This window comes from Saccopteryx leptura, chromosome 2, assembly GCF_036850995.1.
Source record: "Saccopteryx leptura isolate mSacLep1 chromosome 2, mSacLep1_pri_phased_curated, whole genome shotgun sequence".
NCBI lineage: Eukaryota > Metazoa > Chordata > Mammalia > Chiroptera > Emballonuridae > Saccopteryx > Saccopteryx leptura.
In genome coordinates, this window is record NC_089504.1 from 201868445 (window position 1) to 202012623 (window position 144179).

Below are 144179 nucleotides of genomic sequence, written 5' to 3' on the forward strand. Positions count from 1 at the left end.
AAAAACAATGAAATCTCAATAAAACAATAGATAAATACATAGCCAGACAATTCACAAAACAAATTAAGATGGCCACAAAACATGTAAAAATGTTAAACCATAATAATTTTTTTTTTTGTATTTCTCTGAAGCTGGAAACGGGGAGAGACAGTCAGACAGACTCCCGCATGCGCCCGACTGGGATCCATCCGGCATGCCCACCAGGGGGTGATGCTCTGCCCACCAGGAGGCGATGCTCTGCCCCTCCAGTGTGTCGCTCTGTCGTGACCAGAGCCACTCTAGCACCTGGGGCAGAGGCCAAGGAGCCATCCCCAGCGCCCGGGCCATCTTTGCTCCAATGGAGCCTCGGCTGCGGGAGGGGAAGAGAGAGACAGAGAGGAAGGAGAGGGGGAGGGGTGGAGAAGTAGATGGGCGCCTCTCCTATTTGCCCTGGCCGGGAATCGAACCCGGGACTTCTGCACGCCAGGCTGACGCTCTACCACTGAGCCAACCAGCCAGGGATAATTAAAAATTTTTATTTAATACACATGCTACTTTCTATCTATAAAATTAATGGTTTTGGCAGAATAGCTCTAGAAATGTAATGAGATGTATCAAGGTCTTTAAAAAAATTTTTTTTAAGTTTCATGCTACTTATTTTATGACAATCACTTTTAAGGAAACAGAAATGTAAAACTATGTAAATATCCCCAATATTAATGCTGTTGACATCAGTAGTGACAATGTTCAATGAATTACAGTTTGTATATCTATCAGACTTTGAGAAATTTTAATGACAATAAATTAAAACATGTTTAAAGAGCAAAGTTCAAAATATTAGAAACATTTCTTAAGTGATATATATATATATATCATACATATATCATCTCTAGTGTATGTCCATAATTCTAAAGAAATTCACCAAAATATTAACAGTGGTAGTCTTTATTAGATTAAGGCTAAGAAATATTTTTTAAAGTTTGTCTATATTTTCTAAAATAAACAGATACATATTATAATTAGAAATAAACATTCTTATAAAATGTGACAGAGAATTTTATAATGTAATTTAGAAACATTATCTTCCAAAATATATTGATTTAAAAAATATGTAACCTGCCATTATTTATAGATTTTATTTTTGTACATGCCTCATTTTCTAACAGTTTTAAAGAAACTAGTAGTCACAGTACTTTGTTTTAAAGTGCACATAGCTCTCTTCTTCCACTGGTAAACTTCAGATTTGATGGTGATTTTAAAGAGGCAAAATGTCTTTATAAGTGTAAGCAAGTGCCCTGGCTGTTTTGCTCAGTGGTAAAGCGTTGGCCCAGAGTGTGGAAGTTCAGGGTTCATTTTCCAGTCAGGGCACACAAGAGAAGTACCCATCTGCTTCTGCATTTCTCCCCCTCTCCCTTCTCTCTCCCTCTCTCTCTCTCTCTCTCTCTCTCTCTCTCTCTCTCTCTCTCTCCTTTCCTGCAGCCATGACTCAGTTGATCAGAGTGCACTGGCATCAGGCACTAAGGATGGCTCTGTGTAGTCTCCTCCTCAGGCACTACAAATAGCTCGGTTGTGAGGATGGGCCCCAGATGGGCAAATCATTGGCCCTAGATAGGGGATTCTGGGTGGAATTTGATTGGGGCACATGTGGGATTCTGTCTCTCTATCTCCCCTCCTCTTACTTGGAAAAAGAAGAAAAAAAAAAGAATAAGCAAGCTCAAAGTCATACTTTTAGCTCTTTACACTAAACAATTCTTATTAGTACCTTTCACTCAAATATATGAATGGTATATTACTATATATTTTTAAAATATACATGTATATGCATTTAGGCACATATGTGGAAGCCTATGTTTTTGAAAATGATTCTGATACAAATAGAGGACATCATTTAGAATCCTTCTGTGTAATTATGATCATATAGCTTAAACTTCACAAGAATAAATTTTTCCCTGGATCCCAAAAAGCTTTTCTGCCTCTCTCTTTCTTCCAAAGTTATTAAAGAAAAAGTATGTACTTCTGCTTCTAATTAGCCCAGTCTTCATTTAGTTGACAACTGTGACAGTTACATAACCAACAACTTTCTTTCTACGAAGATTGCAATGTGGGTGATTTTGAAAGGTCTAAGAAAGTTTTGTGACCTTCAGTAGGATCCAACTTAACCCTCAGATAGAAGCTGCTAGCCACAGTGGCCCACGTGTCAGACAGAAAGCCTTTCCAAAGATGCATACCAGGATTGCTCCTCTCCCAGCCCCTTTCTGCTTGTGCTAGTCAGAGGTGTGGCTCCAAGTGTGAAATGTGGGGACAGGTAGCAATTTACAAAGTGTGTACAGCTTTTTGTTTCTATTGGTGGGACACTGGAAAATAAGTCTGGCACAGTTCACCCCTCACAATTGCTTAAAGCCATCCCTGGGGACAGGAAATCATGAACTCAGAAAAACACAGCTTTTAGGTGCTTGGTACTGAAATTTTTTAGGCAAATTTTCAAAAGCCCTTGAAGCTAATCTGGAATTGACACAGTGCCAACAACCTCTCTGGCATTAAATTTTTATTCTTTATTTTCTCCCTTTAGGTGAACAGTTGTTAAAACAATAATGCAGTAATGCCACCCTATGTTACAAATATCTCGAAGCACCATCTTGTTAAACTTCTCTATGTCCCTTTGAAACTAATGAGAATTGAGAAGATTAATGCATTTTTCAGAAGAGAAAACTACATAGGAGATGGGTCAAATCTGGGCAATGGCCATGTAGACCTTATCACATATGGTTTCAGGTCTGAATTTTGTTCTCAAAACAATGCCAAGTGCTGTAGGAAAGGACCTGAAAAGCCCAACTAGATCAGAAAGGGCCAGAGCAAGTCTCACACAAAATGCTGGGGCTTGAGGTAATAAATGGGTGGAAGTAATCAAAACACATCCCAGGAGGGAAAACAAGGCATAGTCTAGGCTTAGCAATAGGCACAGTCTAGGCATGTGGCCAATTGGAGTCAATGAGAATTGGCATGTTGGCATGGGTCATTGGTAGGGCTAATGTAGCATAAGGGACATCTTACAACAGCAGGCACAGTGATTCTGTTCTGTTTTGTGTTCTGTTCTTTCTCTCTCTTTTTCCCTTCCTTCCGTCTCCTTTGTTTTTTTTCTTTTCTTTCCTTTATTTTTTATTTTTAAGTCTCCAACCCATAATTACAAATTCACTGTTGTGAGAATTATTGCAAGGGACAAGACTCTACCTACAACTATAGAAGTAACTTCCTTCCTGTGAATCCTAGCAATCTGACTTTGAATACATGATCTAAACCAGTTGATGGGGTAGCCCTGGTCCAGGTCTCTGTACATGGAAGGAAGTGTCTCAGAGAAGCAAGGCACATTTTTGAACTCCTTCAGACAACTGCAGCCACTACCTCTTAAGGTCAGCAGCACTCCAACAATGTTGTCCCTTAGGTATGCCTGTGCCTGGGGTTCCAGTCAACCAACTTCCCTTCATGCCTCCTTGTTTTCTGAGCCTGATTCTCCAGCCTTCCTGTGAATTCAACTTGATAGCTGATATCTTTTTAATAAATTTATTTTTAGATGTAATTAACTAGAGTCAAGTTCTGTAGTTTGCAACCTGAAAGAGTTAAACAGGCAGGGCCAAGTTGACATTGAGAAAGCCTAACAGTGCATGTCAAGCTTGTAGCAGCAAGAACTACAGTTTGGAAGAAGAATTCCTCTTGTAGAACAGAAATCCAGATATGGCAGAAAGTACTAAATGACTTAAAATCCATGTTTTGTCATATTTTTATGTATCTTGGAGAACTATGTTTCCCAGTCTCCCTTGCAGGTCAGCATGGCATGTGACTGAGTTCAGTAAAAAAAAATTGAGTTCAGTGACATGTGTTTTTTTCAGACCTAGCCCATTAAAACCTTCCATGTATGCTGCTCCATTTATTTTTTTCCTTTCTGGTTTGCTTAAGGTTTTGACTCTAAGGTAGCTTTAGAAGCCACATGTTGAAGATAGCAGAGCTTACATCATCTAGGTTCACTAAACAACTGTTTGCAGGAGAGTCACCCCATTGACCTGCTCACTGGTCCAGTATGTAGTCCTAATCAAGAAATAAACACTTGTTGTGTTTGAGCTCCTATACTTTGGGGGATCTATTCGTGACATCATAGCTTAAATATACCATGCACAATAAAAAACCTAGTTAATTAAGGAAAGATTCAAATTCCAAGCAGGGTCAGAAGCAAGGCTGACTTGATGTTGAGCCCTTGAATTGATGGTCAACAACTTCATAATTCCTCCTGATTAGGAAAAGGACAGAGGACAATAGGGATAGAATCTCTAAGGGTAGACCATGCATCTATAGCTACACAAGTGAAAAGGATGCAGGCAGAAAAGCTCACCATAGACTTAAGAATTTTGAATAGAAACATAGAATTTATTAGGGATCAATAAATTCTAACTTATAATGATGGTTTTATGCATTGAGGTATCTCTGTGTTAAAAATAATAAAGAAGCCCTGGCTGGTTGGCTCAGTGGTAGAGTGTTGGCCTGGCATGCAGGAGTCTCGGGTTCGATTCCTGGCCAGGGCACACAGGAGAAGCGCCCATCTGCTTCTCCACCCCCCCTCCTTCCTCTCTGTCTCTCTCTTCCCCTCCTACAGCCTAGGCTCCATTGGAGCAAAGTTGGCCCAGGAGCTGAGGATGGCTCTGTGGCCTCTGCCTCAGGCGCTAGAATGGCTCTGGTTGCAACAGAGTGACACCCCAGATGGGCAAAGCATCACCCCCTGGTGGGTGTGCTGGGTGGATCCCGGTCAGGCGCATGCAGAAGTCTGTCTGACTGCCTCCCCATTTCCAACTTCAAAAAAATAAAAATAAAAAACAAATAATAAAGAAATCAATTATAACCTTGATTCCGTATTCCCCTCCCCCTGAAGCTGGATTACTCTTCTAAAGTAGATTAAAGTGATGCTCTTACTTTCCCTTCTGGTTTGTTTGTGTTTCTCCCCAGGATTCCCCATTCTGACTTCTTCTCAAATGGATGGTTTATCAGAGGGCTTAGTCAGACTTGGATGATCATGTCAGTTCTTGGAATCTCACAGTGGCTTAAGTGTGTACATAATAAATGTTTTCTGAATAAAGAAATTTTTCTGTTTTCTCCTTTTAATGAGATAACTAATGTCTCCTCCTATGTTGAAGTTGAAAGAAATCTTAAAAATCATCTAGTCCAACCAGTTCTCTCTCTCTCTCTCTCTCTCTCTCTCTCTCTCTCTCTCTCACACACACACACACACACACACACACACACACACACACACATACACCCTTCTATTACATAAAATCCCTTCTTTAGCATCTCTGACATGACCCATCCAGTCTGTGCATGCATATTTCTGATACTGAGAAGTTCATTGCTTTACGGAAGAGCCAATGTCATTGAATGACAGCTCCAAAGTTTTAAAAAGTTGTTCTTGTTTTGAATAAAAAAAATTTCTGTATAAAACTTCCACTGATTGTTCAGCATTGAGGTTCCTTGATTCCTTGATGATTCTATACCTCAACAGAAATTCCCTTGCCCAGGAGTCATAAAAAATCTGGTTTTGAATTCTACCTTTGCATCTGACCAGCTAGCTAACCTTAGGCAAAGTGTTTCTCCACTCCTGAATGAAATTTCCTCAGCTATTAAATGAAAGATAGGAAAAAAATTATATTTAAGATCATTGCTGAAAATAATACAACAGAAACCTATTATGCACCACAGAGACTCACCTCCAGGCTAGCTCTGATTCATTAACACAATTCACTAAGGCTACTTAACCAGCCAAAAAATATATTACCATTTTTTCATCCATGACTCTTTGGATCATTACTCCATTCACAGTCCTTTATTGTCTCCACAGAGATATAAAAATAACGCGCGCACGCGCACACACACACACACACACACACACACACAAAGACAACAGAGTCATAAAGTCCAGATATGATGCTATATTTCTATTCCTCATAAACTCAACAAAAGTTGAATATGGGTAAATTTGTATGACTTACTCTAGGGCATTAAAGCTTAATATTCTTTTCTCAATACCCTCAAGTCATTGGGCTAAGTCTATCTTTGACCAGTTTTTAAAATGTAAAAATATGTACTAAAATCATGGCTAGCCAAAGGACATGCTTTCTATGCCAACACCATGGACTGCCCAGTACAGATCTGTTCATCATATCCAGTGCACCCAAAATGAAACCCCAGAAAGAGAGATGTCTCTTTTCTATCAGAGTGGTAACAGGAGTCAGAGATCAAGCACCAAAAACAGCTTCCTAGAGAAGCATGCTACTGAAATAACTGCATAATGTTAAATTCAATTGGGTTTTCCACCCAAATGTGTTTTATTAGTGGAGCCAGGCTGTGTAATACAGTGTGTCAAGTGCCAGAGTGCGAATGAGGTGGTGTCAAGGATCCAAGTAAGATGAGACTGAGAACCACAGGATAAATTAGGCAACATGGAAATGGTCTGAAAATTTTTCAATGACGTCTGACTGGGTTTGTGCTTGTATTTTGCATGCTCCAGCTTGTGTTTACTTATGGAAAGAAACCAAATATGTTTAGAGAAACTGGCATTGGAAAGATTAGTTAAATTGAGAAAAGCATAATCTCCAGACTTATTTTTCTCTGGAAGGTATTTCTGGTCTTTTGACTATATGGAGTTCTCCCTTGGAAAATCTCTAAGCTCTTTTCAGTCCTCTGAAATAGCCCAGATCACTCCACAGTTTCTAATAATATTGAACATAAATCTCAAATCAGGTAGATCATATCCACTTAGGACCAACATGCACTATAAAGTAGGCATGTTCCTTGTGAGTACAACTGGGAGAGGGAATGAACACTAACAGTAAAACATGGCAATGAAGGAGAAAAACCACTTGATGTAAATCTCTGTGCAGAAGCATCAATCCAGGATGATTCTGTAAGAAGCTGAAGAACTGCCCTTGGGTGCCTGATGTCATCTGAGCCACAACCATCATGCTAGAAACACACTAAAACAACCCTAGCATCCATTTGAAACCAAAAGGGAGCCTGCTTCACTAAAATAATCCCAACAATCCCCATCTCCCTCTGAGAAGCTACCCTTTGAGATTGTCCTACAACACAGTCCACCTTCATACTTGCCCCAATTTACACTGGTCCTATTGGAAGCTTAACCAGAAAAGCTGCTTTTAGTAGGAAGCTGTGATGGGGCCAGTGCGACAGAAGTGAGTCTCTGAGGGCCTTAGATATAAAAACTATTTTGCAAACAAATTCATCTCAGTGCCAAGAAAGGTGGAAATCTGAAATAAGCATTATATCTGTCAATCAGCTCCCTTTATGTTCAGACACCCTAAATAGGATGGTTTTTATTAACTAAATAGCCTTTAAATCCCTTGTAGGCCAAATTATAAAACTCTTGTAAGGTTATGTGTACCACAAAAAAGAAGACCCATGAGCATAGTTTTACACTGGCAAGAAGAGCAAAATGTCACTCAACTAAATGTAAGATAGTTCACACACATCTGTTACCACCAGAATGATAAAGGGAAAAAGAAAGAAGAAAGAAAGAAAAGAAAGAGAAAAGAAAGAAGAAAGAAAGAAGACAAAAGAAAGAAAGAAAGAAAGAAAGAAAGAAAGAAAGAAAGAAAGAGAGAGAGAGAGAAAGAAAGAAAGAAAGAAAGAAAGAAAGAAAGAAAGAAAGAAAGAAAGAAAGAAAGAAAGAAAGAAAGAAAGAAAGAAAGAGAAAGAAAGACAGGAAGAAGAAAGAAAAAGAAGGAAGGAAGGAAGGAAGGAAGGAAGGAAGGAAGGAAGGAAGGAAGGAAGGAAGGAAGGAAGGAAGGAAGAAGGGGAAGAGCTCACAGTCTAAATAGCTCTGGACATATCTCTATTATTCAGATGATTTATACTATTGAATATTTCAACAATGATTAAAAGGCTATCAAAGCAGAAGCCAAAACATGTTTGTAATCTGTCACATAGCAATAATTTTTGGTTAAATACATAGACATCCATGTCTCAACCACAAAATGTTATATTAAATCACTGTTGTTATGAATACAGCACTAAAATGTGTGCAGAAAAAGCAAGAAATATAAAATATTTCACTCCTGACAATATCTTAAGAGAATCACATTTTCAGGAAACAAAGATTGCTAGAGAATAAATTTCTGAATCAGGCACATTTGCCCCCTTTTTAGAACATAAAGCAAATGCATCTTATGGCATAAGCTTTAAATCCTTTAAATTAGAATGCTACAGTCTAATCAACCAGAATGATTTGTCTAAAGTCCACTGCCAGCAGGAAATGGATATAGTTTATCATAAAAGAACAATCAAAGTTTTAAAATCACAGAAGTGCACTCAACAGTGTGAAAGGCACTACTTATTCATATTTAAAAATCAAAGCATAATTATATGAACGGGGGAAATTAAAAGAATTGGAATCATAAACCTAACTTTTACTCCTCCAAAAAAAACCTGAGTTCTTTTAAATATTAACATCAATAAACAAAATCATTAGTGGATCTAGTAAGCCAATCTGACAAAAATATATAACAAGAACTCCTTAATATAAATTAAGTCACTTTCTCAAGAATTTTATACTCCAGACACTATGAAAATTTATTCAAATCACTGAATAGTTAAGAAGCAATAGCAAATTCACTTAGAAATCATATACAATAGAAAAAATTAGTTATAATTATTTATATAAAAAATTAGGGGTTTTGCTAAGTAAATTGTATTTTATTACACATGTACTGGTTTTTACATATGAGGAGAACTATTGAGAGAAATAAATTCCACATTAAAATAACATAAAAAGATAGTTTATTAGACTTAAAAATAAATGTTCCAGGATAAATAAATATTTCCAACTTCACAACTAACCCAGAAAAAGATGACTTGTTAAATTAGTTTTTATGATGCTATATTCTCTTAGACAAATTTGAATGGTTAATCAAATACCTACTGGGGGCATTTTTTATAATAATTCAAAGTATCTTTCTTCATTGTCTGTCTGATAGCACATTAATTACAGTTTTGACAGTTTTAAACAGTGTTAGAAGGTTTTTTAATAAACCATTTAAAAAATTTCTGGTTTGAACATTAAATTGGACTATTTTGTAACAAATTAAATATTTTCAATGATGCCTAAAAGTACTTTTGCAGTGGCCTATAGCTAAACATTTTTAAAAAGAATCTATTCTTTCCAATTACTAAAAGATGTAGTTTATAAATTATGTATCAGTAATTTAAAATTTTATGTCATCAAATATGTGTCCCAAAATTATAATACCTAGACATTTGCTCCTTTGGTAACTGAAAGTATAATCAGCAATTAAAAAGTCTAAAACTGTCCTTTCAAATGAGCACAAATCAGAAACTACTTTCAAAAAGAAAGCCTTGTGTTTACAAAGGGCAACAATTTTTACATTTAAAACTAATGTGTATATAAAAATGCTATATCCAAAGACAATTGTTTTGTCCAGCTGCAAGGCAGTTACTTTGTGATGAATTAAAACAAGAATCAGATTCTCAAAATTCAAAATACCAAGCATTTTTATATCAACAGATGTAATAAGAAAGTAATTTTTTAAATTAATATATCAACACTTCCAAATATAATACTTTAAATGGGTAATCCTGAATTAAAAATGTATTGAAGGCTATCACTTTTTATAGCTTAAATTTAGCCTGGCTTTTGGTTATACCTAGGGTCTTCTCTCTCCATATGTAAAAACATGGTACAACTAAAGTAGATGACAGGTGTTTGTAAACTTACACCATCAGATTGCTGGTCCCACGCCTTAGCACGCTGTTCAGACCTCTCCATGGTGCTGAAGACTAACTCTTGCCCATTTGAGAGGAAAATTGCTTCATCAAACCGGCTTTGAAAGAGATTCATAAAGGGCCACCTGTGTTAACAAGTGAAGTTATTTGGAGATTTTCTGTCATGCATACTACACAAAGGAATGGCTCTGACCTTCAGTTCTCAGACACAATGCTCAGGCAGCTCAAAGAAGATTTTGGAGTATAAATCTTCAAGTACTGATAAAAGAGAGAGAGTGTATGTGAGCATGTCCTTTGGGAGATAAAGTTTGCTGATTTTTGTCAATATTCTTCAAATTAAAACACACACACACAGAAAGAGAGAGAGAGAGAGAGAGAGAGAGAGAGAGAATACAAGGCTACTCAGAGAACTGCGAATTCCAGAAAAGTTCTTAGAAAACAAGGTCCCATTAGTCCAAAGCAGCCAAATCACTTCATTCTATCATTACATCCACTTTTTGGTTAAAAAATAAAGTGAAATAAAGCTTAGATTCCAGAAGCCACTGCACACACTGTGTAACAGATATGCCTCACTCCAACTCCAGCTTTGTCTGCTGAAGGCTGTCACAGCAGAAATCAGGCTCTGTGGCTTTCACAGATTATCTCTTTCTGAGGCTGAAATGTATAAAAAGCCACATGACACCCAATCATGTTATCTCTAAAGCAGGTCACAGTTGCTGCTGTATGTAGATGAAGTCCTTCTAGTGAGTGTTTGGCATAATGATTTTCTTGAAAATCTACTTGTATTAAATAGCATGACTTTCTATCAATATACATAACCCTATCAATACAATGCCATGAAAAGAAAATCAAATGTATTGCTCATATATAAAGCAGAGTCTGTGTAACTTGAGATCAGCTTCTGGTGCTGCTTTAGGAAATAAGTAAGTGTAATTAACTTGTGGTGAAGACAGAGAAAACAGGTTTTTCCCTCACGGAGATCTTCAGGGCACTAGAGGAACTGGAGAGGCACAGAATCTACTGCTAAAACACCTGTCAGAATTTTTAGCAAGTTAAAAAAACTTACTTTAAAAAAATCAATCCATAAAAAGATTGCAAAATAAAGTGAAGGCAACTGTCTTCAACTCCTAACAATATTTTGTTTAATGGAATTTAAAAAATGACTTATAGACATAAAAAAGTCTTGCACTATCTTTGAAAAAAAATGAGTATATTTTAAAATGTTGGTAGGAAACCTTCTTTAACTCATTTTTTAAATGTTTTCTAGCTCTGAAGAAAATAACAATTAAAATTTTAGCTGTATTGTAACCAATCTGTACATGTAAGGTCATAGTACATATAGATATTATTCTAAATGATATGTAATAATGAGAAATGTCTATTCCATTCTGTGTAATGTATTTATTTTATCTTTCTCAACTCTGCATCACACATAACAACTTAAGATTTTTAGTCATAGCTGACATTCCTGTTCACTAATAGTTAAGTCACCTAATCCCTTTTCATGCTAACTCTATAATCCTGACAGTCAAAATAAAGAATAACTTTAATCAGTGTCTATTGAATGTATCCCCTTTTAATAAAAACAGAAATGGATCAAACAACAGAAACCTTCCTTGTAAAGCATAATACTCTGTCATGTTTTTGATAAAGAATCGTAAAACTGAAGAAGAGAAAGCAGAATTTCTACACAAAAAATGCAACTTTGCAAATTTCATTAAAACAGTAATGACTGTTTTGGTGTTAGATCAGAAAACTTTGCTTCAGCACCTCCTAAAGGTACATGTATACAATGCTAAAACATCAAAATAAAAGCTAGAAAAAAATATTGTTTGATCACTTGGATGCTCTGGTCATGCAAATTTTTAAAACAAAATGTTTGTTTGTTTATTTATTTATTTATTTGCAATTTCTATAAATCAGTGTTTTCTATACTTCAACAATAATAAAGTTACCTAGTGCATTTTTTAAAATACAGAATCCCAGACCTTAGCCGGATGGCTAAGTGAATAAACTGTTGACCCAGCACATCAGAGGTTATGGGTTCAACCACCCATCAGGACAAGAAATAATCAATGAGTATACAACTAAATAGAACAACTAAGTAAAACAATGAGTTGATGCTTTCCTCTCTCCCTTACTCGCCTCCTCTCTCCCCTTTGCCCCCTCTCTCTTTGTGGGAAAATTGTTTTAAAAAATACAGAATTTCTGGCCTCTTATCAAATAGTTCTGTTGTGGTTCTAAAATCAGTATTTTTTTATGTTCTTAAAGAAATTCTTGTTTGGAAAACACTGCAATAATTAATAAGTTACAGTGAGTACAATCATTTAAAAATCAAAATAAGTAAAAACTATGTATGATATTTGTCATGATAAAAGGCCTATTATTTCTACATGAAGCATTCACTGGTGGGGGCCTTCCCAAGTGGTTGGAAGGAGGTACCTGACTGGAGGGTTAGCTGAAGGACTTAGCAGCCCATGACCATTCTCTCTTCGCTTTTCTATGGGCTCCACCTTCCCACACAAGATCTGTGGGTGAGGCCAGTGCTTTTGCAAGTGTGTCCTGTGATTGGTAGGTTTCTCTAAGTCCAAAGTTCAGTAAAAAGAAGCCCAGTAGTGCCACAAATCAGAGTTACTGCTTCAAATTTAGCTTTGTCAGAAAATAAAACTGAGATTTTTATATCCCTTTGCTTAAATGTCTTGCCTTTCAAAATAAGTTCTGAAATCAAGAAGCTAAAAGGAGTTATTTATTAACTTCCTAAAACCCAATCTAACACTGTCATACCATTGATTAAACTTGGTCTTTTTTTTTTTTACCTACTAGCCAGTTGATATAACAAGTTTTACATGTGATCTAACTTTAAAATTTTTGCATTGACATAATTCAGCTCTATGATACAAGCCTCTAAAAAGGAGATATCTTATGTAAAAATTTCAGTGGAAGTTTTCTAAATGCATCATTCAACTCAGATTTATTATTGAGTAATTTAAGAAAAAATTCTAACTTTTGGAATTTTCTTCAACAACTATTAACTCCACAATAGCATGTCCCAAAATATTCCATGGATCAATAATTCAGTAAGATGTGACTCTTAATGGGTTTCATGGCCCTGGCCGGTTGGCTCAGTGGTAGAGCGTTGGCCTGGCATGCAGGAGTCCAGGGTTCAATTCCCAGCCAGGGCACACAGGAGAAGTGCCCATCTGCTTCTCCACCTCTCCTTCCTCTCTGTCTCTCTCTTTCCCTCCCGCAGCCAAGGTTCCATTGGAGCAAAGTTGGCCCGGGCGCTGGGGATGGCTCTATGGCCTCTGCCTCAGGTGCTAGAATGGCTCTGGTTGCTGCAGAGCAATGCCTCAGATGGGCAGAGCATCGCCCCTTGGTGGGCATGCCAGGTGGATTCCAGTTGGGTGCATGAGGGAGTCTGTCTGACTGCCTCCCTGTTTCCAACTTCAAAAAAAAATGTTTGGAAAACATAAAACAGTACTACCCTTTTATCAGTTGAAAATATGCATTAGCCTTCAGGCTCTAAGAAATCTTGAAGTAAATAAATTGGTTTATTTCATCCTTTCCCCAATTACCATCTATCAGTATCTTATGAGACTACCATTCCGGCTACCACATTCTGGGAATGTCTGCTCTAGATGTTTTAAGAGTCATATTTTTGTTGCTAGCCCTAACTAGTTGACTCAGTGGTAGAGCATAGGCCTGGCATGTGAAATTCCTGGGTTCAATTCCCAGTCAGAACACACAGGAGAAGTGCCCATCTGTTTCTCCACCCTTCTCCCTCTTGCCTCTCTCTCTCCCCTCCTCCCCTCCTGCAGCCATGGCTCAATTAGAGTGAGTTGGCCCCAGCACTGAGGATGGCTCCAGGCCTCCACCTCAGGTACTAGAATGGTTCTGGTTGCAACTGAGCAACAGCCCAGATGGGCCAAGCATTGCCCTCTGGTGGGCATGCTGGGTGGATCCCGGTCAGGCGCATGTGGGAGTCTGTCTGCCTGCGTCCCTGTTTCTGACTTTGGAAAAATACAAAAAAAAAATGTTACTATTGAAACCTTCTATAATTAATCAGTGAAATATTATCAAGTATCTCCTATAAGTTACCAGTGCATTTCTTATGAGAATTTCCAGCCATGAAAGGGAATTATGTGAATTCTGCAAGGATAGAGAGCGTGTGTAATTGGATGATCACTGCATCTCTAATGCTTAGCAACTGCCCAGGACAAAATAGGTATTCAGATTTTTGTTGAATGAATGAATGATAAAGACCCAATTCAGGAATGTGAATAACTACTATACACACCCAAAGATGTCTTATTTTTAAAAAGAAAGTCCCAAAGAACCTTAGACTAACGAGCTTTCTTTCCAGTTTCACCACATCTGATTTCTCCTTGGATTTTAAAGTATCTTTTATACTCATCTAATGAGTATAATGCCAGTTTATAATCATGAAAGTGGATTCTGTAACAGGATGCACTCTGGATCTAAATGGGGATTCAATATTTTATCTCATCTAAGCTACAAGATAAACACAGGACTCATGTGATGAGGACAAATGCTGAGACTGGACTTGAGGTAAAAGGCAAAGAGAACAAGTTCTTTTTCAACTCTCTTTATCAAAATGAGGCACTTAATGCCCAGGTTTGTGTATCTATATCAAAAAGTCAATAACTTTGAGATTATTAAGGAGGATTTATTAAGTCAGTTATCAAGAGAAAATTGCTAATTTTGTATATCATTCTGAACCCAGAAAATGATCAGTTTTAGCAGTCCCTACATTTTTTTAAATTAATTTTACTAGGATGACATCAATAAATCAGGGTACATATGTTCAAAGAAAACATGTCTAGGTTATCTTGTCATTCAATTATGTTGTATACCCATCACCCAAAGTCAGATTGTCCTCCGTCACCTTCTATCTAGTTTTCTTTGTATCCCTAAATCCCCAAACCAAAACAACATGCTTATTCTTAAACCTATCAATAAAAATATCCTCCAATCATTAAATTAAAAGTAGGTTTAGGAAAAGGAATTTATATTTCAACCATTCCCAAAGACATAGAAAGGAGAATGTAATATAAAGATAATATTTTATAAAAACATATTTATTCAAACTTTCATATATGATTATATGTTATGTAATATAATTCCTAAAACCTTTGAGAGGAAAGCATTTATTTTGAAAGACCTTGGTTTGAAGAAAAGAGAAATGTATCTACTTCTGTGGGAAATACCAAGCAGTCTTCTCTTTTTACGTATGATTTGTCACTATATTCTCTAAATCAAAATTTAAGACAAATAGACTAACAAAGAATTTGTGCTATTTGAAGGCCTGAGAGTTGGGTGCTGAAAATTAGAACTCATGAAACCTAAATTTATAAAAACAGCTGGGCATAATTCTATAACTTGTCTCTGACCTGGAAAATTAGGTTATTAAATTATTAAGTAGCACAAAGCTTACAGTCTTTACAACTTTGTAGCTCTCAAGATTGTATTGGAAAGGGGCACTAGGAATTCCTTTTAGGGTCTGAGTTTCCCCCCCAAAATTCAGTGTAACTTTGTAAGAATATTTTTCCCTTTATTCACTAGATTTTTTCTGATGTGTTTAAAGCCTAGACTAGAGGTTGTAAATTTTTCAAACAAGGATATAAAACTTGAAGGTAATGAATCAGTTTGAATATAAATATACAAACCATGTCTGGCAGACAAGAGCAGTGCTGGCTCCTGGTGGTATGTATCCTGGGCAGGTTTGGAGGGCTGCCTGATGCCTCTTGTTAACTATGCAGCCACTCTTGCTGAAAGCCAGGACCACTCAAGCAGCCCCATAGATATGAGGCCTCCGCAGCCTTCTCTCCAGGACAACCAAGGTAATGGGGTCTTCAGCTGGCCCAAACCCTGCCCTTGACCTGCTCAGATAATTCTTCCTGACCAGGAATGAGGCAAGGCCTACTAGCTGGGGTTGTACAGCTACTGAAAGGGCACTTTCTGCCCTAAATTGCCTGAGAAATGAGGCCAAGTAACCCTTTTTCCCTAAGGTGCTTCCCATCCTCCCATTTCTTTTCTCTGGTATCTGAAGAGAGGAGAATAATCTATGCTTGCTTTAACTGTATATCTGATAATATGCACATATATTCTGAATATACATTATATAATTATATATATTCTAGGACACAATTTGATTCTCATGGATTCATTTGGTAAATTAGAAAGAGGCTCTGTGCTCTGCAGTGGGAACCAAGTTAAAAAGTCCACTTCTTGCCTGACCAGGCGGTGGCGCAGTGGATAGAGGGTCAGACTGGGATGTGGAGGACCCAAGTTCAAGACCCCAAGGTCACCAGTTTGAGCACGGGCTCTTCTGGCTTGAGCAAAAAGCTCTCCAGCTTGGACCCAAGGTTGCTGGATCAAGCAAGGGCTTACTTGGTCTGCTGAAGGCCAGTGGTCAAGGCACATATGAGAAAGCAATCAATGAACAACTAAGGTGTCAAAACAAAAAACTGATGATTGATGCTTCTCATTTCTCTCCATTCCTGTCTGTCTGTCCCTGTCTACCTCTCTCTGTGTCCCTGTAAAAAAAAAGTCCACTTCTTTGTTTACAACTTCCCTCAGCACTTAAAACACATGAAGTGTTTCCAAGAGCAGCCTCAAAAAAGACAAATATCTATGGAAAGGCATACTTTACCTATGTAGTGCCATCTAATCTTCACAGTAATACCAATCCACCTCTGAGGTGGTGTTATTTCCAGTTTTCAGATGGAGACCAGTGTATCAGGTGTTACATCTTAGACTAATAAGAATAGTGGCAGAGCTGCTATTTTGAGTTGAGTAGTGTAGGGCTTCATTCTGTGAGCCACACTCCCTACAGGCCAGACCATGAAATACGAGGAAACAATGGGAGAAAATGAGCATTGCCAGGAAGAAAGGTAAATAGAACTAATCCAAGACAAATGTGACTAAGAATGTCTTCGAACAATGCAATGGTTTTTACTGGATTTTTCTGCAGAAGTAAGCTAATAATTTGTGAAAAGGTTAACAAATTAATGTAGAACATATCATTCTATAGTTTCTTTCTACAATTTTGACTTAGAGAATATAGCAAGAAATCATATGTAAAATGAGAAGACTTCTTGTTATTTACACAGAAGTAGATATATTTCTCTTTTGTTCAAACCAGGATCTTTCAGAAATTCTTATAGGTTTCTCAGAGCTGGGAACTAAGAAAATATGTATTTGGTCCTATAAAATTAATTAATAAAAAGCTCACAAAGCATTTTCCACGGTTATCCTCTGTGCAATGACTAATATTTTTATGGTTTTTTAAAAAAAGGTACTCTCTTTTCTCATTTTGATGCCCATAAGCTACATTTCCCAGCAATAGTTGCTATTCAAAATTGCTGCATCAAAGACAAATTTTTCGGCTTTTGAAGATGGCAGCGGAGTAGGCGGATGCACAGACGCCCAGCTCTCAACACCAAACTGGAATACAAAACAATTTAGGAAAAATCAGCATGAAAAACCAACACTGAACTGCAAGAACAGCTCTCAAAAAACAAAAAGCAAAGAGGAAGCCACAATAATCCTGGTAAGGAGTGCCTGAATCTCCTCTGCTTACAGGAACGGAAGGGGGGGGGTGAGGCTGAGAGCCCAGAGAGGATTTCACAGAGGAAAAAGAGCAGAAACTACTGCTCACAGCCACTTACCTGGCGACCAGGGAGCAAGGTGGGTTGAAAAGACCAGCTTATCTCCCAAGTGGAAAGGACAAGGAGAGGGACAGACTGTGAGGGGCTAAGGTATGAAAGAAACGAAATAAAAAAGCTGACTCATTCGTGCTGCAGGCGGCCATAGCTGGGGGAGGCACTGAACCTTTCACAAAACAGAGCTGAAGTGCTTCCGGATCAGAGATCTCCGGACATCTATCCAGCTCCAATCAGCGCAACAAGACACAGCTGAAAAAAAGAAGTGGGGAGGAGGGGCAGTAACTCAGGTCTCCATGGAGATCTGAGATACACCTCCCCCTACTGAAGCTGAGAAAAAAACCCTGCCCCCAGTGAGATTAGTTGGTAGAAGAGACCTTCAGCATCTCAGGTTACACCCACAGCATTCCTGGTTACAGTTTCAAGGAAGCCCCCTGCTGAGATCAGTTAACAAGACTATCACCTGTTAAGAAAACAAACAAATCAAGACTTCAAAGCTGCCCAAATCCGAAAGTGGATTACAAATAATAGCTGATACCAACCCAAGAAGACCTAGAAATAACACAACTGAAAACTTGAGGCAGACAACACCAAGCCTAGACTCAACCAACTCTACAAATAAAACACCATTATGAGAAGACAAAGGAGTGCAACCCAAATGAAACCACAAGAGACACCTTTGAGAGATGAGCTGAGTGTTATGGAAATAATCAAACTTCCAGATGCGGAGTTCAAAATAATGATTGTAAGGATGCTTAGGGATGTTAGAACAACAATGGAGGGGCAGTTTGAAAACCTAAATAAAGAAATAGCAAGTATAAAAAAGGATATTGAAATATTAAAAAAGAATCAGTCAGAGATGACAAATACAATATCAGAAATGAAGACCACAATGGAAGGAATTAAAAACAGGATGGATACAGCTGAGGATCAAATCAGCGAGTTGGAGGACAACTGGAATGAAGGCATGAAAGCAGAGAAGAAAAGAGACTCAAAAAGTCAGAGGAAACACTTAGAGAGTGTTTGAGTGTTCTCAAAAACATGAAGAGAAATAACATCTGCATCATAGGGGTTCCTGAAGAAGAAGAAAAAGAACAAGGAATAGAGACTTTGTTCAATCATATCATAGCTGAAAACTTCCCTAAATTAATGCAAGAGAAACTCTCACAAGTCCAAGAAGCACAGAGAACTCCATTAAAGAGAAACCCAAAGAAACACCAAGACACATCATAATTAAAATACCAAAGCAAAGCGATAAAGAGAAAATATTAAAAGCTGCAAGAGAAAAAAAAGTTATCACCTACAAAGGAGCCCCCATAAGGATGACATCTGACTTCTCAACAAAAACACTTGAGGCCAGAAAGGAATGGCAAGAAATATTCAAAGTAATGCAGAACAAGAACCTACAACCAAGACTACTTTATCCAGCAAGGCTATCGTTTAAAATCAAAGGAGAAATAAAAAGCTTCCCAGACAAAAAACAACTCAAGGAATTCATTACAACCAAACCAACGCTGCAAGAAATGTTAAGGGTCTGTTGTAAACAGATCAAAGTTGGAAAAGAATATAGCAAAAAAAGGAATACACCTTTAAAAAAGAAAATGGCACTAAACAACTACATATCAACAATAACCTTAAATGTAAATAGATTAAATGATCCAATCAAAAGACATAGGGTAGCTGCGTGGATAAGAAAACAGGACCCATACATATGTTATCTACAAGAGACAAACCTTAGAACAAAAGACACACATAGATTGAAGGTAAAAGGATGGAAAAAAACATTTCATGCAAACGGAAATGAAAAAAAAGCTGGGGTAGCAATACTTATATCAGACAAATTGGACTTTAAAACAAAGGATATAGTAAGAGATAAAGAAGGCCACTACATAATGATAAAAGGAGTAATCCAACAGGAAGATATAACTATTATAAATATCTATGAACCAAATATAAGAGCACCCAAATATATGAAGCAGACTTTGATGGATTTAAAGGGCGAGATCAACAGCAATACTATAATAGTAGGGGATTTCAATACCCCACTAACATCACTAGATAGATCCTCAAGAAAGAAAATTAACAAAGAAACAGCAGACTTATTGGAAACACTAGATCAACTCGATTTAATAGATATCTTCAGAACATTTCACCCTAAAGCAGCAGAATATACATTCTTTTCAAGTGCTCATGGTACATTCTCTAGGATAGACCACATGTTAGGGCACAAAAGTGCTCTCAACAAATTTAAGAAGACTGAAATCATATCAAGCACTTTCTCTGATCACAACGGCATGAAACTAGAAATGAATCACAGCAGAAAAGCTCAAAAATTCTCAAACACATGGAAACTAAATAGCAGGTTGTTAAATAATGAATGGATTAAGAATGAGATCAAAGAAGAAATAAAAAAATTCCTAGAAATGAATGACAATGAGCATACAACAACTCAAAATTTATGGGACACAGCGAAAGCAGTGCTGAGAGGGAAGTTCATAGCACTACAGGCACACTTTCAGAAGCTAGAAAAAGCTCAAATAAACAACTTAACCCTGCATCTAAAAGAACTAGAAAAAGAACAGCAAGTAAAGCCCAAATGTAGTAGAAGGAAGGAAATAATAAAGATCAGAGCAGAAATAAATGACATAGAAGCTAAAGAAACAATACAGAGGATCAATGAAACTAGGAGCTGGTTCTTTGAAAAGGTAAACAAGATTGATGAACCTTTAAGTAGACTCACCAAGAAAAAGAGAGAGAGGACTCAAATAAATAAAATTAGAAATGAGAGAGGAGAAATAACAACTGACACAACAGAAATACAAAATATTGTAAGAAAACACTATGAAGAACTGTATGCAAAAAAACTAGACAACCTAGATGAAATGGACAAATTCCTTGAAACATACAATCCTCCAAAAATCAATCTGGAAGAATCAGAAAACCTAAACAGACTGATTACACCAAATGAGATCGAAACAGTTATACAAAAAACTCCCAACAAAGAAAAGTCCAGGGCCCGATGGCTTCACAACAGAATTCTACCAAATATTCAAAGAAGAACTAACTCCTATCCTTCTCCAACTATTTCAAAAAATTCAAGAGGAAGGAAGACTTCCAAGCTCCTTTTATGAGGCGAGCATAATTCTGATTCCAAAACCAGGCAAAGACAACACAAAGAAAGAAAATTATAGGCCAATATCTCTGATGAATATAGATGCTAAAATCCTCAACAAAATATTAGCAAACCGGATCCAACAATATATGGAAAAAATCATACACCATGATCAAGTGGGATTTATTCTGGGGAGGCAAGGCTGGTACAATATTCGTAAATCAATCAATGTGATTCATCACATAAACAAAAAGAAGGAGAAAAAACATACGATAATTTCAATAGATGCAGAAAAAGCATTTGATAAAATCCAGCACCCATTCATGATCAAAACTCTCAGCAAAGTGGGAATACAGGGAACATACCTCAACATGATAAAAGCCATCTATGAGAAACCCACAGCCAACATCATACTCAATGGAAAAAAATTAAAAGCAATACCCTTAAGATCAGGAAAAAGGCAGGGGTGCCCCCTTTCACCACTCTTATTTAACATATTCCTGGAAGTCCTAGCCACAGCAATCAGACAAGAAGAAGAAATAAAAGGCATTCAAGTTGGAAAAGAAAAAGTAAAACTATCATTATTTGCAGATGATATGATATTGTATATAGAAAACCCTAAAGTCTCAGTCAAAAAACTTCTGGACCTGATAAATAAATTCAGCAAAGTGGCAGGATATAAAATCAATACTCAGAAATCAGAAGCATTTTTATACACCAACAATGAACAGTCAGAAAGAGAAATTAAGGAAACAATCCCCTTCACAATTACAACCAAAAAAATAAAGTACCTAGGAGTAAACTTAACCAAGGAGACTAAAGACTTGTACTCGGAAAATTACAAAGCATTGATAAAAGAAATCAAGGAAGATACAAACAAGTGGAAGCATATACCGTGCTCATGGTTAGGAAGAATAAACATCATTAAAATGTCTATATTAGACAGTAGACGTCAGAGTAATGGCGGGGTAGGAAGCGATACCGATAAATCTCCCCCAAAACTCAACAAGATCTTCAACCAGAAACAGAAAAACCTATACTTGGAGCTTCCAGATGCTTCGCAATACACCCAAAGGTATGATTGAGTGAAAAATTGGCTAAATATATAACCAAACCCCGAAGGAAATAGGGAGTAAGAAATGCTCCGCCTTCCTCACTAACCTAAACAGGGCGGCTTTCTCTGGTAACTGTGAATATAGAAACTGAGGCGGGCAAAGGGGGTGAATACATCCAGGCCGCGACACAAACGGCCGAACCAGGCTGTGGCACGGAGATCCAAGCCAAGGAAAATCTGATCCTGTGGCAACCCGGGCAATACAAGCTAACACTCGCGCCAAACCCAAACAAAGAAAGACAAGCGGCGAGGCCATTTTACCCGGTCTCCTGGTTGGTGCGCAGTTAGTGGGCGAGAGATTTCTTCCTAAGCCCCGGAAGTGGGTGCCCGTGTTGCCCCATGGAGAGGCAGGGTCAGAGGCCTTTCTGTGGGCTGAGGGAAGAGTCTCTGGGCAGCCCCAGCGCCCTGGGAAAGCCACGCACGGGAGGGAGTGAGAACTAATTCCAACGGTGGAGATTTTCTGTACTGGAGGGTGTTTCACTCAGAGGGAAACGCGGCCGGCCTCATATCCTGGTTTGTGCGCACAGATAAGGAGTGAGCGATTCCTCCGAGTGCCTCGGCAGTGCGCGCCCATGTTATTGCACAGACGGGCAGAGTCAGGGGCCTTTGTGTGGGCCAAAGCGGAATCTCGGGCCGCCCCAGCGCCTTGCAAAAGCCGCGCACGGGGACGGAGCGAGACTCAATCCCAACACTGCAACTTTTCCCTGCGGTTGGGGGTTTCACTCAGAGCGTGAGACTGCTGGCCAGATATCCTGGTCTGCACGCGCAGCCAGTGAGTGAGAGTTTCCTCCAAGCGCCCCGGAAGTGGGCACCCGCTTGTGTTACCGGACAGAGTGGCAGAGCCAGAGGTCTTTGAATGGCCGGAAAGCCCGCCTGATTATGCTAGCAGCTCTGACTGACTGAGCCTTACCCAGAGCCCTGTGCTGAGTGGAAATAGAGTGGGGAGTTGCCAGCTCTTTGAGCCTCTTACTATCCAGGCAGAGGCAGCAGCAACCCCATAGCTGGATTATCAGGCTACTAATTGAGGAAGGAAAGACTAGGAGAAAGGCTCTAGGAACACGGACTCTCTCACTGTCGGAGCCTATAAATGCTAATAGCCTACACTGCCAATGAGACTAAAGCACAATACATGACATTGCCATAGAGACTTATCAACTGCAAACCTCCACCTGAGCGTGCCAAAGAAGCAAAACCCGGGGTACAGAGTCACCAACCAGGAAGAGGGAGAGAAAAGAAAAAGCAAGAAGATAACCTCTCAAAATCAAGAATAATCTGCAGACTTTATAACCTATCCCATTTTATTATATTTGTTCGTTTGTTTCTCTTATCTTCATTCTTGATACTTTTTTTTTCCTCCTCCAATTTGGCCGATTAACTCTCTACCGGTCTTACTCTCTCCTCTCCTTGAACTACACTACCCATAAGTGTTACATCTCCCATTATCTTTTCTCTTCTCTTCCTTACTCTCTATGAGGGTTGCACTCCAAAACCCTTAACTCTCTCTCTCTCTCTCCTTTCTTTTTTCTTCTTTTAGTGGTTCCCTCTTTTTTTCTCTCTCTCTCTCTTTTTTTTCTCCCTCTATATTAGTTTCTTCCTTTCTCCTTTACATCTCCACTCACTCAAACCTCAATAACAAACAAATTATCTTATCTGGGACTCAAACTTATGTTTGTGGCATTCTGGGGGGTTTTTACTTCACCTTTTTAACTCACTAGCAGTGCTCCCATCCCTGGCTCTCCATATTATCTAGTTCTTGTTCCACTAAATACAATAGTAATTTTTTAATTTGTCCCCCCTTTTTTCCATTTTCCTCTTAATCCTCTCATCATAACTCTTAGACAACCAACACCTAAAAGCAAATCATTTTATTCTTGACCCAAATTTTTTCCTTATTTGCTTTTTGTGGGTCCATACGCTCTTTTTTTTTTTCTTTTTTTTTTTTTTTTTTTTTTTTTGTTTGCCCCTTTATTACTTTTCCCCAATTCAGGCCCTCCATCACAGGCATTGTTTGTTATAATTCACAGTCCACCACAAGATTTTCTCAAAAAAGAGGGGAGAGGAGAGGAGAGGAAAAAAGGAGGGGGGGAATAATTTCCTTTTATTTTTTTTTAATTTTTCTTTTATTTTATTTTTCTTTATTTCATTATTAATTTTTTTTTTAAAAAACAACTTTTTTCGATTTTTTTTATTATTTTTTTAAACTTTTTATTCTTTATTAAATCTCATTAATACTATCAACAAAACCACCCTCAGATGCCATTAAGGAAGAGAAAATCGAATATCATGGATACAAAAGAAAGAGAGGTAACACAGCTAGATGAGGAAAAATCTATGGAGAAAAAATTTAATATATTGGAAACCTTGGAGCTAAATGACAGAGAATTCAAGATAGAAATCCTAAAAATCCTCCGAGATATACAAGAAAACACAGAAAGGCAATTTAGGGAGCTCAGAAAACAACTCAATGAACACAAAGAATATATGTCCAAGGAAATTGAAACTATAAAAACAAATCAAACAGAGATGAAAAACTCAATTCACGAGCTGAAAAACGAAGTAACAAGCTTAGCTAATAGAACAGGTCAGATAGAAGAGGGGATTAGTGAAATAGAAGACAAGCAAATTGAGGCACAACAGAGAGAAGAAGAAAGAGACTCAAAAATTTAAAAAAATGAGATAGCCCTACAAGAATTATCTGACTCCATCAAAAAGAATAACATAAGAATAATAGGTATATCAGAGGGAGAAGAGAGAGAAAATGGAATGGAGAACATACTCAAACAAATAATAGATGAGAACTTCCCAAGCCTGTGGAAAGAACTAAAGCCTCAAGTTCAAGAAGCAAACAGAACTCCAAGTTTTCTTAACCCCAACAAACCAACTCCAAGGCATATCATAATGATATTGACACAAACCAACAGCAAAGAAAAAATTCTCAAGGCAGCCAGGGAAAAGAAGAATACAACATATAAAGGAAGGCCCATTAGATTATCATCAGATTTCTCAGCAGAAACTCTACAAGCTAGAAGAGAATGGACCCCAATATTTAAAGTCCTGAAAGAGAGGAACTTTCAGCCATGAATACTATACCCATCAAAGCTATCCTTCAAATATGAAGGAGAAATAAAAACATTCACAGATACAGAAAAGATGAGGGAATTTATCATCAGAAAACCCCCACTCCAGGAATTACTAAAGGGGGTTCTCCAATCAGATACAAAGAACAAAAAAAAACAGAGCCACAAGTAAAAGCTCCAAGAAGAACACAATAAAACCAAATTTAAACTGTGACAACAACAAAAAGAAAGAGTGGGAGAAGATGGAGATTAACAGTAGCAATGGACGATGGAGTGCAAAAGTACTCACAAAATAGTTCGCTACAATGAACAGGGTAGGGACCCTTTTCATTATTCAAAGGTAACCACCATTGAAAAAACCACCACAGAAGAACATGAGATAAAAAAGATAGCAACAGTGGAAAGATGTATGGAATACAACCAAATAAAAACAAAAGATAGAAAAACAAAAGAGAAGGATCAAACAAGACACAAAACTAACAGAAAGCAAGATACAAAATGGCAATAGGGAACCCACAAGTATCAATAATTACACTAAATGTAAATGGATTAAACTCACCAATAAAAAGGCACAGAGTAGCAGAATGGATTAAAAAAGAAAATCCAACTGTATGCTGCCTACAGGAAACTCATCTAAGTAACAAGGATAAAAACAAATTCAAAGTGAAAGGCTGGAAAACAATACTCCAAGCAAATAACATCCAAAAAAAATCAGGTGTAGCAATACTCATATCGGATAATGCTGACTACAAGACAGCAAAAGTACTCAGAGACAAAAATGGCCATTTCATAATGGCTAAGGGGACACTGAATCAAGAAGACATAACAATTCTTTTTTTTTTTTTTTTTTTTATATAATTTTATTTTTTTAATGGGGTGACATCAATAAATCAGGATACATATATTCAAAGATAACAAGTCCAGGTTATCTTGTCGTTCAATTATGTTGCATACCCACCACCCAAAGTCAGATTGTCCTCTGTCACCTTCTATCTTGTTTTCTTTGTGCCCCTCCCCACCCCCTATCCCTCTCCCATTCCCCCCTCACCCCCCCGTAACCACCACACTCTTGTAAATGTCTCTTAGTTTCACTATTATGTCCCACCTACGTATGGAATAATGCAGTTTCTGCTTTTTTCTGATTTACTTATTTCGCTTCGTATCATGTTATCAAGATCCCACCATTTTGCTGTAAATGTTCCGATGTCATCATTTCTTATGGCTGAGTAGTATTCCATAGTGTATATGTGCCACATCTTCTTTATCCAGTCATCTATTGATGGGCTTTTTGGTTGTTTCCATGTCCTGGCCACTGTGAACAATGCTGCAATAAACATGGGGCTGCATGTGTCTTTACGTATCAATGTTTCTGAGTTTTTGGGATATATACCCAGTAGAGGGATTGCTGGGTCATAAGGTAGTTCTATTTTCAGTTTTTTGAGGAACCACCATACTTTCCTCCATAATGGTTGTACTACTTTACATTCCCACCAACAGTGTATGAGGGTTCCTTTTTCTCCACAGCCTATCCAACATTTGCTGTTACCTGACTTGCTAATAACAGCTAATCGAACAGGTGTGAGGTGGTATCTCATTGCCGTTTTGATTTGCATTTCTCTAATAGCTAAAGAAGATGAGCATCTTTTCATATATCTGTTGGCCATTTGTATTTCTTCCTGGGAGAAGTGTCTATTCATATCCTCTTCCCATTTTTTTATTGGATTGTTTGTTTGTTTGTTGTTGAGTTTTATGAGTTCTTTGTATATTTTGGATATTAGGCCCTTATCTGAGCTGTCGTTTGAAAAAATCATTTCCCATTTAGTTGGCTTTCTGTTTATTTTGTTATCAGTTTCTCTTGCTGAGCAAAAACTTCTTAGTCTGATGTAGTCCCATTCATTAATTTTTGCCTTCACTTCTCTTGCCATTGGAGTCAAATTCATAAAATGCTCTTTAAAACCCAGGTCCCTGAGTTGAGTACCTATGTCTTCTTCTATGTACTTAATTGTTTCAGGTCTTATGTTTAGATCTTTGATCCATTTTGAGTTAATTTTTGTACAGGGGGAGAGACTGTAGTCCACTTTCATTCTTTTGCATGTGGCTTTCCAGTTTTCCCAGCACCATTTATTGAAGAGGCTTTCTTTTCTCCATTGTGTGTTGTTGGCCCCTTTATCAAAAATTATTTGACTATATTTATGTGGTTTTATTTCTGGACTTTCTATTCTGTTCCATTGGTCTGAGTGTCTATTTTTCTGCCAATACCATGCTGTTTTGATTGTCGTGGCCCTATAATAGAGTTTGAAGTCAGGTATTGAAATGCCCCCAGCTTCATTCTTTTTCTTTAGGATTGCTTTGGCTATTCGGGGTTTTTTATAGTTCCATATAAATCTGATGATTTTTTGCTCTATTTCTTTAAAAAATGTCATTGGAAGTTTGATGGGAATTGCATTAAATTTGTATATTGCTTTGGGTAATATAGCCATCTTGATTATATTTATTCTTCCTAGCCAAGAACAAGGTATATTCTTCCATCTCATTATATCTTTTTCGATTTCCCTTAACAATGGTTTATAGTTTTCATTATATAAGTCCTTTACATTCTTTGTTATGTTTATTCCTAAGTATTTTATTTTTGACATAACAATTCTTAATATATATGCACCAAACCAAGGAGCACCAAAATATATAAGACAGCTACTTATTGATCTTAAAACAAAAACTGACAAAAATACAATCATACTTGGAGACTTCAATACACCGCTGATGGCTCTAGATCGGTCATCCAAACAGAGAATCAACAAAGACATAGTGTCCTTAAACAAAACACTAGAGCACCTGGATATGATAGACATCTACAGGACATTTCATCCCAAAGTGACTGAGTATACATTTTTCTCCAGTGTACATGGATCATTCTCAAGAATTGACCATATGTTGGGCCACAAAAACAACATCAGCAAATTCAGAAAAATTGAAGTTGTACCAAGCATATTTTCTGATCATAAAGCCTTGAAACTAGAATTCAACTGCAAAAAAGAGGAAAAAAATCCCACAAAAATGTGGAAACTAAACAACATACTTTTAAAAAATGAATGGGTCAAAAAAGAAATAAGTGCAGAGATCAAAAGATATATACAGACTAATGAAAATGACAATATGACATATCAAAATCTATGGGATGCAGCAAAAGCAGTGATAAGAGGGAAGTTCATATCACTTCAGGCATATATGAACAAACAAGAGAGAGCCCAAGTGAACCACTTAACTTCCCACCTTAAGGAACTAGAAAAAGAAGAACAAAGACAACCCAAAACCAGCCGAAGAAAGGAGATAATAAAAATCAGAGCAGAAATAAATGAATTAGAGAACAGAAAAACTATAGAAAAAATTAATAGAACCAGGAGCTGGTTCTTTGAAAAGATCAACAAAATTGACAAAGCCTTGGCAAGACTTACCAAGGAAAAAAGAGAAAGAACTCATATAAACAAAATCCAAAATGAAAGAGGAGAAATCACCACGGACACCGTAGATATACAAAGAATTATTGTAGAATACTATGAAAAACTTTATGCCACTAAATTCAACAACCTAGAAGAAATGGATAAATTCCTAGAAAAATACAACCTTCCTAGACTGAGTCAAGAAGAAGCAGAAAGCCTAAACAGACCTATCAGTAGAGAAGAAATAGAAAAAACCATTAAAAACCTCCCCAAAAATAAAAGTCCAGGCCCTGACGGCTATACCAGCGAATTTTATCAAACATTGAAAGAAGACTTGGTTCGTATTCTACTCAAAGTCTTCCAAAAAATTGAAGAAGAAGGAATACTTCCAAACACATTTTACGAGGCCAACATAACCCTCATACCAAAACCAGGCAAGGATGGCACAAAAAAAGAAAACTACAGACCAATATCTCTAATGAATACAGATGCTAAAATACTAAACAAAATACTAGCAAATCGAATACAACAACATATTAAAAAAATAATACATCATGATCAAGTGGGATTCATCCCAGAATCTCAAGGATGGTTCAACATACGTAAAACGGTTAATGTAATACACCATATCAACAAAACAAAGAACAAAAACCACATGATCTTATCAATAGACGCAGAAAAGGCTTTCAATAAAATACAACACAATTTTATGTTTAAGACTCTCAACAAAATGGGTATAGAAGGAAAATATCTCAACATGATAAAAGCCATATATGATAAACCATCAGCTAACATCATATTAAATGGCACTAAACTGAAGGCTTTCCCCCTTAAATCAGGAACAAGACAGGGTTGTCCACTCTCTCCACTCTTATTTAATGTGGTACTAGAGGTTCTAGCCAGAGCAATCAGACAAGACAAAGAAATAAAAGGCATCCATATCGGAAAAGAAGAAGTAAAGGTATCACTTTTTGCAGATGATATGATACTATACATCGAAAACCCCAAAGAATCCACAAAAAGACTACTAGAAACAATAAGCCAATACAGTAAGTTTGCAGGATACAAAATTAACATACAGAAGTCAATAGCCTTTCTATATGCCAACAATGAAACAACTGAGAAGGAACTCAAAAGAACAATCCCCTTCACGATTGCAACAAAAAAAATAAAATACTTAGGAATAAACATAACAAAGAATGTAAAGGACTTATATAATGAAAACTATAAACCATTGTTAAGGGAAATCGAAAAAGATATAATGAGATGGAAGAATATACCTTGTTCTTGGCTAGGAAGAATAAATATAATCAAGATGGCTATATTACCCAAAGCAATATACAAATTTAATGCAATTCCCATCAAACTTCCAATGACATTTTTTAAAGAAATAGAGCAAAAAATCATCAGATTTATATGGAACTATAAAAAACCCCGAATAGCCAAAGCAATCCTAAAGAAAAAGAATGAAGCTGGGGGCATTTCAATACCTGACTTCAAACTATATTATAGGGCCACGACAATCAAAACAGCATGGTATTGGCAGAAAAATAGACACTCAGACCAATGGAACAGAATAGAAAGTCCAGAAATAAAACCACATATATATAGTCAAATAATTTTTGATAAAGGGGCCAACAACACACAATGGAGAAAAGAAAGCCTCTTCAATAAATGGTGCTGGGAAAACTGGAAAGCCACATGCAAAAGAATGAAACTGGACTGCAGTCTCTCCCCCTGTACAAAAATTAACTCAAAATGGATCAAAGATCTAAACATAAGACCTGAAACAATTAAGTACATAGAAGAAGACATAGGTACTCAACTCATGGACCTGGGTTTTAAAGAGCATTTTATGAATTTGACTCCAATGGCAAGAGAAGTGAAGGCAAAAATTAATGAATGGGACTACATCAGACTAAGAAGTTTTTGCTCAGCAAGAGAAACTGATAACAAAATAAACAGAAAGCCAACTAAATGGGAAATGATTTTTTCAAACGACAGCTCAGATAAGGGCTTAATATCCAAAATATACAAAGAACTCATAAAACTCAACAACAAACAAACAAACAATCCAATAAAAAAATGGGAAGAGGATATGAATAGACACTTCTCCCAGGAAGAAATACAAATGGCCAACAGATATATGAAAAGATGCTCATCTTCTTTAGCTATTAGAGAAATGCAAATCAAAACGGCAATGAGATACCACCTTACACCTGTTCGATTAGCTGTTATTAGCAAGTCAGGTAAGAGCAAATGTTGGATAGGCTGTGGAGAAAAAGGAACCCTCATACACTGTTGGTGGGAATGTAAAGTAGTACAACCATTATGGAAGAAAGTATGGTGGTTCCTCAAAAAACTGAAAATAGAACTACCTTATGACCCAGCAATCCCTCTACTGGGTATATATCCCAAAAACTCAGAAACATTGATACGTAAAGACACATGCAGCCCCATGTTTATTGCAGCATTGTTCACAGTGGCCAGGACATGGAAACAACCAAAAAGCCCATCAATAGATGACTGGATAAAGAAGATGTGGCACATATACAATATGGAATACTACTCAGCCATAAGAAATGATGACATCGGAACATTTACAGCAAAATGTTGGGATCTTGATAACATGATACGAAGCAAAATAAGTAAATCAGAAAAAAACAGGAACTGTATTATTCCATACGTAGGTGGGACATAATAGTGAAACTAAGAGACATTTATAAGAGTGTGGTGGTTACGGGGGGGGAGGGGGGAATGGGAGAGGGAAAGGGGGTGGGGAGGGGCACAAAGAAAACAAGATAGAAGGTGACAGAGGACAATCTGACTTTGGGTGGTGGGTATGCAACATAATTGAACGACAAAATAACCTGGACTTGTTATCTTTGAATATATGTATCCTGATTTATTGATGTCACCCCATTAAAAAATAAAATTATATAAAAAAAATGTCTATATTACCCAAAGCAATATATAAATTCAATGCAATACCAATTAAAATACCAATGACATACTTCAAAGATATAGAACACATATTCCAAAAATTTATATGGAACCAAAAGAGGACATGAATAGCCTCAGCAATCTTAAAAAAGAAGAATAAAGTGGGAGGCATCACACTTCCTGATATCAAGTTATACTACAAGGCTGTTGTACTCAAAACAGCCTGGTACTGGCATAAGAGCAGGCATATAGATCAATGGAACAGAACAGAGAACCCAGAAATAAACCCACAGTTCTATGGACAACTGATATTTTACAAAGGAGGTAAGGAAATAAAATGGAGTAAAGACTGCCTCTTTAACAAATGTTGTTGGGAAAATTGCACAGCTACCTGCAAAAAACTGAAACTAGATCACCAGCTTACACCACTCACAAAAATAAACTCAAAATGGATAAAAGACTTAAATGTAGGCCGTGAAACTATAAGCATCTTAGAAGAAAACATAGGCAGTAAGCTCTCGGACATCTCTCGGAGCAATATATTTGCTGTTTTATCTCCACGGGGAAGTGAAATTAAAGACAGGATAAACAAATGGGACTATATCAAACTAAAAAGCTTTTGCACAGCTAAAGACAACAAGAACAGAATAAAAAGACAAACTACACAATGGGAGAACATATTTGACAATACATCTGATAAGGGGTTAATAACCAAAATTTATAAAGAACTTGTAAAACTCAACACCAGGAAGACAAACAACCCAATCCAAAAATGGGCAAAAGAGATGAATAGACACTTCTCCAAAGAGGACATACAGATGGCCAATAGGCATATAAAAAAATGCTAAACATCACTAATCATTAGAGAAATGCAAATTAAAACCACAATGAGATATCACCTCACACCAGTCAGAATGGCGCTTATCAACAAAACAACACAGAATAAGTGCTGGTGAGGATGTGGAGAAAAGGGAACCCTCCTGCACTGCTGGTGGGAATGCAGACTGGTGCAGGCACTGTGGAAAACAGTATGGAGATTCCTCAAAAATCTGAAAATCGAACTGCCTTTTGACCCAGCTATCCCACTTTTAGGAATATACCCCAAGGACACCATAGAACGGCTCGAAAAGGAGAAATGCACCCGCATGTTTGTGGCAGCATTGTTCACAATAGCGAATATCTGGAAACAGCCCAAGTGTCCATCAGAGGACGAGTGGATTAAAAAGCTTTGGTACATATATATACTATGGAATACTACTCAGCCATAAGAAATGATGACATCGGATCATTTACAATAACATGGATGGACCTTGACAATATTATACGGAGTGAAATAAGTAAATCAGAAAAAAAAATCTAAGATGAATCCATACATAGAAGGGACATAAAAATAAGACTCAGAGACATGAACAAGAATGTGATGGCAACAGGGGTGGGAGGTTGGGGGAGGGCGGAGGGGGTGAAGAAGGAGAGAGGGGTTAGGGGAGGGGAGGGGCACAAAGAAAACCAGATAGAAGGTGATAGAAGACAATTTAACTTTGGGGGAGGGGTATACAGCACAATCAAATGTCAAAATAATCTAGAGATGTTTTCTCTCAACATATGTACCCTGATTTATCAATGTCACTGCATTAAATTTAATTTAAAAAAATGTAAAAAAAAACAAAAACAAAAACAAATTTTTCTGTTACCACATGATATGGTGTGGTATAAGGATCCTTAATATGCAAATTGCTAACATAATATTATCTTCCCTCCTGTTGCTCTTTAATTTGGCATTGAGCAGCTGAGGTTTGAGGTTTTAATCAAAGAGCATTGAATTAGGCAATATATAAAATCAAGTGAGGATTCTATTTCAATTATTTAACTCATTGTTTATACCTATTAAATTATAAAGTAATCTCAGAAATTCATTAACTGATTATCTCTTGCACTGATTGACCATGTCTTTTTCTCAAGTGGCGCAGGATGGCAGCACATGGGCTCCAGCCCAGGAAGGTTAGTCATATCTTCACGTCTCATTTTTATCCATCTGTAAGAGGGCATGATTGTACCTCCTTCATGTGGTCATTGAGAGGATTAAATAAAGTAATCTACAGAAAGCATTAGCCAAGTACTTGGCATTTAGTAAATAAGTGTTCAGCTGCTATCAAGATGATGAATTGGAGAACTCACACTGAAACATTCCCATTGATATATACTGTGGAGCAGAAATAGTCCCCAAACTATATTAACTATTAGGCATAGCCCAAACAATCTGAACAGAAGCATGCAAAAGCAGCATTCTCAGCTCAGCGCAGGGAGTCACTGGGGTCAGGTTGCTGGCTCCCCATGTGGCACATGCTTGGGACAGGCACCTGGTGTGTGTGGGCAGTATTGTAACTACAGTTATTATAGGCACAAGAGTGGGAAGAACAGCTGGCAAGGCCCAGGGGTGAGGCAAGGGCAGATTGGCCTCTAGTTGAACCTATTAGAGGAGAGGTAGGGACCTGAGACAAGACAGACAACTGATCAGAATCAAGAAGACAGACAATGGTCTAGGCAGCAGCAGTAACAGATGAAGCTCAAAGAAAGGAGGCTGAGATTCAGTAAGCTGGAGGCCATCTAGTAAGAGTCAGGGGCCCAGCGACTTCCCCAGGGAGGAACCTCACTGAGAGCACCTGACTTGGACTGAAGGCTTATAACCCTGAAGTTCCAAGTGGAATTGCTATTTATTAGAGAAAATGCATCTCTTTAGGACAGGCTTAGCCAAGGTGGGAGTACAAAGATAGTGAACCCAAACTTTAAATCACAGGCAGAGTAATTTTTGGTATTCAGCTTCCATCATTCAAATCGAATCTTCAATCTTTTAACTTTCATATTTAATTGATACCCACAGAGACGGTATCCCAAACACACAATTTTTACATTATTTTTTACTCACAAATCATGACTTAAATACAAACTTTATTAAACTCAACCACTTTCCAACATGGCTCATGGGCACCCTCTAGTGACACAGTGAGGCCAGCTAAGACAACTCATTCCCCCAAAAAACCTTCTTAAAAAGTGCCCATTCACTAAGTATTCAATTCCCACTGTCAGCTAAAAATAGATCTTCTGTCATTGTTATTTGCACAGCTATAAAATCAACTTACTGCTCTCTCTTCAGAATCCACAACTAGGTAAAGCCATTTAATAAAACATATACTACAACGCAATCATCTGAAAACATTTCAAAGTAACCCTGCTCACTCCCAATGTGAACACATTATATTGGCTGTTGGGAAGCCTTTACAAATGAATAAATAGGATTACAAAGTAGGCAAAGAATTGAAAATAATAATAATATCCTCATAGAGTTACTTCATTTCTCTTCTTAATTTTTTTTTTTTGTATTTTTCTGAAGCTGGAAACGGGGAGAGATAGTCAGACAGACTCCCGCATGCGCACGACCGGGATCCACCCGGCACACCCACCAGGGGCGACACTCTGCCCACAAGGGGGCGATGCTCTGCCCCTCTGGGGCATCGCTCTGTTGCGACCAGAGCCACTCTAGCACCTGGGGCAGAGGCCAAGGAGCCATCCCCAGCGCCCGGGCCATCTTTGCTCCAATGGAGCCTTGGCTGCGGGAGGGGAAGAGAGAGACAGAGAGGAAGGAGAGGGGGAGAGGTGGAGAAGCAGATGGGTGCTTCTCCTATGTGCCCTGGCTGGGAATCAAACCCGGGACCCCTGCACGCTAGGCCGATGCTCTACCACTGAGCCAACCGGACAGGGCCTCTTCCTAATTTTTTTCAGTACTCCAGTGACTATCTTAAAGAATCATAATGGCTAAATCCACAAAACTCTACCCTACAAATAGCCTGATCATTTATTTCTTACTACATTTTTTAAAACAGATTCTTCCATTTTTTAACTCTGTGCCCAGGGTTCTTGAGCTGGTGGCCTCTGGCACAAGTGTGGTATGTAGACATGGTTTAGTTATGTTTTAAATTGTTCTTGCTGGTTGCCAACACTTTTTAAAAATCTGGATTTCTGGCATCATCTGAAGACAGAAAATTACCTTTAACAACATCTGTCTTGCATCCCAGGAGCCCGGGGCTCCCATTTTTGGTGAGGCCTGTGTTCTTCATTAAGCTGTCACATCTGTCACATGTGTTATTTACCTGGCCCTTGTAGGCATTCAAGTTGCAACCCCTGAATTTGTAATCCTTTTCAATACTTTCTGTAAAAGTTCTCTTTATAATCTTTATAACCAAGCTGACATTCTATCATATGAGCTGTACAAAAATACCACCAGAGTCACAGACTAAAAGGAACACACTGTTATAAAGAAAAGGAAAAGGCTATTCTCAGTAAAGAGGCATGCAAACACACAAATGAGCCATTCAGTTTGAAGCCAAATGCATCAACTCCCTCAGTCTTGGTGAAGTTCACTCTGTGTTTAGGAATCATGTCTTTGTTTGGAGGTAACAAACCCTCACCATAGGTTCATATAAGCAATGTGGATCCTCTGATCACAACAAGCTGCTCACATTCCAAGATTGCTTTCTTGGAGCCAAAACCCCAGTGATCATGTGGTTGGCCAGTCAGACCAAGAGAAAGAAAATGGCACTCATGGGTGTGCTGCTGTCGGAGAATATGTTCATGCTGACAGAGCTGCTCAGCTTGCCTGAGGACACAGAGGGTGGGGATGGGCACCTCTTCTCCAGGAGGTCCTGACGCAGCACATACTGACACCATGCTCGTTGAATGCTACAAAAACAACAACAACAAAAAAAACACCGAGCACTCATTGTCATACCTCTTGTCACAGCCCATGGACTCAGAAAAGCATAGGAATCTGAAGGAGTGGGCATTGGAGACAGGGAAACTAACACATGGAATGTGACATGGGAAGTCAGTAACCTGGACCATCTCTCCATTTCAATGGTTTGGTTTTAACAGACTTGACTAAGTTAAGTCAGACTACTGGTGTCAACTTAGTCAGACAAAGTCATCAGTCAGAGTGAAACTACTGTGCCCATGTAAATATACTTTGATTTATGGAACACAAAATCTTTCAATTTCTCATCCTATATTTCAAGTGAGAATAATTAGTAGGCTGACATGTCCCTTATTCACTCAATACAGTGTTGCTGAGGACTGTTCTGTGCCAGGGTCAGCCCTGGGTTCAGGACAGATTGCAATGAAGTTCTAGGGGGTGCCATTCTCATGAGCTCAAGGTGAAGGGCATCCTGTGATGTTTCAGAGTTTAGTCTGCATGGACAAATGCAGTGGCCCTGCTCTGGGACAATACAGGCAAGTGCCCTGTGGTCAGGGACTTTACATACTGTGAAACGAAACAGGTAATGTTCGATAAATGAAGAAAGAAGTGAAGAAAAAGTCTCTGGGAGTGTTACGTACTACTCAGAAAATGAAAGTAACACATGATTATTAGATGTATGCATGAGATTTCACCGAGGAAAACTTTTTTTTTTAATTTTAGAAAGCAGAGAGAGACAGAGAGGGAGAAAGAGAGAAAAGGTAGGGAGGAGCTGGAAGCATCAACTCCCATATGTGCCTTGACCAGGCAAGCCCAGGGTTTCAAACCGGCGACCTAAGCATTTCCAGGTTGATGCTTTATCCACTGTGCCACCACAGGTCAGGCTAGGAAAACTTTTTATTTCCTATGGTTAATACCCCAAAATGTAAACTTCTGCTTCAGACAATAGAAGCCTCTTCTTGTGAAAGCTAAGTGGTTTTTTGTTTGTTTGTTTGTTTTTTTCCCCACCTGGAGTGGCTTGTAATCTTTGAGATTAACATCTAGGCTTTTATAGGTGATCCGTGAACACAATCTGTTCTCTCCTGGGAGACAGCTGAATTCAAAGACAAATTGTCAGGATTCAGCCTTTTAAAACAGTACACTGGTACTTGCCCTATCTCTCAGGCTCTCAGGCTTTTGTAAACGTAGGATCTTCTGTCTTTCTTCCACCTACAACTGAAGTCATTGAAGTTGTTTTTGTATAAACAAATGGGTTTATTTTCATTTGGCTAGAATGGTTCAAAGACCAGCAGTTTCCAAGTCAAAGAATATAAAGAACACACACAAAAAAACTGCTACCACATTATTGAGTTTGTTCATATTCCCTAATTGATTAAGGCTCTGTGAATTATAATGCTCAAGGAAAATTCCAGAGCTTCAATGAAATAATACATTGGGATCAGAAGCCAATTTCTTTGAAACTGTGACACTGAAGCTTCAGTGACCCTTACTTAGAGACCAGATGCTTCTGTCAGACTCTACAAGGGCTTCTTCACAGGTCGCCTAAAACTGAAAAAGTACATATGTTTTAAGTTTTTATTTTTAAGAGCCCTCCAAATTATTTATGCACTTCAGGTCCCATTAAAGAAGGATCTGACCTTGGTTTGGGTGATGAGTGGCCACTGTTTTATTATGAGTGCTTGCTCAAAATGCATCCCTATTTGCTTTCCTTTGGTTTAAAGATTTTGAAATGCAAGCTCAAAGAAGGTCCTATCAACTTACATGCTTGAGTCTTGTTGCTTTTTCCAGGATTTTATTAAGAAGTATATATTAAGAAGTATTAAATTTTTGGAAGCTATTAGTGATTTTCATGAAGCACTTGAAGTTCTAGATGTCTCCCAGGGCGTTGCTGACAAGTTCTGCCACTAGGGCACCTAACGTCTATAAAACTGCTTATCAAGAGCTTAAAACACCTGTGGCATTTTTAAAGTGATTTTAAAAATAGAAATGTCTCTTGGCCCTGGCCGGCTGGCTCAGTGGTAGAGTATCGGCCTGGCGTGTGGAGGTCCTGGGTCCGATTCCCAGCCAGGGCACACAGGAGAGGTGCCCACCTGCTTCTCCACCCTTCCCTCTCTCCTTCCTCTCTGTCTCTCTCTTCCCCTCCTGCAGCTGAGGCTCCATTGGAGCAAAGATGGCCCGGGCACTGGGGATGGCTCCTTGGCCTCTGCCCCAGGCGCTAGAGTGGCTCTGGTCGCAACAGAGCAATGCCCCGGAGGGGCAGAGCATCACCCCCTGGTGGGCAGAGTGTCGCCCCTGGTGGGCGTGCTGAGTGGATCCGGGTCGTGCGCATGCGGGAGTCTGTCTGACTGTCTCTCCCCGTTTCCTGCTTCAGAAAAATACAAAAAAAAAAAAAAAAAAGAAATGTCTCTCTCTCTTCCTCACCTTGATTAGTCAGAAAATATAGAAAGAAAATGTAGTGGCCACTTGAGATATTCCATTTTAGACTGTTGAACACCAGAGGGTGGTGTGACACCTTAAAGCAGTGTTTTTCAACCAGTGTGCAGCGGCACACTAGTGTGCTGTGAGAGATGGTCAGGTGTGAGTATAAATACATTTAGAAACTATATTATTAACTATATGTGTAGTATGTACTGTGTTAGAGTGTCATTTTGGTAGGTGGTGTGCCCCAGGATTTTGTAAATGTAAAAAATGTGCCGCGGCTCAAAAAAGGTTGAAAATCACTGCCTTAAAGAACCAAATGATGCAGATCCAAACTGAGGCAAGGTATGCAAAGTTCAGTTTGCACTCAAGCAACCCCTTTCCTCTCCCAGTCTGTGCAATCTAAAAATTGACATATCAGTTTTCCTTAAACCAGAGATAAGACTTCACTATCATTTTCTTCCAAATGGATGGATATTGCTTTTTTTAAAAAAATCTACAAAAGAATGTGACAATATTAAAAAGAGGAAAATGATCCCAGGTGTCACCTGAGGCCAGGCTGAGTAAAGACTGGGCAGCACCTGCTTCCTGTGAGGAAGAACCCCATAATGGCACAGTTCATTGTTGTCAGACCTTTCACCTTTTCAAGAACAGTTAGAAATCTGGATGCTTAGGTGAAAGTTAATAATTCTTTCATGTTACTAAATATTTTAAAAAATTTTAAAACATGTTATTACCTGATCAGTTGAATTTGGGAAGGGAAAAAGAGAATGCCATAAAAAAGTCACAAGTCTGAATGTGTCAGGAGATAATAGCTAATTATAGATAACTCCTATATCTCCCTCACAGGTAAGCTGTAAGGAGGTACTCTTACACCACAGGGGTAGGTTTCACCTGCCCAACACTAATTTCTCCTTCTTTTTGTTCCAGTACCCATTGTTCTTTGGACACCCACCAAGCCTCAGTCCATGAGCTCTGGGTCGAATGGGACTATCTCCTCCATTATAGAGAGCAGCCTGTATGTTGTGGCTGACAAACCAAGGACAATGACATGGCTGTCAAGCCAGTTTAAGACTACTGGGAAAGAAACCCTTCTTGTCACCCAGAGATCTGCAGCAGGGGGGACATACATCTAGAGCTGTCCCTGGCTACTTTGCTACAATACTGGGAGAGCCCCTGAGAGAAAGTAGCAATGTGAAGAGCAGAAGTAGAAGAAGAAGAAAGACTGAGATGTCTGATGACCTTGTTTGACCCCCTGGGTCTAGTTGTGCTTGAAGCATGTTAGGCCCTGGGTGCTTCTGTTAGGTGTTCCAATGTAATCTCTTCATGCATGTTACTCTGAGTGAGTTTATGTTCCCTGCAACCAAGAGTCCTGGCCAAGTTTCAGGGAGGAAGAAGGGAACTGACAGACCCAACACTGGGACCAGATCTCTGTCTCCCCATTGCACTGTGCACCGTCTTCATGGTTCATCAAGTCAGAAATAGAGCAGGGAGAAAATGGTGGACTTGGCAGGCACACACAATGACTTCTAGTGGGTAAGCAGAACCCCTATTTGCTTAAGCCTTTGCTAGTTAAAACATTTTTTGTTAGTTCAATTTTCTACATGCCTATCAAAGAGACAACAAGAAGGGAGGATTTATTCAAGTCTTTTACTGAGTTTGCTAAAGAAAAAAATCTACCAATGAATAAACTTATTTCGGTGTGTACTGATGGCACTCCATGCATGGTGGGGAAAAATACATAGAGAATTTGTAGTGCTTCTTCATGAACATGAAAAGAGACCTGTCCTAAGTTTTCACTGCATCCTACATCAGGAGGTGCTTTGAGCTCAGATGTGTGGCGAGCAGCTTGGTGTGGTGATGTTGCTGGTCATTCAGGTGGTCAACTTTATTGTTGCCCGAGCTTTAAATGATCACCAGTTTAAAACACTGCTGGATGAAGATGGGAATAATTATCCTGTTCTGCTTCTGCACAGCAATGTGCATTGGTTGTCAAGAGGGAAGGAGCTCAGCTGTTTCACGGCTTGTCTGAGCAGAATCTGGACTTTTCTTGAAATGAAAAATGTCAAGCATCCTGAGTTAGCTAACAGTGAGTGGCTCCTGAAGTTCTACTATCTCATGGACATGACTGAACATCTGAACCAGCTCAATGTGAAAATGCAAGGTGTTGGAAATACAATCTTATCCCTTCAACAAGCTGTATTTGCATTTGAAAACAAGCTGGAACTCTTCATCACAGATATTGAAACAGGTCACTTACTACACTTTGAAAAACTGGGAGAGTTTAAAGATGCATGCACAGCAGGTGACCCTGCTCAACATCTTGATCTCCAGCAGCTTAGCGGGCTTCACATCTAATCTCCTACAGTCATTCAAAGCACATGTTGGAGAATTTTATGAGCACTCTCATCTTTTTAAGTTCATCACTTATCCACATGAGTGTGCAGTGGACAGCGCTGACCTGAGTTACATCCCCAGTGTTTCTATCAGAGATTTTGAGCTACAAGCTGCTGACCTGAAGGCCTCAGACGTATGGGTGAATAAGTTCAAGTCATTGAATAAAGATTTGGAAAGACTTGCACAACAGCAAGCAGAGTTGGCGAGCAAACACAAGTGGGGAGAAATGAAAAAACTTCAACCCACGGACCAGCTGATTGTCAAAACTTGGAATGTACTTCCCGTCATATACCTCACACAGCATCGTGTGAGTATTGCTGTACTGACAATGTTTGGCTCTACATATGCTTGTGAACAGTCTTTCTCACATCTAAAGAATGTTAAGACCAACCTACAATCAGGTTTAATGGGTGGAAGTCTGAACGCCTACATGAAGGTTAACCTCACCACGTATCAACCAGACTGCAAAGCCATCAGCAAAACCATGCAGCACCAGAAGTCGCATTAATGGTAAGATGGTAAAAAGTACTTTATTCATCACTGGTTAGCAACAGCATAACAATGTTATTAAAAAGAATTCAGAGACTTATTTTACTTTAAAAGTGTTGGTCTTACATAAAATGCACACATTTACTTGTATTTAGTGTTAAACATATTGTATGGCTGTTACAGAATTACATTTTAAAATATGTGGCATTCATGGCTCTCTCAGCCAAAAAGGGTACTGACCTCTGATTTAAGACCTCATTGACAGTCAGAATCCTCAAACTCCCTCACAGATGGGCATTTAGGCAACTGGAGTCCAGGCTCTCTAACAATCTTTTATTTAGGAAGACAGAGAAAGCACTTCAGAAATAAGGTGCACAGAGGCGATGACTCCATGAAAGGGATGAGTTGCTTGGGGAAACACTAACCTCTCACAGAGAAGAGTACAGATTAGGCCAGTCCAAGCCCTCTTTTCCCAGGAGTCCTCATCCCCCACTAGATTGTGAAGCTCTTGAGGGCAGTGAACATGTCTCCATCATATCTCCACAATATCTCCACAATATGTCCTAAGACTAGGGTAAGTAGATGGTCAACAAATTTACTCTCCTAAAACTATGTCCCAGAAATAGCTCAGTAAATGCCCAAAGAAGGTTTTGCCTCGTGAAGACTGTGTTTAGAAACTGTGTGTTTATTCTATTCCTCAACTCTTTGACTTTAAGTTTGACATTTCCTTATGTTTTCTATTACTTTGTTGAAGCTCTCTCTGTATTCATCCATTCGTCTTGAATTTGGTGAGCATCTTATGACCATTACTTTGAACACTTTATCAGGCAAAGTACTTATCTACATTTTATGAAGGTTCATTCCTGAGGTGTTATCACATTCTTTCATTTGGGATGTATCCTTTGCTTCTTCAATTTGCCTGACTCTCCAAGTTGGTTCCTATGCATTACATAAATAAGCTGCCTCTCAGTCAGGAAGCCTTGGCCTTCTGCAGGGGATGTACCTTCTCATTCTTTTATTTTTATTTATTTATTTATTTATTTATTTATTTATTTATATTGTTCTGAAGTGAGAAGCAGGGAGGCAGACAGACAGACTCCCACATGAGCCCAACCAGGATCCACTTGGCATGCCCACCAGAGGATGATGCTCTGCCCATACAGGGAGGGTGGTGCTCTGCACGTTATAATGGGAGCCATTCTAGTGCCTAAGGCAGAGGCCATGGAGCCATCCTCAGCTCCCGGGCCAACTTTGCTCCAATGGAGCCTTGGCCATGGGAGGGGAAAAGAGAGAAAGGGAGGAAGGAGATGGGGAAAGGTGGAGAAGCAGATGGGCGCTTTTTTTGTGTGCCGTAAACAGGAATTGAACTTCCACACACTGGGCAAACACTCTACTGCTGAGGCAACCAGTCAGGGCCGTGAACCTTCTCATTCCACTTGTCCTTGGTCTTGGACCTTTGTGATCATCCAGGCAGCCTATTTTATTTTTAATAGCTCCCATATCTTGATGGTTTGCCAAGACAGCCAGTGTTTCAAAAAAAAGAATCTTTGTCAGCACGTAGAGTTCAGCTGACTGGAAACCAGGCACTGGGGCAACACCTTTTAAAGAATACAAATATATATCCTGAAAGACCACAGTAGCATGTCTTGCTGACCACCAGGGCCAGATACTATGGAGATATGCTCTAGGCAACAGTTGTAAAAAAATAATTGAGGCTCTAGACAAGTGTATAAGCTCCTTTTGGGGAGATACTAGTGAACAAGGCAAAGGGAGAGCAGAGATGTCTCACGGCTCATGTCCCAGAGAGCTCTGTGACAGCCTCACACTGTGTGCTGATCCTGAGGCCTTCAGAAAGCCAGAGCACCAGGACAAGCAAGGAGGCCTCTGTCGTAGACAGAGTGTGTCTCCGTTACCTGTCTAGGCTATGCCCTGGTGGTGGCAACTTGTCAAGAACTGTCCCTCCAACTGTTACAGTCCCCTGGTTTAAAAAAACTCAAGCTGCCCGGGCCACCAGAGCCAGGACATCAAGGAGTATGCCCTGGCAGCAGCCAAAAAAATCTGAGAACCTGATGTAAAAACTGGGATACCAGACACATATAAGAGCTCCCCCCTGAGAGACTCTGCCACTCTGGGGTGCAGCAGAGAACTGAGGAGATCTTCAGAAAGGTACACAGCAGCCCTTAGATATGTGGTTAATTAGGAGTCTGCCCCACTGGCTGCAGTGGTGGTGATAAGACAGCAATAAGCTAATAGGCCTATTTCATAGCACTACTGAGCTCCTGCGTCCATTGCCTCTGGCCATGCCCCAGAGATGGTAGCTGTTGAAGAACTATTTCTCCATTGGTTATGGCCCTGTGGGACCTATAAGTGGCTCACTGGCACCAAAGTAGTGTGTCTGTGTTGTAGGGTATGGGGTATGTATAGAAGTGTCCACTGGTGGCTGCCACAAAAATTCAGGGCTCCAGACAATGATGTAGTTGGTTTCCAGAAGGTAATTAATGGGCTGGAGTAAGGAAGACAGAGAGCAGGAAGATGGCACTGGCCACCCTTCATCTCCGGAGAGGATCCCAGTGGGTTCCCACCCTTCAGACCAATGCTTTAAAATTAGAAAATGGGTCTCTTTCACCTGAAATCTGGCTTCCTCTCAAAGGACTGCTTCTGTGTTGAACCCCATAGCAGGGGAGTCTGTGCATGGTCTGCAAAGCCAGTAGCCACGACCACCATTACAGCCCCCTGGATCATGCAGGTTTGCATTTGATTCAAACAAACAGTAATGAAACAACAGAGTTAAGAACTGATGGGCCATTAGCTTTAATCCTAGCTTGCACCCAGAGGGCAAGAAATACACACAGTGGGAAAACACTTCCCTTTCTATTCAGGGCTCTCAAAGCCACTGACTTATCCAAGTTTCCTAGAATCAAAGTTTTCTACCTCACCAGCCTTATTCATTTTTGTTTCCCATCTCCTTCTCTCTGCACAAACTCTGCACAAACTGGCTTCTTATAAAGCCAGTAGCTAGGGCCACCATCAAAGCAGCCTGGCCCATGCAGGTTTGCATTGGATTTGGAGAGTCAGTAAAGAAACAACAGAGCCAAAAACTGATGGGCCATTATCTTTAATCCTAGCTTGCACCTGGCGGGCAAGTAAAAACACACGCTGGGCTCCAAAACCCACTCACATTCAGTGCTCATAAAGCTACTGACTTATCCGAGTTCCCTAGAATCAAAGGTTTCTAGCTCACCAGACTCATTCACCTCTGTTCCCCATCTCCTTCCTTCTCCCTGCACAAACTCTGCACAAACTGGCTTCTCACTCAACACTCTGCCATCTTGGCTGCTTCTCCTGGCCTCCTCCATGTGGCCTCTTTCTGCTCTCCTCTCTGCTCTCTCCTCTAATATTAATCTCAGGAACTAACCGAGCAAGATCCCGTTCTGCCCCCATTTTATAGTATAGAAATCCAGACCTTTAATCCAATATACAAAATAGGAAAGTATCTAATAGAGAGTCACTTTCTGAGGCATGATAGGATTGTACCACCCCACATTAAAAAGGGTGGGAAAGGCTTAATCCTAAAACCAAGCCCCAGGCTACAAGGATCCTGCCTGCCCACAGCCCACTGAGACACACATTAATATCACCTGGGCAATGGCCTCCACATGGCCAGCATCATCTTTAACAAAGTGAGCATAATACATTTTATCTGCCCAACACTTCTCCTTTAGCACTCTGCCATCTTAGCTGCTTCTCCTCCATGTGGCCTTTCTCTACTCTCCTTTACAGCATAGAAATCAAAACCTTTAATCCAATATACAAACAAGGAAGTCTCTGATACAAAATCACTTATCTGAGACATAATGAGATTCCTCATGAGAGTGCACCACCCCACATCATGCAACAGTCAAGGGTGTGGGAAAAGCTTAATTTTAAAACTAAGGCTTAGGCTATAAGGATCCTGCCTGCTTACAGCCTGTCCCCCAAAACCAATACAAACTATAAGTGAGCAAACATATATATCATATTTATTTGACCAACAAGGGCCCTTTTAGAGCTGTCCCATGGTTCACCACAGCCCCATGGGTGTTCTGAACCTGAGCCCAGTTGTTTTGGGGGGGCTCATCTTTTTCGTGCTGGTCTTAAAAGATGGAGTGCCCAATGTGAGGTATGAATATTTTGCTCCTCAGAAAGAAGCTCCAGATTTTGAGTTTTCTCCCAACTGTGGGTTCATGGTCTTTCCTAAGTGCTTCTGTGTAGTTTCCCTTCTGTTTGACCAAAGTGAAAAGGGTGCTTGGCCAGTTTTGTCCCCAGAAACTAAGTGCGTTTAAAGAAATATAAGTTCCTGTTCAGAGTTATCTCTCTTCCCCAAGGCTGCCTTGGAAAAATGTTGGTCAAATAAGTTTGTAAATATGATATATATGTTTGCTCGCTTATAGTTTGCATTGGGTGTGGGGACAGGCTGTAAGCAGGCAGGGTGGTTATAGCCTAAGGCTTAGTTTTAAGACTAAGCCTTTCCACCCTTTTTGATGTGGGATGGTGCACTCTCATGAGGAATCCCATTATGCCTCAGATAAGTGGCTTTGTATCAGAGATTTTCTTGTTTGTATATTGCATTAAGGGTTTTGATTTCTACACTATAAAATGGGGCAGAAGAGCCCATACAGGAGGAGAGCAGAGAAAGACCATGTGGAGGAGAAGCAGCCAAGATGGCAGAGTTCTGAAGGAGAAGCCAGTTTGTGCAGAGTTGTGCAGAGAGGAGATAGGGAACAGATATGAATAAGGCTGGTGAGGTAGGAACCTTTGATTCTAGAAAACTCAGATAAGTCAGTGGCTTGGGATCCCTGAATGGAAAGGGAAGTGTTTTCCCACTGTGTGTATTTCTTGCCCACTGGGTGCAAGCTAGAATGAAAGGTAATGGCCCATCAGTTCTTGGCTCCATTGTTTCATTACCATCTCTCTGAATCAAATGCAAACATGCATATGAATAGCCACAATGGCAGCTCCTGGACATACAGGAAAATAATAAATTTACTGGCTTATATTTTACTTATTTACAAAATGGGAATAACAATAACTGCTTCACAATTTTTTTCAAGGAGTTAAGGATAAGGTATCTAAATCACTTAGCCTCAACCTTGACAAATAGAGCTCTTAGATAAATCATTATAATTACTTAAGAATATCAAACACTTTTAAATATTTTTAAATAGCATGTGCAAATCATACACATTGATAGGATGTTGTGGAGTCCTGAGCACCTTCACTGGCATTATTTTATTAGCCCAATTTGATGTTCAATATGTTTGGAGAAGGTAAAATTGCATGGAAAAGTACAATAGGCTAAATGCTTTCCTTGGATTTTCTCATTGAATTGTCACAAAAATCCTGTAGGACATGAGTGGCATTCTCACTTTACAGAGATGTGCCACTAAGGCTGAGAGATAAGCCATGTTCCCAAGCTCACACCGTGGGTAAGGAGCAGAGCTGGGATTTGAGTCTTGATTGCTGTTAATCAAATAAGTTTGTAAATATGATGTATATGTTTGCTCGCTTGTGGTTAACATTGGGTGCTGGGCAACACCAGGTATAGTGGTCTGTGAGGTTGCAGGTCACCTTTCTGCTTGGGAGGGGCCATTGTCTTGCTAATGTTTACTGGAAGAATGATTCTGCTCCCACCACTGAGAAGTGCTGGAGGATTTTTTTCTTCTCCCTGATCTCTTTCCCTTCATGAAAAAAGCAGGTTTTTTGCTTTTCCCATGGCTTTTTTTGTGGTCTGCTTGTTTTGGTGAGATACCAATAAACAGAATGGCCCACCATCCTCTGACTTTACTGTTTCTTTACTGTCTCCCAAATTCAATGAGAACCTGCATGTGAATGGCCATGATGGTGACTGCAGCACTTGGTCTTAGATTTGCTTTAACTCCAGAGTCTGTGCTCACAACCTCTGTCTTTTTTTTTTAATTGAAATTTTTCCCAGAGTTGATAGGTTTTACTCAATAAGGCTTTATTGTGAATCATCTTTGAAAATTTGGGGGAATTGTCCTTTTGTGTGTGTGCGTACGTGAATGTGTATTCTTTTTAGAATTTAAATGTTTCATCACTAAATCAAACATTAATTAAAAATGAGAGGAAATGAACAATTCATTGAGCAGATTTTTAACAGATGATGTGGATTCAATAGATCTCTGTGTTGTTCCATCTCAAGGTAAGTATATTGTTAGAACATAAGGACAGGGATTGCACTAAGTCAATGAACAACGTTTCAATGGTAGTCTGTACTCAGAAGATGCATGTTGGGCAGATAAACTATATTATGCTCACTTTATTAAAGATGGCACTCCCCACGTGGAAGCCCATTGCCCAGGTGATAATATTAGTTGCCCTTCTTGCTTGAGATGGGTGTGATTATATTAATGTGTGTTGGGGGAGGGCTTTCGCACCAAAAGGTTTTAAAAGGAGGAATCACATTGTTCTGAGGAAGAGTGATTACATTCTAGGAAGAACCCATGTAGGGCAGGGCAGAAAAAGGCCATGTGGAGGAAAGGAGAGGCAGCCAAGATGGCAGAGTGCTGAAGGAGAAGCCAGTTTGTGCAGGTTGTGCAGAGAGAAGGAGATGGGAAACAGAGGTGAATGAGGCCGGTAAGGTAGAAACCTTTGATTCTAGGAAACTCAGATAAATCAGTGGCTTTGGGAGCCCTGAATGGAAAGGGAAGTGTTTTCCCACTGTGTGTATTTCTTGCCCGCCAGGTGTAAGCTAGAATTAAAGGTAATGGCCCACCAGTTCTTGGCTCCATTGTTTCATTACTGTCTGTCTGAATCAAATGCAAACCTGCATGTTCCTGGCGGCTATGATGGTGGCTGTGGCTACTGGCTTTACAATTCATTTAATATACACATGCAAGATGTGACCCTGATGTGAAGGGCAGAGGTCTGATGGAGTCTGGTGAGTGCTTCCTTCCTGTGTGGTCAGGCCTCTGTGCTCAACCTACAGTCGTTTGATGTGCATGTCACACCCAGACCCTTACTCCACTCTTGGCTTTTAAGTATAGATGCATCTTTAAGCTCAGATTTGCACTGAGTGCCTTCATTGTGGTGCATTTCATATTACTTTTGTTTAACTAAGTTTTCTAACTTGAGAGGTTTCCCTTTGCTTGATCTTCATAAAACCTGTCTTTTACCTCCCCACAATGACTTTTAATTAATAGCTGCAAAACCTTGATTGCTTTTGCCATTTTCATGCAGTCCTTCAATCCTCCAAGTCAAAAATTCAAAATTGCCTCTTAACATTAATGAACCAGGCAAAGAGCCCTTTCTGACATTTCATCTAAATTTTACACCCCCACACACAGTCTTTCCCGACACTCCTCTGCTTTCTTTCAGTAATGCTTGGCACTATCACATACAGGTTTAGCCTTTCTTAACCAAATTCTTTTCTTCTTACATTGTCTTAAGTGTAAGAAAACTGATATGCTTACCTGATCCATCTAAGCCCACCCAGGGTTCTCACTAGCACTGGTATACAATAAAGGTCACCCACCAACAGCTGAGAACAGTCTCATTTTGCTTTATCTTTTATATTCAGAGATTGACCTGCCAAGGGACATCCCACCTCAGACCTTTCAGTGGCACGGCTCTCTAGAAAATCTACATAGGAACCTACTACTTGCTCTTCCTCATCAGGACATAGAGAAGAATATTTCCAGAAAGGCAGATTATGTGATGTAGTTACCTCACTTCTCTTTGATTCAGACAGATGGTAATGAAACAATGGAGCCAAGAACTGGTGGGCCATTACCTTTAATCCTAGCTTGCACCTGGCGGGCAAGAAATACACACAGTGAGAAAACACTTCCCTTTCCATTCAGGGCTCCCAAAGCCACTGACTTATCTGAGTTTCGTAGAATCAAAAGTTTTTACCTCACTGGCCTTATTCACCACTGTTCCCCATCTCCTTCTCTCTGCACAAACTCTGCACAAACTAGCTTCTCCTTCAGCACTCCACTACCTTGGTTGCCTCTCTTCTGCAATGCTAATTTTCAGGAACCAAGAGAGAGAGAGAGAGAGCTCCTGGTCTCCCTTATTTTGTAGTGTAGAAATCAAAACCTTTAAGGCAATATACAAATAAAAAAGTTTCTGATACAAAGTCACTTATCTGAGGCATAATGGAATTCCTCATGAGAGTGCACCACCCCACATCATGCAATCAGTCAAGGATGTGGGGAAAAGTTTAGTGTTGAGAAGATCTTAATATTAGAAAGATGTTGAAAAGATCTTAGTATTAAAAGGGTAGGAAAGACTTAGTCTTAAAACTAAGTCTTAGGCTATAAGGACCCTGCCTGCTTACAGCCTGTCCCCAACACCCAATGCAAACTATAAGCAAGCAAACATATACATCATATTTGAAAACTTATTTGACCCACAGAGCTTTAGTGTTCACCATCAATGAGAAAACAGCATTGGTGCTCAGCAAATGAGGGTGAGAGATGACACCAAGACAGAAAGAAAGGAGGAGAGGATGGAAGAGGGAGGAGGGAGAGTGGGGAGAGTAGACAAAAGAGAGGGAAGAGAAGGAGCTACTTCACAGCTGTAGGAAAGGTCTGATATATGTGGAGGAGATGTTTAACCTTCATGACAGTTAAGAATTTAATAGCCAGATTAGACAAGAGTTGCTGAATTGGACTAAATTCTCCAATGGGACTCAAATTCCATTATTGGGCAAGATTAAGTTTTCTCTCCTTCACCCCCCTCCAGTCAGTGGAATAGAGTCCAGAGTTATTGGGAGAGTATTGGGCAGATAAAATATATTATGCTCACTTTGTTAAAGATGGTGCCACCCACGTGAAAGCCCATCACCCAGGTGATATTAATGTGTGTTGGGGGTGGGCTGTGGGCAGGCAGGATCCTTGTAGCCTGGGGCTTGGTTTTAGGACTAAGCATTTCCCACCATTTTTGATGTGAGGTGGTACAATCCCATCATGCCTCAGATAAGTGACTTTGTATTAAAGACTTCGGTATTTTGTATATTGGATTAAAGGTTTTGATTTCTACACTATAAAGTGGGGCAGACCAGGAGCATGCTCTCTCAGTTCCTGAGATTAGCAGTGAGAGGATTGCAGAGAAAGGCCAAGTGGAGGAGGCCAGGAGAAGCAGCCAAGATGGTAGAATGCTGAAGAAACAGAGGTGAATATATCTGGTGAGCTAGAATCCTTTGATTCTAGAAAACTTGGATAAGTCAGTAGCTTTGTGAACACTAAATGAGTGGGTTTTGGAACCTAGTGTGTGTTTTTACTTGCACACCAGGAGCAAGCTAGGATTAAAGCTAATGGCCCACCAGTTCTTGACTCCATTGTTTCATTACAGTCTGTCCAAATCAAATGTGAACCTGCATGGGCCAGGTGGCTGTGATGGTGGCCGTGGATACTGGGTTTAGAGAGAGATAAAACCATTCAGTGTGCACCTCACTGAGCTGAGACTGCTCCATCAAACCAGCTCCACATAAAACCCCATGCTTTCTGAGCTGGCTAGGATCTCAGGCAGAGATTTTTTCTTTGCCTGTTCCTCCTCCCAGCACTTGCCGCGCTGCTTCTACATATTAGTGATGTTGAAAACTTAGAAACAATAGGGTTTCCTAACTTTATCTTCATGTTCAAATTAAACACTCTTATTTTTGATACAGCTGACTTTAATGTCCAGCACTTTTTCATTTAAGAGGACATTATCATTAAGAGAAAACTCCTCAACAAAAAAGCAACTTATGGTTGATGTGGGTCAAATAAGTTTGTAAATATGATGTATATGTTTGCTCACTTGTGGTTGGCATTGGGGGCTGGGCAATGGCAGATACAGTGGTCTGTGAGGTTGCAGGGCACCTTTTTAATTGGGAGGGGCCATTGTCTTGCTAATGTTACTGAAAGAGAGATTCTTCCCCCACCACCTAGAGGTGCAGGAGGATTTCTGCTTTTTGTCCTTCCTGATCCCTTGCCCTCCATGGCTTCTCTTGTGGCTTGTCTGTCTTGGTGAGACACTAATACACAGAATGGCCCACCATACTCTGACTTCATCATTTTTTTACCATCTGCCTGAATCAAGTGGGAACCTGCAAGTAAATGGTCATGATGGCAGCTCCTGGCCTTACAACTGGAGAAGTTTATGGCAGAATACGGAGATCGATATGGAGGTTCCACCCTTGAGGGGTGACATTCAGGACTAGTTGCTCTTCTGGCTCCCCATGGCTGTCCTTTTAGGGGGTATGGGCTGGGTGTTTTATACTCAAGAGAAAACCAGGAGTTCTGTGTGAAAAGCTACCTGAGGTCAAAAGCTCCAGGACAAATTGAACATCAGAAAAGGCTGGAATTGGAGTGAGCACTGGAGAAGGAAATATGGGTTTGTGAGTTGCAGTTTTCCCTGGAAGCTGAACATTTGCACTGGCAGTTTTTGGAGAAACAACTGCGAATTCAAGAGCTGAGTCTCAGCTTCTGGCCAGAGGCCAGCAGCCACAGGAGACTAAACCAGGGGTCTCAAACTCAACTCAGCATGTGGGCCGCAGAGCAAGATCACAGCCGTTCGGCGGGCCACACTAGGTCTACAAAAGGCAACTGTTACGCAACATTTTTCTCACTGCAGTTGAAAACAAAAAAAAAATCAGTACAACAAGCACAATCGTACATGCAGTTTACTCAGTGTCACAAAATGACCAGAAACTGTAGTTTGCATCACAACTGCTGTTAACTAAGCTAATATCTAGCTAGGATGCTAGAGAAATGAAAAATACAAGTAGGGCCCTAGGCTTACTTAATTTTATCCAAAATATTTTGAACTTTGTGGATTAGTCTGCAGCCCACACAAAATTGTTCGGCGGGCCGCATGCGGCCCACGGGCCATGAGTTTGAGACCACTGGACTAAACAGTCACCAAAGGAGCAGCAACATCTGTGCCGGTGGATTGGCTTTGAGTCAGTGGGAGCAGGCACTTGCAACTCCTCTTCTGAGGATGAGAAGGCTTAGACTGAAGCTGCCATACACACACTGAGAACCTGACCAGTGGTCGCCAAGAAGGTAAAAACACAGTAACCACAAAGTCACTCAGCAGCAACCACAGCCTCCTGCCCAGGTAATGAAATACTCTGTTGTCCAGCTCTATATCCAGGCAAAGCTGATGAAGTTGGGGACTGTAAAGCCAGTATTTACGGCCACCATCACAGCTGCCTGGCCCATGCAGGTTCACTTTGGATTCAGACAGATGGTGATGAAACAATGGAGCCAAAAACTGGTGGGTCATTAGCTTTAATCCTAGCTTGTACCTGGCGGGCAAGAAATACACACAGTGGGGCCCTGGCCAGTTGGCTCAGTGGTAGAGTGTCGGCCTGGCATGCAGAAGTCCCAGGTTCAATTCCCGGCCAGGGCACACAGGAGAAGCACCCATCTGCTTCTCCACCCCTCCCCCCTCCTTCCTCTCTGTCTCTCTCTTCCCCTCCCGCAGCCAAGGCTCCATTGGAGCAAAGATGGCCCGGGTGCTGGGGATGGCTCCTTGGCCTCTGCCCCAGGCGCTAGAGTGGCTCTGGTCTCAACAGAGCGATGCCCCGGAGGGGCAGAGCATTGCCCCCTTGGTGGGCAGAGAGTCGCCCCCTGGTGGGCATGCTGGGTGGATCTTGGTCGGGTACATGCGGGAGTCTGTCTGACTGTCTATCCCCGTTTCCAGCTTCAGAAAAAAAATTAAAAAAGAAATACACACAGTGGGAAGAAACTTTCCTTTCCATTCAGGGCTTCCAAAGCCACTGACTTATCTAAGTTTCCTAGAATCAAAGGTTTCTAACTCACCAAACTTATTAACCTCTATTTCCCATCTCCTCTCTACACAAACTCTGCACAAACTAGCTTCTCCTTCAGCATTCCACCATCTTGGCTGCTTATCCCGGTCTTCTCCACATGGCCTTTTTCTGCTCTCCTCCTCTGCTTTCCTCTCTAATGCTAATCTCAGGAACTGAGAAAGAATAAGCTCCCAGTCTGCCCCACTTTATACTGTAGAAACCAAAACCTTTAATCCAATATATAAACAAGAAAGTCTCTAATACAAAGTCACTTATCTGAGGCATAATGGGATTCCTCATGAGATTACACCACCCCAAGGCAAAAAGGGTGGAAAAGGCTTAGTCCCAAAACCAAGCCCCAGGCTACAAGGATTCTGCCTGCCCACAGCCCATGCCCAACACACATCTTGCCCATCCCAAGCAAGAAGGTTAACCAATACCATCACCTGGGTGATGAGCTTCCACATTGGCAGTGCCATCTTTAACAAACTGAGCACAATATATTTTATCTGCCCAACAAAGACACAATTTAGGTAAAAACCTATTGAATCCCTGGTAACCTGGTTCTATAATTATGGGACATAAGTGTAGATGGCATCATGCTCTTCAGAACAGAGATGGGGAAATTGACTGCCATTACCACAAACTCTCCTTGAAGCAGTGTCTTCAGAACTGCCATGGCAACCCAGGAGACCATACCCTATTAGAATGGGTGATGGCTGCCATTTGTATGGTCTTGCAGAATGCTGGAGAATTGCCAGGGGCAGTGAGTCGGTGGCAGTGCTACAGTGAGTTAGTAAAGGTCCTTTGGGAACTAGGTATGAAGAATGCTGCTTTCAATTTGGGGTCATGTGGGCCAGACAAGAAAGTATTTACTGCAAAAAATGAGGGAATATCCTTGCTAGCACCCTGTCAGCCCTTCTTGGATCACTTGTGGCTATCTTGGGCCCCTATGTGGGGGCACTTCATCAATGCAGTTACACAGACGGTAGCAGATTTGGGAGAGCTGGAGGCCACTTGGGATCATAAAGCAGAGAGGGCTGCTGCCTATGTTGCCCCCACAACTAACAAGGGAAACGGGCCTGTAAAGGTTACCCAAACACAGATGTGGGTAGATCTGATTGCAGCTGGAGCAGATAAGGAGAAATTAGATGGCCAGACTAATAAAATTCTTTTGGAGCTTTGGCAGCAGCTTAAACCAGAACAGAAGTTCCAGCCACTGAGACAAAAGGCCCCAGCAGCTACCAATAAAACGTTTGGTGCATGGGCAACTCGGTTACAAGATTATATGATAGAGACAGCCAAGGGAGAGGAGAACTCCCAAGACCCATTGTACCAGTTTGAATAGGAAAAGGGCCGAGGGACCCATCTGTAAAGCCAGGAGGCACGGCCAGGGCTATCAGGGCTGCCATCACAGCCGCCCAGCCCGTGCAGGTTCCCATTGGATTCGGACAGACGGTAAAGAAACCATGGAGCCAAAAACTGGTGGGCCATAGCCTTTAATCCTACCTTGCACCAGGCGGGCAAGTAAAAATACACACTGGGCTCCAAAACCCAGTCACACTCAGTGCTCACAAAGCCACTGACTTATCCGAGTTTCCTAGAATCAAAGGTTTCTAGCTCACCAGCCTTCTTCTCCTCAGTTCCCCATCTTCTTCCTTATCCCAGATACAAACTTTACACAAACTGGCATCTCACTCAGCACTCCGCCATCTTGGCTGCTTCTCCTGGCCTCCTCCACGTGGCCTCCTTCCGCTGCTGGCTCTACTCTCTCCTCTCTCTCATGCTAACCTCAGGAACCAAGAGCCCGAGTCCCGTTCTGCCTCCCTTTTATAGTGTAGAAATCCAAACCCTTAATCCAATATACATAATAGGGAAGTCTCTAATACAAAGTCACTTCTCTGAGGCATGATAGGATTGTACCACCTCACACCAAAAAGGGTGGGACAGGCTTAATCCCAAAACCAAGCCTCAGGCTACAACAATTCTCAACACACATTAATATCACCTGGGCAATGGCTTCACGTGGGCAGCGCCTATTTTTAACAAAGTGAGCATAATACATTTTATCTGCCCAACACCATCTAATGGGGATGGGTGGGGACCAGAGTCCACAAGTGGAACTGGCTATCCACTGGTCCCCTTCCAATGTACTATGGATGTTGGTCTTGGTGGATACAGGTGCAGAAAGTTACCTCCTCTATGGGAACCCAGAGCCATTTGCTGGGACCCCAGTAACCATTGATGGTTATGGGGGCCAAACTGTTTGAGTGAAGCCAATAACTATTCCATTGGGGATAGGAAGACTGCCTCCTAAGCCACATAATCTCTTATTCCTGAATATATTTTGAGGGTAGATGTCTTCAAAGGACTGTGGTTGGAAACTACAGCCGGGGAGTTCCAGCTGTGGATCAGGGTTGTGAAGGTAGTTGTTGGACAGATAAAATATATTATGCTCACTTTGTTAAGGATGGTGCTGCCCACATGGAAGCCCATTGCCAGGTGATATTAATGTGTTTTGGAGGCTGACTGTGGGCAGGCAAGATGCTTGTAGCCTGGGGCTTGGTTTTAGGACTAAGTCTTTCCCACCCTTTTGATGTGGGGTAGTATAATCCTATCATGCCTCAGATAAGTGACTTTGTATTAGAGACTTCCTTATTTTGTATATTGGATTAAAGGTTTGATTTCTCCAGTTTAAAATAGGGGCAGAATAGGAGCTTGCTTTCTTAGTTCCTGAGATTAGCATTAGAGAGGAGAGAGCAGAGTGGAGAGCAGAGAGAGGCTACATAGAGGAGGCCAGGAGAAGCAGCCAAGATGGCGGAGTGTTGAGTGAGAAGCCAGTTTGTGCAGAGTTTGTGCAGGGAGAAGGAAGGAGATGGGGAACAGAAGCAAATAAGTCTGGTAAGCTAGAAACCTTTGATTCTAGGAAACTTGGATAAGTCAGTAGCTTTGTGAGTACTCAGTGAGTGGGTTTTGGAGCCTAGTGTGTGTTTTTACTTGCCTGCCAGGTGCATGCTAGGATTAAAGATGATGGCCCACCAGCTTTTGGCTCTGTTGTTTCTTTGCCGACTGTTTGAATCCAATGTGAACCTGCATGGGCATGGCGGCTGTGATAGTGGCCTTGGATACTGGCTTTACATTTGGCATAGTCTGTGGCAGGATTTGATAAAGATCAGTATGGAGCCACCACCACCTTTGAGTGGTGGAATAGAGGACTGGCTGCGTTATGGTTCCCCACAGCTGTCCCTTTGGGGATTGTAGGCTGGCTGACTTTTATAGCCATTTGTGAGGAAACTGAGAGCTCTGTGAAAGAGGCTGCTCAGGACCTGCAAACCGAACAGTGGAAGGAGCTGGAGCAAAGTGGGAGAAAAAGATGGTGACCCTGGAAATGGAGCAGCTACTGGAGGAGGAATCACAGATTCATGAGTTGCAGATTTCCCTGGATGTTGTGGAGAGCCAGCCACGGCAGGAGGCCAGGGCCAGGGCTGAGGCCTGGGCTGAGGCTGGGCCCGGGGCTGCAAGCTCGGCAGTGGGAACTGGTGTATTCAGTTCCTCTTTGGAGGATGAGGCGAATCAGGCTGGAGTTGCAATCTGCAGTCTCCAGAAGATGCGAGCCCAGCTGGAAGGAACATCTACTATGGCCCTGGTAGGTCTGCAATTTTGGAACATGGGGGTGAATGCCATCATGCTCTCCAGAGCAGAGATGGAAATGCTGACTGCCATTGTCATGTGGTCCTCCCTGGGACAGTGTAAGACCTGCCAGGATGGCAGGGATGAGGGGGGTGGCTGACACCTCATGTGCATGGACTGATTTCCTGGACTATGACCAGAGTGGGCACTAGCTCCTTTGTTGAAGGGACTTACGGATTTTGGACAATGTGAAATACCTTGATGGGGGTGGGGGGCAGCTTTGCTGGAAGCACTCCCCTGCCCTGGGAAGCTTGTCCCATGGCTAGAAAGAAGGCTGAGGGCATTTTGCACTTTGGGCTAAGTGCTCAGAGACTGGTGAAATGTACCTTTGTAATTGTTGAAACTGTATGATTTTTGCTGTTGAAATTTGTGTAATGTGCTAATTTCCATGCACAGGGATGCCAGTGATGTAGATTGTGGGTAGTAAAATGAGCATAGGGGTGGATTGTTGGGCAGATAAAATATATTGGGCTCACTTTGTTAAAGATGGTGCTGCCCACATGGAAGCCCATTGGCCAGGTGATATTAATATGTGTTAGAGGCTAGCTGTGGGCAGGCAAGATGCTTGTAGCCTGGGGCTTGGTTTTAGGACTAAAACTTTCCCACTCTTTTTGATATGGGGTAGTACAATCCAAACATGCCTCAGATAAGTGACTTTGTATTAGAGACTTCCTTATTTTGTATATTGGATTAAAGGTTTTGATTTCTACATTTTAAAATGGGGGCAGAACGGGAGCTTGCTCTTAGTTTCTGAGATTAATATTATAGGAGAGAGTAGAGAGAGGCCATGTGGAGGAGGCCAGGAGAAGCAGCCAAGATGGCAGAGTGTTGAGTGAGAAGCCAGTTTGTGCAGAGTTTGTGCAGAGAGAAGGAAAAAGATGGGAAATAGAGGTGAATAAATCTGGTGAGCTAGAAACCTTTGATTCTAGGAAACTCAGATAAAGTCAGTAGCTTTGTGAGCACTGAATGAGTGGGTTTTGGAGCCCAGTGTGTGTTGTACTTGCCCACCAGGTGCAAGCTAGGATTAAAGATGATGACCCACCGAGAAGACAAGATGATGCTGGAGTAGGCAGACATACCAACATCCACCTCCCAGAACCAAAGTGGATTACAAAAGAATTTTAAGAACTATCACCTGGAAAAACCAACTTTGGACTAAACTAAGAGGACTCTTCAACCAAGGAACACTGAAGAAGCCACACCGAGACTTGTAGGAAAAGCAGAAACACGGAGAAGGCGGCCCAGCTCCCCAGGTGAATGGCAGCCGGGAGAGACACACGTGGCGGGTAGTGAGTTCAGCAGAGAGGGGAGGGTCCTGATTTCCAGGAACAAAGCCCCAGCCTGCAGCTTCAGATCCTAGAAGAGGTGTAAGGACAGTATTTAGCTGGAAACAAGTCAGGATACTGTTTGTGAGAAAGAGTCTGATTTCTCAGACCCAGGATTCTTCTTAAAGGAACCACACAGAAAACCTCTTTCAGAACCACTCTCCTGGGGCTCTGGGGAAAAGGGAGAGAGGAGAGTACCAGAGTAGCAGGAAGAGAGTGTTATCTAGAAGGTATAGGGATAAACATTTTGGGAGACAGCCACCCTAACCCCTGGGACAAGTCACTCCCCAAATCTGAAGTGAATATTTTCCTCAGAAACAGCAATACCAGCAAAGGGAAGCAGGACACTAGCCAAACAAGCTCTCCTGTGGCACTCAGAGCAGAGTTTCTTAGAAGGAGGGAGCTTTCAGGTCTACAGTAGTGAGTGTTAAGATCTGAGCAGCAGTGCCCACACCCCACATGGCTGAGGGCTTGCCAGAAGGCGGGTGGTGGCAAGATGTGGAGACGTGGTTCTGTCAGCAGGGGTGGAAGCCTGCTGGCTACCACTGAGCTCACGTGTGAGCTCAGTCTTGCTCAGCTGGGGAGGAGTAGGCATGCAAAAGTGGTCAAGCCCAGCTGCCAGCAGCCTGTAATTCAGCCTGCAGGAGAAGGGTGGGAACCCCAGAAAGGGTGGATACTAGCCCTTGAGCAAGGGTGCAGAAGCACAGCCTTGCCCTGCTCGTGCAACCGAGGCTTGTGGCCTAACCTGGGAGCCAGCTCCACCCATGGGGGTTGAGCCAAAAGCCCAGAACAGGTGGAGTTTTGCTACTGAGATGAGCATGGGCACGCAGTCCTGCCCAGCCAGTAGAGGCAAGGCTAGAAGCCATTCCACAAGTGGGCTCCTCCTGCAGGGGTGGGGCAAAAGCCCATAAAGAAGCAAAGACCCACAACTGAGCAAAGGTGCCTGCCACTGCCCTCAGGGCTGAGCATAATGCCACCCATGTGGGCAGGGCAAAGGCCAAGGCCACAAAGGCTTGTGCACCCAAGCATGTGAGCACAGCCACTCCCATGAAGAAGAGGTGGAAACCACAGCAACAGCCCCAGTGGACAGGCAACAGTAATGCCCATACCCAAATGCCCTAGGCAGCAACAGCAGAGGGGGTGGCAGGCCTGCAAACAGACCATACCTAGGGAACAGAGGCCATACCCAGTGGACTCCAATAGCCAAAACCTTCCTTTACACAGAGAAAATGCAAAGGCAAAGATATGCAACACAGGTGAACCAAGAGAAATCCCAAGAAAAGTACCAAAATGAATCATATATAACCAAATTACCAGATGCAGAGTTTAAAATAATGATTGTTAAGATGCTCAAAGATATTAGAACAGCAATAGATGGTCATTACAAACACCTAAATAAAGAGATAGCAAATATAAAAAAGAACATTGAAATAATAAGAAAGAATCAGTCAGAAATGACAAATACAGTATTTGAAATTAAGAACACAATGAGCCCTGGCCGGTTGGCTCAGCGGTAGAGCGTCGGCCTAGCGTGCGGAGGACCCGGGTTCGATTCCCGGCCAGGGCACATAGGAGAAGCGCCCATTTGCTTCTCCACCCCTCCGCCGCGCTTTCCTCTCTGTCTCTCTCTTCCCCTCCCGCAGCCAAGGCTCCATTGGAGCAAAGATGGCCCGGGCGCTGGGCATGGCTCTGTGGCCTCTGCCTCAGGCGCTAGAGTGGCTCTGGTCGCAATATGGCGACGCCCAGGATGGGCAGAGCATCGCCCCCTGGGGGGCAGAGCACCGCCCCTGGTGGGCGTGCCGGGTGGATCCCGGTCGGGCGCATGCGGGAGTCTGTCTGACTGTCTCTCCCTGTTTCCAGCTCAGAAAAATGAAAAAAAAAAAAAAAAAAAAAAGAACACAATGAAAGGAATTAAAAGCAAGATGGATGAAGCAGACAATCGAATCAGCAACTTAGAAGACATGATAAATAAAGGCACAGAAGCAGAGCAGAAAAAAGAAAAGAGACTCAAAAAGTCTGAGGAAACTCTAAGAGAGCTCTGTGACAACATGAAGAGCAATAACACCGCATCATAGGGGTTCCTGAAAAAGAAGAGAAAGAACAAGGGATAGAAACTTTGTTCAAGCATATCATAGCTGAAAAATTCCCTCAATTAAGGCAGGAAAACATCTCACATGTTCAGGAAGCACAGAGAACTCCATTACGGAGAAACCCAAAGAAATCAACACCAAGACACATCATAATTAAAATACCAAAGCTAAGTGATAAAGAAAAAATATTAAAAGCTGCCAGAGAAAAAAAAGACTATCACCTACAAAGGAACCACCATAAGGATGACTTCTGACTTCTCAACAGAAACACTTGAGGCAAGAAGGGAATGGCAACAAATATTCGAAGTAATGCAGAACAAGAGCCTACAACCAAGACTACTTTATCCAGCAAGGCTAACATTTAAAATTGAAGGAGAAATAAAAAGCTTTATAGACAAAAAAAAACAAAACAAAAAAAAACAAAAAACAAAACTCATGGAATTTACTACAACCAAACCAAGGCTGCAAGAAATGCTAAGAAACCTTTTATAAACAGATCAAAGGAGAAAAGAATATAGCAAAATAGGTATATAGTTTTAAAGAATAAAATGGCAATAAACAACTACATATCAATAACAAACTTAAATGTAAATGGATTAAATGATCCAATCAAAAGACATAGGTAGCCCTGGCCAGTTGGCTCAGCGGTAGAGCATCGGCCTGGCGTGCAGGGGACCCGGGTTCGATTCCCGGCCAGGGCACATAGGAGAAGCACCCATTTGCTTCTCCACCCCCCCTTCCTTCCTCTCTGTCTCTCTCTTCCCCTCCCGCAGCCAAGGCTCCATTGGAGCAAAGATGGCCTGGGCGCTGGGGATGGCTCCTTGGCCTCTGCTCCAGGTGCTGGAGTGGCTCTGGTCGTGGCAGAGCGATGCCCCGGAGGGGCAGGGCATTGCCCCCTGGTGGGAAGAGCGTCACCCATGGTGGGCGTGCTGGGTGCATCTCAGTCGGGCACATGCAGGAGTCTGTCTGACTGTCTCTCCCCGTTTCCAGCTTCAGAAAAATACAAAAAAAAAAAAAACCCAAACAAAACAACAACAACAAAAAAGACATAAGGTAGCTGCATGGATAAGAAAACAGGACCCTACAAGAGACACACCTTAAATCAAAAGATACACATAGACTGAAGATAAAGGGATAAAAAAAAATATTTCACGCAAATGGAAATGAAATAAAAGCTGGGGTAGCAATACTTATATCAGACAAAATGGACTTTAAAACAAAGACTATAGTTAGAGGTAAAGAACGTCGCTACAAAATGATAAAGGGAGCAATCCAAAAGGAAGATATAACCGTTATATATATCCACGCACCAAATATAGGAGCACCCAAATACATAAAGCAGACTTTGATGGATTTAAAGAGTGAGATCAACAGCAATACTATAATAGTAGGGGATTTCAATACCCCATTAACATCACTAGATAGATCCTCAAGAAAGAAAATTAACAAAGAAACAGCAGACTTAAAGGACATATTAGATAACTCATTTAATAGATATCTTCAGAACCTTATACCCTAAAACAGCAGAATATACATTCTTTTCAAGCACTCTGGGTACATTCTCTAGAATAGACCACATGTTAGGGCATAAAAGTGGTCTCAACAAATTTAAAAAGATTGAAATCATATCAAGCACTTTCTCTGATCACAATGGCATTAAACTAGAAATAAACTACAACAGAAAAACTGAAAAATACTCAAACACTTGGAAACTAAATAGCATGTTATTAAATAACGAATGGGTAAACAATGAGATCAAAGAAGAAATTAAAAAATTCCTAGAAACAAATGATAATGAGCATTCATCAACTCAAAATTTATGGGACACAGCAAAAGCAGTACTGAGAGGGAAGTTCATAGCACTACAGGCACACTTTCAGAAGCTAGAAAAAGCTCAAATAAACAATTTGACCCTACATCTAAAAGAACTAGAAAAAGAACAGCAAGTAAACCCCAGAACTAGTAGAAGAAAGAAAATACTAAAGATCAGAGCAGAAATAAATGACATAGAGGCTAAAGAAACAATACAGAGGATCAATTCAACTAGGAGCTGGTTCTTTGAAAAGGTAAATAAGATTGATGAACCTTTAACCAGACTCACAAAGAAAAAAAGAGAGAGGACTCAAATAAATAAAATTAGAAACGAGAGTGGAGAAATAAAAACTGACACAACAGAAATACAAAATATTGTAAGAAAATACTATGAAGAACTGTACGCCAAAAAACTAGACAACCTAGATGAAATGAACAAATTCCTTAAAACATATAATCTTCCAAAAATTAATCTGGAAGAATCAGAAAACCAAAACAGACCAATTACAACAAATGAGATTGAAACAGTTATAAAAAAAACTCCCAAAAAAGAAAAGTCCTGGGCCTCATGGCTTCACAAGTGAATTCTTCCAAATATTCAAAGAAGAACAAATTCCTATCCTTCTCAAGCTATATCAAAAAATTCAAGAGGAAGGAAGATTTCCAAGCTCCTTTTATGTGGTGGGCATAATTCTGATTCCAAAACCAGGCAAAGACAACACAAACAAAGAAAATTATAGGCCAATATCCCTGATGAATTTAGATGTTAAAATCCTCAACAAAATATTAGCAAACCGGATTCAGCAATATATGAAAAAAAATCATACACCATGATCAAGTGGGATTTATTCTTGGGAGGCAAGGCTAGTAAAATATATGCAAATCAATCAATGTGATTCATCACTTAAACAAAAGAAAGGAGAAAAACCACATGATAATTTCAATAGATACAGAAAAAGCATTTGATAAAATCCAGCACCCATTCATGATCAAAACTCTCAGCAAAGTGGGAATACAGGGAACATATCTCAATATGATAAAGGCTCTCTATGACAAAGCACAGCCAATATTATACCCAAAGGGCAAAAGTTAAAAGCAATCCTCTTAAAATCAGGAAAAAGGCAGGGGTGCCCCCTTTTACCACTCTTATTCTACATAGTTCTGGAACTCCTAGCCACAGCAATCAGACAAGAAAAAGAAATAAAAGGCATCCAAATTGGAAAAGAAGAAGTAAAACTATCATTATTTGCAGATGATATGATATTGTATATAGAAAATCTAAAGTCACAGTCAATAAACTACTAGACCTGATAAAGGAACTCAGCAAGGTGGCAGGATATAAAATCAATACTCAGAAATCAGAGGCATTTTTATACACTAACAATGAACTGTCAGAAAGAGAAATTAAGGAAACATCCCCTTTACCATTGCAACCAAAAAAATAAAGTACCTAGGAATAAATTGAACCAGGGAGATTAAAGACTTGTACTTGGAAAATTATAAAACTTTGATGAAAGAAATCAGGGAATATACAAACAAATGGAGGCATATACCGTACTCATGGTTAGGAAGAATAAACATCATTAAAATGTCTATATTATCCAAAGCAATTTATAAATTTAATGCAATACCGATTAAAATACCAATGACTTACTTCAAAGATATAGAACATATATTCCAAAAATTTATATGGAACCAAAAGAGAACACGAATAGCCTCAGCAATCTTGAAAAGAAAGAATAAAGCAGGAGATATCACACTTCCGGATATCAAATTATATTATAAGGCCATTGTATTCAAGAGAGCCTGGTACTGTCATAAGAACAGGCATATAGATCAATGGAACAGAACAGAGAACCCAGAAATAAACCCACAGCTCTATGGACAACTGATATTTGACAAAGGAGGTAAGAAAATAAAATGGAGTAAAGACAGCCTCTTTAACAAATGGTGTCGGGAAAATTTGACAGCTACCTGCAAAAAAATGAAACTAGACCACCAACTTACACCATTCATGAAAATAAACTCAAAATGGATAAAAGACTTAAATGTAAGCCATAAACCATAAATATCTTAGAAGAAAACATAGGCAGTAAGCTCTCTGACATCTGTCACAGCAATATATTTGCCGATTTGTCTCCACAGGCAAGTGAAACAAAAGACGGGATAAAGAAATGGGACTTTATCAAACTAAAAAAACTTCTGCACAGCTAAAGACAATAAGAACAGAATAAAAAGACAAACTACACAATGGGAGAATATATTTGACAATGCGTCTGATAAGGGGTTAATAACCAAAATTTATAAAGAACTTGTAAAACTTAATACCAGGAAAACAAGAAATCTAATCCAAAAATGGGCAAAAGAAATGAATAGACACTTCTCCAAAGAGGACATACAGATGGCCAATAGGCATATGAAAAAATGCTCAACATCACTAATCATTAGAGAAATGCAAATTAAAACCAAAATGAGATATCACCTCACACCAGTCAGAATGGCGCTCATCAATAAAACAACACAGAATAAGTGCTGGTGAGGATGTGGAGAAAAGGGAACCCTCTTGCACTGCTGGTGGGAATGCAGACTGGTGCAGCCTCTGTGGAAAAAAGTATGGGAGATTTATCAAGAAATTAAAAATCAAACTGCCTTTTGACCTACCTATACCACTGTTAGGAATATACACCAAGAACACCATAGCACTGTTTGAAAAGATGAAGTGCACTCCCATGTTTATGGCAGCATTGTTCACAATAGCAAAGATCTGGAAACAGCCCAAGTGTCCATCAGAGGATGAGTGGATTAAAAAGCTTTGGTATATATATACTATGGAATACTACTCAGCCATAAGAAATGATGACATCAGATCTTTTACAACAACGTGGATGGACCTTGATAACATTATACTGAGCGAAAAAAGTAAATCAGAAAAAACTAAGAACCATATGATTCCATACATATGTGGGACATAAAAATAAGACTCAGAGACATGGACAACAGTGTTGGGGTTACAGGGTGGGGGGAGGAGAGGGAGGGGGTTGGGGGAGGGAAGGGGCACAAAGAAAATCAGTTAGAAGGTGATGGAAGACAATTTTATCAATATCACCCCATTAAAATTAATTTAAAAAAAAAGAATTTATCTCACGGCTAATTCAGGCAGTTAGAGGAATAGTATATGGATGTTAATTCTGCTTCTCAGGCCACATCCTGCAAAAGGGGCCCCAAGCAAATTGGTGATTTGGCTCCTCTGATTTTGCCAATTTGATTAAAAAAAATAGGTCAGTAATGCCCTAAATTGGAACTAACAATACATGAGCATAAATTTAAAGAACTTTTAGATACTGAAGCTGATGTATCTGTTATTGCTAAGCTACATTGGCCTCCCTCCTGGCCCACTCATGCAGCAGCCACAGATTTACAAGGTATAGGGCAGAGTAAATTCCCTCAACGAAGACCTAGTTTCTAAATTGGGAAGATTAAGAAGGTCATTCTGGATTTTTTTAAGCCTTATGTGCTCCCTGGATAGCCACTTAATTTGTAGGGTAGAGATGTTTTGAAAAATATGGGAGTGTTGCTTGTCAGTCCTAAAATGCTTGATCGGGGATTTTTTCCCATCAAGGGATTAGGAAAAGAACAGCAAGAAATTCTCCCCATAGAAGTGGAACCCTATACCAGAAGGTGTGGATTAGGATATCAAAATTTAGCATAGGGGCCTTGGTAACTCCTGCTACCTCAATAATGCATTGTGCAGACCCAATTACTTGGAAATCAGATAATCCTGTATGGCCCCTTTCTCAGGAGAAATTTAGGGCAGCTGCTCAATTGGTACAAGAACAGCTACAGCTTGGGCACATTGAACCATCTAGGAATACACTTCCATATTTTGATCTTGTTGCCTCCTGAATTATCAAGGGGCATAGGTGACCCTTACAGCTTATAGGTTTTGAGCTTCAAAATTATTGTTGTTCCTTTCTTCAAAGGATCAACAACAATGGCTCTGGGAATCTTCCACTAAATTGCAAATCGCTCTTGCAAATCAATGGACAACTTTATACTGAAACTGTCAACTTAAAATCTGCTCAAAGAGGCCCTGGCCGGTTGGCTCAGCGGTAGAGCGTCGGCCTGGTGTGCGGGGGACCTAGGTTCAATTCCCGGCCAGGGCACATAGGAGAAGTACCCATTTGCTTCTCCACCCCATCCCCCTCCTTCCTCTCTGTCTCTCTCTTCCCCTCCCGCAGCCAAGGCTCCATTGGAGCAAAGATAGCCCAGGCGCTGAGGATGGCTCCTTGGCCTCTGCCCCAGGTGCTAGAGTGGCTCTGGTCACTGCAGAGCGATGCCCCGGAGGGGAAGAGCATCACCCCCTGGTGGGCAGAGCGTCACCCCTGGTGGGCGTGCCGGGTGGATCCCAGTCGGGCGCATGCGGGAGTCTGTCTGACTGTCTCTCCCCGTTTCCAGCTTCAGAAAAATACAAAAAAAAATTTAAAAAAAATCTGCTCAAAGACTAGAATTATATGACATTATCATGGCTTTTCAGCATTTGCCATATTCCCCCTTTAATCTATATACAGACAGCAAATATTTACTTATGGTCTTTTCACTATAAAAACTGCTGTCTTAGATACAAATGCTGATGAAGTATTTCAGCACTTTTTCCTTCTTCAAAGACTTGTATGTCAACATAGAGCTACATGTTTTATAGGACATAAATCGAGTTCACTCCATGCTCCCTGGAGCTTTTGCACAAGGGAATGCCCTTGTTGATCAAGCTACCCAAAAGAAAATTATTTGGAGCAACCATGACAGATCGAGCAATTCAGTCTCATACTATTCATCACCAGAACACTGCAGTCCTGTGTAAACAGTTTCAACTTTCTCAGGAAGCAGCTTGGCAGATTGGGAAATTCTGTCCAAGGGTCCTATACTACAATTTGTCCCTTCATTTGGAGTTAACCCTCAAGGACCTCTACCAGGACAACTGTGGCAAATGGATGTTACTCATATACCTTCATTTGGCAAACAGTCCTATGTCCACGTTACAGTGGATACATATTCTGGATTTATAGTAACCTCTGTGAGAACAGGAGAGGCTGCTAAGCATGTTATAGCTCATTGTCTGTATTCATTGTTCTATTATTGGATTTCCTAAACTGGTTAAACTGACAATGCTACTGCATATGGAGCAAAAGCATTTACTGTATTTTGTCAAACCCTTTAAATTATGTGTATTTCTTGCAATCTTTAAAGTCAAGGTATTATTAAAGTGTACCCAAAAAATATTTTAAGGTCAATTTAAAAAAATTTAAAAGCGGGGAGTCATATCCTGGAACTCCTACGGGTCTACCATACCATGCTTTTTACTTAAAAATTTTTAAATTTCTTTTGAATGCTGATGAACAGGAGACGCCAAATCTTTTTCTCCTGTAAACTACTACCTTCTTTATTTGATCCAGCTAATAACACTGTTTTGTCTTTTTCCAAATAGCCCCAGATATATGGAAAAGATTGATATAGGCAGATGAGGATGCTCAAACCCCTCAGCAAGATCTTCTGAGCATGGCTTTTAAGATACCAAGAGGCAGAAAAAGCCCAATAGAGATCAGGTGAACTACCAGCTTTTAGGATATGCCCTTAAAAGCTCCAACACCCCAAAGGGGTCTCATAGGATGCCATCTGGGTCCTGCTTCAATAGTGAAAAGGAAGGTCATTGAGCTAAAGCCTGTCAGACTTACATGCCTCTGCTGTGAGGAAACAGGGACACTGGAAGGTAGGCTTCCCCCTTGCTCCTCTAAGGGACAATTCAGTCTCTTCCAGCCCTGCTCCACCCACTTATGACCTATCTTTGACCAGAATGGTGGGGTTTGCCACTAAAAGCTGAAGGTGTCTAGCGCCGTCAGCCCCATCTATGACACTGTGGATGAGCCTAGGGTATTTCTTCCAAGAAGCAGGTAAACTGATCTCATTTGCACAAGGGCCAGTTAACTATGTCTTGCCTGAATAGTCAGGTTTTTTATTCTTCCCTCAAAGATCTCTGTTGTGGATGTTGATAGTCCTATTTTCTGCTGCTTTGCTTAATATATAGTGTTTTCTTTATCCCTCCTACCTCAATGCCCCACTCATATTTCAGGGTGGGACCTACTCCTAATTTATAGCTCTCTTTCCCCCTTTTGCCAACTTCTATTATGAATCTACCTTTGCCACCCAGCTTAGTGTATCCCAAGGTTCTCTTTACCAAGCCACAGTTGCAGAGCTCCAAGGAAAATCAACCTGGTCCAGGCAGAGAAGAACAGAAGCTTCATCTCCACACATGCTTCAGATGGCTTTTCCAGTCTACCTGAATCATTACCAGCTAGAAGCAGTGGTCATTGGGACTTGGACATGAGCTGCAAAATATAGAATTGTGACAACATTTCCAGTGCCATGTGGACTTTTCTTGGATGTGGACTTTTCCTGGACTCCTGCTCCTTGGGACAGCTCCTAACAGACTGAACTGGGGTTGGGTTGCATTTATCAGGGACTTGGCATGGTGTTGGGGCCAAGTCGGACTGGGTGAACTTGTTAAGGTCACTACTCTTTTATGGATTCTTGCTGTATTGGCCAAGAGTTTGCTTAAAGGCTTTAATCATTGTAAAAAAAAAAAAAAATAGAAGACTGGTAAAGAAGATGTGGCACATATACATCACGGTATACTATTTAGCCATAAGAAATGATGACATTATATGGAGTGAAATAAGTAAATCAGAAAAAAACAAGAACTGCAGGATTTCACACATTGGTGGGACATAAAAATGAGACTAAGAGACATGGACAAGAGTGTAGTGGTTACGGGGGCACGGGGAGGGAAGGAGGAAGAGGGGGAGGGGGAGGGGCACAAAGAAAACTAGATAGAAGGTGACAGAGGACAATCTGACTTTTGGTGATGGGTATGGAACAAAATTGAATGACAAGATAACCTGGACATGTTTTCTTTGAATATATGTACCCTGATTTATTGATGTCACCTCATTAAAATTAATAAAAATTTATTTATTAAAAATAATAATAATAATAAAATCTTTAAAAGTGAAAAAAAAAAGATGATGGCCCACCAGTTTTTGGCTCCATTGTTTCTTTACCAACTGTCCAAATCCAATGGGAACCTGCATATGAATGGCCATGATGGCAGCTCCTGGCCTTACAGCAGTGTTGCGGGGACATGCATCACATTCCCCTTTGCAATTACCCATCCCTCAGCATGTGCCTAACACCAAGTAGTACTGCCTGCCAGGTGGTTATGAAGAAGTCACAGGGACAATCCTCGAACTAAAAAGGTGGGGATCATCCAGCCAGCACACAGTCCTTACATTTCTCCAGTATGGCCTGTGCGCAAACCAGATGGAACCTGGAGAATGACAGTAGATTACAGAGAACTCAATTAAGTTGTTCCCCGTTTACACGCTGCTGTTCCCTCGATGGCTAACATGGTAGATTGGCTAAGCCAGGAGTTGGGAGACATACCACTTTGTGGCAGACTTGGCCAATGCTGTTTTCTCTATTGATATAGCTGCAGGGAATCAAGACCAATTTGCCTTCAGTTGGGAAGAGAGACAATGGACCTTTACAGTATTACCCCAGGGCTATTTGCATAACCCCACCTTGTGCGATGGGCTAGTGGCTGCTGACCTGGCTAAATAGAAACAGCCAGAGGCAGTTTGCATATATCATTATATTGATGACATTATGTTAACTAGTGATTCTTTTCCAGAATTGGAGCAAGCAGTCCCTACTCTGCTATCCCATTTGAAAACATGTGGCTGGGCAGTCAACTAGAACAAATTACAAGAACCTGGGTTATCTTTCAGTTCTTGGGAGTTGTCTGGTCAGGTAAGACAAAAGTTATCCCTGACACAGTTATAGATAAAATCCAAGCATACCCCATGCCCACTATGGTAAAACAGTTACAGTTACAGAAATTCTTAGGGTTTTTTTTGGCTATTGGCAAGCATTTATACCCTATTTGGCTCAGTCACTATGCCCCTTGTACAACCTTATTCAAAAGAGGGTTCATTGGGATTGGACTGAGCAGGCACAAGGTTCATTCACAGCAGCTAAGAGAGCTATCAAGGTGGCACAGGCTTTGAATGTGTTTCATCCTGCCAGGCCCTGTGAGCTGGATGTTCATGTAACCTCAGAGGGGTTTGGATGGGGCTTGTGGCAACAAACAGAGTGCTTATGGCAGCCTATTGGGTTTTGGTCCCAATTATGGAAAGGCACTAAAGTTTGTTACTCATTAGTGGAGAAGCAGTTGGCAGCTCTGTATGTTGCCCTCCTGGCCACTGAAAGTATTATGACCACAACACCAGTTTATTGCAGCATGGGTGAGAGATTGGGCAACCAAACCTCGTAGTTGTATGGCACAAATGTCCACCCTGCTAAATAGGGTGCCTACCTGCAACAACACATTGCTCTTAGCACCAGCCCATTGAGGGCAGAACTGCAGAAAATCTTGGGTCCAATCACCTATGTGACCTTAGAGTCAGGTGCAGCTGGGGCTCAGGAGGCAGAACCTGAAGTCAGTCCCTACCAGGAAGGGCTGGTGCCTATCCCTGAAGATGACTGATATACTGATGGTTCCAACAGAGACCAACCTGCCAAGTGGACGACCATAGCCTTCCATTGGCCACTGAGTCTATTTGAGTGGACACGAGTACAAGCCAGAGCAGCCAATGGGCAGAATTAAGAGCTATTTGGCTAGTTGCCCATAATGAACCTTTACCTCTGGTGATCTGCACTGAAGCTGGGCTGTTTCTCATGGACTGACCCTTTGGATTGCTATTTGGCACATTAACAAGTGGATGGTAATGTACTTTCCACTATAGGTCAGGCCATGTGGAAGAACTTATGGAAAATAGGACACCAGAAGCAGGTCACAGTATATCATGTCATGGGGCATGCCCCTCTAGCCCATCCTGGGAATGATGAGGTGGATACGTTGGCAAGGGTGCAGTGGTTAGAGACTGCACCTGCAGGTGATGTGGTGCAGTGGCTTCACCGATGCCTGCTCCATGTGGGACAGAAAAAAAATGTGGGCTACCCTTAAGGCATGGAACTTGCCTGTGTCCTATGCAGAGGTACTTGCAGCCTGTGAGCAATGTGCAGTGTGTTCTAAGGTGCACCCTCAGAGATCACTGGTGTCACCTGGACAGATCAGGAGGGGCCATGTTCCACTGACACGATGGCAGATAGATATCATTGGACCCTTACTAAAGTCAGATAGGTACCAGTATGCAGTCACCTGTGTAGATACTGCCACCAGTCTGCTTGTTGTTTGCCCTGCCCATAATTTTGGCCAGAGGGCAGTCATACAGGCTCTGGACTGCCTGAGTGCTGCATACAGGTGACCGCTGGTCCTTGAAAGTGACAATGGTACCCACTTCATTGGTTCAATGGTGAGGCAATGGGCTTAAGCTGAGGGTGAGGGTGGACTGGAAGTACCATGTTTCCTACCACCCCCAGGCTGCTGGTATCATTAAGTGGAATAATGGACTCTTAAAGCAAGAACTGCAACAGGAGGGGAACACCAGTTCATTACTGGATGGACACACTGCTTATGGACAGTATTCTGGATTTTGAATGAGAGACCTTGATGGGGGAACCCAGCTCCAGTAGAGGCCCTCCTGCGTAGGGCAGCTGCCCTCATTCAGTTGCAGATATGCACCAAGGACATTTTACTCAAGCCAGGTTTTGCACAGCAGGGCAACATGCTCTTGCCTACCCCAACATTCTCCTTAAAGGCCAACGGCTTCAATGGACTTGACTCCGGACTGTACAGGTCCCCCATCTGAGATGAGTGGCCTTGTTGGCACCATGGGGAAAGAGGCTAGATGTGGACTATCAGTTAACTCCTTGGGCAACCAGCACTTGACCACCTAAGGTAGAAGTGTATTATCATCCCTTGAGTGCTCAGGGGGACAGCATTATGAAGGGCATCTTTATAATTTCTTTATGGCCAATAATGAGTTCTGCTATTTTACTACACATAGAACCAGCTGGTGCTGGTGTATTCACCAATAAGGTTTGGTATGCTTGCTCAGGACGGCCTCTGGTACCAGATACAGTGCTGTCTGCAGACAAAATTCTGGCCTGTACTCTGCCAGAGGTGAAAGATTTGCCACTGATAGCTCTCTCATTTCCCCCATAGCTTTTGATTTTTTAATTCTCTTGCTGTAGTTTGTATTGTTTCTGTTTATGCAATGTACCCCACTCCTTGCACAGTGACCATCATGGAAGATACCTGTGGTTTAGATTGTAAAGCGAGCAAAAGGGGTAGAATGTTAGTCAAATAAGTTTGTAAATATGATGTACATGTTTGCTCGCTTGTGGTTGGCATTGGGGGCTGGGCAATGGCAGATACAGTGGTCTGTGAGGTTGCAGGGTGCCTTTCTGCCTGGGAGGGGCCATTGTCTTGCTAATATTACTGGAAGGGAGATTCTGCCCCCACCACCTAGAGGTGCAGGAGGATTTCTTTTTTCTCTCCTCCCTGATCCCTGGCCCTGCATGGGAAAATCAGGTTTTCTGCTTTTCCCTTGGCTTCTCTTGTGGCTTGCCTGTCTTGGTGAGACACCAATAAATAAAATGGCCCACCATCCTCCAACTCCACCATTACTTTACCGTCTGCCTGAATTCAATGAGAACCTGCATGTGAATGGCCATGGTGGCCATAATAGCAGCAGGTTCCTGGCCTTAGGGTTGAAAACTAACATCTTGTTCAGTGATGCTGACACACTGCTTACATTCAAATAATATGGTAGCCTGATTTCTTATTCATTTATAATACAGAGCTTTCTGGGGGGAACCCCTGGTTCAGAAGCCATCTTTGAACTTTACCTTGATAGGTAGCCTTATGTGCTTGCTCAGAGGCAAGCTTTTTTTTTTTTTTTTTTTTTTTACAAAAACCATATTTAACATAAATTTCTAGTGGTATATATTAATATTTGCTTTTCTCCAGCATAATATTATATATCTGCATCATGTCTGTCTCAACTCCTAAGTCCAGCAATGGCTACTGATCTTCAAAGGTGTGTGCACCTCATAGCTCCCTTCTTTAGGCTGATTCTTTTCTGAAGATTCCTCTGGGCTTCTTGTCAGTGATCCATGATCCAGGCCAAGCTTGGGTGCACTAATTTCTCATATACATGCTTCTTGGAACATTAAGCTGTATATGAGTGTGTGTGTGTGTGTGTGTGTGTGTGTATGTGTGTGTGTTGTATACACCCTCAGGGGCAGAGGTGGATTAAGATTTTTTAAGGTATAGAAGAAAATATTGGGCCCCTTAAAAAAAAGAGAGAAAGACAGGAAAAATAAAAACACATGTTAACCATATTTTTAAATAAATAAAAAATATTATGTACTATTAATGTTAAAATTGCACACATTAAACCAAACTTGGTGTCATTAGAAAAAAGTGTAAAGTTGGGGTTTTGTGGGGCCCAGGGCACATGCCCAGTGTGCCTGCTGTTAAACCTATCTCTACTGAAGGCATTCTTAATGTGTACCCCTGAAGGAAAGTCAGATGGGAAAGGATCACAGAAAGCAGGCAGGAAGAGTTTAAAATTGCTTCTAAGGTAATTTTCTTTACTTAAAAATTCTTTTAAAAGGTTGTCATTTTGTTCTATAATGTGCCTGTCTCACTTTGTACCTGTTGGTCAAATAAGTTTGTAAATATGATATATATGTTTGCTTGCTTATAGTTTGTATTAGGTGTGGGGGGACAGGCTATAAGCAGGCAGGTATGTTATAGCCTAAGGCTTAGTTTTAAGACTAAGTCTTTACCACCCTTTTTGCTGTGGGGTGGTGTACTCTCATGAGGAATCCCATTATGCCTCAGATAAGTGACTTTGTATCAGAGACTTCCTTGTTTGTATATTGCATGAAAGGTTTTGATTTCTGTACTATAAAGTAGGGCAGACCGGGAGCTTGCTCTCTCTCAGTTCCTGAGATTAGCATTAGAGAGGAGAGCAGAGAAAGGCCACATGGAGGAGAGGAGAAGCATCCAAGATGGTGAGTTCTGAAGGAGATGCCAGTTTGTGCAGAGAGAAGAACATGGGAAATGGAGATGAATAAGGCTGGTGAGGTAGAAAACTTTGATTCTAGGCAACTTGGATAAGTCAGTGGCTTTGGGAGCTTTGAATAAAAAGGGAAGTGTTTGCCCACTGTGTGTATTTCTTGCCTGCCAGGTGCAAGTTAGGATTAAATGTAATGACCTACTAGTTTTTGGCTCCATTGTTTCATTACCATCTTTCCTAATCAAATGTGAACCTGCATGGGCCAGGCAGCTGTGAGGGTGGCCGTGGCTACTGGCTTCACAGTACCTTATTAGTTTCATTTGTGTTAACATTGAGGTGTTTTTAGCATGATATTAAGGCGATAGTCATATATAGTGGGGGAAAGGGGCTGACATTTGGCCTTAGTAAGAGAGAATTTTAAAAAAGAATAGGAAATGAGAAAGACAAGATCTATTTTTCCAAAATATTTATGTGTGACTGGAATGGAAATAGGAAGAAGGAAGAGAGATAAAAATGTGTATATGTGAGTGTGTATGTGTGTCTGTGTGTGTGTGTGTGTGATACAGAAATAACCTGACGTAGAAATAACCATGTAGTTCCAGGATGAAATTAATAAAGTCATTAAGATGAAAAACAGTGGAAAATGCTAGTGGACATTGGAGAATAATACTCAGCCTGAAAGAAGAAAACCAAGAAATGTTGACAGTCAAATAATTCCCTACACTACCCAGTCGATGGTACTGTGTGACCAAAATAGCTCTTTTGCTGCTTAGACCAGAGAGGAAATAATGTGTAACACATTAATGTGAAATAAACAAGTGTGTAATTCTTGTAACACAAAAAAGCAGAGTAGCTCAGAAGTTTATAAAACAAAAATTTTAAAACTAGTTCTTTAATCTTGAAATAACTTACATTTTCACCTTTGATTCCAAAAGCTGTAGATCAAGGTGATACTTTTTAATATTATTCTCTGCATCCATAGCCAACTGGTGACTGCAAACAGAAATAATGTTTCAAAATAGCTTAATCCATAAAGTTAACATTTATAGCATTAATACTGATAATTTATATTTATTTTAAAAAGCAGATATGTATTCAAAATTTTTCATTTTAATTTATTAACAGATTCTTAAAAGTTTCTATTGATAGATGATGGATAAATAACCATAACATAGAAATAAAATGTTGTTTTGCCTTTTACTTTTCTGTTCTTTTCATTTATACAACTCAGCTCAATATTCATATATAAGGCATGAAAATCATTTCCCTTAAATGAGGACAAAAGTAGAACACTGAACCACTTCAGGGGAGAAAAAAACATAAGAAGAATGTTATAAATCCTATGACAATGTCCAACTAGTAAGTTGTAGAGAGCCTCTCATTCATCCCCAATGGTGCCAGTGCTATTCAGTTGTTCCTTCTTTTATATTATAAGCTTTTCCCAAGCTCCCACCATGAATCTCTGCCCTGGAGAAAGGCAGAGGACTATAGATACATAATCACTGTTCCTGATAAGCTTATAAGACAGTCCTTCTCATGCATGCCACATAGTCACAGAAGGTTTCATGGAAAAGGTGGAACTTGGGATGGGTTTTGAAGAATAGACAAGAATTAGGTAAATTGAGATGTGAAAGATAATATATTGAGGAATACATTAAAATAAAGGATTAAAGGAGAAAAATTCAGGCTATTTTTAGATCATAAAGAACGCTATTTGATGGAGGTAGAGGATAAGCAGAAAACTAATAGTCACTGGAAACTCAATGTGTACAAAATACTGCCATAGACATTTTACAAGTATTATCTTATTTAATTCTCACAATAGCCTCTATTAATTAAGTGTTATTTTCCCCATTATACAGCTGAGAAATTTGAAGTTGAGAAACATGCTAAACTCAGAAGAAATCACATTAAAACTCAAGTCTCACTGCCACAAAGCACTGCTTGGAAGATTTTAATATCAGACTTATTATACTTAATTCTACTGACAGTGGTTTTCATAATGATTTGACAGTCCAATCCAATACACATGCATATATGTGTGTATGTGTGTGTGTGTTTAAAACTGAAATAAAAGTTTTAAGAAACATTGTTTCCCCAACTACATATATTGTTCTCTGATATTTTTTATTATATTTTATTTTTTTTTAAAAGGCCAGTGGTTACCCATCAAACTGATTTAGCAAACACTCGTTGGATTGTGATCTACAGTGTGAAAACCATTGCTGAAGGGAAACACAAAACTTTTAAAGCAGGACAATGTGGAGGAGGGGATATTTAAAGGTGGTTTACAGTGGAAGTGAGCAAGGAGAATAAAGAAAAATATTTAGGAGAGTATTTAAATTGGCCAGATAATAAGGACCATGTTTATGCTGATAGTAAAGAAAAGAAAAAGAGAAAAACACATTGTGCAGAAGGCATTATTAGAATAATGCACTTACCTCCTCCTCTTTAGAATGGAATAGCTAAATGGTGGGGAAAACATGGTAGATCAGACAAATTCATACATGGCCACTAGGTGGGGACATTAGCCCAAAATAGCTCTGTAATTACCCAGCCTGGAAGTTCAAGGGCAAGGGAAAAATTTCTCTTGTTGCTCTGTGCTGTTGGTAATCAGGATATTAATTCATCTTTATTCACTCACTTACAAATATACTGAATATATTCCATGTTCCAGGAATAATGTAAAGTATGGGGAGGCATGGTCGCTGTGCTTGTGGTTTTACAATCAAGGGAGGATAAATATTAAGTAATTATAAATGTGATAGGTGTTAGTTATTAAAGGAGAATAGTGAGGGTTTCTCTGTTTATTAGTTTGTGTGTGTGTGCACAAATGCACTCAGTTGACCCTATCCATGCTCCCAAGTGGAATGGAGCTGCCACCTACCCTCCCTTCACATAGACTGCCTCCCACAAAACCCTGTTGAGCATTCAGAATAAATTTAATGTTCCAAGGGGGAATAACTGATCAAGTGCTGTAACACCGCTATCACTTAACTTATGGTCATTTCAAGTAGCTGAGATAATTCACATCAGTACCTAAGTCAGCTACAGCTATAATGAAATGCTTAATCTGCTCCCTCAAAATACACCAATTTTTAATAATATTTGACAGCTTTTAAAGACAGGGCCCTGCTGTAAAGCAAATCAGTAAAACCTCCAGAATCCCAGGCAAATGGGTATAGGGCAGGCAGCCATTGCTTCCTCTCTGTGTGGGGCAAGCATGAAGGGAAAGCTTACTCCATTGGTTTATGTGCTTTGAAGGGAACTTAAATTACCATCCCTGGAACTCCTCATTCATGATTGGGAAAAGTGAGCATACCAAGCAGACTGGCCATTCCCAGAAGCTTTTAGCTTTCACAGGCCTCCAGAAAGTGAGGGAAAGAACAGAGGATGGGGGTGGGAAGCAGACACCCACATATATACCATAAATTTCTTTCCAAGAGCAAGAAGATGGGAAAGGTGCTCATGCTGGTGTGAGTGAGAGGTTGCATATAGAGTTGTGGTCAATTAGCAGGAAAAAAAAAAACTTTTGGTGTTCACTTATTACATTAAAATCTATAATGAAAAACTAGCATAGTCAAATGACGCAGATAAATGGGCTGGATATCACAGAGAAAGTGTGTCCTTAGGAAATTAAGCTGTATGAGATTTGTGAATGAATAAAAAAAATCTAAAGTGCATCTAGACCAGTGGTCCCCAACCCCCAGGCCACAGACTGGTACTGGTCCATGGGCCATTTGATACAGGTTGGCAGAGAAAGAATAAATAACTTACATTATTTCTGTTTTATTTATATTTAAGTCTGAATGATGTTTTATTTTTAAAAAATGACCAGATTCCCTCTGTTACATTTGTCTAAGACTCACTCTTGATGCTTGTCTTGGTCACGTGATACATTTATCCACCCCACCCTAAAGGCCGGTCCTTGAAAATATTTTCTGACACTAAACCGGTCTGTGGCTCAAAAAACATTGGGGACCACTGCCCTATACCACTGGTTCTCAACCCCAGCTCCTCATTATTCTCACATGCAGAAATCTTTTAAAAAATACTGCTCCCAGGGCCTCACCCCCAGAGATCCAGATGCAATTTTTCTGGGGCAGGGCTTATGCCGGGACATTTTTACTAAATTCCCTGGGTGATTTTAAGTGGAGCTAGGGTAAAGAACTCCTGATCTCATGTCATTACAACACTAATCTCCATAGCAAAAAACTCTCCAGTTATTATTGTTTACATCTAGCAAATGATGGCAGTGGTAAGAAGGGCTAGAAAAATTGAACTATTTTATTCTTATTTATGCATATTAATGAGAACAGACATAACAAGGATAAATTGAATGGCAAGTTGCATATTCTCCTGATATATAATCTTATCATTACCCACAGGCAACTTTTTTTTAATTGAGAGAAGGGAAGATAGAGAGACAGACTCCCACATGTGCCCCAACTGGGATCCACCTGGCAACCCCCATCTGAGGCTAATGCTATAATCAACCAAGCTATTTCAGTGCCGGGGGTTGACACTTGAACCAACCAAACTATCCTCAGCACCTGGGGCTGACGTTCCAACCAGTTGAGCCACTAGTTGCAAAAGGGGAAGAGGGAGTGAAGGGAGAGAGGAAGGGGAAGAGAAGCAGATGGTCACTTCTTATGTGTGCCTTGACCGGGAATCAAACACAGTATTCTATATGCCAGGCCAATGCTCTATCCACTGAGCAAACTGGCCAGGGCCCCCACAGGCAATTGATGTAATGCATAAACCAGAAACTCACCTTGGTCAAAGGGCTGAAGTTCTCCTTCAAGTGTTGACATAGAATCCTTAGAATCATAAAGATGGAATAAACGTGAGAAGCTACTGAGTCCAAATGCCCACCCAGATGTTAAGGGAAAGGGCTGACACTGAAGGGACTCTTGTCATGGGTGTCTCAGTTAATGCTGTCAATAAGGTTGTCAAGCCAGTGTCATTATCTTAATTTTTAAAATGGGGAAAGTGGGGTTCAGGGTGATTAAATAATTTTTTCAGATTCCCCAAAGCTAGAAAAAAATAGAAAGAGAAATACAGTCCAGGGTGTTCTGTTTTCAGAAAATTTTTTTCAACAGCATCTCAGGTGGGTGGTCATTTAAATTCTTCCTGGGTTCTTCGATACCTATGAGCTCACTCACAAAGTCCATTCTGTTGGACAGCTGAAGTTTTACAAAAGCTATTCTATTTCTTTTCTTATTAATTTTTTTCCATTGATTTTGAGAGGTGGGGGAAAGGAGAAGAGTGGAAGAGAGAGACACACACACACAAAGAGAGAAAAGCATAAATTGTTGTTCTACTTAATTTTTTTATTTAGTTGTGTTCTCATTGATTGCTTCCCATATGTGGCCTGATTGGGGGTCAAACTTGATGCTTGTCTCGGTCATGTAATACATTTATCCATCCCACCCTAAAGGCCAGTCCATGAAAATATTTTCTGACATTAAACTGGTATGTGACCCAAAAAAGGTTGGGGACCACTGGCTTAGTGGAAAAAGCATCAACCTGGTATACCAGAAGTAGCCAGAGTGAGTCTTAGATGGATGTAACAGAGAAAATCTGGTCATTTTTAAAAAATAAAACATTGTTCAGACTTAAATATAAATAAAATGGAAATAATGTAAGTTATTTATTCTTTCTCTGTGGACCGGTACCAAATGGCCCAGAGACCGGTACCGGTCTGTGGCCCAGGGGTTGGGGCCACTGCACTAAGCCACCTGGCCAGGACCAAACTGTTCTTTTTCTGAGTGACAAACCTGTTTTTCCATAAATCCCACTTGTTGACCCTTATTCTGCTTTTGCTAGCAAGAAGAGCAATTTAACCCTTCTCTTAAAGGAAAATTCCTTCCAATGTTTAAAAATAGCCATTATGTCTCCTCTGAGATTTCTTTTCTCCGACCTCCACACCCTCAACTCTTTGTAGTAGTTTCACATGATTTCAGAATCCTCACAATTTCAATTGACCTCTGGTGATTTGGGGGATATCAACATGCCTTTAAATTGTGGAGGCCAAACCCAAGACCAAACCCATACAGGTTTGACATCTGGGCTTGGTGAATGGTTGAGAGCAGGGGTTCTGGTGGCATCAGATCAGGGTTTGATTCTCATCTAAGCTCACCATGGATTTAGGCTAGGCACACTTACAGAAGTGCTGAGCTCTCTGAGCCCCTTTCTTGTCTGTATGCTGGAAATAATCATGTCTTTGTCAGAAGGCTATAAGCAGAATTTCATGAGGAAACATCTATAAGCATTCACTAATACAGATTACACTGTAAATAATAAATGACAGTTAATTATTTCTTTTATCTTGACAGGGTATAACTACTAATCAATTTAATATTCTGGTAATATTTTTAGAATCCACATAAAATCATGGTTGCTTGTTAACATCAGATAAAATCTCTAAACATTTAACCACAAATTGAAATTAGAATGTATCTCTCACATGCTCCAATCTTACAATTTTTAAAAAACCTAAATGAAAGACTTTACTATTATTTCTGCTCAATCTCATCTCTTTCTTGCTTGTTTTTTTCAGCTCTGTTTGGTTCCAGCCTGCAGTATTATTTTGAATGTTTATTCTATGAGTTTCTGTGTAACCCTTGTGCTTTTTGCAAATTTATGATTGCCTTCTATACATGTCCCTGGTTAAAAGCCCTCAAACACACCACCATAAATATCTCCAGCAACATATTACTCTGTTAATTAGTATAGTTTGTGTATAGCCCAACTAGTCATAAATCTATCTAACTAGATTTCAAACGAGACATGTATCTGGGTCCTGACCACAATGATAATATAAGAAACTGTCAAATTACTTAATCATTTTTGTCATGCCAGGTAACTTTTCTTATTATTCAAGCTTTTTAACCTTGCAAATAATTTAATTTTCTTTAATATTTTTTTACTTACTTTTCAAGTAAATACTTTCCATCATTAACTTGTTCTAAAGGATTCTGCAATCTTTTCATATCTTCCTATAAGAGGAATAAAAGAAATGTCTTACAAATTGGCATGTGTACTTCTGGGCAGTAATATTTGAAACCAATTATTAGCAAAATTGAGATAACACCATTAAATGTTCTGGACTTTGCAAGGGATAAATGCTTAAACATACCAAACAATTTCATCTTTGATCAAATCAGAATATGATACTGCTATCAAATTGTATAATTTTATTTTTATCACTAAAGTTGATGCTCTCTGGTGTTTTCCCAGAGTGGGGCTATGTTTATATGAATCCATCCACTCAAGTTTATTCTGCTGCCTGTATTATGTTTGCTGGTTGCTGGGTGAGCAGTTCTAATGACCAGAGCTGGGTTTGGCCATTCAGTAACCACCCTCTCTTCTCTCTTGGTAACTCTCAGTAACCTCTTCCCCTGGCCCCACTGCTCAGACACACCTGTACACACAAACACAAGTTCATATCCCTTGCTGAATTTCAGGCATCAAGTCTCTGTGACCTCATTCTCTAGGCCACAGTGATTGGTTTGGGAGGGGACAGAAGTGTGCTACTAAAAGGCCATCAAAGCCAGTTTCAACATGCTTCTACAACCAGACATCCACATCTCCTAGGCCATCCCTCATTACCCAACTCTTTAACTTCTTTCTGCACAGTAGGAAGTTACCAGAATTTGAGCTAATCACTCACCTCTTCCAATCCCTTCAACATTTTACTGAGCCCTTCGGAATGCACAGTCTGTCATCAGCAAAATCCTCTATCTACTCAATTTCTTCAAACACTCCCTTAATTATCTTGTTCTAACAGAACCCTGCCTTGATGTTTTGGGACAGGTATGTTTCTGTTAGAGCAAGAAGATCAAAGAGCTGTTTAGAAAAGAGTTATAGAATATAGAGGATTTGCTGATGTCAAACTTGGCTGAGTTGATTACACTTATACCCTTTAGTTTTCTTAAGAGGTGGCCATTATTTTTCACCACATGCTACATAGCACATTGTTTGGGGAGGGATGGGAGCCTTCTCTCTCCTCATTGCTGCTCCCAGGTCCTCAATGATACAAAGTCTTAGCTCCTTTGGAAACATGTCTGTAGCCTGTCCCAGGCTTCTGCTCTCTTCTCTTCCCTATTTATCCTCACTTCTCAGGAGGTCTTAACCAGTCCCATAACTTTACATTCATATCTACACCTGACCTCTCCTCAAACTCCACCTTCAAGTATCCACTTGCCTGTTCAACAGCTCTATGTTCATGTCTGACAGACAGATCAAGTTCAAAACCAAAGCCTTGATTTTCTTGCCTATACCCTCTCAGCCAAACCTCCTCCTTCACCATTTCTGCCTCATTTTAGTAAATGGTATCATTGTTCACCTAGACATAGAGAGTCAAAACCCAGGAGTCAGCCTTTATTTCTTTCTTTTTCTCACAATACACAATCAATCAGCTCATCTCTTATGTCAGCCCAACTTAGAAACATATTGGAACTTTACCACCACTTCTTAGTCTGGTCTAAGCCAGCTGTGGCAGACTCCATCTCCCTATCTCCCTGCTTCTGATGTCAGCTCCCTTCAGTCAATGCTCCTGACATCAGCTAGCATGCTCTTTCAGGATTTGGCTTTTTTTTCCTACATGTTTAAAATGCATACATCACAAGTGTACAGTACAGTGAGTTCTGACCAATGAATACATGGGTAAAACCACCAGCCAAAACAAAATACAGCACATCTCTTTCACTCCAGAAAGTTCCTTTGTTTCCCTGTACAGTCAATTCCCCTCTTCTAAAGGCACCCTGTCCTGATTTCTATCAGGTAGATTAATTTTCCCTGTTCTAGAATTTCATATAAAATTCTCTATTTTTTTATCTGACTTAATTCATTTAACATTAAATATATATATATATATACACACACACATATATATATATGGTTGTGTTTTTTTTTAGGGTGGCAAAGAGAGAAAGACAGAAACATTGAGCTGCTCCTATATGTGCCCTAACCAGGGACTTGAACCAGCAACCTTTGCACTCCAGACAACACTCCAACCTAACTCTGAGGCCAGAGCACAATTTTTTATTTTTAGAAAAACAGAGAGAGAAAAAGAGAGAGAGGAGAAGGCAAAGGAAGAAAGAGGAGAGGAGGAAGGGAGGCATTCATCTGTTGTTCCACTCAGTCATGAATTCACTGGTTGCTTCCTGTGTGTGCTCTGACCGAGGATCGAACCCACAATCTTGTTATTTTAGGATGACGCTCTTAACTGACTGAGTTAACTGGCCAGGGTCTCAACATTATATTTTGACATTATTTTTAACCAATGTTAAGTGTTTAAACTTCACTTTAGTATTTGAAGAAGAATTTTGTTTTCTTCCTCTGAATTTGGGAGCATAGAGTTTTGAAATGTGAGGAACCCTGGAACTGTGATTGAAGCATCTGCTCTTATAAGAAATGTTAATGGGAAAAAATAGTGACAGCAGAGAGGGCAGCAGCCAAGCAAAGCAGCCAAGGAGCCAGAGCCCCAATGACACTGTAAACTTGTGGGTCAAACTGGAGCTTGAAACCAGGATACTGATGGATTTTTTCAGTTTGAGTCAATAGAGCCTCTCATTTGCTGAAGGAACTTTTGGCTAAGAATTCTGTTTTTGTTCTTTTTCTTTACAAATGGAAGAATCCTAACTCAGAAGTTGACAGTATGAAACATAACCTAGGGCAGCTAAATACACAAATCCTAACTTGATAATTCATAGAATTATAAAAGTTCAGAAATGGACAGGTGTTTTTGTTGTTTGTTTCATTCTATTATATTTGGGCAATGTCTTAATAATCTTTTGTAATCAGTAGACTAATGGATGAAGTAAGTTATGATATTTAGTTCTTTTTTTATTAAAGGTTGCTGCCTTTATATCCAACATCAGTATAGCAGCTCAAATGAAGAACGTTTCTACATCTCCTGCCAAATTGCTGTAGAAGACACTATATTTTGCTACAAGTTCTCTCTGATATAAAAGAATAAGACTTTAGGATTTATTACTAGGGGATATTTTCTCATTTTGATATAGTAGTGCACCTCTTTTCATCAGCAATAACAACTTTCAAGTCTTATAGATGTTTATTTTGTCTTTGATGCCAGAAACTTACACTAAGTTAAATATTCAGTCACCAGAACTATTCTTTCCAGGCCATTGGTACATTTTCTTTTACTACATGATATGTACACTTTTTTATTTTTATTTTAACTCTCCTACAGGTGTTTTTTTCCCAGTAAGTAGAGGCAAGTACAATATAGGCAGAGTATATATGATAAAAGGGTAGGAAAACAGAGATGACAGATAAGTAGGTAAATGATAATAATGATAGATAGATAGATAGATAGATAGATAGATAGATAGATAGATAAATAGATAAATGATAGATAGATAGATAGATGATAGATAGATAGATAGATAGATAGATAGATAGATAGATAGATAGATGATAGATAGAGGTAAAGCATTCTTTTGAATCATGTATATGGCATTCTATTTTTGACATAAAACATTTTAGCAATATAGATGCTGAATCCTTATTCTAAGACTAAGTCTCCACATATACCCTCTATTTCTCCCAACCCTCCAGCCATCTTATCTAATCCTTCATCATATCCCATTCCACCTCCACTGACATAAGCAATAAATCCAAGTCATACAAAAGGTCACACTTGAAGACACTTTCTAAAAAGGAGATAGGTTGAATAAGAAGCCTTATTATTCTTGAAATACAGAGGAGGATTTTTTAGGTCGGAAACATTTTCTTATTTACCCCTTCTAACTAGAGACTGAGTGGCTGGAAGTCCTGGTACTTTCTTCTCTAGGATGATGTGTGTGGTGTGCTTTCTTCTTTGCTTTCTCCCTAAGGCATATGGAAACAGGATAAAAAAGGCTTTGGCACTCTGCCCACCACACTCTTTTTCTCAGTTCTTTCATCACAGGGAGCTTGCCTGGATGGGGAGGGCTTTGAAGCAGAACTTTATTCAATCTGACTATCCACATGCTAGAAAATCATATTAAACACAAGGTCAATGACTAACAAGAGCTTTCTGAACAGCTGCTCTGCTGACAATTTGGAGGATTGATTTCATCATTTGGTTATTTAAGCTAACTATACAAAAACACTTCAATTCAATTGGGCCAAAAGTTTTCAACCATGTCCTCATTTTCTCAGAGATGGATAAGGACATGGCTTGCTCAACAGATTTTTGCTCTGAGTTTCATTCTTTGAGAAAAGTTTTGTTTTAATTTACCATTAAAAATATACAGATTGGCCTCTCCAATTGTTGGTTTCTCCCACTAGTTCTCTTTGTTTCTGATTTTATCTCTAGCAATGCTATTTTCCTACTAGAAACCAGCATAGCTCCTGGTGTTTTCAAATGGAGTTCAGTGTTACTAGCAGGTCTGGTGCACCAAAGCTCAGGTTGCCTCTCCAGCTCTGTGGCCATGCCCTGCCCCAAGTCTGGTCATAGAAAACTTCATACAATTCCAAAACTCACATGCTTTCTTACTGGACATTTGAGGATTATGTGTCTCCAACTCTTCTACTGGCCCACTCCCATTCTTTCTTCAGGAAGCTCCCAACTCTCCCCTTATCCATAAAGGCTTTCTTAACTCAACATCAGGGTTGGTGGATACCCTTCCCTGCTTTCTCAACAACCTGCAGTTATCCCTATTTTAGCATTACCTCTTTGCCTGACCACCCTGCACTCGAAGCTCCTTGAAGTCAAGGATGGTAATCTATTCATCTTAAGGTGCTTATTTCCCAAATAAGGAATTTAGGAAGTGGTCAATAAATGTCTTAAATAAATAAGTAGAATGCGTTCACCTGGGATGAAAAGATACTTTAGTAGCTTAATGGCCCCCAAATCCCAAGATGTTGTATGTCCTACACTGATTTTTTCTGCATCTTTATTTATTCTTGTTTAAATAATTCTATAGCTTTCTTTTTATTTAATGTTGTATTTTTAGCCTGAACAAATAAGTGGTGGTCCAGTAGATGGAGCATTGGCCTGGGATGCTGAATACCCAGGTACAAAACCCTGAGGTTGCCGACTTGAATGCAGTCTCATCCAGCTTGAGCATGGACTCACCAGTTTGAGTGTGGGGTTGCCAGCTTGAGTGTGGGATTTTAGACATGACCCCATGGTCACTGGCTTGAGCCTAAAGTTGCTGTCTTGAACAAGGGGTCACTGGCTTGGCTTGAGTGCCCCCCCATCCATGCACATATAAGAAACAATTAATGAACAACTGAGGTGCCTCAACTAAAAGTTGATGCTTCTTATCTCTCTCTCTGGATGTCTGTCTGTTCCTGTCTGTCCCCCTCTTTCTCTTACTAAAAAAAAAATATATATATATATATATATATATATATATATATATATATATATATACACACACACACACATATATATACATATATATTTTCCCCAGCTTTATTAAATTATAATTGACAGTTAAGTTTATATATATATATATAAATAAATCATTCTGTTCAAGCTAATTAACATATTCAGCACCTTGTACAGATACCACTGTGTATGAGTGTGTGTAAATCCTAAGAACACTTAGGATCTACCCTCTTAGCAAATTTCAAATATACACTACAGGATTTCTAACTGTAGTGCATTATTGTACATTAAATCCCCAGAATTGACTCATCTTGTATAACTGAAACTTTGTACTCCTTGACCAACATATATAATTTATACAGTGGTACCTTCAGATACGAACAGACCAAGATACAATTTTTTTTAAGATACGAGCTGCAACTCAGTCCATATTTTTGTTCGAGATCTGAGTGAAATTCTGAGATATGAGTCTTGATTCAGGAAGCTGCCGCTAGTTGGTGTGTTGGCGCATGGGTCCAGTATTGACAGTTTGATATACGAGTTGACTGACTTACAAACTCAGTTATAGAACAAATTAAATTTGTATTTCAAGGTACCACTGTACTCTTTTCTTTTCTTTATTTCCTTTGTGCTCTGGGAGGCTCATAATTTTGGACTTTGTTTTGTGGCTTTGGCTAGGATTTGAGCAGGAGGTGACCCTGGCAAGAAACCAGAAAGTAGCAGAAAAGTTGTCAACTCAAGTGCCTATCTCTAAGTTCTTGGCTCAGTTTAACTGAACAGATGAGGAGACAATTTCTACAATGCTCTATTTAAGTTCTGCACTTTTTAAAATTTGGGCTAAGTCCCTCGGAAAGTACAAATTGAATTATCTAAGTACAACCCAGATACAGCATTCCATATTCTGTAATCCCATTTTTCCAGATGAAGTCTGTGTTGTGAGTGACTGTGAAGGGTAGGTAATACTGTAAAGGAGGACACTTGATTGACTACTTGCCAAAACCATACTTCCCATTGTCCTTGTTGTAAGGTACCAAAAGTTACAGAATTAATATCTATATTAATATTTTAGGAAGCTTAAAGAACATTTTATTAATTTGGGCTAGGCATGCAGAGAGACTTTGAAAATGATTTTTATACTTGTGTGATTAGCGTTAAAACCAGGATGGCCGATGGCATTGTACTGTAAATGCAAAGGGGAAGGAGACTTGGATTCTCTGGCCTTCCCCCGCACCTGTGAGGAAGCGAGTGAATAGCTAGTCAGGTGCAGAAAGAGAAAGATTAAATTAAACCTTTTCTTATATTGATAGGCCATTTACAGGCATTTGTCCCCATGGAAACTACCCCTCACCTCTTGAAAACGTGTAGTTAATGTATATATCTCTGAACAAAGGTTATAAGCTTATGTTGTGATGTCAGGCTTTTTTTCTGCCTATGTATAATTAAGGGTATATAACCAGCCCCTAGAATATTAATTAGACACACCATTTAGGACTGCTACCTCATGTACGTTATATGCGGTCGGCATATTTAATAAATTTTCTCCTTTAATAAAACTCTTCAAAACTCATCTGGACTTGGTGTCTCTACAAAAACCCACAGAATTGAGGATTGGGTACTTTACATTCTAAGAGTTGTTCTGAAGTGACTTGGATGTGAACTGTTAGACTGGATGGTGGATGCTGGACTTCATTTATTTTGCATCTGCCTTCCCTCTCATACCTTAATCCTGCTTGTATTTTTTCTGTTCTAAACAGGAGAATATAGCTAGAAAAGGTGGGACAAGCTCAACTCTGTGGCCACTTAGCCCCTTACTCTGCCCAAGAATAACACACTGCCACTTTTACTTTCTAAACAAGCAGGGTATGTTCTTTGGACTAGTTTAAAATAAGTCCACACAAGATTACTTTTTCTCTAAAGTGCACTTCTGTCTAAACGTCAACTTTTTAACTTTTCTTACTTATACCCTGGCCATTTTATTCTCAGCATATTCCAGAACATGTACAGAAACTTACAATATAAAAACAACCTGCGATTTACCCCACTGTTTAATTATGGGTGACATAATTGTGCTCTTTACATACATCATGTTTCTATGTGTTGGAAATAATTTCATATTAACCTGAGGGTAACTATTGAACAAAAGGTAAAAGACAAAATTACTTATGACACTTTTGACTATTAAATCATTCAATTAAATATCACCAGGCTTCCTCACTGATCCCCCCCAAACCTGTCATAACTCTTTTTTTAATGAAACTGCAATAAGGACACCCAAAAAGGGTTACTAATGTTTGCATAACTTAGAAAAGTAGAAGACATAAAATCTATACTAATTTTAGCTCTGCATCATTAAACATGAAATATTGATTATTGTTCTTTGAAACAGAGTCTATGAAACTAGCTAGGCTGCTGTGTCTACATGAACTGATTCTGAGGCTTTGCCCTCAGACCACCACAGTGGCAGTAAATGATGCTCCTTGGTGACAGTTTGGGAGGTTGACATTCTAATCCACAGCTTTAAGAGATTCATTTCCCAGATTAGACCAGGAATGACCCAGATGCACAGCCTAACTTCAGAAAATTAAATTGGAGGGAGTCCAAACCTCTGTTGAAATAACTGTGTGAATTACACTGCTTCCACAGGCCTTGTTATAATGTAAATGTGCTTTACAATTTACTGCCATTTCCCTTATAACTCTGCTGTGAATATGAGCATTAACAGTCATCTCATATATTTAAAAGCAAAAAGGTATCAAACATAAAAATGCAAAATTCATGTTTTCTCCTTTTGGGAAGCATAAACTAAATTGTTTTCTTTTGACTTTTTTTTTTTTTTGCAAAAATAGCATACATTTTGTTTATGTATTATGCATTAATTTTTTTTTATGGTTGACAGACCTGTAAATTTCACACATGAAAGTTACCTTGCAGCTGAACACAAATTTTTTAAGAGAAAATAAAAGTGGCTAATAAGCCATCAACAACTTATTTAAAGAATTCATTTAGGTAAGTTATGAGCACATGAGGCAGATATAAGGTAGTAGACTTCAAAAGAGATTTGCCTGTTTCTACCACTTTTAGGACATTCTGAATTCCAGTTGAGATGCAGAGGGGCTGTGTTTTTTATGGTGACAATCACTGAGAGAAGTCTTACTGGACTTCTTCACTGTGGGAATTCTCAGGGGCATTAGTATGTGCTGCCTCATACATAGTGACATTTATAAACATAATCATAAATTATGATAATGAGAATCATTATGATAGCTCATTCTTTACTCTTGTTTGACATATTCACAGATATTAGGACATAAAGCCTTTGACTGCCAACTCTGAAAATGCCAAACACCTGAGCTCATTTTTGAGGAGCCACTGTGCCACTTCACCTGCAGGTGTTGTAAGGTACCAAAAACTACAGAATTAATATTAATATTTTAAGAGGCTTGGAGAACATTTTATTAATTTGGGTTAAGGTATGCAGAGAAATTGTGAGAATAGTCTCTGTACTGTGTGATTGGCATAACCAGGATGATCCTTGGCATTGTATTGTAAGTGCAAAGGGGAGGAAAACATGGATCCCCAGACATTCCACCACACCTATGAAGAAAGGGGTGAATAGCTAGCCAGGTGCAGGAAGAGAAAAGCCAAAATAAACCTTTTCTTATAACTATGAGCCATTTGCGGGCAATTGTCCCCACGAAAACTACCTCTCCTATGTAAATGCATGTGGTTAATACATGTAACTCTGGACAGAGAGATGGCGAATGAACACTAGAAAATATAGAAATGCCTTTTAATATGTAAAGAAATCTTTCTACCATTGTGTTGATTTGTAAATTTTTTTTTCTCCAAAAGGATGTATGGCTTGCAAATTGAACATGGTTCTATCATGTTAAAGGACATATGACTATAACCAATAGTAGTAAAGAGCTCCTAATTACAATTTTTGCTTCTGTACTTCCCACTTACAGAACTATAAAAACTAGGTAAAACAAAGGGCCAGCATGCTCTCCCTCAGATTTCTATTGGAGTTGTTGCCGTTTGGCCAAGCTAGACAATAAAGATTTGGTGTGTAATCAACGGACCTTGTTCGTATCTTCAATGTTTCAAGTCCCTCTGGATTGGGCTTAACAATTTTAACAGATGACAAATAGAACCATACTTGTTGTAAAGTAGCGTACCTTAATTCTGCAGGTTTATGTAGAGACACCAAGGCAGGATACAAAAGAATTTTTAGGAGGAGATTTATTAATAAGCCAGCTGCATATGACTTACACAGGATATAGCTAACCCAAATCATGTGTGTGCAAAATAGCCCTGCAGGTAGTTATCTAGACTAGATCAAAATAGATTGGGGGAAAAAGAGGGAGGGCATGACACAATAAGCTTACAATATTCATTCATAGGATCTATAAAAACATTTCTACATATTAAAACTTACAAGGTAACACTATAGTGATGTCATTTTACATATCAAAGACGTTCACAAATCTTTTAGTGACTACCTCCCTCCCATTCTTTGTCTAGAAGTATATGTTACTCTCAGGATTCCAGGAAGGGAGGAAGAGTTAAAATCAGTGTAGGATATGTAAATATTATCTCTTATTGAAACGAAAAGGAAGTTCTTCAGATAACCTTTATTCTTGAGAGAACTATAGTTAAACTAAATTACCCAGTCCTCCTTGAAAACCAGGAATCTCCCACATCCTTCTCCCTCCATTCTCTAAAGAAAGGAGGGGGCAAGAAGCCTGACCTTTTCTCTTTAAAATGGCTCTGCCAATACTAAGTTTTACAGTTCTTTGGTATCTTATCACATACTAAGCTCCAAAACCCAGTTATGACTGTTTAAGTCATTGGTCACCTTGCATATAAGATTACTTCAGTCCCTGATATTCCCCTGGAGTAAATGAGTGGAATGGTACCCATGTGGAGGGGCACAACTACAACCAAATTGCCCAATCCAGTCCCATGTCCTAATCTGAACAAGCACCTGCAAACTCCATGCAGCTTCACTGCGTGGACAGCCCCAGTGGACTCAAGATTGTCAGACAGGATGAGGCAGCCCCATGCTATGCAGAATAATACTCTTTAGCCTTAAATGCCCCTTGTGGGTCAAAAAAGTTTATAAATATAATGAACATGTTTGCTTACTTGTGGTTGGCATTGGGAGCCAAGCAATGCCAGATATAGTACTCTATGAGAGTGCAGGTCACCGTCCTGATTGGGAGGGGCCATTGTCTTGCTAATGTTACTGGAAGGGAGGTTCTACCCCCACCACCTAGAAGTGCAGGAGGATTTCTTCTTTGTCTCCTCCCTGATCCCTGGCCCTCCATGGGAAAAGCAGGTTTTCTGCTTTTCCCTTGGCTTCTCTTGTGGCTTGCCTGTCTTGGTGAGACAGCAATAAACAGAATGGCCCATCATCTTCTGACACTGCCATTTCTTGACCATCTGCCCAAATTCAATAAGAACCTGCATGTGAATGGCCATGATGGTGGCCCCTAGCAATACAACTGGTGTAGTTTGTGGCTGGATTTTGATCAGGTCAGTATGCAGTCACCACCCTTGAGGGGTAAGGTAGAGCAGTGGTCCCCAACCTTCTTTGGGCCACGGACCAGTTTAATGTCAGAAAATATTTCACAAACCAGCCTTTAGGGTGGGATAGATAAATGTATCACATGACCAAGACAAGCATCAAGAGTGAGTCTTAGATGGATGTAACAGAGAAAATCTGGTCATATTTTAAAAATAAAACATCGTTCAGACTTAAATATAAATAAAACAAAAATAATGTAAGTTTTGTATTCTTTCTCTGTGGACCAGTACCAAATGGCTCATGGACCAGTACTGGTCCGTGGCCCAGGGGTTGGAGACCACTGGGGTAGAGGACTGGTTGCTGCTTTGGCTCCCCATGGCTATGCTTTTAGGGTGATTTTTACTCAAGAAGAAACCAGGAGTTCTGTGTGAGAAGCTGCCTGAGGTTGAAAGCTCCACGATGAATTGCATATCGAACGGCAGAAAAGGCTGGAATTGGAGCAAGCACTGGAAGAGGAATTATGGGTTTGTGCATTGCAGTTTTCCCTGGAAGCTGAATGTTTGCAATGGCAGTCGTTCAAGAAACAACTGCAAATTCAAGAGCTTGAGTTTCAGCTTCTGGCCAGAGGCCAGCAGCCATAGGAGTCTAAATGGTCGCCAAAGGAGCAGTAGCATCCATGTCGGTGGATTGGCTGAGTCAGCGGGAGCAGGCACTTGCAACTCCTCTTCTGATGATGAGAAGGCTCAGGCTGAAGCCACCATGCACACACTCAGAGCCCGACCAGTGGTCACCAAGAAGATAAAAACCCAGCAGTGAAGAGTCCCTCAGGGGCAGCCACAGCCTCCTGTCCAGGTAATGGAACACTCTGTGGTCTGGCTCTATACCCAGGCAGAGCTGATGGAGTTAGCGGCACAATTTAGGCAGAAACCTACTGAATCCCTGGTAGCCTGGTTACTATGATTATGGGACAGGGGTGGATGGCATTATGATATTCGAAACAGAAATGGAGAAATTGACCACCATTGCCACACATTCCTTGAGACAGCATCTTCAGAACTATCATGACAACCCAGGAAACCATACCCTATTAGAATGGGTGATGGCCACCATTCTTATGGTCTGGCAGAATATTGGAGAATTGCCAGGGGCAGTGAGTCAGTGGTAGTGCTACAGTGAGTTAGTAATGGTCCTTTGGGAACTAGGTATGAAGAATGCTGCTTTCAACCCTGGGCCCCATGGGCCAGAAAAGGAAATGTTTATGGCAAAAATGAGGGACTTCTTTCTTGCTAGTGCCCTGCCAGCCCTTCTTTGGTCACTTGTGGCTATCTTGGGCTCCTATGTGGGCCAGCCCATCAATGTGGTTACACTGATGGTAGCAGATATGGGAGAGCTGGAGGCAGCACAGAATTATAAGCAGTGAGGGCTGCTGCCTATGTTGCCACCCCTCCCCCCCCCCCCAACTAACAAGAAAAATGAGCCTTTAAAGGTTACCCAAACACAGATGTGGGTAGATTTTATTGCAGCTGAAGCAGATAAGGAGAAATTAAATCGCCAGCCTAGTAAAATTCTTTTGAAGCTTTGGCAGCAGCTTAAACCAGAACAGAAGTTCCAGCCACTGAGACAAAAGGCCCCAGCAGCTACCAATAAAACATTGATGCACAAGCAGTTTGGTTACAAGATTATATGATGGAGACAGCCGAGGGAGAGAACTCCCAGGACCCATTGTATGTTGTACCAGTTTGAATAGGAAAACAGCCAAGGGACCCATCTAACAGGGATGGGTGGGGACCAGAGGCCACACATGGAACTGGCTATCCACTGGTCCCCTTCCAATGTACAATGGGTGTTGCCCTTGGTGGATACAGGTGCAGAATGTTACCTCCTCTATGGGAACCCAGAGCAGTTTGCTGGGACCCCAGTGGCCATTGATGGTTATGGGGGCCAAACTGTTTGAGTGAAGCCAATAACTATTCCACTGGGGATAGGAAGACTGCCTCCTAAGCCACATAAATTGTATGTATCTTCTATTTCTAAATATAATTTGAGGGTAGATGTCTTGCAAGGACTGTGGTTGGAAATTACAGCCAGAAAGCTTAGCCTGCAGATCTGAGTTGTGAAGGCAGTGTTGCAGGGACACGCATCACATTCCCCTTTTCAATTACCCATTTCTTTTCTTTCTTTTTTTTTTGTATTTTTCTGAAGCTGGAAATGGGGAGAGACAGTCAGACAGACTCCCGCATGTGCCCGACCAGGATCCACCTGGCATGCCCACCAGGGGGCGATGCTCTGACCCTCTGGGGCGTCGCTCTGTCGTGACCAGAGCCACTCTAGCGCCTGGGGCAGAGGCCAAGGAGCCATCCCCAGTGCCCGGGCCATCTTTGCTCCAATGGAGCCTCAGCTGTGGGCGGGGAAGAGAGAGACAGAGAGGAAGGAGAGGGGGAGGGGTGGAGAAGCAAATGGGCGCTTCTCCTGTGTGCCCTGGCCAGGAATCAAACCCAGGACTTCTGCATGCCAGGCCGATGCTCTACCACTGAGCCAACAGGCCAGGGCCTGCAATTAACCATTTCTTGACGTGTGACTAACACCAAGTAGTACCGCCTGCCAGGTGATTATGAAGAAATCACAGGGACAGTCCTCGAACTAGAAAAGGTGGGGATCATCTGGCCAGCACACAGTCCTTACAACTCCCCAGTATGGCCTGTGCACAAACCAGATGGAACCTGGAGAATGACAGTAGATTACAGAGAACTTAATAAAGTTGTTTCCCCTTTGCGTGCTGCTGTTCCCTCGATAGCTAACATGATGGATGGGCTAGCCATGAGTTGGAGACATACCAATTTGTGATAGACTTGGCCAATGCCTTTTTCTTTATTAATATTGTCCCAGTAGAGCTCAACTCTACGTTGATCAGGCATCCCTGATTTGACTTCCTTATTCAGTGAGACACTCCTGCTTATCAGCAGGGCTGGCAGCCTCTTTGAGACTACTCTTGAGACAGCTATGAGGGTGCTACTAATAAGTGCTGACACTAACTGCCACTGGAGAAAAAGAATGAGACTGACACAAAGTTAGTTGTAATAATCACACAGGCAATTTATTACTCACAAATCCTTTTGAATGTCTGGGTACAGCTTAAGGGGGCCCTATCAGCGTGCTCCTCTCAGCTGTGGCTGTCTTTGGTCAGAGTTCAGAGTGGCATGGAGACAGTTCACGTTCACCTTAGAGTCTGGGTGACTACCACAGCAGGAAGCCCCTCAGCTTTAGTATCTCTTCTGGGCAATGCCTTCTAACAGGTGTCAATACAGGATTATCACTCAAACCACCTTTGTGGGAGTTCCTCATAGGGAACCCCTTTTATGTTAATCTACTGAAATGTTTATGTTAAACCACTTTTTAAGATGTTCTTATTTATGTTAACTTACAAAGTTATGACATCAAACCACTCCTTATCTATGTATAACTTCACACACACACTAACTGGGCCCTGCTTGAAAGTCAGAGTCTGTTTATCACATCTTCACCCACTATATTAATTTGTATTCAGATGGCATAATTTTATTTAATTTTCTTAATTATTTTTAATGTTATATTTTAATCACATATATCTTCCATATTTTTGTTTTTTTATATTTGTATATATTTAGTTACTATAACATTATATTACTACAACATTTCATGCCTTGATCCCAGCAAGATAATATGCTTGCAGGGATCATTACAAAACAAATTTTTATTACTTTTTAAACATATATTTCAAATGGGATTACACACCTTCAATCCAAATACAATCAAAACAAAAAAGCATAAAAGTATTATTATTTCTTTAATTCCAGTCCATATAGATGTAAAGGTATGAGTACCTTGTTCAATATAATATACTAGATTTAATAAATTCCATGTTGGTTTATAACTCAGTGTTGAAAATATAGATCCTTTAGTCTCTATAAAATTTCATGGTTTACCTAGTCCTTTTGCATCATGGTCTAAGATGATGCTTATGCTGTGAGATATCAGTCTCAGTTCCTTTATAATGTTCTGTTATTGTCCAGTGTTTGAGATCAGGATTTTAGTTTCATTATGGAGTACTTCAAGTTTTTTGAAGGTTTTTCTATAATCTTTTTTCATGTTCAAATGTTCTTTCTGCAGTTCGCTGAACGTGGTTGTTGGTAAATATTTCAATATGCCATGAATTGGATATGATGAGTATATGGTTTTTCTGTTGATTGTCATGTTCATGGTGTCAGTGATTAGTTTGCAGTTGTCCATTGAGTCATCTGCGATGTTATTTGTTGTCCAATTCCCTCACTTTGCAGGGTGGTCCCAGTAGGTGAGGTTGGTGTTGCAGTGTACAAAGGTGAAGTTTCCTAAAATATAAAATGCTTCCCTTGGGTTGGTTTCTATTATGGGTAGATCAAAAAGTTTATGGCTAGCTGCTGTGTGGTTAGTACATTAGGAAATTTTTTTTAATTTGTTTATTAAATTTAATGCAGTGACATTGATAAATCAGGGTACATATGTTGAGAGAAAACATCTCTAGATTATTTTAACATTTGATTGTGCTGTATACCCCTCCCCCAAAGTTAAATTGTCTTCTGTCACCTTCTATCTAATTTTCTTTGTGCCCCTCCCCTCCCCCAACCCCTCTCTCCTTCTTCACCCCATCCCCCCTCCCCCTACCCCCCACCCCTGATCCCATCACATTCTTGTTCATGTCTCTGAGTCTCATTTTTATGTCCCTTCTATGTATGGATTCATGTAGTTCATAGTTTTTTTTCTGATTTACTTATTTCACTCCGTATAATGTTATCAAGGTCCATCCATGTTATTGTAAATGATCCGATGTCATCATTTCTTATGGCTGAGTAGTACTCCATAGTATATATGTACCAAAGCTTTTTAATCCACTCGTCCTCTGACGGACACTTGGGCTGTTTCCAGATCTTCGCTATTGTGAACAATGCTGCCACAATCATGGGGGTGCATTTCTCCTTTTTGAGCCATTCTATGATGTCCGTGGGGTATATTCCTAAAAGTGGGATAGCTGGGTCAAAAGGCAGTTTGATTTTCAGTTTTTTGAGGAATCTCCATACTGTTTTCCACAATGGCTGCACCAGTCTGCATTCCCACCAGCAGTGCAGGAGGGTTCCCCTTTCTCCACATCCTCGCCAGCACTTATTCTGTGTTGTTTTGTTGATGAGCGCCATTCTGACTGGTGTGAGGTGATATCTCATTTTGGTTTAAATTTGCATTTCTCTAATGATTAGTGATGTTGAGCATTTTTTCATATGCCTGTTGGCCATCTGTATGTCCTCTTTGAAGAAGTGTCTATTCATCTCTTTTGCCCATTTTTGGATTGGATAGTTTGTCTTCCTGGTGTTGAAATTTACGAGTTCTTTATAAATTTTGGTTATTAACCCCTTATCAGACGTATTGTCAAATATGTTCTTCCATTGTGTAGTTTGTCTTTTTATTCTGTTCTTGTTGTCTTTAGCTGTGCAAAAGCTTTTTAGTTTGATATAGTCCCATTTGTTTATCCTGTCTTTTATTTAACTTCCCCATGGAGATAATCAGCAAATATATTGCTCCGAGAGATGTCAGAGAGCTTACTGCCTATGTTTTCTTCTAAGATGCTTATTGTTTCACGGCCTACATTTAAGTCTTTTATCCATTTTGAGTTTATTTTTGTGAGTGGTGTAAGCTGGTGATCTAGTTTCATTTTTTTGCAGGTACCTGTCCAATTTGCCCAACACCATTTGTTAAAGAGGCTGTCTTTACTCCAGTGTATTCCCTTGCCACCTTTGTCAAATATCAGTTGTCCATAGAACTGTGGGTTTATTTCTGGATTCTCTGTTCTGTCCCATTGATCTATATGCCTGTTCTTATGCCAGTACCAGGCTGTTTTGAGTACAATGGCCTTGTAGTATAACTTGATATCAGGAAGTGTGATACCTCCCACTTTATTCTTCTTTTTTAAGATTGCTGAGGCTATTCGTGTTCTCTTTTGGTTCCATATAAATTTTTGGAATATGTGTTTTATATCTTTGAAGTCTGTCATTGGTATTTTAATTGGTATTGCATTGAATTTATAGATTGCTTTGGGTAATATAGACATTTTAATGATGTTTATTTTCCTAACCATGAGCATGGTATATGCTTCCACTTGTTTGTATCTTTCTTGATTTCTTTTATCAATGCTTTGTAATTTTCCGAGTACAAGTCTTTAGTCTCCTTGATTAAGTTTACTCCTAGGTACTTTATTTTTTTGGTTGTAATTGTGAAGGGGATTGTTTCTTTAATTTCTCTTTCTGACTGTTCATTGTTGGTATATAAAAATGCCTCGGATTTCTGAGTATTGATTTTATATCCTGCCACTTTACTGAATTCATTTATCAGGTCGAGTAGCTTTTTGACTGAGACTTTAGGGTTTTCTATATACAATATCATATCATCTGCAAATAATGATAGTTTTACTTCTTCTTTTTTCACTTGAATTCCTTTTATTTCTTCTTCTTGTCTGATAGCTGTGGCTAGGACTTCCAGGACCATGTTAAATAAGAGTGGTGAAAGGGGGCACCCCTGCCTAGTTCCTGATCTTAAGGGTATTGCTTTTAATTTTTGCCCATTGAGTATGATGTTGGCTGTGGGTTTCTCATAGATGGCTTTTATCATGTTGAGGTATGTTCCCTGTATTTCCACTTTGCTGAGAGTTTTGATCATGAATGGGTGCTGGATTTTATCAAATGCTTTTTCTGCATCTATTGAAATTATCGTATGTTTTTTCTCCTTCTTTTTGTTTCTGTGATGAATCACATTGATTGATTTACGAATATTGTATCATCCTTGCCTCCCCAGAATAAAACCCACTTGATCATGGTGTATGATTTTTTCCATATATTGTTGGATCCGGTTTGCTAATATTTTGTTGAAGATTTTAGCATCTATATTCATCAGAGATATTGGCCTATAATTTTCTTTCTTTGTGTTGTCTTTGCCTGGTTTTGGAATCAGAGTTATGCTCACCTCATAAAAGGAGCTTGGAAGTCTTCCTTCCTCTTGAATTTTTTGAAATAGCTTGAGAAGGATAGGAGTTAGTTCTTCTTTGAATATTTGGTAGAATTCTGTTGTGAAGCCATCGGGCCCTGGACTTTTCTTTGTTGGGAGTTTTTTGATAACTCTTTCGATCTCCTTTGAGGTAATCAGTCTGTTTAGATTTTCTGATTCTTCCAGATTGATTTTTGGAAGATTGTATGTTTCAAGGAATTTGTCCATTTCATCTAGGTTGTCTAGTTTTTTGGCATACAGTTCTTCATAGTATTTTCTTATAATATTTTGTATTTCTGTTGTGTCAGTTGTTATTTCTCCTCTCTCATTTCTAATTTTATTTGAGTCCTCTCTCTCTTTTTCTTGATGGAACCAGCTCCTAGTTTCATTGATCTTCTGTATTGTTTCTTTAGCCTCTATGTCATTTATTTCTGCTCTGATCTTTATTATTTCCTTCCTTCTACTACATTTGGGCTTTACTTGCTGTTCTTTTTCTAATTCTTTTAGATGCAGGGTTAAGTTGTTTATTTGAGCTTTTTCTAGCTTCTGAAAGTGTGCCTGTAGTGCTATGAACTTCCCTCTCAGCACTGCTTTCGCTGTGTCCCATAAATTTTGAGTTGTTGTATGCTCATTGTCATTCGTTTCTAGGAATTTTTTTATTTCTTCTTTGATCTCATTCTTAATCCATTCATTATTTAACAACCTGCTATTTAGTTTCCATGTGTTTGAGAATTTTTGAGCTTTTCTGTTTGATTCATTTCTAGTTTCATGCCGTTGTGATCGGAGAAAGTGCTTGATACGATTTCAGTTTTCTTAAATTTGTTGAGAGCACTTTTGTGCCCCAACTTGTGGTCTATCCTAGAGAATGTACCATGAGCACTTAAAAAGAATGTATATTCTGCTGCTTTAGGGTGAAATGTTCTGAAGATATCTATTAAATCGAGTTGATCTAGTGTTTCCAGTAAGTCTGCTGTTTCTTTGTTTATTTTCTTTCTTGAGGATCTATCTAGTGATGTTAGTGGGGTATTGAAATCCCCTACTATTATAGTATTGCTGTTGATCTCGCCCTTTAAATCCATCAAAGTCTGCTTTATATATTTAGGTGCTCCTATATTAGGTGCATAGATATTTATAATAGTTATATCTTCCTGTTGGATTACTCCCTTTATCATTATGTAGTGGCCTTCTTTATCTCTTACTATATCCTTTGTTTTAAAGTCCAATTTGTCTGATATAAGTATTGCTACCCCAGGTTTTTTTTCATTTCCGTTTGCATGAAACATTTCTTTCCATCCTTTTACCTTCAATCTATGTGTGTCTTTTGTTCTAAGGTGTGTCTCTTGTAGACAACATATGTATGGGTCCTGTTTTTTTATCCACGCAGCTACCCTATGTCTTTTGATTGGATCATTTAATCCATTTATATTTAAGGTTATTATTGATATGTAGTTATTTATTGCCATTTCCTTCTTTAAAGGTGTATTCCTTTTTTTGCTGTATTCTTTTCCCACTTTGATCTGTTTACACCAGGCCCCTTAACATTTCCTGCAGCATTGGTTTGGTTGTAATGAATTCCTTGAATTGTTTTTGTCTTGGAAGCTTTTTATTTCTCCTTCGATTTTAAACGATAGCCTTGCTGGATAAAGTAGTCTTGGTTGTAGGTTCTTGTTCTGCATTACTTTGAATATTTCTTGCCATTCCCTTCTGGCCTCAAGTGTTTCTGTTGAGAAGTCAGATGTCATCCTTATGGGGGCTCCTTTGTAGGTGATAACTTTTTTTTCTCTTGCAGCTTTTAATATTTTCTCTTTATCATTTAGCTTTAGTATTTTAATTATGATGTGTCTTGGTGTAGGTTTCTTTGGGTTTCTCTTTAATGGAGTCCTCTGTGCTTCTTGGATTTGTGAGAGTTTCTCTTGCATTAATTTAGGGAAGTTTTCAGCTATGATATGATTGAACAAAGTCTCTATCCCTTCCTCTTTTTCTTCTTCTTCAGGAACCCCTATGATGCAGATGTTATTTCTCTTCATGTTGTCACAGAGCTCTCTAAGAGTTTCCTCTGACTTTTTGAGTCTCTTTTCTCTTTTCTTCTCTGCTTTCATGCCTTCATTCCAGTTGTCCTCTAACTCGCTGATTTGATCCTCTGCTCTATCTATCCTGTTTTTAATTCCTTCCATTGTGGTCTTTATTTCTGATATTTTATTTGTCATCTCCAACTGATTCTTTTTTATACTTGCTATTTCTTTATTTAGGTTTTCATACTGACCCTCCATTGTTGTTCTAAGATCCCTAAGCATCCTTACAATCATTATTTTGAACTCCGCATCTGGAAGTTTGATTATTTCCATATCACTCAGTTCATCTCTCGAAGGTGTCTCTTGTGGTTTCATTTGGATTGCACTCCTTTGTCTTCTCATCCTTTTTTTGGGGTGTTTTATTTGTAGAGTTGGTTGAGTCTAGGCTTGGTGTTGTCTGCCTCCAGTTTTCAGTTGTGTTATTTCTAGGTCTTCTTGGGTTGGTATCAGCTGTTATCTGTAATCCACTTTCAGATTTGGGCAGCTTTGAAGTCTTGATTTGTTTGTTTTCTTAACAGGTGATAGTCTTGTTTACTGATCTCAGCAGGGGGTTTCCTTGAAACTGTATCCAGGAATGTGATGGGTGTAACCTGAGACTCTGAAGGCCTCTTTAGCCAGCTAATCTCACTGGAGGCAGGGTGTTTTCTCAGCTTCAGTAGGGGGAGGTGTATCTCAGATCTCCATGGAGACCTGAGTTACTGCCCCTCCTTCCCACTTCTTGTTTTCAGCTGTGTCTTGTTGCGATGATTAGAGCTGGATAGATGTCCGGAGATCTCTGATCCAGAAGCACTTCAGCTCTGTTTTGTGAAAATTTCAGTCCCTCCCCCAGCTATGGCTGCCTCCAGCACGGATGAGTCAGCCCTTTTAGCTCGTCTCCTGCATTCCTTAGCCCCTCACAGTCTGTCCCTCTCCCTGTCCTCTCCACCTGGGAAATAAGCTGGTCCTTTCAATGCACCTCACTCCCTGGTCACCAGGCAAGTGGCTGTGAGCAGTAGTTTCTGCTCCCCTCTCTCCGAGATCCTCTCTGGGCTCTCAGCCCCACCCCCCCTCTCTGTTCCGGCAAGCAGAGAAGGTTCAGACGCTCCCTACCAGGACTCCTGTGGTTTCTTCTTTGCTCCTTGGTTTTTGAGAGCTGTTCTTGCAGTTCAGAGTTAGTTTTACATGCTGATTTTTCCTAAATTGATTTGTATTCCAGTTTGGTGGTGAGAGCTGGGCGTCTGTGCATCCGCCTACTCTGCTGCCATCTTTTTCCTCTAGTACATTAGGAAATTTAAAGGTAGTCACAACATCAGTAGCAGTAACAGCATTGCTATTATTGTTAGTATTAAGAGCATTACACCCTAATATTACATTGACAACCAGGATGAACCACCTCATGATCATATTGGATGATTTTATTCTGGTTTGGCCACTTTCTAGGTTATCTCCTAGGCACTCTATACAGATTTTATATTTCTATTTTCTCCAGAATGTCTCGTGGTCTAAAGTGTAGAGTGTTATTATTAATTTGAGAGCAACAAAATATCTGTTCCATTGCTCAGGCAATTTCTATTGACACACCAACTTATATGTAGAATTATAATTGTATGAGGTATAATCATAAGGAGTACTAGGATCCAGATTAACAATTTTACTAAATTACACATTCTCAGTTATTTGATGCAAGGTTATCTACTTTGATCTGTTGTATTTGTCCCTGTTTATTTACTGTCCACATGGTGTTGTATTCTGTGTTACATATTATTTTCTGTTGGGAGAGAGATGCGTCCTCAGGGGATTTTACTATTATTTTATAGGGTGGATTTTTCTTAACTTTAGCTACACTTCTCATTTTAATTTCTGCTTGTTCTAAATGGGGTTTAATCAGTTCTTCCAGGGGAGAACTTCTGTTTACTCTTGATCTACTATTTAGGGCAAAGCATGCTTTGTTAAGAAGTGCTTGTAAGTTGTTAAATTTTCTATCTATTAATAATGTATGACATTTAGCTTTTAATAGTCCATTATGTCTCTCTATTATTCCTGATGCTGTTGGGTTATATGGCATATGAAAATTCCAATCTATATTATTTATAGCAGCAAAAGATTAATTTCAGCTGGCTGTAAAATGGGTTCCTTGATCTGAATCTATGATTTTAGGAGTTTCAAAGAATGTTTTCCACAATTTTAATGTCTTAATTGTAGTGGCTGCTGATGGGTGTTTTGCTGCCAAGGTGAACATTATTCCCATATGTACGTCAACCATTGTACATGCATACTTTTGTTGGAAAGGTCATGACAAGGGTCCAATAAAGTCAACTTGGGCTTGAAAATTTGGTATTTGAGGTCTATCTAACCCTGGTGGCCCTGTTGTCTGAAATGTATATACATTTTTATAGGCTATATAGCTATTAATGCCTCTCTTTATGTCTTCTATTTTTGCCTTTAAATTTCTAGTTCTAAACTATTCTATCATTGCTGTTTGTCCTGGATGTCCTAATTGGATATGAATTTCTTTTATAAACTCTGACAAGAGATCTAAGTATCCCTCTTATATTTTATATTTATCCCCTTCCCTTTTTAACTTGATTGTAGGTATTGGAGGTATTTTATACTCTCCTGTATCTTCATCTTTTTCTAACCTTAACTTTATCCCATATGTTTTTGTTGTATCCCTAATATTAATTTATTTGCCTACCTTAATTTTTTTTGCTAGTTTATCTGCTATTTGATACCCTAGTGTGGTTGGAGAAAGTATCTGTGGCATGAGCTGATATATGGGTTACCTAGAGCTTTATGTATGATGTTAATTCATTTAGTTTTTCCCAGTGTTCTCTGGACCAGAGATCTCTCCATTAATTTGCCAATTATTTTGTTTCCATTTTCCTGACCATTCCGTAATTTCCTTATATACTGCCACTGAATCAGTAAAAATATATACTTTGGGTAGCCCTCTCTCCATAGCATATTCCACTGCCAGAAGGACTCCTATCAGCTCTGCATGTTGAGCCGAGTCAGTCTTACCTTCCCTCGTGAGCACTTTATTTGTCACTGAACTGAAAGCTGCAGCTCTCTATTTGGTCAAGTCACTGGCTACAAAGGCTGATCTGTCTGTAAACCAGCATTTTTCAGTGAGGGTCTATATTTAGGCCCTATCACCCCTAGATCCTTGGTTACCCTTCGGTTCTCGACAATCTGTCTTGGGGGATCTGTCTTCAGTTTGGAGACCTGCTCTGTGAGAAGGGCTGGTTCGCCAGTGCTCATTATGTCTCTGGAGTTTATGTACCATTTCCATGCCAGTACTTTCTCCTAAGTTTGGGTACCTGCCAGTTTCTCAGTCGACATTTTAAGCCATGCTTTCAGGGGTAGTAGGATCTATTACTGTTTTTTGTCTTGTTAGTGGCTCTATATGGAGAAGCACTGCATATAGTACCAAAATATGTTTTTCATAGGGTGAATATTTATTGTGGCAATATGGGAATCTTTGGGACCAGAAACCTACTGGTGTTCTTTATTTATCACTTGGTCCTTTTTTATATAGGCCCCAACATCTGTGAGTTCCAGTGAACATATCATATCTAATGTGATTGTGTCTCCTGATTTTGGTGCTGCTAATTTTTATTTTTTTGTATTTTTCTGAAGTTGGAAACAAGGAGGCAGTCAGGCAGACTCCCGCATGCACCCAACTGGGATCCACCCAGCATGCCCACCAGGGGGTGATGCTCTGCCCATCTGGGGCATCGCTCTGCCACAATCAGAGCCATTCTAGCACCTGAGGCAGAGGCCACAGAGCCATCCTCAGTGCCTGGGCCAACTTTGCTCCAATGGAGCCTTGGCTGTGGGAGGGGAAGAGAGAGACAGAGAGGAAGGAGAGGGAGAGGGGTGGAGAAGCAGATGGGTGCTTCTCCTGTGTGCCATGGCCGGGAATCAACTGGGACTCCCGCACGCCAGGATGATGCTCTACCACTGAGCCAACCTGCCAGGGCCAATTTTCTTAATTATTTTTAATGTTATATTTTAATTACTTTTATATATTTTCCATATATTTGTTTTTTATATTTCTATATATTTAATTACTATAACATTATATTACTAAAACAGATAATAGCTGCAGAGAATCAAACCAATTTGCCTTCAGTTAGGAAGAAAGACAATGGACGTTTACAGTATTACCCCAGGGCTATTTGCATAGCCCCACCTTGTGCCATTGGCAGGGGGTTGCTGACCTGGCTAAATGGAAACAGCCAGAGGCAGTTTGCATGTACCATTATATTGATGATATTATGCTAACTAGTGATTCTCTTCCAGAATTGGAGCAAGCAGTCCCTACTCTGCTATCCCATTTGAAAGCATGTGGCTGGGCAGTAAAAAAGAACAAATTACAAGGACCTGAGTTATCTGTTAAATTCTTGGGAGTTGTCTGGTTGGGTAAAACAAAAGTTATCCCTGACACAGTTATAGATAAGATCCAAGCATACCCTGTGCCCACTATGGTAAAACAGTTACAGGAATTTCTAGGTTTGTTGGGGTATTGGTGAGCATTTATACCTCATTTGGCTCAGTTACAACACTCCTTGTACAACCTTATTCGAAAAGGGGTTTGTTGGGATTGAACAGAGCAGGATCAAGGTTCATTTGCAGCAGCTAAGAGAGCTGCCAAGGTGACACAGGCCTTGAATGTGTTTGATCCCGCCAGGCCCTGTGAGATGTATGTTCATGTAACCTTGGATGGGGCTTGTGGCAACAGACAGAGTGCTTACAGCACTCTATTGGGTTTTGGTTCCAATTGTGGAATGGTGCTGAAATTTGTTACTCATTAGTGGAGAAGCAGCTGGCAGCTGTATATGCTGTCCTCCTGGCCACTGAGAGTATTATGACCACAGCACCAGTTACAGTTAAGACAACATCCCCTATTGCAGGATGGGTGAGAGATTGGTGACCAAACCACGTAGTAGTATGGCTCAAACCTCCACCCTGGCCAAGTGGGGTGCCTACCTGCAACAATGCTGTGCTCTTAGCACCAGCCTGTTGAGGGAAAAACTGCAGGAGGTCTTCGGTCCAATCACCTATGCAACCTTAGAGTCAGGTGAAGCTGAGGCTCAGAAGGCAGAACCTGAAGTCAGTCCCTACCAGGAGGGGTGGGTGCCCATCCCTGAGGATGCCTTGTATACTGATGGTTCCAGCAGAGGCCAACCTGCCAAGTGGATAGCCATAACCTTCTATTCAGCCTCTGAGATTATTTGGATGGACACATGTACAGGTCAAAGCAGCTGTTTGACCTGCAGAATTAAGAGCTGTTTGACTAGTTGCTCATAATGAACCTTTACCTCTGGTGACCTGTACTGACAGCTGGCTGTCTATTATGGACTGACCCTTTGGACTGCTATTTAGCACACTAACCAGTGGGTGGTAATGCACTGTCCACTATGGGGTCTGGCCATGTGGCAGGACTTATGGGAAAAAGGACACCAGAATAGGTGACAGTATTTCATGTCACAGGGCATGCCCATTTACTCATCCTGAGAATAATGAAGCAGATACATTGGCAAGGGTGCGACAATTAGAGACTGCACCTGCAGGTGATGTGGCACAGTGGCTCCACCAGCACCTGCTCCATGTGGGCCAGAAAACTATGTGGGCTATGGTTAAGGCATGAAACTTGCCTGTGTCCTATGCAGAGGTACTTGCAGCCTTTGAGCAATGTGCAGTGTGTTCCAAGGAGCACCCTCGAAGAACACTGGTGTCACCTGGACAGATCAGGAGGGGTCATGTTCCACTGACACGATGGCAAATAGACCATCATTGGACCCTTACCAAAGTCAAAAGGGTATCATTATGCAGTCATCTGTGTAGATACTGTCACCAGTCTGCTTGCTGCTTACCCCACCCATAACCTGACCAGAGGGCAGTCATACAGGCTCTGGACCGCCTGAGTGCTGCATATGGGTGGCTGCTGGTCCTTGAAAGTGACAATGGTTCCCACTTCACTGGTTCTATGGTGAGGCAATGGGCTCATGAGCTGGGGGTGGACTGAAAATACCATGTTTTCTACCACCCCCAGGCTGCTGGTATCATTGAGCGGTATAATGGACTCTTAAAGCAGGGACTGTGACAGGAGGGGAACACCAGCTCCATTACTGGATGGACACACCACTTATAAACAGTACTCTGAATTTTGAATTAGAGACCTTGATGGGGGAGCCAAGCTCCAGTGGAAGCCCTCCTGCATTGGGAAGATGCCCCCATTCAGTTGCAGATACATATCAAGGATATTTACTCAAGCCAGGTTTTGGACAGCAGGGCAACATGCTCTTGCCTGCCCCAACAGTCCTCCTTAAAGGCCAACGGCTTCAATGGACTTGGCCCTGGACCATACAGGCTCCCCATCTGAGATGGGGACCTTGTTGGCACCATGGGAAAAGGGGTTAGAAGTGGACCTCCAGTTAACTCATTGGGCAACCAGCACTTGGCCACCTAAGGTAGAAGTGTATTATCATCTCTTGAGTGCTCAGGGGGACAGCATTATGAAGGGTACCTTTGTAATTTCTTTATGGCCAATAATGAGTTCTCTTATTTTACTACACATAGAACCAGCAGATGCTGGTGTATTGGCCAATAAGGTTTGGTATACCTGCTCAGGGCAGCCTCTGGTACCAGCTACAGTGCTGTCTGCAGACAAAATTCTGGCCTGTATTCTGCCAGAGGGAAAAAACTTGCCTCTCTTGATGCCAGTGAGAGCTCTCTCATTTCTCCCATAGCTTTTGTTTTGGTGATTCTCTTGCTGTAGTTTGTACTGTTTCTGTTTATGCAATGACCTCACTCCTCATTCAGTGACCATCATGGAAGATAACTGTGGTTAAGATTGTGAAGTGATGGCCTGACCTATGGTGGCTTAGTGGATAAAGCGTCAACCTGGAAATGCTGAGGTCGCTGGTTCGAAACCTTGGGCTTGCCTGGTCAAGGCACATATGGGAGTTGATGCTTCCAGCTCCTCCCCCTTCTCTCTCTCTGTTTCTCTCTCTCCCTCTCTCTCTCTCCTCTCTAAAAATGAATAAATAAAATTAAAAAATAAGATTGTGAAGTGAGCAAAAGGGGTGGAATGTTGGTCAAATAAGTTTGTAAATATGATGTACATGTTTGCTCGCTTGTGGTTGGCATTGGGGGCTGGGCAATGGCAGATACAGTGGTCTGTGAGGTTGCAGGGTACCTTCCTGATTGGGAGGGGCCATTGTCTTGCTAATGTTACTGGAAGGGAGATTCTGCCCCCACCACCTAGAGGTGCAGGAGGATTTCTTCTTTCTCTCCTCCCTGATCGCTGGCCCTCCATGGGAAAATCAGGTTTTCTGCTTTTCCCTTGGCTTTTCTTGTGGCTTGCCTGTCTTGGTGAGACACCAATACACAGAATGGCCCACCATCCTCTGACTTGCCATTTCTTTACTGTCTGCCTGAATTTAATGAGTACCTTCATGTGAATGGCCAAAATGGCAACAGAAGCCCCTGGCCTTGCACCCCTCTTCTTATTTCCTTAAAAGTGTGCATGTGTATGGCCAGTAGTCGCAGCGTTCATGGCCAGGCATGTGCAGTTTCTCATTGGATTCGGGCAGATGGTAACTAAACAGTGGAGTCAAAAAATGGTCGACCATTTCTTATTTAAGTCTTGCACCAGCTGATGAGAAAAATCACAGAGATCCCAACACACTGACACATTCTCCAGTTCCAAAAACAGGAGTATCTTCTCTGGTCGTCCTAGAATCAAAGGCCCACCAGCCTCAGTAGAGCTTGCAAAAGCCCCTCACCTCTGGTTTCTCATCTGGACACCTTCTCCCTTCTCTGCCCAAACTGGCTTCTTCTTAAGCACCCTGCATTCTCTCTGCTCTCTCTGTAAAACATGACTTTCCTCTTTCTCTCCTTCTTCTACTATCTTTTCAAAACTTCTAGCATGAAAACCTCTTCTCTAGGAAACATTAGCAAAACAATAGCCCTTCCTAAGCAGGAAGGTAATTTGCAATTTTACAGACATATACCTGGTGCTGCTCAGCTTCCAATGCAAACTGGATGTGAAGAAATATAAAAATCATATTTTACAAACTTATTTGACCAACAGCATGTTTTCAAGATTTTCTGCTAATTTTAGCTCACAAACATTCTAAAGTTAAAAGAGAATGAAGATCCAGCTCATTATAAAAAGTTTAATCACTTTTATTTAATCTAGGATTAGAGAAATTAAAACACTGTTAGTAATCATTTTAAAGTGGTCATTCTACTCAAATTTAATTCAGCTTAACAGCAGGACAACTGTGAAAACTCAACTGAGACTGAAATTCTAGGTACAATCACTAAGGTGTAGATATTTATGCATCTTATTTATTTCTGGACTCTGAAAAAGTAATATCCTAGAGACCATGCTTCAAGCTGGGAATTCAAAATGCAAATAAGCATGTAAGCCAATAAATAAACACCCTTCATAATGCAGATAGACTAGCACAGGTGGATAAGAGAGTTCATTGACTCAATCCGGGTTTCCTGTGCCAAAGGATAAAAACCAAGTGCAGGCCATCAGAACCATAGGTAACTCCCCATTTGTTTATACCTGATTCTGGAATACATTTAATTGGAGTATAGCAAAATGCTGTCAAGATTAAATTTTTCCTTAGTCAAATTGGAAAATAAGTTTGCATTGATGTACTCACCAAGTGATATTGTGAGGAAGCAACCCAAATGTATGCTGGGAAGAACTCTTCTAATATTCTCTGTAGCATTTCAGACCCATCTGTCTCTTCCTTTCCATTCCTCCCACTGCCATGTGTGTTCAGGTCTATGTTGACTCACACCAAGATTATTATATTGGATTGCCTAATTGCTTCTCTTAGGTACATTTCCAATCATTTAACTCTCCTACTCATAAACCCATCAGGTTAAAACTGATGGGTTTAAACTCAAAAACAAAACTGAGAGTTAAAACTCAAAAACAATCATCAGGATTAAAAATACTCTTAATCCCCTAAACCCAGTATCATTCTTTCTACATCTGCTGAAACTCTCCAAAGTTCATCTAAATGTGATTTTATATATTTTAATATTATTTTCAACCGCATGTCATTTCTTTGAACTACTGTTATTACATCTAATAACTTATTAAATTTTACAAGGTTCCAGGCACTTTGCATAAATTATCTTTTTAAAATTATGACTGCAGCCCCATAAAAGTAGGAAAAGATGCAATTACTATTCCCATTATTTGGGTAAAAAAACAGACTTAGAAAAATTAAGAAACTTAACGAATTGTCTTTTAGAAGAAATAGGATGCCAACCTAAGCAGTCTGGTTCTGGAATGTTATCCTCTCCACTCCTCCCATGAATTACATAGAACACACAATAGCATGAGCAGCAGTATGTAATGATATCCCACCCACAGCATACATAGAGAGAAAATCAGAGTGTTCTGCAAAGTACTAGGGCAGGGGTTCCTAAACTTTTTACACAGGAGGCCAGTTCACTATCCCTCAGACCATTGGAGGGCTGGACTATAAAAAAAAAAAACTATGAACAAATCCCTATGCACACTGCACATATCTTATTTTAAAGTAAAAAAAAAAAAACAGGAACAAATACAATATTTAAAATAAAGAACAAGTAAATTTAAATCAACAAACTGACCAGTATTTCAATGGGAACTATACTCCTATCACTGACCACCAATGAAAGAAGTGCCCCTTCCAAAAGTGCAGCAGGGGGCCAGATAAATGGCCTCAGGGGGCTGCATGTGGCTCATGGGCCATAGTCTGGGGACCCCTGTACTAGGGTGTCCTATCTGAGGAAGGCACACCACCTACCCACTGTCTGATCTTAGACAACTGACGCACTGCATAAAGGTCTCAGTTACTCCTTTTGTGAAATGATGCTAGAATACCTATTACATAGTGTTATGTAAGGATCAACTAAAATGTCATGTTTAAAAGTGTTTTGTGTACTCTAATATGCTGGCCTGGTAAGGAGATTCCTTAAGTTCCTGTCTTATTGAAGACAGCAAGTATGTCTCACTGGTCATTCTTGTAGTGCCCAGCTCTGCTCCATGCTGAGTTGTGTCATCTTAGGCTAGGTATCCCTTCTGAGCTTCAGCCTCACCATCTTTAAAGTGGGGATACTAACTGTACCAAATTCCACGGCTTCCCATGAGGCTTGATGATTAAAAATGTATGTAAATAATTCAGTCTTACACCAGGTACATAGTAGGTCCTCAATAATGTTACTTATTTAGATTATGATTATGTCTTTTCAGTCTCTTCAAAACATGGGTGTGTACCTAGACATCTTCTCCTGGCTCACTCTAAACCAGTTTCCCATTAGTCATCCAGTTCTATCAATTCTATTTCCTAATTGTCTCCAGAGCATGCCCTCTTTGATCCCATTTTTCTTAGCTGAGGATTGATTGCCTGCTAGAATGAGCAACCTAACATGCCAGCCTCATCAGGATTGAAATGCTTCTTGTTTCCCCTCATTCACTAGTTAGAGCCTAAGTTCCTGGGCCTGGAAGGACCTCATATGAGGTTTTGTTTTACTGGCCCAATCTCCTTTCAGATCCTTTCCTTGAATGCCCAGCCCCATTCCACTTAATCCTCTTGGAACATAATGTCATTAAAACTCCCAGCTAAACATTTACAGCAAAATGGTGGGATCTTGATAACATGATACGAAGCGAAATAAGTAAATCAGAAAAAAACAGGAACTGTATTATTCCATACGTAGGTGGGACATAATAGTGAAACTAAGAGACATTTACAAGAGTGTGGTGGTTAGGGGGGGGGAGGGGGGAATGGGAGAGGGATAGGGGGTGGGGAGGGGCACAAAGAAAACAAGATAGAAGGTGACAGAGGACAATCTGACTTTGGGTGGTGGGTATGCAACATAATTGAACGACAAGATAACCTGGACTTGTTATCTTTGAATATATGTATCCTGATTTATTGATGTCACCCCATTAAAAAAATAAAATTATTTAAAAAAAAACAAAAAAACAAAAAAACTCCCAGCTAAAATCAGGCAGCCCAAAACTTGGAATGAGTCAATGAGTTGAAATAAAACAATGATCACCTTTTAAATAAGAAACTATGTGTATGTTATTATTAAACAGCATGGTGTCACCTCAGTTATTTGGAGAGTGGTCTCAGAAAACTTTATACATTGGAATGCCTCCAAACCTGGATATTAAGTCCCAAAATAGCCATAACACAATCATCCACCCATATTACTGAGTCTTTATTTAGACTCTTCTTTAGAAAACAATTCTTAAACAAGCTTAATTTTATTGTTCCCTAACTTGCAGCAAATAAAAGTATTCATAAGGATATTGCCAGAGGAGGTGAGCTGGTCACAGACTATGTGAGGAAGAAGAAACAGGAAGACTAAAAAGTAGACCTTGTTCTGTATTTTCACTGAATACAGACAGAAAGATTCTTACTTCCTGAAATTCTACTACTTGTGAAACTTTTCTGGAAGTTTCCCAAGTTTGAAGTTACTTTTGCATTTCTGAAACCTTACACCTGAATGTGCCTGTGCTGTGTACAGAGCTTATATTGTCTCTGTAAGTTGTATTTTATTTTCCTTAACATAGCCTAAGTACTTAGGGGCAATTTTTTTTTCAATAAGCCTAAGTATCTTTTAAACTTGTAAACCCCAATCTTGGCCTTCACAAATTGGGCCAGGGATACATAGAGCATGAGGTTGAGGCCCATATTTTCAAGATGTCCTGGTTACTCCCAGCAATAGCATGATTTTAAAATGGAGTCCAAGGTTGCATTTATTTAAAAGCAAAAATAGGAGGCCTCAAAATTTAGGTTTATATGTGGCTATTTCTTCTCACACCTCCAGTGGTACATATGCTCACTACTTCCTGCCTTCAAGATGTCTGGATGGAAGATGTTATATGCACTACTCTAATCAGGATAGAGAGTAAATATCTATTTTTTTAAATTAAGTTTGTAGGGATGTGTGTAATAGTATGAATTCTATCAACTCTGGATGAAGTGAAAACATGTGTACTTGACAGGGTGTAATGTTCTTATTTTTGATGCTGCTGGACTTCATTTATATTTCTCTGAAGCCACTCACTGGTTGTGGAGGGGAAAGCAGAATTCAGGGAAGTCTAGTGCCTTCTACCCACATATGATCATATGCAGTAAGCATCGCAGCACTCAGGAAGAAAAAACTCATTCTATGCCTAATTCCCCACCAGACTCATAGGATGCTGAGCTCTCTAGGATTGTGTTATGATCTCAAGGGTACATTAAGTATGATAAATTTTGACAGCCAGCACAATTCTGGGCACACAACAATACCTTGGGTTTTAAAAAGAATATTCAATAAATAGTCATTAAAGGAAGAAAAATAACCTCAGCAGTTTAATGAGGGTCACAACACAGAAATCATGAAATTGGAAACAGAACTTGGGAGAGTACATGAAAAAAGGAAAAGGTGTCACAAGTTAGCAAACCTTCCTTTCATCACTTATTAATTCATTGTTCTGTTCATTTATAATAAAAATATAATTATATATGTCAGGCACAAAGATACAATGGGGAAGAGAAAAAAGGATAGGCAGGATATAAAATTAATACTCAGAAATTAGAGGCATTTTTATATGCCAACAATAAACAGTCAGAAAGAGAAGTTAAGGAAACAATCCCCTTCACTATTACAACCAAAAAAATTAAGTACCTATGAGTATATTTAACCAAGGAGGCTAAAGACTTGTACTCTTAAAATTATAAAGCACTGATAAAAGAAATCAATAAATATACAAACAAGTGGAAGCATATACCGTGCTCATGGTTAGAAAGAATAAACATCATTAAAATGTCTATATTATTTAAAGCAATCTATAAATTCAATGCAATACCAATTAAAATACCAATGACATACTTCAAAGATATAAATCACATATTCCAAAAATTTATATGGAACCAAAAGAGAACACGAATAGCCTCAGCAATCTTAAAAAAGAATAAAGTGTGAGGTATCACACACATCCTGATATCAAGTTATACTACAAGGTTATTGTACTCAAAACAGCCTGGTACTGGCATAAGAACAGGCATATAGATCAATTGAACAGAACAGAGAACCCAGAAATAAACCCACAGCTCTACGGACAACTGATATTTTACAAAGGAGGTAAGGAAATAAAATGGAGTAAAGACAGTCTCTTTAATAAATGGTGTTGGAAAAATTGGACAGCTACCTGCAAAGAAATGAAACTAGACCACCAGCTAACAACATTCACAAAAATAAACTCAAAATGGATAAAAGACTAAATGTAAGCTGTAAAACCATAAATATCTTAGAAGAAAACATAGGCAGTAAGCTCTCTGACATCTGTCGCAGCAATATATTTGCTGATTTATCTCCACGGGGAAGTTAAATAAAAGACAGGATAAACAAATGAGACTATATCAAACTAAAAAGCTTTTGCACAGCTAAAGACAATAAGAACAGAATAAGAAGACAAACTACACAATGGGAGAACATATTTTACAATTTGTCTGATAAGGGGTTAATAACCAAAATTTATAAAGAACTTGTAAATCTCAACACCAGGAAGACAAGTATTCCAATCAATAATGGGAAAAAGAAATGAATAGACAGTTCTCCAAAGAGGACATACAAATGGTCAGTAGGCATATGAAAAAATGCTCAACATCACTAATCATTAGAGAAATGCAAATTAAAACCACAATGAGATATTACCTCACACAAGTCAGAATGGTGCTCATCAGCAAAACAACACAGAATAAGTGCTGGTGAGGATATGGAGAAAAAGGAACCCTCTTGCACTGCTGGTGGGAATGCAGACTGGTGCAGCCACTGTGCAAAACAGTATGGAGATTCCTCAGAAAATTGAAAATCGAACTGCCTTTTGACCCAGCTATCCCACTTTTAGGAATATACCCCAAGAACACCATAGAACTGCTCCAAAAGAAGAAATGCACCCCCATGTTTCTGGCAGCATTGTTCACAATAGCAAAGATCTGGAAACAGCCCAAGTGTCCGTCAGAGGAGGAGTGGATTAAAAAGCTTTGGTACATACTATGGAATACTACTCAGCCATAAGAAATGATGACATCGGATCATTTACAATAATGTGGATGGACCTTGATAACATTATACGGAGTGAAATAAGTAAATCAGAAAAAACTAAGAACTATATGAATTTATACATAGATGGGACTTAAAAATGAGACTCAGACATGAACAAGCATGTGATGGTAATGGGGGTGGGAGGGTGGAGGGGAGGGGGGAGGGGGGAGAAGAGAGGGGTGGGGGAGGGGAGGGGCATGAAGAAAACCAAACAGAAGGTGACGGAAGACTATTTGACTTTGGGTGAGGGGTATACAGCATAATCAAATGTCAAAATAATCTGGAGATGTTTTCTTTCAACATATGTATCCTGATTTATCAATGTCACTGCATTAAATTTAATAAAAAAATAATAATTAAAAAAAAGAAAAAAGAACTACTTTATTTTAAACCGAGGTATATTGGAATTGATGTTTTTCTTTCAGAAAGTTTTAGCAGAATGTTCATAGAGAATGCCAAAGTTCCAAAGAGAAAATCAAACTTCAGTGGACCTCTCTGTTATTAAAACTACTATTACATCTTTTAGACATGTGATCTCTAAATACTCGAGATATTGTGGCACAACTGTTATCTAAAAATCAAATGGAAATACATGGTGGGGGATGGGTGGTCTTCTAAAGGTGGAGGATGAGGAAGGAAAGTGAAGAGAGAATAAGAAATTATTGGAACAAACATGGAATGGCATCTCTGGAATTGATAAGTGACACTAACTCCTCAACATAGCACAATAAAACTCTCATCTCCAGCCTGATAACTAGGCTACTCTTCCCTGTTCTCCATGTTTACATTAAATTACAGACTTTCACTTACCCCTCTCTGTTCATATGAAATTGTCACTCTCAAAATCTGTAAAAGCTTCTGATTGAGGATTTCATCCTGAATCCTCTGGTAACAGTTCTTAGACTTCCTACACACATGCTTTCTAACATTTATGTTCTCATATATATTGAAAGGTTCTTCAGAAAATGCATTTCTTCTTTGGAGAAACATTAACCCTGAAAAAAATACACCACACTTTCAGGGTAAGTGTGGAAATCTGGAGGAATCCTCATTGAGGACTGCTTTCAGGCAGAATATTCGAGAGAAACCTGATTTATGCAATTGGGTCCATCCAGCCTGCATTTGTTTAAAGTTCACCATTTTCTGCCTCAGCTGGTTTGACATGCTAACATGGGAAAACAGCTATTGAATCCACAACACCACTTATAAAGGCCTTTGTATAATATTCCAGCATTGACCCATATGCAAGTTCAGGAGGCCAAGTGCATTCTGGAATATTCCTTTAAAAAAAAAGACTCCTGATATTTCATCCCCCCATCATCCACACTAAATACTAAAGTTGCTCACTCTCTGTAAGAGGACCTTGAGAATATCAATATAAGTGGTTACAATCTTTAATAGACCTTGGAATCCAATTAGCTACAATTTTGTGGTGGCTTAATAATTTATGATAATTGTAAATTCATTAGATTGTAATTTACAATCCATAGCCAAACCTATGGATTTTCTGATCTGTAAAAACATGCATTCTCAAGGTGAAGCATGACATTGTCTGTGCTCATTGCTACCAAATAGTCTAATTTAACAATTCACAATGCATCCCATAACTTAACCCTGAATCACTCGGAGGTTTGCCTGTTAATGTGAAGCCAAAAGCCTGAGAACATTGCTCCAGCTCATTAAGCCTCTGATTCCAGCAGCTGTCTAGTATTAGCTGAAAGCAATCTACTGTGTGTGCTTCAGGGCCCCGTCCACATTTTCCTCTACTCCAGAAACAAAAACAAATTGAGAGAACATACACGCACAGGTACATGCACACCACACGCACACCGCACACCACACTTTCACAAAAAATGCATAGTTTGGTAAATTAGTATAAAATAAACTTCCATAACCACCTCCTAAGTCAAAAGAGAACTTCACCAACACATCAGAAGTCCCTTCTCATGCCCCATACTAATTACAACTCCTTTCCTCCAGAATTAACACCTATTACTACAATTTGCCTAGCAACTACTTCCTTACATTTGCTATAGTTTTCTCATCCAATTGTGCAGCCTTCACTAATATTGTTTAGATTTGCCAATTTTTAAAACTCTTTTGAAATAATAATGGGTTCATAGAAAGTTGCCAAAAAATGTACAAGGTGGTCCTAAGCACACTTGACTCTTTCTTCCCCAATGGTTACAATTTGTACAATTTGCATAACTATTTTGTACACTCTGAACACCATAAAATTGACATTGATACAATTTGCAGAGTTTATTAAAACTTCATCAATTATTTCTTTACTCATTGGTGTGTGTTTATAGTGCTATGCAATTTTTCACATATGCAGCTTTATGTAAGCACCACTGCAATCCAGATATGGAACTGTGACATCACCACAAGTCCCCTTATACTACCTCTTTAGAACCATAGCCACCACCTCCTGTCCCAAATCCTTACCCCTAAAAACTCTCAATCTGGTTTTCATCTCTGTGATTTCTTCCAAGAATATTCCAGAATAAATCCATACATCATGTAATCTTTTAAGAGTACTACTTTGGTTCTAGCCAGAGCAATCAGACAAGACAAAGAAATAAAAGGCATCCATATCGGAAAAGAAGTAAAGGTATGACTATTTGCAGATGATATGATCCTATACATCGAAAACACCAAAGAATCCACAAAAAGACTACTAGAAAGAATAAGCCAATACAGTAAGGTCGCAGGATACAAAATTAACATACAAAAGTCTGTAGCCTTTCTATATGCCAACAATAAAACATTTAAAGACAAACTCAAAAAAATTATCTCCTTCATGATTGCAACAAAAAAAATAAAATACCTAGGAATAAACATAACAAAGAATGTAAAGGACTTATGTAATGAAAATTATAAACCATTGTTAAGGGAAATCAAAAAAGATACAATGAGATGGAAGAATATTCCTTGTTCTTGCATAGGAAGAATAAATATAATGAAGATGCCATATTACCCAAAGCAATATATAAATTTAATGCAATTCCCATCAAAATTCCAATGACATTTATTAAAGAAATGGAACAAAAAATCATCAGATTTATATGGAACTATAAAAAAAACCCGAATAGCCAAAGCAATCCTAAAGAAAAAGAATGAAGCTGGGGTCATTACAACAACTGACTTCAAACTATATTATAGGGCCACGACAATCAAAACAGCATGGTATTGGCAGAAAAATAAACACTCAGACCAATGGAACAGAATAGAAAATCCAGAAATAAAACTACATATATATGATCAAATAATTTTTGATAAAGGGGCCAACAACACACAATGGAGAAAAGAAAGCCTCTTCAACAAATGGTGCTGGGAAAACTGGAAGGCCACATGCAAAAGAATGAAACTCAAATACAGTTTGTCCCCTTGTATTAAAATTAATTCAAAATTATCAAAGACCTAAATATAAGACTGGAAAAAATAAAATACATAGAAGAAGACATAGGTTCTAAACTCATGGACCTTGGTTTTAAAGAGCATTTTATGAATTTGACTCCAAAGGCAAGGGAAGTAAAGGCAAAAATAAATGAATGGGACCACATCAGACTAAGAAGTTTTTGCTCAGCAAGAGAAACTGACAACAAAATAAACAGACAGTCAACTAAATGGGAAATGATATTTTCAAACAAAAGCTCAGATAAGGGCCTAATATCCAAAATATACAAAGAACTCATAAAACTCAACAACAAACAAACAAACAATCCAATAAAAAAATGGGAAGAGGACATGAACAGACACTTCTCCCAGGAAGAAATACAAATGGCCAACAGATATGTGAAAAGATGTTCATCTTCATTAGTTATTAGAGAAATGCAAATCAAAACTGCAATGAGATACCACCTCACATCTGTTAGATTAGCTATTATTAACAAGACAGGTAATAGCAAATGTTGGAGAGGCTGTGGAGAAAAAGGAACCCTCATTCACTGATGGTGGGAATGTAAAGTAGTACAACCATTATGGAAGAAAGTATGGTGGTTTCTCAAAAAACTGAAAATAGAACTACCGTATGACCCAGCCATCCCTCTACTGGCTATATACCCTCAAAACTCAGAAACATTGATACGTAAAGACGCATGCAGCCCCATGTTCATTGCAGCCTTATTCACAGTGGCCAAGACATGGAAACAACCAAAAAGCCCTTCAATAGAATATTGGATAAAGAAGATGTGGCACATATACACTACGGAATACTACTCAGCCATAAGAAATGATGACATTGGATCATTTACAACAAAACGGTGGGATCTTGATGATGTTATATGAAGTGAAATAAGTAAATCAGAAAAAACCAAGAACTGTATTATTCCACACATTGCTGGGACATAAAAATGAGACTAAGAGACATTGATAAGAGTGTGGTGGTTACAGTGGGGGGTGGAGAGAAAGGGGGAGGGGGGGCACAAAGAAAACTAGATAGAAGGTGATGGAGGACAATCTGACATTGGGTGATGGGTATGCAACATAATTGATTGACAAGATAACCTGGACATGTTTTGTTTGAACATATGTACCCTGATTTATTGATGTCACCCTAGTAAAATTAATTTTAAAAAATAGTCAAATAATAAATAAAAAAAGTACCTACTTTTCATATAACATAATTTCCTGGTGGTTCATTCACATTGTTGTGGATATTAATATCTTTGTTCCTTCTTGTTGAGTAGTATTTCACAGTCTAGATGTATCAGTTGGTTTACCTAGTAATCCACTGATGAGTATTTCCTTATTATTAAACATTAAGTATTTTTAATTATTATTGTTTTATTATTAGAATTCAAATTGTTTTATTTGGCACATTGGGAGCCTCTTCAAGTTGCCTCCTGGGTCCTTTAGCTAAAACCCTCATAGTCCCTGACCCCTTTCTGGCTATTTTCTCTGACAAAATGATCCAGACTCATACAGTTCCTGCCACAAACCAGGAATCAGCTATTCCTTCAAAAAACCCTGGGGTTTTTTGTTGTTGTTGTAAATGGCATTTTAATATCATAATCTGTGCAGTAGGCATGTTCATTATCACTGCTCTGGTCATTATTTCTAGGACTTCCAGTAGAAAGAGCTAGAATGTGTAATAAAATACCTCATGACTCATACTGAAACTCCAAATTCAATTTCAGGACAGCAGAGTTTTAACTTAACCTCTTTTAATGGCTAACATATCTATATCTCTATCTTGCACACTGAAGTCCTGATTCTCAAGGACATAGGAGGTGATAGAATTAGAATATTGCATAATTATATTATACACATAAGAACTTAAACAGATAACATTCCTAAGACTATTACCACCCATTATGATTATTAAAAACAGTTAAATGTTTTACATATACTATCCTCATTTTTTATTCCTCATTTATTTTAGTAGTTTTATTACATGTACATTGTTGTATAGGACCATTTTTATTCTTATTTAATATTAAATTTTAAGTATATATTTAACACATACCACTAGTTCATCTACTTGTGTGTCTCTCTCCAGTAAGTTTTGTTGTATGAAGCTTATTTTCTAGTAAATGTCTCTTAGAATCATAATTCCCTAAGTTTTTATATGTCTGTAAAAATTTTACTGAAGGAGTTTGGAACATGCCACCCTAAAACATGCTGTTTTGGTATATTGACTATTTTGAGCTTGAGACACTTGAAAAACAATAAATGCAGAAAGAGATTATTTCTGAACTTCTTTTATCTGCCTAAAGAACAATCCTTCAAAAGGGACCCAATTATCATAAATCATCTCCCCAAGAGTTTCATCAACAAGGAAAGATGACTCTTAATACAGAAAAGAGGACTAAAAGTCCACACCACACCCAGATAAACTTAGTCAGAAACCATCATATCCCCATCTATTTTTCTAAGGACCCATTCATTTTTTTCTAAACATCACTTGCTCTTCTCTAGGATGCCTCTAGCATCTCATTTCCCTCCCTCTTCCCTTATTACAATGGTATATAAATTCTCCAATCTCACTGCCTTTTGGGTATTAACTTTTTTCCTCCTGAAATGTGCACAGAATATTAAAATTGAATAAATCTTTATTTATTGTATTAATTTGCCCCTGCTAATCTGCCTGTTAGGAGTTTATTTCATAGCCCCAGTTATCAAACCTAAAATGGCAAAGGAAAGTTTTTCCTTTCCTTTACACTTGAAGTTTTGCTTTCAAATACTGTACATAAAATCTTTGGCATATATTTTCTTTTCTTGAATATTTTATATACTTTACTAAATAAATTCTCTTTGGGTTTAATGAAAATCTGATGATAACCTAACTTTTTTTCCTTATAAATCACATGTTCTTCTTACCTAGATAACCAATGGCTGTTTTTCCTTTTAGTCAAAAAAGTTTACTAGAATATATTTTGGTAATTGTCATTCTGGGTTGATAGCCTCAGGTACATGGGGTCCTCTTTCAATAAGTAGTTCCAAATTATTTGTATTTCCAGGAAGGTTTTCTGATGAATTTTACTGATATCATTTGATTCCCTGGCTTTGATTTTCTTTAGGAATTGAGTATGTTGGGTCTTACTCGCATGTCTTCAGTATTTGTCACAGTCTCTCAAATCTCTTTCTTTCTTCCTTCATTTCTTTTTTATTTTAAGCATTTACCTTTTTTCCACCTTTTATTTCTCTTAAGGAACAATCTGAGTGCTTTTTCACTCTTTTGTTTCTTTAGGGTTCAATTCTAAAGTTATTTCTTTCTCAAATTTTTAATTCTTTTTTGGTTTTCTCACCTTCCTAGCACAAAAGCTTGCTCTATGATAAGCCCACCAGATTGGAAGAGTGGATGAAGATGAGCTGAAGGCAGCTGAGATGAAGCAGATACAAGAAAAACTCTGTCCTTTCCCTATTTGCCTAAAAACAGGACATAAAATTGTAAAGATGCCTACTTTCTCCACTCTACCAGGGAGAATGAAAGCTAATGCCCACAGACAATTCTAGATCATTATCAGCCCAGAGACTACTGGAGGAACCTATATAACACATCTTGTTAGACTATCCCTTATCAACCATTGCATTGTTCTTCTGTATATTTACTTTTCCACATCTGCTGCCTTAAAAAAATCAAAGTTCTTTTCTTTCATACTGACATTTCTCTAAAAAATTATTGTTCTTTTTATTAAGATGCTATATAAACACAAGTTCTAAATGCCCCTTTGAGTTACTCATAACTGAAGACTCCGTCATCACAGGGTGTATGTGTGATGCACATACTACTCAACTTATGTTTGTTTTTCTGTTAATCTTTCATTTGTCAGTCTAATATACAGGACCTCAGCCTGAGAACCTAAGGTGAGTTAGGGAAAAAGATTTATTTCCCTCCCCTGCAAACTAAACATGCAAATGACAACTGGTGTGGTACAGTAATAGAAGATTTAGTTCAGTTAGGCAAGTCACCTAACAGCTTTGTTTTCTAACATTTAAAGTAAAAATAACAAGAACTATGGTTGACAATTAAGATGTGCAGCTCCCAAATATTTGTGTACTAAAAATCACAAAGTTAATGTTTGCTAATGTTTTCTGTTCATCATGGAATCACTGTTGGGGCACTGTGTCTTTGTTGTGCTGACATTGGGACCCAGACCAATGAAGTATCCTCCCTCTAGATGAGTGTTTCCAGTTCCCATGATGAGAAAGAAGAGATTATATTCATTTCTAGGACTGCTATAACAAAATACCACATATTAAGTGAATTAACCAACAGAAATTCATTTTTTCACAGTTCTGAAGTCTGAAAGTCCAAGATCAGGTTGCCAGCAGAATGGGTTTCTCCTAAGGCTTCTCCTCTTGGCTTGCAGGTGGCTGTTTTCTTTCTGTGACATTACATGGCCTTTTCTCTGTGTGTTTATTTCCCTTGTATTTCTGGCCCTTTTCTTATAATGACACTGTTTCTATAGGATTAGGGCTCTGCCTGTATGGATTTATTTCATTTTAACCACCTCTTTAAAAGTCCTGTCTTCAAATACAATTACATTGGGGGTTACAGCTTCAGCATATAAATTTTTGGAAGGGGGACAAAATTCAGTTTATAACAGAGACCATAACTATGCATTGTCTGCAATCCCATAACTTTACTCCCATTTTTAACCTGCTTCCAAGACTGCCTTCTGAAGTTTGACAATGTGAGGGTAAAAAAAGAATGATCAGGGAACCCATGTTATGAAAATCTGAGATATGGAAAAAATGGAAACACACTCATTGTAGACTCACCCCTTGACCTTTAGGTTTGATTCATGCCTCAACTGAGAAAATTTTCAAAAGCAGAAAGGGCAAAGAGAAACTTGTTAAACTTCTCAAGTACAGAGAAAATGTCCCATTTAATGAAGCTTCCTCCTTCACTCACCCAGGCCTCCTCCAGTGGGACTGACAACAGGAGGACAGTGCAGTCTTAAACGTGATGTGAAAGTTATGAAGACATCTTTTTAGCTCCAAACAGATGTCATTTCTCAAATACAGAAAAATGAACCAGTTTATAGATACTTCATAATGAGACCAGCCTCTCCATATTATTAAGACAGAGATATAAGTTAATACAGTTATAAGGAAAATATTACAATCTCTACAAAAGAGCTTTAATATTTTACTTGAAAAAAACTATGATTCTTTTGAAGATTTGGCTCTCTTTTCAAATAACCTTTTTGAAGTTTGTTGATTTATGAGTACAAAATTTGCCTTCATCTCATCTGCTGAGTATCAAATGGTCATGTTTCTCTTGAGTAGCATGAGACTATCCTCCTTCTAACCACAGGTCATTGCTCATTGGAGGCCCTACATTATTATTGTGTACAGAAGGTCAGTGATTTAAGAAGTGGTAGTACCAAGCTTCTGAATGAGGAAGGCTGCACTCCTTCTTTCCTGCAACACAATTCTTATAAAGAACAGTTTTCTTTGAAGTTTTTAGTTAAAAAAGAAATTCTGAGTCTTTGGTTTTACTTCCTATAGTATTCTCAACCAGACACAACATGGAGGGGTATTCTTTGACTAGACATATTTTTTCATTAAAATTATTAACAGTTGTAGTAGACAGAATAATGTCTCCCACCCCCAAAGATGTCCCTGGAATCTGTGAATATATTTCCTTGCATGGCAAAAGAGACACTGTGGAGGCAAATAAGTGAAGGGCCTCAAGGTGGAAAGATTATTTTAGGTTATTCTGGTAGACCTACTATAATCACACTGATCCTTATAAGAAGAAGGTAGGAGAGCCATTATAGGAGAGAGATTTGATGACGTGATGCTGCTGGCTTTGAAAATAAAAGAAAGGGCTGGAAGTCAAGGAATGCAGGTGGCCTTTAGAAGATAGAGAGTCTTCTCTAGAGTTTCCATACCCTTGATTTTAGTCCAGGGAAACCCATTTCAGACTTCTGATGATTATTTATGTAATATAAATTTGTGCTTTTTTTAAAGCCACTATGTTTATAATAATTTATAACAGTAGCAATAGAAAATGAATAGAAAGGTTCAATCCATATAACTCTCAATTAGAACTAAAAATAGAGAATTCTGCCTGTTTTATATTTACTCCACTAACAATATAAATGATTCTGAGACATATTAATTCTCAAATCCTTTTCCCAGTCCAGGTCACCCAAGGAGTTTCAAATGGTCCAATCAAACCACATGTAGATTCTGACAGTGCTTCTTGTACTCTCTCCTTTTATAAGGTATGAAGACAAGGTGGTTCAATGACCTTATAAGACACAGTATTGCATTTTTATATTTCTGACTTGACCCTTGGGCTCATCCCAAACATGTATTGACTAGCTTTCATAAACTTGAGTATTTCTTGTGATTGAACTTCTGACAATATGTTATTTATTTCTGTGTGCATCTGTCTCTGTCTCACTCTGTCTCTCTCTCTCTCTAATATGTAAACACACACATCTTTTGGAAAGATGTTTTTATCACTGTGTCACTATTTTGCATAATCACTTAGGGCACATCTAAGTGGGAGTCACACTCAGTATGCTCTAGGCTCTTGTGACTTTGTACTACCTCATGTACACTGTTTATTCAGCATACTTACTAAGAAGTCAGATTCTGGAGCCAGACTTTCTGGGTTCAGATCTGAGCAACTCCTCTTGCTAGCTGTGTGACTAAATATTCAAGTTAATTAATTTTTTTCATCTCACCTAATAATGTTTAAAATAAGAATAGCAACAATAACTACCATATAAAGTACTTAGAATAACAACTGCCACCAATGCTGCAAAAGTGGAGATAACAAATAGCCCATGCCATCAAAGAGTCTCCTAGTGGGAGATCCAGGTAAGAAAAAGGCCAATGTGATTCAATGTGAGTGCTTCCATGGACAGGCTGTGAGAGCACACAGAGGGATGCAGAAGCTGGCAGGCCAGAGAGAGACAGTTAAGTGTGGCGACTTAGTGAAGGTTAGCCCTACACTGAGACTTGGAAAATGAAAAGAGTTGGCCAGGTGAACAGAGGAATTGAAGGAAGAGGTTATGATGTGGAGCAGACATAAAAGAGAAAAGAACAAGAATGCTCAGGGCAGTGGAAATTAAGTAAAGCGATGCTTTCTGCAGGATGGACAGGATGTGAACAGAAGGGGAGTATCTTTGGTTAGAAGCAACTTTCTCCTGATTTACTGGAACCCTGCAAGTTGAATTTTATTTTTAGTACATATGCAAATTCAAGACCATTGTTCCTAAATAATAGAGGCTGAGTGAGAATCCACATTCATGATTCTTACATGACAGAAACTGTACATCTCATAAACTCTTAGGTTACCATGATTAAATCCAGCCAAGCATGGCAGAAATGCTCAACAAAAGATGTTTTATTTTTTGAAACAAAAATGTGTTGAAAGACCACCTTGAACTCTAGATGACACCTTAATCATTCAATAATTTAAAAAATCACAACATACTGTTATTTATAAGTGAGTTCTACAGAGAGAAAATATCTAGAGATTTTTAACCCTGGTTGGACATTAGAATTACTTGGGGAGCTTTTGAAAATTACCTATTCCCAGACCTCACCTCAAACCAATTAAAACAGAGCATCTATGGGTGGGACCAGTTCATTGACACATTTAAAAATTTTCTTAGGTGATGGCAATGTATAGCCAGGGGTGAAAATTACTGATTTAGCACTGTCTGCAAGACTTAGAGTTTTGAAATACTTCAAACTCTTCTTTTAAGTAATCTATTCCAGTTTAGATTACTGTTATTTCATCCCAAATTCAGTGGGCAAAGAAGGAAGTGATCATTAAGCTTTTAAAAAGTAAAATGAGAATGATCATTTCATTGATTAGACTGACTTTATGGTTTTGATTTTCTTTACATTTTACTTACACTAATAGTCAAGTTATTTAATTATATTTTTGTTAATTTATTTTGTTTTTAAAGATAACTTGAGGGGTTGGTTTGATAGTACAACTCTGACATTTTATTGTATTGCCAAACTGAGCACTCATTGTAATGAGAAATGGACTATGTGCACTTACACATTCATTTATTTTGAAGGAAAAAGAATACATGTATTTCATTTAAGAAACAAGTCACAGGCTGCAGAATAAATGTTCTGCTGAATGAAAAATTTGGCAATGAGCAGGGATTTCCACATTGAATAAGGTTACTGACTAATGAGGATCCTGTAGGGAACAGGATGGATATTAAAGAATGTTTATTAAAGAACTGTTTATGTAAAGTACTTGACTGATGGCACTGCTGGCAAGGCCCTTATAGTCCCCCCCCCAAAGGCAGGACCTAAAGGCAGCAGCCATTAAGCAAAATTTATTTAAAGAAAAGTAATTAAAATTTTTCTTTGCAATGTATTCTGGAGGAAAACTAGTGTTAATTGTCAAAAGAAAGATACTCTGGAAAATATACCTGAAGAAATTAGACCTACAACATTGTGATTTATCAATGATGCAGGCATGTTGTGCAACCAAATGCAATCTTGTGAAATGCTGCAATTAGTGAGAGGACACATGGGAGACAGGAATTTCTTACTTTCTTTTCTAAGTCACATGCATATGACATAAATATATATAAGTATGTGTGATTCTTCTCTCTCAAATTTTATCACTCTTTAAAGGAGGGGAAAAATCCTCCAGTTTTTATAAGAAACACTTAAAATTCTTTTCATCCACAATTAGTGAGTTGCTTCCAAGTAATTTAAGTTGTTCTAGGCTCTGGGTGTGCAACGATGACTTGAACAAAACCCCTACTCTTAAGAGAAACTTTAAGCAAACAACAAGGGTTAGACCCAGGTCAAATCAGGGAAAGAGGGCTGTCTACAGTAATTCCTCAGTTTGGGGCTCCATTACCAGGTGCCATTAATAAGAACAGACAGAGAGAGAGAGAAAACAGAGGCCCTGACAGGGTTTGTGTTTGAGCATGTTGTTTAAAGCCTGGGTGTGTATGTTCAGAAAGCAGGCCTGCTACTTAAGGGATGACCCAGGATAGACACAGAGAGCTGGGAATCAAGGCACTAATTAAAGAATGGATTTCCCAGGGAGTGCGTCAAGTGATAATGCAAAAAAAAACAAAGATAGTTCTGAGGAACACACACATTTAAGGGATGAGCTAAAGAAGGAAAGCTGTCGGAATAGATTGAAAAATCACAGAGCCAATAAGTGGGAGAGAAAGTAGGGTCACAGAGGCTAAGTTAGGGGTTTCCAACAAGAGGCTCAAAATGATTAGGAAGATTAAAATTGAAAGCCACCTGCTTGTCCTCACAAGTATTGTAAGAAGGAGGTTATGGTGACAGCAGGTTCACTCCTCTGACCTAATCACGCACTGAGGGCAAATGCTAAATCTCAGGACCTTCTGTCACTAAACTTGATTATTTCTCTCTAAGAAACTAAAAACCCCCAAGAAACATCTTGCTAAGAAGTTTCTCACTGTATAAACAGTTTTTCTCAGTGACTGCAACTCGGTGAAGTGCATTGTCAGCATTCATTCTTTCATCCATTCAATAAATATTTATAGGGCACCGCTATTATACAGAATTCTACCAGCAGTGGGATGGAAGACTTGGTAAGACCCAACCTTTAGTGGAAGGAGTTTAAGCTGAGAGGGGAGATAAGACAAACAGTCCAAGCATAGGACGGTCTGTATGCAGGACCTCATGGGAGGATGCCGTATGATAGCTTGGAAGTAGAGTCAGAAAGTGTTCCCAAGAGGAACAGATTATATAAGCTTAGTTTTAAAAAATAATAGCTAACACTTATGTAGTGCTTATCAGGAGTCAGTTTCCAATGTAAGTACTAAACATGTAACTCATTTCATCTTCACAACAACCCTGGAGGGTAAGCATGGCTGTGACCTACATTTTACAGACTAGATGGGGGTACAGATTACATAGCTAGAAAGTGACTGCTGGGATTTAAGCCCATATACTCTGTTTCCAAATCAGTCATTAAAACTGTTACACAACACTGTTTTAAAAGACAGCTTAAAATTCATGTAGTGGGTGAGATGGGAATGCTTCTTCATAACCCAAAGGAAGAGAATGTACTACAACAAAGAAACCTGGAGGAACACATAGTTCTGCTGGGTTCCACTCACAACTACTCTAGAGGGAAAATTCTTTCCTGGTTCATGTCATCCAAGTCTGATCTATCTAATTCAGACTTTGCCTTGTATTTTAAATTCAGTTTATGGACTTACAGTCATATACTCTTCCACTGAACTGGGGCTGCCTTTACCCACACTATCCATCACAAGAATTTCTTTCCTACCTCCAGCACATTGCATTGTCTTCCCTTCCATTCCGCCTGATTGGCCTGCAGCTCTGACCACTTTTGATTTCACTCTTAAATCTTTCTTCTGTCTAGACTGTGTGTCACCAGTCTGGCATTCCTTATAAAATTGTTCAACAATGAAAGAGAAACTTGACGATCCACACTAGTGCTTTCCTTCTAAACTACTCATCTACAAGTCCAACCAATGAGAAGAGATGCAACTTGTTGCCATTTAAATAGATTCATAATCTCCCTTCATTATTCAGTGGTTATTTAATATTTATAACTCAAAATTTACAGGCAAGTTGTCAACTGCCATCCTTAGTAATAGATGATTCTAAACTTTGTTCTGTTTGGGCACAAGTTGCACCTTATGTAAAGGGGGACCAATGAGGACACTTTGGAGAGCAGAAGAGAGAAACATTAACTAATATGTTGGACAACAGTCTTAAGTCGGAAGTGTCTCAAGCAATCCAAGACCTATGGTCATCTTAATTATCTACATAACCTCCATCTGTGCTATAATATTTTAATAAAGTAATGTTCAAATTGACCAGGATAATTTTTAGTAATAGATTTAAATTTGGAGACATTAACTTAAAATACACAATTCCTCATATTCTATATCTGTCCTTCCTTATCCACACAATGGCACACTGACATATTTGATAACCAAAATTAGATCACTTTTTAATACCTCACCCAATACAGTAAAATGTATCTTCAGAAAGAACCATTTGTTAATCAGCAATATTATTTTCTTGGTATGTTCTTTAGTTTTTAAACATTTTATAATTTAAAAATGATTTGTTTCCTTTTTAAAGATACTCAGATTCAGTAAAATATCTTATGTATGAAACAAAATCTGAACTTACCAAATAAAAATGGTATACTTTGCAATTTGTATTCTATTTTACTGTATTAAAACTCAGTTACAGATAAAAAATTAAAAATAGTTGCATAGAGTAACAGAATTCAAGTTAATTCAAGTTGCTTCTTTGACTAGAATCCATGTACTATCATTACTTCTTATGAATCTAGTACCTACACACAGGAATGCATAGTACCAGGTTTTGTACTATAAGTAATATCAAACGATTGCTGACCTTATACACTGACTCTCAAAACAAGCACTTATAGTTGATATTGATGTCAGAGTCAACTGCATAACCTGAATTAATTTCTATGGAGAATAAAATGTTTAATAAAGGTTAAGTAATACAAATGTGCTCATTTGAAACTTACATAAATAGTATTAAGGTTCATGCATACCCAGAAACTGTTTAAAACTTATACCAATAAAAGATTGGCGGGGAGGAATATTTTTGTCACTGATGTTTATAATTGTTGGCCCATGGTGATAATAAAGAGCACACTGACTTTTAGTTAGTTTTATTATTTTTAAAAATTCTCTTCAAAGTATGCTTCGCTTATTGTCTGCATTGGCTAGGTGAACCACTGGTCATCCTTGAAGGTGTTGTGTCTACCAGCCCACTCCACTGCAACCCACCCTTCCTCTGAGCTCCGGCCTCATTTTTCCTTAGCTTTATCAGTTTATTTTAAGTGAATCTTGTGCCTGTCTTTACAGTTAAGATAACTCATGACATAAAAACAGGACATCTCTTTAAAATGTGTATAAGCCTGGTGATGACAACTAGAATATGAACTCCCCAAGAAGGAGATAGTTTCATCCTTCTCAACTTCAGAGTGGTAATTCACTAGTCTTACTTGTGTGATCTATTTTATGGTCACCATGTAGGCCCATGCCTCCTACACTCTAGCTACCATGGTACAAATCCAGGTTAGTACAGAGCAGTTTCATCCAAGCCCATGCCTAGCTAAAGCAAAGACAGTTGATTAATGTTTTAAACTTTCCATAATGAATTATGATAAACTTGGTGGCTTAAAACAGAGATTTATTCTCTCACAGTTCTGGAGAAGCAGAAAGTTAAAATCTGAGTGTTGGCAGGGTCACACCTCCTCCAAAGGCTCTAGGGGAGATTCCTCCTTTGCTTCTTTCAACTTCTGATGGCTTGTGTCTGTATAACTCCATCTCTTCCATTGTCTTTACATGGTCTTATCTTTGTGTTTCTCCTCCTCAAGTCTGTGTCCTATAAAGACTTCTGTCACTGAATTTAGGGCCCTTCTTAATACGGTATGGCAGCATCTCAAGAGAGCCCCAGATCTTTAATTACATTTATAAAAACCCTTTTTTCCAAGTGAGGTTGCATTCACATGTTCGCAGGGTTAGGACATAAACATACCTATGCAACCCATTATAGACAGTGACAGTATTGGGTTAATTAATCCAGAACCTCCCACCAATAAGAAGTTGGAGGCAAAAAAAAATTCCCTTTTGAAAAATAAGGGTTGTTGGGATTGAGTAGATTCCCGCCCACTGACCAAGAATTCTGTTCTGGGGACAAGTTCCTCGGAAAGAGGCTGAAAAATATTAAGAACCCTAAGATAAAAGTGCTTAGTTTTACACCTGGCCTACTCACAGAAGACAGCAATAGAAGCCAAACATACCACAGGGAATACAGAGTATGTACAGGACAACTATGTCCCCTGAAGGCTCATGAGCTGTGGCAGAAGGCTGCTGACCTGGTCTGACCTGGTATGGAGGGAAGTGGGTAGAGCAGCTTTGAAACTACAGGCAGTCAGCAGGACTCACTGGCAAGCAAGGTGGGGTACAAAGGCTGAGCATGGCACAGTTGTTCTGGAAATGCTTTATCCTGGAGGAGAAGTCTGGACCCTTTTTATCACATGTCAGCAGCTCCCCAAAGCACTGACAAAGGGCCCTTTCACAGTTCAAGACTTCTGGAGTTGATGGTCTATGAAAACTCAGTGAGCTCATTGGTCCTCCCTTCTAAGTTGCTCTGCTCCCACAGAAGCAAGTGAATGTTCATTATCTTGTCAGAACTATATAAAAGGATAAATTTTAAAATAATGGTGCTCTGCACCACAGCCCTAATTGCCTCCAAACTATTTATATGTTTGCTTCCCTAGCATGTGTGCAAATGAAGATAGAACTGGCTGCATTTTTTTGCAGCTTGCTCAGCTGGGGATGCATACAGGAAAAATCAGGGTGATCTCCAAATGCCTCAGAGGTTCAGGGTGAACTTAGTGATTACCCCTCCCAAGAGCAACCAGAGTAAACTTGAGTTCTAATAACTACCACAAATTTCCCCAAAAATATATTTTCAAAAACAACTTCCTAGCCTTGTATGCTATATTCCCCAAAAGCTGAACTTTCCTTCTTATCAGGTTTTGATGAATGATCAAAAATCTAACCTACAATTTCTATGAGTGAGAATATGACTCCCGTAGGCCTGCTTAATCCCATGGCACCAGAGCAGAGAGTTTCTGAAACCCTCAATGCAACAGTCAAGTGATTTTCAAAGTCATATCTTTATTTTATGTTTCCAAATAGTACATTGTACATTCATTTTTCTTTTTGATAATTTTATGGTATCATGAATTTCCCCAAAGCTCTTCATTTTGAAATGCTACAGCTTTTAACTTTCATATGTTATTAATAAAATAATAATGCCTTTATCTACAGGGGATGAGGGGACAGGCCCAGGCCAGCATTCCCATCTCAGAGTTGGGAAGGAGGAAATACAGAAATAAAGGACACAGGGAAAAGCTTGTGGCAAAGAAACAATAAGGCTACCTATCCTTTCACTTTCTTAACACTTTTCACAAATAAAAGGCAGTATCCACAGTTGGGGAGGGGGGCTACAAAGAACACTGAAAGAGAAAAATAAGAAAACTGGAAACACTTTACAATTTGGAAACAGAAACATTAAAGTTGCCAGAATTTGCATACTCAAAGAAACATGTCATCCTAATACTTGGATGCCACTCAGAATATTCACATGAGGGAAATCCAACCATGCTGCTGGCTGCCTTCTCCATATGAGATTGTATAGTAAAGAATGTAACCTTACTGAAAAGAAGTCTGCTTTTGCCCTTGGCTCCTGCAAGGTAAACTTTGTTAGTTGTGGTCCTTGAGGTAGCCAAATTATTAACCATATGAAGAAGGGTGGGGGCTAGCCTCTCTAGAAAGACCACTAATGTGATTTAGGATAGAGGCTTTGGGTCACATAGTCTTAGCTGACCTGGACATTGGGAGCAACCATGTGGAAAATTAATCAGACATTTCAATATCATAGAGCCCCCATAAAAACTCTAAACACCAAGGCTTGGATGAGCTTTCCTGATAGGCAAACGTCTGTATGTTGGTGCCAGGAAAGTAACATGGCCTGACTCCACAAGAATAGACCAGTGGAAGCTCAGCACTTGGCACTTCCCTGTCTCTGCCCTGTGTGCTTCTATTAATCTATGCACTCTCCCTGTACTAAACCATAACCATGAGTATAACCACTTTCAGTGATTTCTATCTATCCTTCTAGCAAATGATTAAAACTGATGGTGGGTTAAGGAACCCCTTGAACTTGCAGTTAGTATCAGAAAACTTGAGGACTGTTTCCTCTAACTTCACAGTTAACCAAATTCCTCACAGAGACACACTGCATGGTGCAGAAATATTTGCTGCTTGTCAACCTAGAAACGAACACATGTGACCAGGGGAACTGGCACAGAGTGGAAGCTAAAGAAGGACCTGCCAACTGGGATTGTTAATCTGATATTTATAACAGGACCTGCATGGCTTGCCACCCTCCAGAGCATCAGTTTGCCACTGATAGACACCAAAGGCAGCACGTAGAGCCAGTGATGCACAGAATGAAGAAGCATAGCATTCATTCAATTCCATTCATGAACTTCTCTATTCTGTCAATTCTCCATCCCCTAGCACACAAACCGTAGTTACCTATCTCTGCAGAAATCCCATACTCCTCTGCACACACTTACACCCTGCCTTCTCACGTACATGAGAACCCAGCCCTGTCTGCATACAGAGACTCATCTTTCATTACCACATGTTGAAGATTGCCACAAACTTTCTAGTATTCCTCCCACTAAAAGATGGAATGTTGCTTCCTCTTGAATCTCAGCAGGTTCTGTAAGTGCTTTAGACAATGGAATGTGGCAGAAGTAATGCTGTGTAATTTTTTGGCCTTAGGCCTTGAGAAACTCAGCTTCTATTTCCCGTGTCTCAAATCACTTGCTCTATAGGAAGCTAGCCACTCCATAAGAAGCTCATACTAACCACCTGGATAGATGACTGGCCACCATCACTGTTCCAGCCATCTGAGACCAGGTGCCAAATATGAGAGTAAAGAAACCCTCATGAACATTCCACCCTCAGCAAATGTCATCTAGAGAAGCAAGAAACTACGAGAATTGAGAAGGTCCACTTGAGCCACTCTATCATCTATGGTCATTTGAGCCATCCCAGCAGAAGTCACAGTCATAGAGAAGAAGAAATGAGTCAACGTTGTCCTATGCAGATATTCTGACCCAAAGGGCCAATGTTTTATGATACTAAGTTTTTTGTGGGGGTTTTTTGGGGGGGAAGCAAACAAGTTTTTTTCTTTTTATTTTCTGTTATTAATTTTATTTTATTATGTTAACATGGATTCAAGTGTGCCACTGAATATAACACCCTCATCCCCCTACCCCATGTCCCCATTACACCCCCTTTACCTTTCTCCCCTAAATTCCTCTCCCCTTCCCTCTGGGATTTGCTGTCCTGTTATTTATATCTATGTGTTATGTACATATAATTTCACTAATCCCTTCACCTTCTCTGATCCCATCCCCTGCTCCCCCTTCCATCTGACAGCTGTCCCTCTTCTCCCGGTGACCCCACCTCTGCCTCTATTCCATTCCTCAGTTCACTGTGTTCATTAGATTCCACATATAAGTGAGATTATATGATATTTGTCTTTCTCTGCCTGGTTTATTTCACTTAGCATAATAATCTCCAGGTGTATTTATGCCATCACAAGAGGTAAGATTTCCTTCTTTTTCATGACTATGTAGTATTCCATTGTGTATATATACCATGGCTTTTTAATTCACTCATCCACTGATGAACATTTGGACTGTTTCCAGATCTTGACTATTGTAAACAATGTTACAATAAACATGGGATGCATATCTCCTTTTCAATCAGTAATTTAGTATTCTTAAAATATATTCCTAAAAGTGAGATCACTGGGTCAAAAGGCAGTTCCATTTTTAACTTTTTGAGGAATCTCCATACTGATTTTCACAGTGCTGCACCAGTCTCTGCATTCCCACCAGCAGTGCAGGAGGGTTCCCTTTTCTCCACACCCTCAACAGCACTTATTGTGTGTTGTTTTGTTAATGAACACTATTCTGACAGGTGTGAGGTGGTATCTCATTGTGGTTTTAATTTGCATTCCTCTGATAATTAGTGATATTGAACATTTTTTATATGCCTATTGGCCATCTGTATGTCCTCTTAGGAGAAGTGTCTATTCAGTTCTTTTGCCCATTTTTAATTTGATTGTTTACCTTCCTGATGTTAAATTTTAGAAGTTCTTTATAAATTTTGGTTATAAACCCCTTATCAGACTTATTCGTGAATATGTTCTCCCATTGTATGGGTTGTCTTTTTATTTCATTAATGGTGGCTTTTGCTCAGCAAAAGCTTTTCAGTTTAATATAGTTCCATTTGCTTATTTTGTCCTTTATTTCACTTGCCTAGGGAGAAAAAACAGCAAAAATATTGTTAAGAGGGATATCAAAGAGTTTACTGTCTAAGTTTTCTTCCATTATGTTTATGGTTTTGAGACTTAAATTCAAGTCTTTAATCCATTTTGAGTTTATTTTTGTGAATGGTGTGAGTTAACAGTATAGTTTTATTTTTTTTTGCATGTACCTGTCCAATTTTTCCAACACTATTTATTAAAGAGATAGTCTTTACTTTATTGTATGCTCTTATCTCCTTTGTCAAATATCAACTGATCTTAAAGGCGTGGGTTTATTTCTGGGTTCTCTGTTCTGTTCATTAATCTGTATGCCTTTTCTTTTTTTCTTTTTTTAAATATTACTTTTATTTATTAATTTTTAAGATGTTATTTATTTTAAAGAGGGGAGTGAGAGAGAGGCAGAAAGGGGGAGGAGCAGGAAGCATCAACTCCCATATGTACCTTGACCGGGCAAGCCCAGGGTTTTGAACCAGCGACCTCAGTGTTCCAAACCAACATTTTATTCACTGTGCCACCACAGGTCAGGCTATATTCCTGTTCTTATGCCATAATCAAGCTTTTTTGATTACTATGGCCTTGTAGTATAACTTGATATCAGGGTGTGTGATACCTCCCACTTTATTCTTTATTTTCAAGAATGCTGAAACTATTTGGGTTCTTTTTGAGTTCCATATAAATTTTTGAAATATTTGTTCTATATCTTTGAAGTATGCTATTGGTATTTTAATAAGAATTGCATTAAATTTATAGATTGCTTGGGTAGTATAGACATTTTAATGATGTTTAATCTTCTTATCCATGAACACGGTATATGCTTCCACTTGTTTGTATCTTCCTTAATTTCTTGTTTGAATGTCATAATTTTTCAAGTACAAGTCTTTTACCTCCTTGGTTAAATTTATCCTAGGTACTTTATTTTTTGTTGTTATTGCAATAGTAAAGGGGGTTGTTTCCTTAATATCTCTTTTAGACAGTTTATTAGTGTATAAAAATGCCACTGATTTTGAATATTAGTTTTATATCCTGCCATCTTGCCAAATTCATTTATCAGGTCTAGTAGTATTTTACTGAGACTTTAGGGTTTTCTACGTACAGTATCATGTCATCAACAAATGATGATAGTTTTACTTATTTTCTAATTTGGATGCCTTTTATTTCTCTTTCTTGTCTGATTGCTATGGCTAGAACTTCCAGAACTATGTTTAATAGGAGTGGTGAGAGGAGGCTTTGTTCCTAATCTTAAGGGGATTGTTATTAATTTTTTCCCATTGAGTATAAGATTGGCTGTCAGTTTGTCGTAGATGGCTTTTATTATGTTGAAGTATGTTACCTGTATTCTCACTTTGCTAAGAGTTTTAAATATAAATGGGTGCTGGATTTTATCAAGTGTTTTTTTGTTGTTGTTGTTGTTTTTGCATCTATTGATATAATCATGTCATTTTTATCCTTCCTTTTTTTATGTGATGAACAACATTTATTGGTTTGTAAATATTGTACCAGCCTTTCCTTCCCAAAATAAATCCCACTTGATCGTGATGTATGATCTTTTTCATGTATTGCTGGATTCAGTTTGCTAATAATTTCTTGCAAATTTTAGCATATATGTTCATCAGGGATATATGGTTTTCTTTTTTTGTAGAGTCTTTATCTGGTTTTGGAATGATGATAATGCATGCCTTATAAAATGAGCTTAGAAGTCTCCTCTTCTCTTAAAATTTTTGAAATAGCTTGAGAAGGATAGGATCTGTGTTAGTTCTATTTTGAAAGTTTGGTAAAATATGCCTCTGAAGCCATCCGTCCAAGACTTTTGTTTGCTGGGAGGTTTTTGCTGTTTCAGTTTCATTAGTTCTAATCAGTCTCTTTAGGTTTTCTGGTTCTTTCAGATTGAGTTTTGGAAAATTGTATATTTCTAGAAATTTATCCATTTTGCCTTGGTTGTTCAAATTTTTGGCGTATAGAGCTTCATAGTATTTTCTTATAATACTTTATATTTCTGTAGAGTCAGTTGTTACTTCCCACTTTCATTTCTAATTTTATTTATTTGAATCCTCTCTCTTTTTTTCTTGTTGAGTCTGGTTAAAGGCCTGTCAGTTTTGTTTACCTATTCAAAGAGACAGCTTTTTGTTTCATTGATCTTTTGTTTATCCTCTATGTTATTTATTTCCACTCTGATCATTATTATTTTCTTCCTTTTCCTTCCTCTGGGCTTTATTTCTTGTTCTTCTTCTAATTCTTTTAGGTTCAATGATAGTTGTTTATTTGAGCTTGTTTTTGCTTTTTAGGGTATGCCTTTAATGCTATGAATTTCCCTCTCAGGACTGCTTTTGCTGTGTCCCATAAATTTTTAGTTGTTTTATGTTCATTTTCATTTGTTTCAAGAAAATTTTTTATTTCTTCCTTGAACTCATTGCTAACCCATTTGTTATTTAAAAACATGCTATTTAACCTCCAAGCATTTGAATGTTTTTCAGTTTTTCTATTGTAGTTGATTTCTAATTTCATGCCATTGTGATCAGAGAAGATGCTTGATATAATTTTAATCTTTGTAAAATTATTGAGATTTGTTTTGTGTCCTAACATGTGGTATATCCTAGAGAATGTACCATGAGCACTTGATAAGAATGTGTATTCTGCTGCTTTGGGGTGAAAGGTTCTAAAGATATCTATTAAATCCAGTTGATCTAGTGTGTCATTTAAGGCTGATGTTTCTTTGTTAATTTTCTGTCTGGAAGATCTATCCATTGATATTAGTGGGATATTAAAATTCCCTACTATTATAGTATTGCTGTTAATCTCACCCTTTATGTCCATCAAAATCTGCTTTATATATTTAGGTGCTCCTATATTAGGTGCATAAATATTTACAATGGTTATATCCTACAGTTGGATTTTTCCCTTTATTATTATGTAGTGACCTTTATAATTCCTTACTATATAGCCTTTTTTAAAAGGTTATTTTGTCAGATACAAGTATTGTAACCCCAACTTTTTTGTTTTTTGTTTTCATTTGTGTGAAATACTTTTTTCCATCCCTTCACTTTCAGTCTCTGAGTATTTTTTGTTCTAAGGTGGGTCTCTAGTATGTACAGGTTCTATTTTTATCCATGCAATTACCCTATGTCTTTTTATTGAAACATTTAATCCATTTACATTTAAGGTTATTGTTGATATGTACTTATTTATTGTCATTTTAGAATTTAAATCTACAGTCCTCTTTTTCTCAATTTTTTAATGCTCTTTTCACAACAGGCCCCTTAACATTTCTTGAACTACTTGTTTGGTTTTAATGGATTTCTTGAGCCTTTTTTGTCTGGGAATATTTTTATTTCTCTTTCAATGTTAAGTGATAATCTTGCTGGATAAAATAATCTTAGTTGTAGGTTTCTGTTTTCCATCACTTTGAATATTTCTTGTCAATCCCTTCTGGTCTCAAGTGTTTCTGTCGAGAAGTCAGATGTCATCTTATGGGAGCTCCTCTGTAGGTAATGAACTGCTTTTCTCTTGTAGCTTTTAGTATTTTTTTCTTTGTCTCTTAACTTTGGTATTTTAATTATGATGTGTCTTGGTGTAGGCCTCCTTGGGTTCTTTTTAATGAGACTCTCTCTGCTTCTTGAATTTGTGTGACTTTTTTTCATCAATTTAGGAAATTTTTGAGCTATAATTTTTTCAAACGGATTCTCTATCTCTCGTTCAGTCTCTTCTCCTTCAAGAACCCCTATGATGCAAATGTTGTTTCTCTTAAGGTTGTCATAAAGGTGTCTTAGAGTTTCCTGAGGTTTTTTGTGCCCCTTTTTGTTTTGCTGCTCTACTTCTGTTTATCTTGTCTTCTAAGTCACTGATTTAATTTTCTGCTTCATCCAGCCTGCTGTTGATTCCTTCTAGTGCAATCTTCATATTTGATATTTTATTCATTATTTCTGACTGGTACTCTTTTATTATTTTAATGTCCTTTTTGATGCTTGCTTTCTCTTTATTTAAGTGCTCATTATGTCTATCCACTGTTGCTCTAAAATCCTTGAGCATTCTAAAAATCATTATTTTAAACTATGCATCACATAGTTTGGGTACTTCAGTTTTATTTAGTTCTTTTTGGGTGTTTTCTCTTGTTGATTTATTTGGGTCACATTTTGTGACCTGTCTGATCATTTTGTCTTTATATTAGGCAGTACTGTCTAATTTTGAAATTTTTGTGTTCTCTTTATGAAGAAGGGCTCAGTGTTACTGACCTCCAGGTCACCTGCTTTTCTTGCTCTAAGAATGCTTCTTGAGAGTACTATTTCCCCTTCTGTTATATATGAGTATTTAATGCAGTTGGTCCTTTTGAGGGTGTGGTTATCACTTCAGGCTGGCTAGCTCTAAGGATCAACTTTAATTATGTGTATTACAAACTGTTAAATGACATTCCTATTATGCTTATTTATACTTCACAGTGCCTGATGCCTGCTAGACTCCTCCTTTGGGTGTGCTGCTCATGTAGCTAGCTGAGTCTAAGGTTGGTGCTTTCGGCCACCCACTACCAGTTGTGTTGGTTCTGCATATTTTTGGGTTGGCATCAGTCATTATTTGTACACTAACTGTTATTTAAAACCAAAACATTTTATTGAGTTTGAGAGGCTAAGCTCTGATGGTTTAGTTTCATTAATGTGTAAAAAAACTGAATCCTGTTTAGTATGTAAAATCTGATTCAAATGAAGAGCATTCTACCATGCAGAAGTTGTATAAACTACAGTAAATGGGCAACCAAACCAATACATGAGAGATTGTACCACATATAATTTAAACTCATCTTAGGAAAAATCCGTGTATATTGAATGACTAAATCTGCCATTTCATATAACTTTAAGAATTGCCTTGAGAAATATAATATCTTGAGAAACATGAATTGATCTCTTACAAGTTCTTATAAGAAGTATACTAACAGTTACTTGAAACCTAACCGTTTAACTCAGTTTGAGAGGCTAAGCATTGATGGGTTAGTTTTATTTCAGTGCAACAAAAAAGAGACCTGTTTCAAGTTTTAACGCTCATTAAACAGAAGTGTAGACTACTCGGTAAACATTGTATATACTACAGCAAATTGGCTACCAAACCTATACATGAGTGATGCTATCTCAAAAAACTTTCAACTCATATTAAGAAAAACCCGCATATGACGAATGACTAAATCTGCAACTTTATAGAGAATGAAGAATTCTCTTGATAATATAATATCTTCAGAAACATGATTTGCTCACTTACAAAATCTTACAAGATACATATTAACAGTTATTTAAAATCTAAATGTTTCAATCAGTTTGAGAGGATTAGCACCAATGGTTCAGTTATATTTCTGTGTGGAAAAACTGAATCCTGTTTCTATTTTGAAAGCTGCTTCAACTGAAGGGCAGACTGCTCTGTAACCCTTGTATATACTACAGGAAATTGGCAACCATACCTATACATGAGTGAAGCTATCACATAAAATTTAAACTCATTTTAGGAAAAACTCGCATATAACGAAAAACTAAATCTGCCATATTATAGAGCATTAAGGGTTGCCTTTAGAGATATAATATCATGAGAAAAATGAATTGAATCTTACATCTCTTACAAGTTCTTACAAGAAATGCACTAACAGTCATTTGAAACCAAAACGATTCATTCAGTTCGAGGGATAAGCACCGAGGTTCTTTTTTTCATTACTGTGTAACAAAACTGAATCCTGGTTCAATTTTGAAAGCTGCTTCAAGTGAAGAGCGTGCTACTTTGTAACTCTTGTATATACTACAGTAAATTGGCAATGAAACCTAAAAATGAAAGATGCTATCCCATACAATTTATATTTTTGTTAGAAAAACCACATATAACAACTGGCTAAATCAGCCATGTTTTAGAGCATTAATAACTGCCTTGATTAACAGAATGTCTTGAGAAACACAAATTAATTTCTTACAAGTCCTTACAAGAGTACAGTAACATTTATATGAATCCTAAAGTTTTCATTGAGTTTGAGAGGCTAGGATCAGATGGTTTAGTTTCATTACTCTGGAACAAACATGAATCATCTTTTAGTTTTGAAAGTTGTTTTAACTGAAAAGCATACTCCTGTGTAACCCTTTTATATATTACAGTAAATTGGGAGCCAAACCTACACATGAGTAATGCTGTCTCACAAAAATTTTCACTCATGTTAGTAAAAACCCGCATGAAATTAAGGACAAAATCTGCCATGTTATAGAGCATATGGGATTGCCTATAGACATAAAATATCTTGGGAAACATGAATTGAATTTTACATCTCCTGCAAGTTCTTACAAAAGTACACTAACAGTTGTTTGAAACTAAAGTTTTCATTTAGTATGAGAGGATGAGTACTGATGGTTTTCCTTCATTACTGTGTAACAAAACTGAATCCTGGGTCAATTTTAAAAGCTTCTTCAACTGAAAAGCAAACAACTCTGTAACACTTGTAATATACTACAGTAAATTGGCAAGCAAACCTACACATGAGTGATGCTATCTCATAAAATTTAAAATCGTATTAGGAAAAACCTGCATATAATGAATGAAAAATCTGCAATTTAATAGAGAATGAAGAATTGCCTTGAGAAATATTATATCTTCAGAAACATGAATATGTTTCATTCAAGTGCTTCCAAGAAGCATACTAACAATTAATTCAAACCTAAAAGTTTTATTCAATTTGAGATGATAAGCACTGATGGTTTAGTTTCATTACTGTGTAAGAAAACTGAATCCTCTTTCAATTTTCAAAGCTGCTTCAACTGAAGAGCATGCTACACTGTAACTCTTGTATATACGACACTACATTGGCAACCAAAGCTGTAAATGAGAGATGCTATCACAAAAAATTAAAACTATTATTAGAAAAAACCACATAGAAAGAATGACTAAATCTGCCATGTTATAGAGCATTATTAATTGACTTGAGAAACATAATATCTTGAAAAACACAAATTGATTTCTTACACGTCCATACAAGGGTATACTACCATTAATATCAAACTGAAATTTTCATTGATTTCAGAGTCTAGGATCTGACAGTTTAGTTTCATTACTGTGTAACAAAACCGAATCATCATATATATATGATAATTAATAAATTATTAATAATTAATAATTTTATTTTTTTAATGGGGTAACATCAATAAATCAGGATACATATATTCAAAGATAACAAGTCCAGGTTATCTTGTCGTTCAATTATGTTGCATCATAATTGAACATATCACCCAAAATCAGATTGTTCTCTGTCACCTTCTATCTAGTTTTTTTGTGGCCTTCCCCCTCCCCCTTTCCCTCTCCCTTTCCCCCCTCCCCCGGAAAACACCACACTCTTGTCAATGTCTCTTAGTTTCACTTTTATATCCCACCTAAGTATGGAATAATGCAGTTCCTGGTTTTTTCTGATTTACTTATTTCGCTTTGTATCATGTTATCAAGATCCCACCATTTTGCTGTAAAAGTTCCAATGTCATCATTTCTTATGGCTGAGTAGTATTCCATAGTGTATATGTGCCACATCTTCTTTATCCAGTCATCTATTGACAGGCTTTTTGTTTGTTTCCATGTCCTGGCCACTGTGAACAATGCTGCAATAAACATCGGGCTGCATGTGTCTTTACGTATCAATGTTTCTGAGTTTTTGGGATATATACCCAGTAGAGGGATTGCTGGGTCATAAGGTAGTTCTATTTTCAGTTTTTTAAGGAACCACCATACTTTCTTCCATAATGGTTGTGCTACTTTACATTCCCACCAACAGTGTATGAGGGTTCCTTTTTCTCCACAGCCTCTCCAACATTTGCTATTACCTGTCTTGTTAATAATAGCTAATCTAACAGGTGTGAGGTGGTATCTCATTGCAGTTTTGATTTGCATTTCTCTAATAGCTAAAGAAGATGAGCATCTTTTCATATATCTGTTGGCCATTTGTATTTCTTCCTGGGAGAATTGTCTGTTCATGCCCTCTTCCCATTTTTCTATTGGATTGTTTGTTTGTTTGTTGTTGAGTTTTATGAGTTCTTTCTATATTTTGGATATTAGGCCCTTATCTGAGCTGTTGTTTGAAAATATCATTTCCCATTTACTTGTCTTTCTGTTTATTTTATTATCAGTTTCTCTTACTGAGCAAAAACTTCTTAGTCTGATGTAGTCCCATTCATTAATTTTTGCCTTCACTTCCCTTGCCTGTGGAGTCAAATTCATAAAATGCTCTTTAAAACCCAGGTCCATGAGTTGAGTACCTATGTCTTCTTCTATGTACTTAATTGTTTCAGGTCTTATGTTTAGATCTTTGATGCATTTTGAGTTAATTTTAGTACAGGGGGACAAACTGTAGTCCAGTTTCATTCTTTTGCATGTGGCTTTCCAGTTTTCCCAGCACCATTTATTGAAGAGGCTTTCTTTTCTCCATTGTGTGTTGTTGGCCCCTTTATCAAAAATTATTTGACTATATATATGTGGTTTTATTTCTGGACTTTCTATTCTGTTCCATAGGTCTGAGTGTCTATTTTTCTGCCAATACTATGCTGTTTTGATTGTCGTGGCCCTATAATAGAGTTTGAAGTCAGGTATTGTAATGCCCCCAGCTTCATTCTTTTTCTTTAGGATTGCTTTGGCTATTCGGGGTTTTTTATAGTTCCATATAAATCTGATGATTTTTTGCTCTATTTCTTTAAAAAATGTCATTGGAAGTTTGATGGGAATTGCATTAAATTTGTATACTGCTTTGGGTAGTATGGCCATCTTGAT

General features: G+C 39.2%; 1 protein-coding gene across 1 annotated transcript; it reads right to left on the bottom strand.

Annotated features, from left to right (window-relative positions):
- Positions 1 to 35710: 35710 nt before the first annotated feature.
- On the bottom strand, positions 35711 to 80988 carry IQCJ (IQ motif containing J). Its single transcript, XM_066363587.1, is given in 3 exon segments — positions 35711 to 35876; positions 74861 to 74941; positions 80885 to 80988. Coding segments are annotated over 3 exon segments (351 nt in total).
- Positions 80989 to 144179: the final 63191 nt, after the last annotated feature.